The 143,626-nt window shown below is 38.8% G+C and overlaps 9 protein-coding genes and 1 pseudogene across 15 annotated transcripts; 4 read left to right on the forward strand and 6 right to left on the reverse strand.

The window, feature by feature from the left end:
* The first annotated feature begins 7,116 nt into the window (after positions 1–7,116).
* Positions 7,117–8,775, forward strand: LOC137731489 (acyl-CoA-binding protein). The gene is made up of 4 exons (XM_068470609.2): positions 7,117–7,270; positions 8,051–8,168; positions 8,307–8,369; positions 8,539–8,775. Exons 1-4 carry the CDS (start codon positions 7,259–7,261, stop codon positions 8,616–8,618), a joined length of 273 nt encoding a protein of 90 aa, XP_068326710.1. The 5' UTR covers positions 7,117–7,258; the 3' UTR covers positions 8,619–8,775.
* A 1,604-nt stretch (positions 8,776–10,379) lies between these two features.
* Positions 10,380–14,075, reverse strand: LOC137732426 (uncharacterized). The gene is made up of 4 exons (XM_068471735.2): positions 13,219–14,075; positions 12,207–12,262; positions 11,924–12,113; positions 10,380–10,975 (listed from the first exon to the last, which is right to left on the reverse strand). The coding sequence occupies exons 1-4, from the start codon at positions 13,822–13,824 to the stop codon at positions 10,622–10,624; spliced, it is 1,206 nt and encodes a 401-aa protein (XP_068327836.2). The 5' UTR covers positions 13,825–14,075; the 3' UTR covers positions 10,380–10,621.
* A 12,656-nt stretch (positions 14,076–26,731) lies between these two features.
* HGL1 (heteroglycan glucosidase 1) lies at positions 26,732–40,817 on the forward strand. 2 transcript variants are annotated; one of them, XM_068469648.2, is made up of 23 exons: positions 26,732–26,929; positions 27,801–28,092; positions 28,235–28,303; positions 28,378–28,515; positions 28,632–28,749; positions 29,241–29,323; positions 29,640–29,735; positions 32,170–32,338; positions 32,416–32,558; positions 32,637–32,723; positions 32,948–33,133; positions 33,603–33,770; positions 34,887–35,007; positions 35,091–35,160; positions 35,782–35,869; positions 35,980–36,100; positions 36,579–36,772; positions 36,865–36,973; positions 37,277–37,432; positions 38,499–38,601; positions 39,216–39,389; positions 39,606–39,751; positions 40,407–40,817. In XM_068469648.2, the coding sequence occupies exons 1-23, from the start codon at positions 26,781–26,783 to the stop codon at positions 40,598–40,600; spliced, it is 3,174 nt and encodes a 1,057-aa protein (XP_068325749.2). In that variant the 5' UTR covers positions 26,732–26,780; the 3' UTR covers positions 40,601–40,817. The 2 variants fall into 2 exon arrangements, with proteins under 2 accessions (XP_068325749.2, XP_088544372.1); XM_088688246.1 differs by having other exon boundaries at positions 26,750–26,929; positions 27,753–28,092.
* On the reverse strand, positions 40,615–43,407 carry LOC137730683 (ubiquinol oxidase 2, mitochondrial-like). Its single transcript, XM_068469649.2, has 4 exons — positions 42,953–43,407; positions 42,687–42,815; positions 40,939–41,427; positions 40,615–40,842 (listed from the first exon to the last, which is right to left on the reverse strand). Exons 1-4 carry the CDS (start codon positions 43,292–43,294, stop codon positions 40,783–40,785), a joined length of 1,020 nt encoding a protein of 339 aa, XP_068325750.1. The 5' UTR covers positions 43,295–43,407; the 3' UTR covers positions 40,615–40,782.
* Positions 43,408–52,214: 8,807 nt separating this feature from the next.
* Positions 52,215–74,147, forward strand: RECQL2 (RECQ helicase L2). Of its 5 annotated transcripts, none has more exons than XM_088688247.1 (21): positions 52,319–52,617; positions 53,583–53,800; positions 53,916–54,273; positions 54,838–54,984; positions 55,071–55,286; positions 55,446–55,550; positions 56,231–56,335; positions 56,406–56,528; positions 57,126–57,214; positions 59,768–59,804; positions 59,898–59,931; positions 68,544–68,596; positions 68,669–68,746; positions 68,827–68,892; positions 69,036–69,102; positions 69,223–69,276; positions 69,368–69,475; positions 70,492–70,556; positions 71,655–71,733; positions 73,206–73,423; positions 73,711–74,147. In XM_088688247.1, exons 4-21 carry the CDS (start codon positions 54,853–54,855, stop codon positions 73,900–73,902), a joined length of 1,821 nt encoding a protein of 606 aa, XP_088544373.1. In that variant the 5' UTR covers positions 52,319–52,617; positions 53,583–53,800; positions 53,916–54,273; positions 54,838–54,852; the 3' UTR covers positions 73,903–74,147. The 5 variants fall into 5 exon arrangements, 3 of the variants coding, with proteins under 3 accessions (XP_068326023.1, XP_088544373.1, XP_088544374.1); XR_015957974.1 differs by lacking the exon at positions 53,916–54,273 and adding an exon at positions 72,270–72,370 and having other exon boundaries at positions 52,396–52,617; XM_068469922.2 differs by lacking the exon at positions 53,916–54,273 and having other exon boundaries at positions 52,215–52,617.
* LOC148690252 (uncharacterized) lies at positions 63,989–66,607 on the reverse strand. Its single transcript, XM_088687833.1, has one exon. The coding sequence runs from the start codon at positions 66,605–66,607 to the stop codon at positions 64,130–64,132; it is 2,478 nt and encodes an 825-aa protein (XP_088543959.1). The 3' UTR covers positions 63,989–64,129.
* Positions 74,148–76,746: 2,599 nt separating the features above from the next.
* On the reverse strand, positions 76,747–79,584 carry LOC137730702 (phytochrome-interacting ankyrin-repeat protein 1). Its single transcript, XM_068469662.2, has 3 exons — positions 78,917–79,584; positions 77,502–77,673; positions 76,747–77,344 (listed from the first exon to the last, which is right to left on the reverse strand). The coding sequence occupies exons 1-3, from the start codon at positions 79,013–79,015 to the stop codon at positions 77,130–77,132; spliced, it is 486 nt and encodes a 161-aa protein (XP_068325763.2). The 5' UTR covers positions 79,016–79,584; the 3' UTR covers positions 76,747–77,129.
* A 247-nt stretch (positions 79,585–79,831) lies between these two features.
* On the forward strand, positions 79,832–89,206 carry LOC137730701 (LRR receptor-like serine/threonine-protein kinase FEI 2). Of its 2 annotated transcripts, none has more exons than XM_088688211.1 (14): positions 79,832–79,972; positions 80,728–80,918; positions 81,383–81,518; positions 82,319–82,390; positions 82,495–82,566; positions 84,661–84,732; positions 85,206–85,277; positions 85,385–85,456; positions 85,714–85,808; positions 86,016–86,183; positions 86,275–86,607; positions 87,115–87,360; positions 87,985–88,118; positions 88,490–89,206. In XM_088688211.1, the coding sequence occupies exons 2-14, from the start codon at positions 80,822–80,824 to the stop codon at positions 88,706–88,708; spliced, it is 1,788 nt and encodes a 595-aa protein (XP_088544337.1). In that variant the 5' UTR covers positions 79,832–79,972; positions 80,728–80,821; the 3' UTR covers positions 88,709–89,206. The 2 variants fall into 2 exon arrangements, with proteins under 2 accessions (XP_088544337.1, XP_068325762.1); XM_068469661.2 differs by having other exon boundaries at positions 79,833–79,972; positions 80,704–80,918.
* An 8,917-nt stretch (positions 89,207–98,123) lies between these two features.
* Positions 98,124–99,497, reverse strand: LOC137732943 (aspartic proteinase CDR1 pseudogene; annotated as a pseudogene).
* Positions 99,498–133,484: 33,987 nt separating this feature from the next.
* LOC137732562 (vitellogenin-2 protein) lies at positions 133,485–134,624 on the reverse strand. The gene has a single exon (XM_068471877.2). It carries the CDS (start codon positions 134,540–134,542, stop codon positions 133,670–133,672), a length of 873 nt encoding a protein of 290 aa, XP_068327978.1. The 5' UTR covers positions 134,543–134,624; the 3' UTR covers positions 133,485–133,669.
* Between the last annotated feature and the right edge of the window lie 9,002 nt (positions 134,625–143,626).

The following is a 143,626-nucleotide window of genomic DNA, read 5'->3' on the forward strand; positions in this document are numbered from 1 at the left end:
AACTGAGCTGCGCCAGGTAGTCAAGCTGTGAGCTGCGCCAGGTAGTCAAGCTGTGAGCTGCTACCCAGCCCAACCCGAGGTCACCAAAAACGACGGCGTTCTCCTGTCGTCCCCTCAATCGAACTGGACCGCCACCATTGACAACCTGAAGTCGTATCGTTTGGTGAGAACCGTCATCCTCAACGGCAACCTAAGAGATCCCAGTCATGAATCTCTGAGTTATGGACCTCCTCGACGTCGAGAATTGTTCTTCGTCGAGATTTTTTAGGATTCTAGACGAACTCCGGCTTGTTTTCCAGTCTAAAACCATAAAGTTTGTGGCGGCGCCGTCGAGCTTCTCTTGCAACTCCCACACCCAGCATTGCTGGGCCTTCTCTGAGGACACCCAAGCCTATATGGGCTTTTTTTTCTTTTTTTTCTTTGGCCCACTTACCTGCATTTGGGCTGCTCTTTTTCTCAGCCCGTGACACTGCAGCATACTGCTTGTTTTTGCAGGTAGTTGGGCTGCCTGCAACAGCTTCACAAAGCCCAACCCATAGCTTGGAGCTGCTGGGCTTTGCAAATTGGACATCAGCCAGCAATGCAATGCTAGGCTACCTCTTGTTCTCGATCCAAAGCCATATTTGGCTTGATTTTTTATTCCATTATGCACCCATATATTTGTTGTGCTCGATTTCATGACCTTAACCAATTTTTCTGGCTTTTTTTTTTTTTTTTTTTTCGAATGGCCCATAGCCGTCTAGCCCAAAAATGGTCTAAAACTTTGTATTATTTTGCTTCTACGAACAATCCTGAATGGTCTCGATCTATTGAATTAATTAAAAGTGACCTAAAGTCCATTAATCTGACATGACATCCAAAATTATTGGCCTAAAGCTTACTTTTGGACATTAACAATTCAATATTTTATTTCGTTTCTTTGAACCGCTAACTCCTTTTCGTAGTCCCGAATCACTCACACTTGAGTTCCTGAAGCAACCCAAATTCACTACACTTAGTTGTATATTGTATTATGTGTTCTTACAAGTACCTCCTTATGAACCAGAAGATTCATAACTAAACTTGAACCAGTAGTTTCGAATTTAGTACCTTTGAAACCCGAAGCTTTCATAAAACATTACACCCATGAAAACCCAACGTTTTTCATGTACACCATGTCGTAGAACTTGAAATGTTCTAACTTTGGTGCTTATGGATATCTTACTTCCATAGTAACAATCACAATCTTGTTCCCTCCATTCATTGGATTGTCAAACCGTAACAAACTCAATTTCACTTATTTGGACGTTTCTTAACAAAACCACTTTATGTGGATATAAGATGTGAATCTCCATTTGACTATCAAAAAGCTGAGAAACCATTGTAGCCAACAATGGCATTGAAGAATTATGCTAAAGCATTACAAACAGAAGCACCTCACGAACGAGGATTCCATGGCTCTTTGGCTCACTTCTATGGACCGTCTGATCATGCGAGATATTGCCTGAAGCACACCATGATTATGTCCATGGATGAGTACGATTCTGAAGTTTATAAATCTGATCGAATTTTAACTAGAGAATACTTTTCTCGTCTTTTAATGTTTCTAACTCACTCCTGAAGCAGTAGTGTAGAAAGCAAAGTTTACCAAATTCTCGGATTTGATTACTACCACAAACGTGAGAGAAAGGTATAGACCCAGCTTCGGCTGGAGTTTACCAAATGGTATAGACCCAGCTCGGCTGGAGTCTACCGAATGGCTCGACCTAGTTCAGTCAAGGCCTACCAAATAGTGATTCCCAGTTTCAGTTGGGGCACACCGAACGGTAGTGCTCTGCTTTGGCAAAGGCCTACCGAACAGACCCTTACAACTTCGGATGAAGCCTACTGAACCCAAGTCTTGGTCTGTCTCATTCACAATCCAATTTCAAGTTTGTTTTTACAATATATGGTAGAATCAGGGCCTACTAAGGTATGGCATCATGCCCGAAGCGTGATCCATGGCACCTAAGACCTAAAACTTCAAGAATAAAGGATAATATTTCTGAACCTCAACCCTGCAGAATTTACTTCCGTCTCAATGGAATAGATCATTGGTTATGCATATGTTCATGCCTCTACCAATGTCGTTGAGGAGTACCATTCTCGTAGTCAATATGTGAAACTAATTTTGCTCCACCGAACATTGTTAGAAGAGCATAATTTTGACATGGATGACCTTGTTGGTCAAATCCCCTCAGTAAACCATTTACTTTGTGAACATTTTTCCATGTTCTTGGATTCAAGTTTGGTATTTGTTTTAGTTATGGATAATCTTATCGATATTGTCCTCGAATACGAGTTAATTGAATCATGTTTCTTGTATACATGTGACCAAATTCAATTAAACACGTGATTATGTACGAATATGGGAAAATTAGTTGTCTGGATGAATGTGATACTATGCACACTAACTTTACACCTAAATCACATCTCTAGCAACGACTTCAGGTCTATCCAGCCTGATTAAGAGCATCGACATGCTCCTCGTTGTATGAATGGTACTAAATTACCATTTAAGAGACCTTATATTCTCCTCGTTCCGAAAGAACGTTGTTAAGTCTTAAGGATATTCAAGATGACAATGATCATGAACGAAATCATCAAAGTAAATAGAGTGGAACATCTTTGCACCACCTCCAAAAATGAACCTGATGCTTTTATTTGGGCAACTGGGATGTCTCTCAACTGGGAACACACCACATATGGCCGACCTAGAGTCGGGTGATTGAGCAGTTTACTTGCTTTGGCAATACCATTTGGGACACTTAGGTCGAACAATGATGCCATGACGCATCTCCTTACCCAAAGTAAAGATCATGTGCTTACAAGCACACTTTGCCAAGCCCTCGCAAAGATACGAAATCATCTTTTTTCACAGTGGATTCAAGGGAGTATATGTGGACTAATCCAATCAAAATGTGGACCATATAAATACTTATGGTTTTGGTTGATGAATCGACAAACTAGTCACATGTTTGTCTACACACATTGCTGCTAAACCTCCTGGCTGATTTTAAAGGGTTCACCATCCTAATTATCCTATAAAGTCTGGAAGACTGGATAATGTCAAAAAGTTTATATCGAAGATGGTTCGATAAGTATTGTATGTCTTTTGGGTTTATAATTGAACATCGAATTCCCATGTTCACGCCAAAACAGCCTCGCAGAGCTATCATAAAGCGCAATTTAATTAATCGCCCGGACCTTGGTGAATGCACTAAGCGTTCGTCTTCTGCCTAAGGCAATGCAATCTTGTACGCAGCTTTGTTGGTTCGCCTTGAGGTCATTACCACCTAACCTATTTGACGTTACAGTTGGTTATTGGGTACAAACCTGATGTTTCGTACTTCCGCATTTAGGTGTGCATTCCATGTGCCAAGTTGTGCCATCGCAACGTACCAATATGGGTCTTCACAGAAGGTTGTGAATCTTTGTCGATTATGATTCTCTTTCATAATAACTCTTTTAGAGCCTTTGCAAGTGATCTCTTAACCACTTATTTATGGATTGTCACTTCAATGAGACAGTTTTGCCCACTATGTCTCATCTCAATCCCCATATCGCACAAGTGTGATAAGCAAGTGTGATGTATTCTAGCTTTCAAAATGTTACTCCAAATGCATTCCTCTGATCTAGCTAAAGTGACAAGATCATATACCAGCTGTATACATGCCTGCAAATCATTTCCAAATCCATACTCAATTGTTATCTCAAATCATTTCCATCTCATGAAATTAATCCAGATTACTCCCGAGACTTGAAGTTCTTGGTTCAGTATACTAGTTTGGATGAGTTAATGGAATTGGAATGAGATTATCATCGATGATGTTTTCACTTATATGGTAGCTATTGACATAAATGAAAAATGACGATATCAAACCATGTTCCGTTGATTAGTGACAATGTAGAACTGATTGAACAACCGAAATTACAATGTAGGTTAAAATTTCTTACCAAAGTGTGTTTGGACCTATCGTTCCTACACTGCCCAAGGTAACCCTGTTGTGTTACAAGTGGGAAAGGAAGCGTAATAAGATGAATGAAATTGTGCGATGTAATGCACGCCTTATGGCGCAAGGTTTCTCTCAAACACCCTGTGATTGATTGCAACATTATGAATGTGGTTAGTGTTTCTCCATGGGGATATTGATACAGAGATTTACATGTAAGCTCCTGAAGAATTGCATAGACTAGTTCAAATAGTTCTAAACCACGGAACACCTTCTCAACTCGTTTGAGGCGTTCACTTACTGATTGAAGCAATTTGGCGGATATGGTATACTCGTCTAAGTGATTATTATTTTATCAGTCAGGGATATGAATTATGCCCTTGTGTGTTAAACTATGAAATCTTATTCTGAATTGCTAGAGTTATAGTTATGTTCATGACATGCATCTCACTAAGACTCTAGAAGAGCTTGAGAAAATTGCCTCGTATCTAAAGACAAAATTGAGATGAAGGATCTTGGGAAAACTCATTTATACCTTGACTTGAAGTTCAAAGCGTTGTTGTGACTGTACTTTGGTCTACCAGTCGAACTATACCCCGAAGGTGTTACCTTTGAGAATACATATGATCTTCCATACGTTATATGCAAATGAGACCCTTGAAGAGGTTATGAAACCCGAAATTCCATATATGAGTTCAACTTTGAGCTTCGTTGTACTTAACTCATTGTATTAGATATGACATCTTCTTCGATGTTGATCTATTGGTAAAGATGCAGCACTGCGGCTACACGCAACCACTGAATTGGTATTAAAGACGTTTTTCTGCTACCTTGAAACTAGGGATGATAATTCTAACCGTTAAACCCGATAACCGTGGATAACCGCTTGAATGGATTGGATTTGGGTATGAAAATTCGGGTATATTTTGGGTATGGGAAAAAACCGTGATTATTATTCGGTTTGGGTTTAGATATGGTTATAGGGATCCCCAATCCGTATCCATCCCCAAATCCAAACCGAATAGTATATATTATATATAATATTAAAGTATTAATACACACACACACACACACACACACACATATATATATATATATATTATTCATCGAATCCATTACCTTAAGAATACAAAAATTGCATTGTGTGAGTTGCATTTTGTGGAATAGTTCAAAAGTTTTAATATGAATCAAAATCTATGAGAATTCAATGATACTTATGGGAGATATCAAAAGATCAAACCAACATTATCAACGTTTAGTTTTAATTTTTATGCTTCACAAGATCCATTCATTAAATCATTTTATACATCAAATATTTAATGACGAAATTAATATTTACTAAATTATCATGCGTCAATTGAATAAATATATTTTTTTTATTGATGAAGATGGATATAACCGTTAACCGATGAGGAATCCGATACCTGGTGGGTATGATTATGGATAATACCCAATGGTTAATTTGCGGTTATGGATATGGTTAGTTTTCATAGTTATGGGGATGGATATAGCATTTCCGTCCCCAAACCGAACCATTGCCATCTTTACTTGAAAGGTACCACGGATTTGGGCTACTCCCAACGAATCTCGAGCGGATCCGACCCCCCTAATCCTCGAAATGATGCTTGCCTTTGTTATGTTGACGCTAGTTACTTATCAAACCCGCACAAGGTTACTTATCAAACCCGCACAAGGCAATACCTTGGAGGTTCACGATATGACCTTTGTTGCGAAACCTTCAAATTGTTCCAAGACTCACCTCACTTCACTATGCCACATGTGAGACAGGGTTAGGACTTCTTGTTGAGTATATTCAAAGTACTTGATGTTTTCATCCATCGTTGAGTCCCAATGACGATCCATGAAGACTATGTTGCATGTATCAACCCAACCAAGACATGATACATCAACAAAGTCAATGCCAAGACATATTACGTCTATATCAGCAAAGCATCAGGAGATTGAAGTCATGCAAGCCGATCCCAGACAACCTTGCTGACGTTTACATGACGTCATTGCTTAAATCAACCTTCCAAAAGCTTGTCCGAGGAATTAGTATGTCTAATCACCTATATGCAATGCTTGTAGTTCTCATTTGCAAGTTCTATCAAACTCAGGGGGAGTATCCAGAAGTATACTCACTTGATCTTAATGTACTATTTTTCCCTACGATTAGGAGAATTTTCCCCCCTGGGTTTTTGCTACCTAACTAGGTTTTGATGAGGCACCCATCCTGTTCTGGTCATACCCTTGTGACCTCTTCTACTTGCGTCTAGAAGACGTATAATTTTGATTTAATGCAACTTCTCAATTTTCTGCTTAGTCTATGAGTTTTTATCCCACCTTGGGTTTTACAATAGTGAGGTTTTGTGAGTTTTACCTTTTATGCATTATTCCGTTGTTTTGAGACTCGCATTCGCTCATTGTGCCGACAACTTCATCAACTGTACTCACTTCATCGTTGAAGACCTGATGTGTCATTTGTTTGATTATTTTCACACTCAAGGGAGAGTGTTGCATTCCTATTAGATTAGTAATGTGATTATGTAAATCCTAACATATCTAGGATATTTGTCACATCCAGGCCCGGGCCTTCCACCGCATCTCGGGCTCGACTCCACCATAGCACGATATTTTCATCTTTGGGCCCCGACCACACCCTCAAGGTTTTGTTTCTGGGAACTCACACGAGAACTTCCCACTGGGTCACCCATCTTAGGATTGCTCTCGCGCGAACTTGCTTAACTTCGGAGTTCCGATAGAACCCCAAGCCAGTGAGCTTCCAAAAAGCCTCGTGCTAGGTAGAGATGAGAATATACATATAAAGCTTATAGGATCCAATTCCCTGGGCGATGTGGGATGTCACAATATCCTTATGGGACTCTATCATATCTCTTAGACTAGATATTATCATATTAGAGTTGTAATCCTATTAAGGTAATGAATTAACATTTCTTACTACTATAAATAAAGGCACAATGGGATGGAATAAAACACACCTTACAATTTCACATCTATCTCTTCTCTCTTTATGCCGCACCCCTCTCTCTTTCTAACATTCATAACTGTTAAATAAATTATGCCTACAACATATATAAATAAATAAATAAAAACAATTTGAGTGATCCCGAAAGAAAAATAAAAAACCAAATGGGGCCAAACGTTGCGTGGCACTTATTAGTTTTAATAGTAAGAGAACGGAAAGAGAGAATCCTGAATCAAAGACGGCACTCACACTCCGTCCGTTAATCTAAGCGAAACCAGAATCAGTCTCGCAGTTCTGCCAAATGGGTTTGAAGGTATGCTCTCGATTCTATCCCCTTCCCTTAAACATCGATTTAATCTCATATTATCCGTGAAAATTCATCCTTTCGCCTTTAAATTTACTACTTTTCTTGGGTTTTTTGTAGTGCAATTAGTTCAGATCTGTATTCTAATTTGTTTGTTTTGAATTTGGTGAATTTCTCAAGATAAATCAGCCAGATTTATAGTTAATTATAGTGGGTTCTCTTTAATTTATGTATTGTACTTGTTTTGCATTCATTTGGGCTGAGATTTTGATCCTGGTATAGTGGATCAGAGCCTTCGTAACTAGTGTTTTTCACTGTCGCACCAATTAGTTTAGATCCGGTTGTTATTAACATGCAGATCATCGTCTAATGAGGGTTTTCGGTTCTTTTTGCTACATTCTGCTTTGCTTGTTTTCTTGGACTGAATATGAAATAAGGCAGTGTCTGTCTGAGATTTGTGATAAGCAGGTGCAAATCTATTGTCCAATCTACCAATTATTTGCCAGCTGCCCAAAAAGAACTATTATCTATGAAAAAACATCGTCCGGTCAATCATCCGATCAACTTAGAATTTTATGATTCATTGTTTTGACTAGTATTGCATTGACAATAAAATTGAACATGTTTGGTACATGTGGAAGGCATACCTACCTTCTATTTGATAAAAAATCCACTTGCTTTAATTCATAGCTTTTACTTGTATTTCCTCATTTATCGATTGCTTCTGTCAATTACAGATGATGAAAATTTGTTTACTGTATAATATTTGATGATTTGGTGCCCATGCAGGAGGAGTTTGATGAACACGCTGAGAAAGCGAAGACCCTTCCTGAGTCAACAACCAATGAGAACAAGCTGATCCTCTATGGGCTGTACAAGCAAGCCACTGTTGGAGCTGTGAACACTAGTTAGTATAATGATCCCTGAAAAATATGAGAACGCACTATTTTGTTCTCTCGTTGCAACACAAGTTTTCCATTTATGAGATTGTCAACCATCCTCTAAATCTTCCCTTCGCGTTTGTTTCTTTGTGGCTGACTTGCAGGCCGCCCAGGAATCTTCAATATGAGGGACAGAGCAAAGTGGGATGCATGGAAGGCTGTTGAAGGTGATACTTCTGAGCATAATGTTTATTATTATTATTATTATTATGTGTCAATCTTCTTCGTATACTCTTGCATAATTGATACTTCTGAGCATATCGTTTATTATTATCATATGTCAATCTTCTTCGTATACTCTAGCATAATTCGAAGTTATAATTTTCGTTCTGGCAGGGAAATCCAAGGAGGAAGCCATGGGCGACTACATTACAAAGGTGAAACAGCTGCTGGAAGAAGCAGGAGCTTCTACTTGATGTTTTCGTATGGTGTTATTTGATTCAAAATAAACATTCTTACGTATTGGTACTCTGTTATATCTAAATGTGTGCGAATGTAATGTCTATGGGATACTTCCGGTAGAATGGTTGTACTTTTAGTTGTTTAATTGGAGGGGTTTGCAGTGTTAGTGAATTTGAGTTTGCCAATTTGCTTTTACCTTGACCATACTAATGCTTTTAAGTATGCTTAGTTGTGTAACGGACTAGCTTTTGGACTCGTGATATTTTTCCTTCGCAATTTTGGAAGAGAGAGGTTTGAATCTGTGCTTCGCATTGATTAAACATACTTTCTCATCCCAATTGAGGAAGAGATAAGCTGGACTCTTCACTCCGTTTTGATTAAAGAGGTAAGTTTAGTTTTTTAGATTGTTTACACTTGATTACATAAACCTGCACATCCATCAAAATGTTGGTGATAATACAGGATGAATGCTGCTCTGCTCTTATCTTGTAACGAGTCATTCCTTTCCGCTTATATTTTTAATATAAATCACAGCTTGATACGTATACATTGCACAAATGAATTGTTTCGGATAAGGAGAAATGAAAGGGTTCATTTTCCTCAACTTTTTCCATGGAGGGATAAATGTTATGCATGGTTGAGAAAAGTGAAGTTGTAGACCATGATTAGTAATTGCTACGCACCTACCAATAAGATTACGATTGCATTTGACTCTAAGAGTCATACGATTGCATTTGACTACAAGGGTTATATTTGATTCCTTTTTTATGTGCGTTGGGATGATATAACATTAAAGTTAAATTTGATTTCAAAATTAACTTCATAACTTTTAATTATGGAGGAGGATTCCCTCCCCTCCTAATCTCTCTTCCTTTCTCTCCCCTCCTATTTGAACGGTTACGATTTAGTCACGTCAACATCTTATAGAGACAATAAGACAAAAAATAATATGTGAGAGGAGGGGAGAGAAGGGGATGCGAATAGGAAGGGAGATAATCCTCCTCCTTTAATTATTGGATTGGAGATGGCTTAAAACAAAGTTTAATAGGTATCTAGAATCATCAATCTATAAATGGATGTTAGTAGTTGGGTTTCATGCTAGTGGAAGTGGTGGTGGCAGCAAGGGCGAATGTATAATGGAACCAAAGGTGGGTCCCAAGACCACCGGAGGTCAGGAAACACGCATGTGAAAGTCCTTTGGAGATCTTTCAAATGTTTGCTATAGACCCTTTTGTGCCCCCAAAGTACTTGTTTTAAGGTTTGCTAGGCATATTTTCAGTAAGTTACATCGACAACACTCGACAAAAACTCTCGATAGTTCTCATCAGATTGTTGATATCTATTGACATGCAACATGGTTTGGCTGACAAAAATAAACCTTAGTGAATAAACTGAATTTGTTTTTGAACGCTTCACGCTCTGTTTCTATCTAAAAAACTTGGACCCTTAACACTAAGACCCCCAAAATTCAAATTCTAGATCCGCCATTAAGTCGCGGCAGTCATGATGACGACAATGGTGATGACAATGACGGTTGTTGGATGGTGATGGCTGCAACAGTAGCGATGATAATGGTGGTGCTCATTGTTAGGTGGTGATGAAGACGACAATAGTGGCAGTCGTTGCCTTGCCCATGCGATGGTGATGGCGGAGATGATGTTGGCAGGATTGGTGGCAATGGTAATGGTGGTAAAGGCATGTCCGCGGTGGGCGTGTAAGAAGAATAATGGTGATGGTGGCATAGCGTTCAATTTTTTTTCTATGCTTATGGTACAAACACAGAAATTGTTGTATGATTTAATATTATATGACCAAATTCTATATATTTCTTCATGTTCATCACAACAAAGAGTTATAATCTTAAAATCTCAATCGAATACACCGCCTAATTACCTTTAATACGACTTTCTGACTTTGTTTTGACTGTTGTGATGAGTTATTGAAGGCCAAGAAAAAACACAAAAAGAAACAAAAGAAAAAGAGAATAAAAATGGAGAAGATATGCAAGTCCAGAGATCTACTGAACAAAAGGACAGCTAGAGATATAGTATTCCCTTACACGAGAAGCGCCGTCTCTAGCCAGAATACCTTCAAGATCTCCGATGATTCTGGCCAACCATATCTCCAAATTTCTTTGGATTTCTTTCAAGTTGTTTCTAATGGAATCTGAACACCGTCGTGTGTTGTGTTTGGGCTGGTTCCCCAGCTCATCTCCATAAGAACTCTTCCCAATCTCCGTTTGTACTGCCATCAACTTCTGTCCAGTTTCTGTCGCACGTTGTTGAAGTCTAAATGATTCGAGTAAAAATTCTGTTTGTCGTTGTGTACGAAACTCTGGACTGAGTGTAGGTTCAGAAGGATCACTACCTTGCTGCAAAAACAAGAAAATTTAGTGAGCAACACGGCCCAAATGGTAGCGTGTCAAGTATCATTGGAGACAAGTACCGAAAGTTCCATAAATCAAAACAGATGTAAATTACCACAAAAGAATTTATAATTTTAGAAACGGCTAAGGTACATCTCAGACTAATAATTGGGACGTTATACGATAACTGCAGAAATTATGAACTACAAAGGAAAGTTTATTTTCAATCATTTGTTATATTACATCTTGCTCACACTGATAAAATAGACATGATGTTATGGTCAAAGCTGCTAGTAGAAAACCGAAATAACCAGTTATAGTAGGCATTGACTGACTAAAAGAAGCAAGGTTTATGTTTTTATACATATGTTTGTAAAGCACTTCTCAGCGTACCTCACACTTAAAATAACACAGCAAAGAAAATGTAAAATATGGTATAAAATAACGCATAAATCAGTTGGATAATTAGGAATGGAAAAGTCAGTAGTTTCAAGAGGGATTTTGAATTATTGATTTCAGATCATGAACTCTAATGGCCGAATAGGGGGCGACTTCATCCCACATGTACACGGGGTGCAGCGATAACTTAGTGTACAACATCACCTAAGAGATGTCTTGGGGTCAGCTAATTGGTGTGCTTGAGGCATAGTCAAAGCAATACAACTTTGTTAACTTCAAACTAACGAAGCAGTTGCTTCTCATTTATAAAGAACCTCCTGTTTCGTTCCTTCTACTCTCCCTTTTTTTCTTCAGTTGTACTTTCTGTTGTTAATGGCAGATTTCAACTTTATTAGCGTTCCAATATAATCGGGGATTATCAGAGCTGTCTTACTTTTGTTTTTCTTTCTGTTGTAGTACTTTCTTCTGTTAATACTTGGGCTCTCAACAACATTTAACAGACAATAAAATGGCATAACAAAAGTAAAACATGGAACATAAAACATAAAGCATTACCATTCTTCTGCACAGATCATCTATCTTCCCCGCAAGAGCTTGATACCTCTTGGCCTGCTTCCTCATCAATGAAGGTAACTTAGAAACATCATTCTTTCCGACAGTTTCCAAATTCAGTAATTCCTGTTCAAGTAATTTTAGCTTAGAGGATATTCTTGTCGACTCACCATCTAGCTTCCAAGGCGACTCCCTAGGAAAGAAAGACGTGTTGATATTTAATTAGCTGCAGAATATTAGCTAGACGCTTCAGAAATGATCAGTAAGTAGGCTGTCCAATATATACCTTGGTACAAAATGCTTCATGTGATACAACGGTTCAAGGGATTCATAGTGTACATCCTGCATAAGGAGGAGAACGGATTAAAACAAGTTACGAACATTTCCAATTTGATAAATTCGGAGAAGAGAAAATACGCCAACATAATGGTTAACGTTCCTCAATAAAAAAAAACTTCAAAGAACAAAGTTTTTTTTTTTTTTGTCAAACGATAGACTTTGTTAGATTAGATATTAGATTAGTCACTGACGGGTTTTGAACCCATACAGTTATGCAAAGGCTCAACACCTTTCCACCACTATGGTAAAGGGCCACTTGCTTCAAAGAACAAAGTTAAATCAACCAGCAAAGCAGTGAAAGAAGACCACATTGAATTGCTTTTAATAGTTCCCAATTACATTTGACGTTTGATGGCTCAGATGGAAAGTATTAAAAAGCAATTAAGTTAAACTTCCATTTCAGAACACAAGAAGTCAGAACAAATAAACAAATTTGAGGAGACTCGAGGGAAAAGAAAAAGACAATTTTTCTTCTCTTTTCTTTCATTTTTCCAAAAAAAACTGGAATAGTTGATCAAATCATTGCAGAGAATATTGGTGTCCAACTTCATTACAGCGATAAGTGCCAAACAAAAGGGTAAACTTGAGATGCCAAGTTACACAGTTTCGGGATAACGATTCGCCTTCCAGATAGAAGCAGACACATGCCTTGTAAATTGCCACTTGTTTGCTAGTGATGAAGGAGACAAATGCACCTCAGTATCTGGCAAGCCACTTGCATGCTAGTGATGAAAGAGACAATGCACCTCAGTATCTGGCAAAGGATTTAACTTCGTTTCTAAAAAAAGGTTACATCTCATCTAAGATGCTAATAATAATAATGGATTAAGATTTAGCCAATGTCTTTTTTTTTTTTTTTTTTTTTTTTTTTTTTTTTTTTTTTTTTTTTGTTATGATTATCCAGATGCCAAATTGAAACGAAATCGAAGCCCCAATGTGTGAAAGTGATGGAGGCAAACCTGCCAGAGCTTGGAAGCATCAGATACCAAGTGCGAGTCGAAGCCGAAGCCAACGGCATTGTCGTAGACAATGACTTCCTCCTTGCCTCGGTGCTGGTGGCGGTGACAGTGGTTGTCGCCGTCAACCTCAGCCTCAGGTCCTCCTCCGCTGCTGGTGGCCATGAAACCAATCATGTCGTCCCTCTCCTCAACCACCATCTCCAAATCCTGAATCCTGGCACTGGAATCATCCTGGGTTTTCTCCAGCTCCAGAATCCTGGCATGGAGGTGGGCGATTTCTTGGTGGGCGTCGTCGATCTGGTTCAGCAGCCGCTTCTCCTCGGCTTGCCAAGCGTTGCGGTGGCTGGCGAAGATCTCGACGACCCGGGCATTGGCTTTGGAGTCCTCTTTTCGCCTGGAAGTCATGAAGCTCACTTGCTCTTCCGCCTGCCATAACCGCGCAGAGAGCTCGCCCACTTGGCTCTGGAGCTCCTGGAAGTTGTCGGGAGCTAAAGCCAGGAAAACACCCAGGCTCAGGCCAAGGTAGGAACAGAATAGCTTCTTCGTAGCATCATCTTCGTCTTCTTCTAGTTGCTGTTGTTGTAGTTTGTGCCCGTTTTCAGCCATGACTAGTGCCTGTAGGCTGTAGGGGAGAGAGAGAGAGAGAGAGAGAGAGAGAGAGAGAGAGAGCGCGAGAGATTTTGAGTTTTTGGGATTGTGGTGGATTGCGAAGCGAGTCGCTTTTGGGTGTGTGCGACTGTGGGTAACAGGGGAGGACGGAAAAAAAGCGGCTTTTGGGGGTTTGAGATTGTGCGAGTTTGGGAAGGAAGAGAAGACGGTCGCTCTTTGCTTTTGGCACTACGATTGGAGTCTACCTCTACCAACAAAGGCGGGGCAAATGTTATACCTATTATTTTTATTATTTTAATGAATTCTTAACTGGTCGTTAAAATTAATAGGTGAAATAATCTGACCCATTAAGAAAAAGAGAAAATTAAAATTAACGGGTTGTGTCGTACATTATTCTTTATTATTGTAACTATTTTCGTTAATGGTTATTTCTCATTCTTTGTCAACATTACATCGCCGTAAAATATGTTTGTGAACATTTTAACCAAAAAGAATTCAAATTCTGGCACCAAATCATTTTTCTTCACAAAAACGTAACTAGAATTGCTTCATTATTAGATTATATCCTTGCAAATTGATTAGGTACGTAGTTGGGCACATAATGACAAAAATTAGGGTTCATATATTGTAATGTGTTAACCTTGTTCTTGTTTTAATTTTTTATAATTAAACTAGGTCAATGGTGAAAATATAAGAAATCATTAGGGACATAGAAAGGTGACAATAGCTTACTATTAATTTTAAAAAAAATGATTCAATACCTAATGAACAAAACATCAACTTAATACTTAGTTTAAAAGAAGGAGAAATTAGGTTCTTATCCCTATTTTTTCTACTCCATTGATTAAGACCTTATTCCTTTTCAAATTTTAATCAAGGTCCTTAAGTTTTATTAATGTCACATCCCGCCCCGGGGCGGATCACTTCCCAAGTCCGCTCCACCACCGTAGCACGATATTATCCGCTTTGGGCCCAGCACACCCTCACGGTTTTGTTTCTGGGAACTCACACGGGAACTTCCCAATGGGTCACACATCATGGGAATGCTCTCCCGCGCTACTCGCTTAACTTTGGAGTTCCGATGAAACCCGAAGCCAGTGAGCTCTCAAAAGGCCTCGTGCTAGGTAGGGATGGAAATATACATATAAGGATCACTTCCTGGGCGATGTGGGATGTCACAATTAACCTCATCAATTATTTCAATAATAAAATATTTACATGTCAAGATAATTAAATTTATTTCTTTTCAATTAAATTATATTTCTAAATATATTCATTTAGTGTTTAGAAACTTTACCTTTGGTATATTTATATTTATGGCTAAACTTTGTATCATATATTTCTGTTTTTAGTTTGTACCCATTTTTAATTTGCAACCTTTTTTTTTTTTTTAAATTATACCAATTTTCTTTTCAATTTCAATTTGTATCCATATATTAATTTCTTTTTGTGCTTATATTTTTTAAACTTTTATTTGTAATCATGAATTTTTAAACTTTTATTTGTACCCGTAATTTATTTATAATGTACCCATTTTTATTTAAAATGTATCACTTTGTTACATACCAAATGTACCAATTTTTTTGTTTTGTAAGTACCATTCCTTTATGTAAAATGTATCTATTTTTTAATGTAAAATCTATTTATTTTTTTAATCTAAGATATACTCGTTGTTTTTTTTTTGTATAAAATGTATCTCTTGTTTTTTTATATATAAAATGTACCCATTTAATTTATATAAAATGTGCACAATTTTTTTGTATAAAATATGTCAATTTTTTGTATGTGCAATGTACCCACATTTTTATATAAACGTACCAATTTTTTACATGTAAAAATGTACCCAAAATTTTATTGCATAAATGTACTCACATTATATGTCACATCCTGGCCTGGGGATATCAAAGCCTAACCCTGGCCGCATGTGTGCTGACGAGGACGTTGGGCCCCTAAGGGGGGTGAATTGTAACATCCCACATCGCCCAGGAAAGTGGATCATGTAAGCCTTATATGTATATTCTCATCTCTACCTAGCACAAGGCCTTTTGGGAGCTCACTGGCTTCAAGTTCCATCAGAACTCCGAAGTTAAGCGAGTTCGCGCGAGAGCAATCCTAGGATGGGTGACCCACTCGGAAGTTCTCATGTGAGTTCCCAAAAACAAAACCGTGAGGGCGTGGTCGGAACCCAAAGCGGACAATATCGTGCTATGGCGAAGTCGAGCCCTGGATGTGGTGGGGGCTCAGGCCAAGATGCGTCTAGGTCCGTCAACGTTTAGTTATGTAATTATTGTTTGGGCTTAACCCAAAGATAGCACACACTCATCTTCGAGGCACGTGACGCCTATGGGTGTGTAGGTGAAGTTTTCTATTTTTGATGTCAGCCAGCACAACTCGATTCGGAGTCCTTATGGACATTCCGGGTCGGGGTGTGTCATTATAAATATATATATATATTCTAAAATGCACCCATAAGCAATTCTTTTTTTTTTTTTTGTCGAAACCCATAAGAAAATTTCAATAATTAAATTAATAGTGTAAATGAAAGAAAAATAACGTTTGAGTATTTATTGATATTATTACATCTCCTTTATTATTATGTCATTTATGTGGAGAGGGACTTCAATCTAAAACCTAAAATGCATAAGGTTTGAGTCTATAACAGTTAGGAATCAGGGACCGCAACTAAACTATCCCTTAAAAGAAATAAATTGCTCTACATAATTTAAGATGGCAGTGATGAAGGTGTTGTAGGGTGGTAGTCAGCATCAAAGTTTATAATAGGAGTTGCCCATTTTTCTTTTATCTCTTTTTTTGTATGTAATCAACGCCTTTGAATCTAGACTTATATGGGAAGTATCGGCCAACATCGTCTTCAAGTCTACCTTTTTTCTCAAAACATTCTCTGAATTGTCTCATTTGTTTAGCTACTTCGCTACCTTCATCCACCTCCTTTACTTTTCTTTTTTGCTCTTTGGCATTGTGTTACCCATAGGCCTATGACGGAGGTTTTGGGTTCTAGAATAGTCTTTGATTCATCATAATCCCAGACAATATATGCAAACGCTTGAGAAGGGGAGGATTGAAACCATCCTTGTTCGGCCATTTTGCTAAATTTTGTAGTCTCCCAACAATGATCCATGCAAAAAGGATGTCCTACCTTCTCATGTTACATTTTTTGCATCATTTATCTATGCATGATATTTTTTTAAGAAAAGGTTTAAGTTAGCTCACAAAGATGAGACAAGTAATTTGTGCAGGTAACTAGTAAAAATATAATTAAATAAAAATATCACCTTATCGAAATCACTTGTCCCACTTTCTTGTGACACACTCACTAAATTTGGTAAATTTTGAGTTGTTTGTATTATACCATCGAGATCTAAGACCTTTAGCACCTCGTTTTTCTCCTCTGTTGGCCATGATTTAATTGAATGCCTCGAAAACGCGTTCCCAAAATATCATCAAAGCTTGGCCATTTCTAATAATAGGATATTCACTAATCGCTATAAAATCACAACATAGAGCAACATTGCTTCAATTGAGTAATTTCCACCCTTGGTTGGAGCCTCACTTGAACCCACCATTGATGGATAAAATAAATCAACAAAAAGAACAAAATAAATTGTATGAAATGAGAGAATTAAGTATAGAAAATGAAGTTGTGGTAAATTTTGGTTATATGAAATTGGTATTTACAAGGACCATTGAGCATGAGCAACAGTAAAAACATTAACAAATTTTAAATCCAACATTAATAAGCAACGATGTTGATCAGAGCATTAAAAGCACTAGTGTTGACCAGAATTGTTGATTCTCAACGATAACAAATTTTAAATCCAAAATTAATAGGGACCGTTGATATAAAATATGTTGAAAAGACAATAAAAAAAAAATAATAAGGGCGTATGCTGACGCCGAGACCTGCCCTTGAAATTGCATCAACAGCTGTCTGGCGAGTCCACCAACAATTGAGAAGGGGAGGCGAGTGAACTCAAGCCGCACAACACCATCAAGGTTGTGGGCCCCATTTTCCATTCAAGGTTGTGCCCCTACATAGACCTTATATATAGGTGTATACATTATGCATCTAGTGAGTTCCAATACTTTAGAGACTCATTTTCTGATCTATTGGAGATTAAACTTGCCCCTACATTTTTTTATACCCGTTTTATACGGTGGCTGTTCCTATTTAGGAGTAGCACTGGAGATGCTCTGAGTACAACAAATTTGTGGATGTGATGGGAATTTTTTTATAGCTGCATAGAACATGTAATTTGTCTTTAGCTTTCTAAACTTGTTTTTTTTGGTAAAACAAGGAAAAGCAAAAGACTCCAGTAGACATAGCTCAAGCTAAGGTTGGGGATTTAATAAAAAATAAAAAAAATAAAAACCGAGTGAATCGCCCGAACCGCAATGATGACTTGGTTTGGTTTGGTTTTCTTGGTTTTGTTTTTAATTTTTGGTGATTAAACTGAACCGCACCGACGTTTGGCAATCGGTTCCCAAAATTCTTAAGGTGTGGTTAACCGAACCTACCCTCATATATTTTATTTTATTTTTTAATCATAATTAATACATGTAGTAATATAAATGGTTAGTTATTTATGAGTTACCGTGTTTCCACCATATGAAAACAAAACCTAATTAGTTTAAGAGTCCATTTGGAGAAGATCAGGGGGACCATTTGGAGAAGGCAGTAGCTGTTGTGTTGGTGTTCTCCTAGGGCTGCTTCATTTGTGTTATCCTTTGAACAATCACTCATATTGATGCTACGTTCTGTTGCGTTTGGAGAGATATTTGTTATGTATTTTCATCTTCACACAAGCCGAGAACCGACCCAAACTAACCTACCACTGTTGGGTAACTGACCTAATCGGTTTTAGACCCACCTTGGTTGGTTTCGGTTTGCAATTTTGGCCCAACCGATTACGTCGATTTGGTTTCGATTTTGGCCGAAAACCGACCCAAACCAACCCACGCCCACCCCTAGCTAAAACCATCTGAACAAACATATCTCATTTTACAAATACCAAGCACATCATCTATAAGAGCAGACACAATCCAAGTAGGAGGATCATGGAAAATAAGGTGCGTGCCCAACACTCGAGGGTGATGAAGCCGTTTTAACATGCATGGAAGTTATAAAGAAAGAATGAACATAAATAAAATATGTAAATTTAAACATAATGAAATATGCAAATGTGGGAACGTGTTTAAAGCATACAATTAATCAAGAATAGTGCAAAATGAATGTTGTATAATAATGAGATTACAAAGAAAAGGGATCCTACACCGAGAGGACTCGAAGGTACCGATATGAAAATGCCTCAACGCCAGGATCATACACCTCGATTTTAAGTCCTGAATGGGGTGCAAAACAAAAAAGGTGAGTGGACCAAAGTTTATAATAATAATAATACTACGTAAAACCATTTTTCTTTTCAACATACTAACCCCCTGTTTGGAAAACTCATATAGTACTACATAGTAGGTTTTCTAAAAACTCTAACATGCCATGAAACCTTTGTAAAACATGTATATATAAAACAGTGCTCAGTAATGGTGACAAAGTCGCTCGAAGGAAAATCCATAAAAAGCTCGTAACCTTAAAATAATGTACTTAACCAGGGGTATCATAGTTGCCCGAAGGCATATCCATCACCCGAGGGTGAAGTTGTACGACACTGAGTTATGATGCCAGTGAAGAAATATGGTAGGTCCTATCGCCGAAGATGAAACTGTATGACTCTGGATTACGCCAAAGGAAATATAACATAACACATTGACACTAGCCATGGCTAATGAAGCTGTCTGACATTGGTTTCGCCAGTGAAGCTGGGAATATGTTATAAATATCTCACTACTCATCGACAGTGTCTTATGGCCATAGACATATACATACTCGTGTTTTGTATGTGTTGTATGATTACCCACTAATAAGCATAGAAAACATAAATCACATTTCTCGTATCAAATCATTGGAGTTTAAAAGCTCAAAGCATTATCTCATAAACCATATTCATTGATCCATATCGAAATGTGTAAAAGTAATAGTTCATAAATCTTTTTAAGATGTAAATTCAATAAATCATAAACGTTTCATGAAACGTAAGTTGGGCAAATTTCAGAAAAAGTCAACCGAGCCACTGAGGCAGTTAACTATGTTAAAACTTCAGAATTTCACTAAATGGATACTAAAAATGAACTCAAGGCATCGAAATTAGTGTAGAAGGATTCTCGAGAAAATTTTGTAAAAGTCAACGCAAGGAATATTCAGTTGCCAGTAGTCGGAATCTGGGTAAACTCGCCGAATTTTCTGGAAAAAAGTTCAAATGGCCATATCTTTTTCATTTCTCATCCAAATTCAACACATAATATATCAAAACGAAGCTAGAGAAGAGTAGAACAATATTATACCTATTTACAAGAAAAAACTGGTTAGAGTTGGCTGGGAAACTCCTGAAAAAGTCGCGGTTCTCGCCAAAAAACTGGGGAACTGGGGAACAATGAAACATATGTGGGCCTTAGTGGCTCATATAACAAGGCCAAAATAGACAAAACGGAAAAATATCATGCGAATGTAAAATTACTGAAATACCCTTAACATTTTGCATTTTGTACAATTAAGGACGGGTTGTTACATCATTTTTCTAAATGAACATCACCAAAGGGGCTTTTAAGCTTTTTCCCACGCCCACAAGCTTACATGTGTTTCACCTCAGTACTCTTTACTTCAAAGTTAGCTTACTTCTGAAAGATTGACGGATTAAACTATATTATGCAATTAGGAAGCAAATGATGAAAAACTCCAAGTGTTTTACTCTAACTGTGAAATTGATACCAGATGGATTACCCTACAATAAAAAGTTTGAAACCAACAATATTGACTAGTCAAATGTCCTAGTCAACTGAGTACAGATTGTTAGATACCCACAAACATATAAACCAAGCAAACTTATAATGCTAAAATAAGACAGTGTGATCTTCAATTATGTTTTAGCCTTAATTCTTGAGTTATGTTTACTTGGTTAACATAGTGTCAATACTAGCAAACCCTACAATGTTTATCTCTAACAATGGTTATTTGGTCATAAATGATTCTTTGTAAAGTATTGAACACAAGGGAGTTTTTTGCCGAAAAAATCCATATCTGGGTTAAAAAATCAGGGACTCTCCATTGATTCCAATTCACTAGTGTAAACAAGGTTCTTACAAAGACCATACAAGCTTAATTCCTAGATCTCTATCTATGGAGCAGCATTACCTTTGTGCAACCTTGCCCTACACAAGATGGACTCATTCAGTCTTTACGAAGTGGCAGCTGCTCTTGACCTCATCACCTTATGGCATAGAGATCAACACAATCAATGATATGATGTTATGATATGCTTATGAAATCTGGATTCAAATGACTAGTCAGGTTTTCCAGTTAAACAGTTGAAGAAGAACCCAACATGAATCCAAAATATTGGTCTATGAAAGGTATGAAACTCAAGGTTTAGACCAAAAGCTTAATGCAAAACCATTAAAACAATGTAACCCTAATATGCAGTGATTGGGTGTTTGCGCATAAGATGGTTTTGTGGCTAGGGTTTCGGTTTAGATGCTTAAGAGGTAGCTTTAGGCTAAATGCACTATTCTTCTTGAAATGTGAATAACCTAGCCAAAGAACAAATGAATCCTTGAAAACCCTTTTAATGGGAGAGATGAATGTTTTAGACAAGGGGAACAAGGGGACACGTGTTGCAAGACAAAGAAACCTTTTCAGATTAAGGGTGAGAAATCCACGCATGGGAAAAGGTGTCAGATGGCTCATGTGGGCTATCTTAATTTACGTGCCTATACAGCTGGACAATTGACGAAATTTATGACTAGACAACTGCACTAAACAAAAAGAATCTGGAAAAATAAGCTTGATATGCAAATGCATGATTCAAACCTTTTGTAGTGTAGAAGGCTGGTGCTTTGACAAGTTCAATCCCAGTAGAAATCCCAGATCAGCAGTGTACCCTAACTCTAAATTATAAGTATGTGTGGTAACATTTACAATTTTTGACAAAGGAAGGCAAACATTAAACCTAGTACTTAACAAACAGGCTTAATAACTTGAGTAAAATACACTTAGAAAAATATTTCCTAAGGCATCTAAGTCCTTCCAAGAATACATAGGCACAGTCTGCCTCGCATCTAGCTTACTGTGACTAGGGGTTTACAATATGGTTCGGAACTCCGAAAGATCAAACCATTGAAATACAAGTAAGTAGGACTAGCCAGAAGTGGTCAGCTCTGGATCAACAAGAAGTTTGAAGGTCATTTTGTTATGCATTCTGGATAAGTTATCCTGGTTTGATTCATTCATGGTCTGTTGGTAATTATCCATCTTCGAAGCGGAACGCACTTTCAAAATCATAGTTAGTGGCAATTGTAGGACTATGATTCTTTGAGCCCATGACACATGGCAAGAATGACTGGAATGCTCTAGGCCCATGGAGTGTAGTCCAGTGAACTAAGGTTTGGCCTATTGAAGATATTACTTGTCTACCAAGTGAGGAAACCTGATTCAAGCCAAATTAAGATATCTTAGGGATTAGATAACATAATTAAGATTCTAGGAAGATTAGGTATCTTATCCTAGATTTCCTCCTAAATAGTCTCCCGATTTGATGAAGATTACTTTCCCTACAAAGACTCTCAAGATCCCTATAAAAACACTAGCCTGTGCATTTATCAAGGGGATATCCACATCTATCTTTCTCTAAGTCTATTATTGTCACGCCCCGATCCCAACATACGTCCAAGATCGACACGTGACGTCACCAAATATCTGAATCTCTAACATACCCCGCCTCTAGGATATGTACAAAGCATAACTCAATATTCGAATTGCGTCGTAATTTTCGTATATTTTATGGCTGCATCTAACCTCTTCGTTAGACTGCCTACGTACCCTCAACAAGGATCAAGCCATTCGTAGTTCATCATTTCACTACACTCGAATATTCATCACATAATTCACTATGTCTCAACAATATATCACAATGCATAACATGCAATATTACAAGGAATAAACGACGGAGCACAATCTTATTCACTAGTCACAATGGTCAACGAGTCTAATCATAATTACCATAACCATAACCAACATCATTCCTTAATCACATCAATCAATAATGACAACCATCACATCATCAATAACACATACAACACATTGAAATGTGAGGCTAGAGCGATACAGTTCGGCTGAAGACTAAATCTCTAGAAAAAGGGGATTTTGGACCACCTAACGGAACCAAGATACCAAAGGGGATTCTGGACTATCACTCAACGCAATCCAAACCAGGATACAATTCCGGACCATCGCTCAACGGAATTGCGGAGTAACAGGGATTCCGGACCATTACTCAACGGAATCCAAACTAGGATACAATTCTGGACCATCACTCAACGAAATCTAAACCAGGATACAATTCTGGACTATCACTCAACGGATTTGCAGAGTAAAAGGGATTCCGAACCATCACTCAACGGAATCCAAACTAGGATACAATTTCGGACCATCACTCAAAGGAATCCGAACCAGGACACGATTCCGGACCATCACTCAACGGAATCGTGGAGCACAATGCATAACAACCAATCAATGAAACAACACATGAATCAAGTTACTCAAGTTATAAAGGCTCAACGGAACAAGAAATGAAGTAATGAAACGAGGGGTGAAACACGTTTCGAAGCAACAAACCCCATGACGATGGGTTAACGGTCCACCACTAGCCCTCACCTTTTATTAAATCAAGCCAATCATACAAAACAAACCATATTTCCAATATGCATGTCAAATCCCCCTTCATAAAACTACATTGATGGCTAAATATAAAAATTAACAATTTATAGGAAACATAATTATAAAACCATTTCATATTCACATATATTAAAGTCACTCACATTTCATCATATCATACCATCTATGCAAATCAACCACCTTTCAAATATGCACGTCAAATCACATATCACGATCATCATCAGTACACAAGCCAAATCATGTTTAATAAACATAGGTCTATGGCTAAATATGTGTGTGTGTGTGTGTGTGTGTGTGTGTGTGTATAATCACATTTCAATAGAAATTTCATTTATAACCCAAATCATATTCACATATGACATTAATATAAGAAATCAAGGCAATAATTGTATCACATATATTCAAGTCACTACCAAACCAAAGTGGTCCCACTAGACTTCACTTAGTATTCCGTGGTACTAGATTTAGTATTTAAAACGTTTCGAGACATGTTGACCAAAAGTCAACTCTCGGTCAACGGTAAGGTCTACAACCCTACGTAATTCGATCCGGAAGATCGGTACATCGGATTTCTGATCCGTCAGTTCCAGCTATCTTCAAATATTAGGTTCTATAATGTATCAAAGTTTGGTGACGATCCAACGGTCGGATCATCGATTCCTACAATAATCAAGTAGCGTATCATAATGAAACTAGGCTCACAATAATCAAACCACATCATACATATCTCAAATCTGAGATCAAAATATCAATTTAGTGTAAAATAGCATCAGCGGCCCACTGACCACTCGCCGCCACACGTGCCGCCCTGGGTGGCAGTCAGCCGCCTCAACTCGCCGGAAAATTCAACTATTTCTAAAAATCACCAAAATTTATAGGCAAGTATATCTCAGTTAGAGGAGCAATTTTCATACCTGTGGCCAAGTCCAATTCAGCCGGGAAGTGTCTCAATTTCATCCAAACCGCCGGAGACCCTAGAAATGGGTGTTCCTCGATTCATCGCCAAAACGAACTCCGATTGCCTCATCCAATACTTGGGCCTTGCTCCAGGGGTTAAGGGGAGTCTATTGGTAGTGATGATGGACGGTAATCATTGTTGGAATCACCGTACAATGAGAAAACTCGCCGGAAAACCCTTAGCACTTTGTGGCTTCGACCTAGAAAAATGGAAAGAAAAAAATGGAATCTAACACTGCAGGGATGTAGGACTCGTCAAGAGCTTTCCATGGACACCAAAATCACCCAAAACAGAAGTCGGATGAAGAAGATATGGCCGGGTCAAATATGGTAGTTCGCAGGTGAAAATTGACCCGTTTTAGGTCTCTCCTTTCCCCTCATTTCCCTTTTTTTTTTTTTTTTTTTTTTTTTTTGTCTGATTGGGCTGTTCCCCCTCCTTTTCTCTCCCGCCTCTCTCCTTTCTTCCCTCTCCCCTTGCTGATTGGTCAATTCCCCTTAACTCACATAAATATGATTGGCCTCCTTCCCACAAGATGGGAGTTTAAAATAAATTTAAAATCTATAGTTTAGTAACACACTTCAAATGTATGTATCTTTACCGTTATAATACAGACTCGCAAATGGCTTTCGCCTATACGTTCATAGTTTCAAGATCTATTCAAATACATTACTTGTGACCTCGAAAGGTCAACGAATTTTAGATAATTACTTTCCAAACTTCAAACTTTGTAACTAATTTAATTAAGATCTAAATCCAAATAAATTAATATAATTTCTTGAAAAATAATATAAAATCCCAATAATATAAATAAGTAGATTATAACAGTGAAATCCGGGAACGGGATTTCACAATTATTTTATACAAGACATACATATTCTCTCTATCCCTAATAGAGGCCTTTACACCGCCATCTACGCGTAGACACGTCTATGGAGAACTCATCTCCTTAGCACCCCGCCATAGGCTATTCGTCAAAGATGGTTAACTTCATTCTTTCTTAGAACTACATCCGTTGTTTGATTTTCCTTCCCGGAGATATGTAGGTAGTCCTATTCAGATTGAACCACACTCCCAATCAACCCCATTGTTGGAGATCATGGGCTATTCTGATTAGATTTTGCCTCCGTCCACGAATGTATGCGAACTTGGTTCCTAGATGTGAAGAGACATCACGGTGCACCAAGCCACACTTGCCCTGTAATGCATTTGATGCGAAGGCGCCTCGATCACTCTGCCAATCTGTCACTAACACATATACCATTTGCACAAACATGCCCAACCGCTTTTCTAGATGAAACGCCGACAAGACAGAACCAAGCACTAGACAAACCATTCAACCTGGAGCGCTTTATAAGAAAGGAGCACCCAAGGTGTTCTTTCCAGCCATTAATTGTTTTGAGGTCCGGCCGATCGTTATAACTCATGCCCAAGAAGGAACCCTTGAACCCAAAGAAGAACAGGAAGTCCAAGGCCCAGACGAATTAGAATGAGGCATTTCTGAGCATTATAGCCGATTGAACACAAGTTTGGTTTAACTAAGCAACATAAAGTACTTTTCGACCGTTAAGGACTAATTGAAATGTGAACCATCTTCATCTTGAGTTCATTTCATTTATAGCTTTAAAATCGAGCCCATTAAAGACTAATTGTTCTAGTTTGTTAACTTACAAATTTTGAGTTAACAACCACATATATACCAATGAGATGACATTCCTAAGGAGGAGGTGGGATGAGAATCAACTTTTAACATCAAAACTACCCTCACGCTTGATTGAGTTTCAACTTTGCTTAAGTGGACAGTCCCTTTTATCAATCCGATTCGTTTGTGATCCGATTTGTGGTCATTCCGATTCTTAGTACGTACACGTGGCCACATGAGTCAGGCTCCTAAAAGAATCCCATACCTCTCATCTCAGTTACTTATTCGGGTTGCGAATACAAAACGACAAATAAGCTGTCAGCTATGCTGTTGAATCGTTGATTCACGGGAGAGCTTCACATTTCCAGAAGCAGCGCATGCGTCATTGTCGTCAAGGCCCCAAAGGCCCAATGGGAAGTTGCCTTTTCATTCAGAAAAATAATAAATAAATAAATAATAATAATAATAATAATAATAATAATAATAATAATAATAATAATAATAATAATAATAATAATAATAATAAAGTATTAAACAAGGGAGTGCGGTGAGAAATGGGAGAAGTAGGAGTAGCAGCGAGTGGCAGTGTAGTAGGTGGCAGAGGAGGATCATCGAAATTCGCTCTGAGGCATCCTCTTTCTCCGTTTGCGGTGGTCGGATTGAGGAACCTCCGTGCTCTTGAATTTGGGATCATCACCATCAGGTTCTTATTACTTGTCACTTTATTTAATGCAATCCGAATTCCAAATTAAGTAGTAATTAAGGATCAATATGATGATCTGAGTGATTCTTTGCAATTTGCATGTCGAGTTCCTTCCAAATTTCGAATCCAGTGTAAGTATTTGGTATATTCAACGACAACCAATGACTCCAGCTTAATGTGTATGTAGCATTAGAAACTCTTTTTAATTTATCTTTTAATCTTTTTTCTTAAGCAAAACTAATGAAAATGATTTGAAAATTTGGAGTTTTAACGAAAATGACAAAATAAAACGAATACTATCATGATTGATTTTTTAACGTAAACATGTGGTTTTTCATTAAGTGAACAGTAACAAAAGTTTTTTTTAAAGTTCCTTTTTTCTTATAGTAGATGGAGATAGATTTTCATATACGAGAAATGACATTTTCCCTGCGCAAGGCCAAGGGTGGGGAGTATAAATCAAGAAATGGTTTAAAAGATATACATATGGGGTGTGCTATCCACACACCTCTTTTTACTTCTCACACACCCTTGTTAATTTCTGTCCTTGATGCTCTTCAATTCATCCGATCCAACATGCGAAAATTAAAAAGGCTGTATATATGTACATCTAGATATTGAAATGCACCATTTTATAATAATTGTGTGGTAGCTGAGTTGTGATACTTTCTCAAAGGATACATACACACTGAAATTTCTCTGTTTTGTATTTTCCAAAATGATTAAGTAATCTTTGTTTCAGTATTTTGTCATAGAGATGTGGAGTAAGCTGTTGGATTCAAAAATGCACTTTCCCTTAAGATATTGTTGTTTCTTGTGCAAGGCGTTTGATCATTACTGAAAGATTTATGGTGAAAATTTTGGCATGCAGAAAGAAGAGGTCTGCTGAAAGGTTGGTTACTGAATGTTTGGTATCTAAAATGGCTGATTACAAAGGGAAGGCAGTCGCTGCAGATGCCACATCGGGAGCTATGATTTTCGAGCCTATTGTTGAGGATGGAATATTCCGATTTGATTGCTCTGCAAATGATCGAAATGCAGCACATCCTAGTGTCTCTTTTACTAATAGCAAGGATAGAGAAACACCAATAATGAATCACTACACACCTTCATATGTCCCAAGTTTCGAATGCCTTTTGGGGCAGCAGATTGTCAAACTTGAGGTCAGCAATGGGCTTTCATACTGCATTTGGTGCTCTTAGTATTATCTATTTCTTTTTGTGTTTTCTTAACAATTGTATTGCCCTTGCAATGTGAGAATTCCCCTATGCATCAACTAACGTGATAGAATTGCTTCTGGTGTAGCTTCCTTCCGGGACCTCTTTCTATGGAACTGGGGAAGTAAGTGGGCAACTTGAGCGAACAGGGAAAAGAGTAAGTCACTTTTGTTGGTCCATCCATGGAAAGTTTCCCCTCTCCTAAATATTTTGTACTTCTGTTTGATTTAGGTTTTTACTTGGAACACGGATGCATGGGGTTATGGTCCTGGAACTACATCATTGTACCAGTCACATCCTTGGGTGCTGGCTGTTCTTCCAACTGGAGAGGCATTAGGAATTCTTGCTGATACAACACGGCGCTGTGAGGTGCCATGACATCTGAATCTCTTCCCTTTGGGTGTAACTTGTATGTGAAATTGTGAACGTTAAACTTGTAAATTTATTGACCTACTTTTTGATTAATTGTATTTTCTCATGAGCAGATTGATCTGAGGAAAGAATCGATGATACAGTTCATTGCTCCATCCTCTTATCCGGTCATTACATTTGGTCCATTTGCTTCACCTGATGCTGTTTTGATATCTTTATCGCATGTAATTGGTAAGTTCTTTAACCATTTAGCATGTTCTCTTATGCTATCAAAGTGAACCATACAATATATGCGCGCACACACATACATAGAAAGTAAAGGGGGAAGTGCTTGTTGGTACTAATTCATGATTCAAGTTTTCTTCCTGTCTGTTCCATTTCCTCTTTCTTTTGACTAAAAGGTGACCAAACTGTAGGATTGTACACCCAGTTGAAGAGCCTTATAATTAAGTTTGTACAAATTATGATAATTTGATAGTTGTACGAGTCTTCTAGTGCTGAATTTTGCATTGACAGTTAATAAATTGTCTTAGCATTCATAGTTTCAATTTGACGTCTAATATACATGTAATATAAGATAAATTTAATAATATAAGTACTAAATGTGGTGGGTTTGAAGAGAACACAGGTATATGACAGAAGTTATATGTTATGTGATTTCTTTTGATAATTCTTTTTAATTTTAGTGATTTTGTTTTTATTGTTGCTAATTTTCTCACTAGGGACTGTATTTATGCCCCCAAAGTGGTCCTTAGGCTATCATCAATGCCGTTGGAGCTATGACTCTGATAAGAAAGTTCAAGAGGTAAGTTCATAAAAAATATCTGAAGTTAAAACTCTCTCTCTCTCTCTCTCTCTCTCTCTCTCTCTTCCTTAGGCTATCATCCATGCTTAGTTTTCTCTCACTTTCTCTTGTTGGTTACATTTTTCGTCAAATACATTTTCAAATACTATGCCATCAATTGTTTCTGGTGATACGGACAACATATAAATGAGCTTGACAACCAGAATCTCACCTGTTTTTCATCATAGTTATGTAAATTCTTTGACACATATAGTTAGTACAAATCTCTACAGCATGTGATCAATTTGCATGATCATTGACCGGCTTACACTTGCAGATTACAAGAACATTTCGAGAGAAGGGTATTCCTTGTGATGTCATATGGATGGATATTGATTACATGGATGGCTTTCGTTGTTTCACTTTTGACAAGGTATACTTTCACTTAAATGTTCTTTATTAGTGACAATACATTGGGTAGTTTCCATCACATCATGTCATCTGATTAGCTTGGTGCTATTTTGAATGAGTCGTTCCGACTAGGTTCATTTGTAGAATTTTGCTGGATGTCTTTGACTTTTACTTCTAGTGTGAGTTGTGTCATTTTATGTTACTTTTGGAGATGCAGAGAGAATTTACATGGACATATTTAATTGGCTCGTCAGACCCGCAACTTATGTGGTGTGAAGTGTACACATAAGTGTAGCTTGTTGGCGTGTAGCTGTGGCATTAATAACCACACCAGAAACTAGTAACATGCACTGAAAAGACAAAAAAAAAAAAAAAAAAAAAAAAAAAAAAAAAAAGAAGAATTAAAGTTACAGAACAACATCTATGAAATGTCCCATTTTATGATGGACTGAAACTAACCATTTGAATCCATCTGTAGCGTACTATCTTAATTAATATGTTGTTATTGACTTCAACCTCTGAAGCTATGAGAAATAGGATCAAAGTCGGAAGCTAGATAGATGAGTTCCAGGGAAAAGATACCAAGGGAATCATTCTGATGTTTCTGAGGGGGAAAAAGAATACAAAGTCTGGTAACATCCTTGCCCTTGACTGCTTAAACAAGTATTTAGTAGCAGTCCTCCCAGAATACCGAAAAAGTCACATGACTGTCACATGACCATTTAAGAAAAGACTATAAACAGCATCCATCAAATTATATGAAACATAATTGATAAGAAAACAACTAAGCCAAGCAGCTAGCGAGTAAAGTTACTCTTGGAAAACCTCGTACATGCTCCAACTTCAACCCCATCATGAAGGAAAAAGTTAATTCTCTGAGAAAGCCTCCAAAAATCAAGCATAGTCTTCTTCAGAAATCCATGTACTGTCACTAGTAAGTTTACCGAACTATACCAAGAATTGCTTATACTGGTTGCTCGAAGTTGCTTGACTTCTAATTGCGTTGAAAGTTGTCCTTTATTATGTTCTTCTAACAAATACACCATCATGAACAGTTAAGGGTGGGCTAATTTGAACGCTCCGGTGGAATCTATTGTATTTTATTTTGGATGAGAAACTTATTGCCATTCATTATGGACTGACATACGCCGATGTCGTCATTGTTGACTCAATCAACAATGGACAAGATCGTGAGCAGGTCAAATAGTTCTAGTATGAGACACTTCTCAATCCTACACTTACGTATTTGTATTAAGGCAAAATTAAATAAAAGCGCTCCAATTCTACATCTTATTAATTAAACATTTGTGGGTTTTCAACTTTTTATTAAAACGCTTTGTATTTTGATTAAGGTGCTTCTATCTTTATCCATGTCATTTTTTAATTCCAACTCATCATTTTAAGTAAATTTTAAAGAAAAAAAAATGAAAATAAGAGATTTTTATATTGAAACTGATCAGATCTAAAATCCCTAAATTCTTGGAAAGAAAATAAGTTTGAATTTTTTGATTGAGTCATTATCCCAATAAATAATTGTTAAGAATTTGATATAATTAATTTTCAGTACAAAGTTTTAATATGAAAAATTCTCTCTTTTTCAAGGGTCATAACGTACCACTAGATTGTACGTACCAAAGTTAAGTTAACACATTGTACCAATACCATGGTACATGCTAAAACAAGAATAACATAATGTACCAAAATTAGTAATCTATAATGTACCAAAATATTAATGCATACCAAAACTAAGATTATATAATGTACCAATTATGTACCAAGTTATTGGTACGTTATGTTTAATAGGATGTTAGTTGTATTTTTAGAATTTTAATGATATTTTTTATTTGAGTAATGAAAAGTGTCATTTGAAATGAATTATGGGATAATATATCTCCTAGATTTTAGGATTTAGGTGATATTAATTTGTTATTTGATTGGTAAACCAAATGTGTAAGTTTTGTTATTAAAAATTAGATAAGAATGTTTGATCAAAAGTCTAAAAGCTATGGATGTTAAATCTGAGAATTTCAAAACTGAGGCGCCTATATCAAAACACCTCAAGAATGGCATAATTTTGTGGATAACAGTGGGACTGCATTTAATTTCTTATGGATCAAGGTTAGACTGTGGGAGTGTTTCCTAGGCCCATGGTGTATTTTTTTTATGGTCCAGGTTGTTTGGCTGTATTTTATTGGTCTTCTGTTCAATGTTTGTATTGCCTGCCCATTGTGGTGGTTGTGTTTAGTGATCCCTGGTTCACTGTATATGTTTACTGTTCCTGTTATCATATAAAGCTGTTGTCTTCCTATTAACAAAATGGGCATTGGACTGTCATTCCTTACAAAAGAATTTCATCATGATGATATCTTTCAGGAACATTGTTCTGTTCCTATAAACACAATGGATTCTTAGTTTCATTCCTTACAAAGCAATTTCATTTTGATGATATCTTTCAGGAGCGCTTTCCAGATCCGAAATCATTGGTAAGGGGTCTAAATCAAAATGGTATCAAGGCAATCTGGATGCTTGACCCAGGGATAAAACAGGAAGATGGTTATTTTGTCTATGATAGTGGTTGTAAAAGTGATGTCTGGATTTCTAGGGCAGATGGAAGACCATTTGTTGGTACATTTTCTCTATGTAATGGAAATAGAAACCGAACCTAATAAGTTACCATGTTAAGATTTTCTTTCCATTTTCAGGGAACGTGTGGCCTGGGCCTTGTGTTTTTCCAGACTACACACAGGCAAAAGTTCGATCTTGGTGGTCCAATTTAGTCAAAGATTTCACTTTAAATGGTGTTGATGGAATATGGAATGATATGAATGAACCAGCCGTTTTTAAGGTAGCTTTATAATTGTTTATTGGTGCTTTGCAGTTTTTTCATTGGTGTTGAATCTATTTTCCTTGCTCCCTTTTTCAGACTGTCACAAAAACGATGCCCGAGAGCAATATTCATAAGGGGGATGATGAACTTGGAGGGTGTCAGAATCATTCACACTATCACAATGTATAATTTACTCAACGTTACTACTGTGTTCTTCATATTACTTGCTTTTCACAGTTAGTTTTAGCCTTTTAGGTTCAACTCTTTTGAACATCCCTTTCTTATGGCATCCTGGTATGCGAATGAGCCGTACTGGTTTGTGAATGTCTTTCGTTTCATTGTTGTATCACCAATACTATATCTGCGAAACTTCTGAGCTTCAGTTTGCTGATTTTTCTGCATTCTAGGTCTATGGCATGCTGATGGCAAGGTCTACTTATGAAGGAATGAAGCTGGGTAATGAAAAAAAACGCCCTTTTGTTCTCACCAGAGCTGGATTTAGTGGTAGCCAACGGTATGCTGCAACGTGGACAGGAGATAATCTTTCAACTTGGGAGCACCTCCATATGAGCATTTCCATGGTTCTTCAATTGGTATGTTTACTTGCTGTTTACATAAAGCAAAGTTGCAGACTTCAATTTGTTTTCCATGCCTGTTCATCTATGGTTGGTTTGTTGTACAAGAACCATGTGTGCTCTGTATGACAGATCACATCTACAAAAGAAGGTTGAATTTAATAGATATGGTCAACTCATCTTCTCTAGACTTTCTGTTATAAGTATTTTCTTTCGATAAGCTATATTTATTGGCAGCTACATTCTTATTTGTGCTTCATATGCTCTCTCTCTCTCTCTCTCTCTCGCACGCGCACACATCCGTGCTCTTAATACTTCCTTCTTCTTTTTTCCTTCAGTCTTAATGACAATATTAGTTTGAGATTTTACAAAGGTTTGAATTATTTTTAAAGGGGATGAACCCCCACCCAAAATACATAAAAAAAAAAAGGTTTGTCTGAGCATCTTTGTCCAACCCTTTTTGTAATTGCTTTTACTTTGTTTTCAGGGACTTAGTGGTCAGCCACTATCAGGGCCTGATATTGGTGGTTTTGGTGGAAATGCAACACCCAAGCTCTTTGGACGGTGGATGGGTATAGGTTCTATGTTTCCCTTTTGCCGTGGGCACTCTGAAATGGACACCATTGACCATGAGCCCTGGTCGTTTGGGGAAGAGGTTTGTCCTGCTTGAGCTTTATGAAAAAGTTTTGTGTTTCCTGAATTATCCCTTTATGTATGGTGGCTGGTGCATCTGGTTGAGCCACTTTACTGTTACAGTGGAGTAAGATAATCTTCTTTCAAACCAGATAATAACTGTTATACATATAGGACTCCAGCTATGTCTTCTACTCTATTAGTTTTTCCAATTATTTTTGTGTAGTGCCCCTATGATTTTAATTTCTAATTATTTATTAATTACAAAATAAAACACTTGGAAACCTAGGTTTTGGATTTGTTTTCTATGCAGCTCCATGTTTCTTTATGTATTTTGTGCTTTCAAGGAAGTTGGAACAATTTATTTACTCGTAATTATGTTAACAAAGCCTAAAAAGTCTAATGCTTCTGTGGTTTCTACATGTACTGTTATGTTATACACACACACACATATATATATATATAAATATTAATTATATATAGATAAAATATTTCAAAAACGTACAAAAAAGAATCCAGCAGTAGATAAAAGGTTCACAATCACTGAAATTCACTTTGCACCCCAAACTTTAAAACGTTGCAATGATAAACCTAAATTTTGGATACCATGCAATGTCAACCCTCAGTTAGTTGGACCCTTACCTGCTGTGTGGGACCCATTTTTGTGACAGGGATGCCAAATTTACACCGCATAGAAAATAAAAAGATAACAAACTGTAAAAAGACACATGGCCTTTTGAAAATATGTAAAAATGTAAACACTCTATAATGCTAAAAGAAGAAATGAAACTGCTTCTCCTCCATGGAGCAGCAGTGTCTCACCACCTTGGCCAAGTATCATCTCCAATCTATGTTCTTTTATAATTCCAAAGCATGCTTCTGTCTGGACAGAAAGATACCCTGTGCTTCGATCTTGCAACTTCGATGCCCATATTTACCTCAGTGCTTTGATCGTATGTTCTGTTTTACTTCAGTTTATGAGGCTACCTCAACTCTCATGTGAAATCAATCATTCAGAAAATGATATTCAGTTTGTTGCAATCCACTGCTGCTTGTTTAATTTGTGCTTTTGTGTTTTTAGATTTACGGATGGTTTTGTGCCTACCATGATTCCGAACTAATTTCAATTTTATGTCAGTGTGAAGAAGTATGCCGATTGGCATTAATTAGGCGCTACCGTCTTCTACCACATATTTACACTCTCTTCTATATGGCTCATACAACGGGCACTCCAGTGGCAAGTCCTACATTTTTTGCTGGTGGGTTTTTTATGCTGTTGAATTGTCTATTGGACCTGATCACTTTGTTAAGCAGCTAATTACATTGTCGAATGCTTGTGTAGATCCCAAGGACTCCAGCTTAAGGAAATTGGAGAATTCTTTTTTGTTGGGTCCACTTCTAATCATTGCCAGGTTCTTGCACTTTTCCCACAAGATAAAAAGCCAAATCATTTTACATTATGCTTTTTATTGTTCAGCTTCCATCTTCTATGGTTTTTGTAGTCTGTCCCTGTGCTTTTAGCAGACCGATAGTGAATTTGACATCATCTTTGAGAAAAAAAAGGCTTACCAATCTTCTGTTTTATCTCTTCTTATTAGTAAATCTTTTCATTTATTTAGAAAAACAATTTTTCAGAACAGATGCCTCATGCAATACATTTAAATGCATCATGCAATAGTCATTGTGCTTGCAATATCTTTTCTAAATTGTTTATTTTCTGTTGTGAGAACTATGACCTGAGTTTACCAAAGATCTTGTTTAGAATTTAGTATTACTTCCTTTCCTGCTTCAGTTGGATGTGATTCTATCACTCTTGTGTTCCTGACCTTTTATTTCCACCATATAGTTTGCTTCCATCATTCGGAAATATACAAAAAGTTATATATTTATTACTGTTCCCTCTGAACCCATTGCGTGAATGCTTTCTGGTTAAATTTAACTCATGGATGGTGTAGAGGAGATTCAGTTTTGGAATTTCATTGATTAGAAATGATCCTCACATTTTGTTCTGACATCCTTTTTTTCATGGTCAGCACTGAGCCTGGTCAGGGGATGGATAGTTTGCAGTTCACATTGCCCAAAGGAATTTGGTTGAGTTTTGATTTTGGTGATTCACATCCGGTATGTATTACAGTACATATTGATATGTTTTAAGTTTCCAATTTTGTCTTAATATTTACTTGCCACCTCATTTCTTTGTTTCTCTTTTCATTCTCTTCTGGTTATTGTAGGATTTACCAGCTTTATATTTGCAAGGTGGAGCAATTATTCCCGTGGCTCCTCCTCATCAGCATCTTGGCGAATCTAATCAATTAGAAGACTTGACACTCCTTGTGGCTTTAGATGAAGATGGTAATTGTGTTCTGTCAATTTCCTCCCAAAAAAAATTGGATTGTTTGGTTGTTATTTATTAACGTCAACAGTTTCAAGTTTTAGTGGTCTTGCCGTACTTGAGGTCAAATGATTTATCATACTTGGTTGTACCTATCTATTATAATATGCATAAGAAAGTATGAGGTTGAACCCAGAAGGATTGATTAGGACAACCTAATTTTGAAAATCTTGCCTAACTAATTGATCAAAAGTTGTATCTCTTCTTGAATAAAAATTATGTTCACTAGAACCATAAAAAATTTCAATTGGAGATAGCTCTAAGGCCTTGACAACGTGAAGAGGAGTCCATAATCCATGTGTTTTGCGGTTCTTCTCGTTTTTCTTAATAAAACCAGTTGTTCTTATTAGGAAAGAATTACAATTAGGTTTTGTTTTTCAACATTTGTAGTCAAAACTTTGCACTTAGAAGCTTTATGAATGATCTCATTATTTACAGGGAAAGCTAAAGGTGTTCTATACGAAGATGATGGTGATGGATACGAGTTCATGAATGGGGGATTCTTGTTGACACACTATGTTGCTGAACTTCAATCTTCTACTGTTACTGTTAAAGTTTTAAAAACTGAAGGATCTTGGAAGAGGCCAAAACGTCGGCTGCATGTTCAATTATTGCTTGGTGGAGGGGCAATGGTATGGCTTCTTTTCTGGAGGTATACCAATTAGGTGTCTGAAACTATCTTTTGCTAATAAAGTACCATATCAATCCTGAATCCCTCAAACAGGTTGATACATGGGGCAATGATGGAGAGGTTCTTCAAATTGTAATGCCTTTAGAACAGGAAGTTGGGAAGCTGGTTTCCACTAGTGAGAAGCAATACCGAACTCGTTTGGGTAACACTTCTATTCATACTTTATTCGGTCTCATATTATCCTCAACGTGTAGCTAAAGTTTTGCTATTGCCACTTAGTTTTCAGCTATAATTAGCTTCTCTGAAACTGTCTAAATAGATTGTATGAAGTAGGCCTCATGTAACCATCAGGATTTCATAAAGCAAGGGCAAGGATGATCCTTAGTACAGGACCTAAAAAATGGATGGTCCCGATCAGTGAGCAGACTGAAATTGGGATGTTCCTGATTAATGGATGTATCAGTGACAGTGCTCCTGACTAATGCATCTTAAATTGTTAATGTAGAAACTGCCAAGCCTATTCCAGATGTGGAAGTGACTTCTGCGCACAAAGGAATAGAACTTTCAAGGATTCCTATTGAACTGAAAGGTGGTGATTGGGATATTAAAGTCGTTCCCTGGATTGGTGGTAGAATTATTTCCATGATGCACTGTCCTTCAGGTAGTACTTTTACGATTATCTTTTATATATTAATAAATGTAGAATGTATTTTATTTATATGGTCGCTTAATATATTGAACTTATGAATAAACCATTGTCCAATATTCATTAACTCATGGTGGATATCATACTTCACTCCACTGTAGTTATCAAATAGATTTATTTTTCTGTCCAACAAAATTACCCAAGAAACAGCTACAAGTGCAAGATTCCATGAAATACTAGTTTTCCACCACCAAAAGACGTACTTTTCTCAATGAATGTTTAAGAATGAATTAAGAATTTAGCCCAAGTAATCCCTGCAACCTCAACCAACAGCCACCACAGCCCCAAAGAACATAGAGAATGTAAAACTAAGTGAGTTTAAAATGAGCCTCTTTTTTGCACTAATAACACCAATGAGGAGAAAGATAAATATTGGGTCTTCTTGTTTGTAACTAATTACAAGTGTTTGCTCTTCTATGAGATACGATTCTTGCCAAAAGGCGAACCTTAGGAGCAGACTTTCAAATCATTTTAGCAGGCTGGAACACAGCAAGGGACTACTTTCAGTTATTACACGGAGAATTAAAAATATCTTACAAGTTACAATCCCTAGTGTGGCAAACTCCTAGTGTGGACTATGTGCTGAAACCTGAATATTCTCCAAAACAATCCCTAGTGTGGCAAACTCCTCGATCTCTTATGTGCACATAAATTTCTTCAAAAAAACCAAAAAGTCCAATTTTCTTGTTCTGCACAAACCTCTACCATATCAGCCACCCTATAATTTTGATCCATAGCCTCAAAAGGCTAGGAAATTTTGAGCACGAGGGTTAGTCATGAAGTGATAAATATTGAAGTGAGGGATGAGGTTCGCTATGTATTTTGTAGTTTGGCAATGACTGAGATTTTTAGCCACCATGAGTCTATTCTGTTACACGAAGGCGTTATCTATTAAAGAAATTTCTAAACATGCCCAGTCTTTAAGCCATTTTCTTTCCCTTTTTTGGGTGATAAGGTTGAATAGACTAAATTTTGTTTTAGTGATACTCTTATGATTGATACTTTCATGTGGTGATTGCAGGGACACAGTGGCTTCACAGTAGAGTTGACATTAATGGGTATGAAGAGTATAGTGGTACTGAGTACCGCTCTGCTGGATGTACCGAGGAATACAATGTTACAGAGTGAGTTTCTGAAATAAAATATTGGGGTTTTTAGCCAATAGGCTTAATCATTATGCCATTAGTATCTTTAGTTCCCAAAGACATTCTTGTAGTCAAACTAGAAAGTTTTTCATGTAAATAATCCTTTAGTTTTGAGCCTCAAACATCCCATTGGGTTTTGAAGATTTTGTCAACCAGTAGGAATTTAAAATATTTTAGAGTAAATATACTGACTCTTAGGTCGTTTTTATCCTAGACAGCTCTTGGGTTAGGCCAAAAAGAAGGGGTGCAACCACAACTTTACACCTCACTTCATAGTATTGTGTTTTATCTAGTTTCTATCAATTAATACGTCATTCTATTTTCATTGCAAAATATGTGAGAGTTTGAGCCACATTGAATCTTCGTGAAGGATCCCTTTTTTTTTATTTTTTATTTTTTATTTTTTTTAAATCTGATTGAGGAACAATAAGGGGAGTAAATGGATACATATGGGTAGGGTAATATACATATATAAGGACAAATGTGCATGTATGTATTCTCAGTGGTTAGGAATCCACAATCTGTATATCGAACCTAAAGTACATTTTCATAGTTCTTGTAGCTTCATTTTATTCTCTCAAATCTCTCTGCAGACGGAATCTTGAGCATGCTGGAGAGGAGGAATCTATTCTGTTAGAAGGTGATATTGGGGGTGGTTTGGTTCTCCAACGACAGTTAAATATTCCAAAGAATGATCCCAAGGTTTTCCGAATTGACTCTAGCATTATAGCATGCAAAGTTGGTGCTGGTTCTGGTGGATATTCAAGGTTTGTTCCAAATTACAATTTCCGATCCCTTTTCTTTTATCTCTAATCACACACAAACATATAACCAGTAAAAATGTTGTATGCATTGTCCCCTCTTAGTTGTGTGCCCTTTAATTTATCGTCATTTGCAATAAAATTTGGTGTCCTTCTAAAAATAAAAACAATATATAAGTTATATACACGTGCATAATTTGTTTTGTAATTTTTTCTTTGCAGGCTGGTCTGCCTGAGAGTACACCCGATGTTCACCCTCTTGCACCCTACAGAATCTTATGTCTCATTTACAGCTATCGATGGGTCAAAGCATGAAATTTGGCCTGAATCCGATGAGCAGTTGTTTCAAGGGGATTTACTGCCTAATGGTAATGATATCTTTCTTGCAGTGTTTTTACCTTCATTACAAAGTGACATTCGAACTTTATTATCCTACTGAAGATGCAGAACTACTTTTGATCCCTTAAGTAAACGACTAACAACACTGTATGGACTATACCACTTTGATTTTGAATGTTCTACTTCCAGAGGGTTTTGTGTGGAAAAAAATAATATTATATACAATTTGAGTACGAAGAAATCAACAAAGAAGAAAATTAGCGAAGTAGGGGTTTTAGGCCTTGCCTAGTTTAAGAACATAGGATCTCAACGTGACTGGAGGAGAAGTGAAGACAATTTTGCATTTCTTGTTCCTTTTTCCTCTTGCTTTTTATGTCATTACATTCATAAAAACATTTAGGTTATTAAGGTTTTTACTCTGACAAGGATTGTCCTGAAACCGAAAGATTAGACTATTGGAAAGAGGCAACATGAAACTCATACCACACCATGGGATTCGATATTCCACCATGCTCTGAGGACACAGTGCAACTTTGTAGTCGGTCCTAGGTTTCAGAAAGTGGAGCAAAAGGATTACAACAATCATTTTTGAAAAGTTTTGAGTTCACTCTTCTCGGAGTTCTATCATGAATTGCTGTAACTTACCTCTGATAAAAAAAAAAATTCGTCGTTATTTTTGGACAGGTGAATGGATGCTCATGGATAAATGCGTTGGGTTGGGGCTTGTGAATCGCTTTGACGTTAGCCAAGTTTACAAGTGCCTAATCCACTGGGGAACTGGAACTGTTAATTTGGAGCTGTGGTCCGAGGACAGGCCGGTTTCTAAGCAATCACCTCTTAGAATTGCCCACGAGTACGAGGTTGTGACACTCCCGTAGAATAGTTAGTCATCTTCATCCAACTCATTTGCATTTACCAATTCCAAACTAGTAAATAAATACTGTCTGAACTTTGCGGTACAAAGTGTCGATTGGAGAAGTGCATCTTGATACTACATTTTCATGTGAAATTTGGGATTCTGAAATTGTTCATTGTAATAAAGCAAAACAGTGCAATTTCGTCAGTGATAACCAATTGGAGCTGGTGATTCCCTCAGTTGCTGTCCCTTGTAGTGTATATCCTGCAGTTCAAGGCACATATAAGGATATTAAACACCAATTTGAAACTAATCAAGCAAGAACAACCGAATTGATTTAAACAAGTTAATCCCTATTACCGATGCAAAGTGATTGACATCGCGGTGGTGTGCCTCATCCGCCCTAACAACCGTGACAACGTCTCTCAGAGTCGAGTCAGGTGGCAGCTGCCAGTAATCAATGGCAATCGCCGGAGCTGGCACATTCTCTATGTTCCCTTTATCCAGCTCCTTGAGGAACTCAGTGTACGAGTGGATTGCTTCCTCCTCAAGGTACCCAACCATTCGATGAGCGAATTTTGGGGAAGCCATATACCCTACGAAGTAGGCGTTGAAGAAGACGCCTTGAACCGCAAAGACGAGGGCACGCTCGTACCACTTGGGGTTGGCTACTTCCATGAATGTCATGAGGTGCATTCGCTCGTTCTCGGCTTCTTCCAGCAGAGCTTTGATCCACCCTCCGCTGTGCTCGAACCGCCGTAGGGACTTGCAGTGCAGCAACATCCCTCCTACCATTCCGGGAACTGCTGCCACTGTTTCTAGCATCATTGCTCGGCACCCATACCGCCTCTGATATTGTATATACCCACCCACCCAGCATTATATTATTTGACACACTTTCTATAGCAATCTTTTCTCTACTATTATAAAATCAAGAAATTTACGGATTCACCATGATACAAAGTGCCAAACAAATTTTATTTGGACATAAATTGATTCATCCAGAAATCATATAATTAGATAAATAGGAAAATAAAAGGCAGACATGAGATGTCATGTTTGTGACAACAATTGATTATGAAAAAGACATGCATATACCTCAAGTATTCACAATAGAGATTAAAACATTCAAGAAAGTATTCACGTAAAAGAAAAAAGTTATTTACATTTCTAAAAAGTCATTTGTCACTCTTTAATGAAGATATATAAAACAAAATAACGAGGCAAATATGACTTTGTTTTAGTACCAATAACAATTGGAAAATGATGACCCCACTTTACTGTTTATTTTTAGTCTGTTATCAATTCTCTCAATTAGGGTACTATAAGACGGTGACACCGCATTTTTTACACAAGTTCTAAACCATTAAATTTGTATAATTTTAAGAGTAATGCTATGGAGACTAAATTTGTAGACTTATTTTGCAAATTAAATGATGTGTCATCAATAAGAAATTAGCACGTTTATCGACATTTAAGTAATAATCCAATCATCAACTTCTATGTCATTTAGTTTACAAAATTTAGTCTACAAATTTAGCCTCCCTATTATTACTCTACTTTTAATTGTTGAGATGTAATCTAATTAAGTTAATTAATTTTCTTTATTAAATCCAAAGTGATTTAAACAAATTATTAAAGGAAAACGTTTTTCTCTCTCCTCCCCTCTATTTCCTCATCACGTTCTCTCTTTCTCTCTCCCCTCGTCTCTTTCGTTTCAAGTCTCTGCAAACCAAAAAAATTTCTGCAGTGCAAACATTCATCAACTCCTTTTCTTCCTAGACCAGAATATGACTTATGTCGTTCTCTTTTGAAAAAAAAAAAAGAAAAAAAGATGTGACTATGATTGTACACAGAAGATTAATAACTAAAATTCCAGTCAATTTGAAAAGGAAAATAAACTCGAGATGAACTTTAAAAAAGAAAGAAAGGAGAAGAAATTTCTTGTTCTGCATAAACCGAAGGAACAAAATTTATATGGAATGAAGTTAGTGTTGACCCTTATAACTTGTAAATTTATCATCGAAATTGTGATTTTATACCTATTTGATTATTTGAAAGGAATATCATATATATGGAGTAGAACCAAATATATACCCCATGTATACCTGGAAGAATAGATCAGTAGGCCATCGGAGAGATTTGACGGTCCAGTAAGCCATTCTGTCCAACAAAGTCGTTGGCACGTGATGCTTCTTCAGATCTATCGAGACGTCCGCTTTGTACGCCTCCCATGGCTTCATCAAATATCAAATATTTTTATTATTTCACAATATTAAACAAACAAACAAACAAAAATGGTTTGTATGTATATGTTTTTTCTTTTTTTTTTGCAGGAAAAGAGAATTAACACTACTAATTCGTACGTACGTACCCTAAAGCAAGTCCACTTCCATTCGGTTCCATCTTGCTTGGTGACTTTGGTGGGTCCCACACCCCAGTAGCTGGTGATCCCCTTCTCATCATCCTTACCACCGCCGTGGCCAGCAGTTGAAGGGGCCGTAGTGTTATGACCCTCTGCAGCCACGTCGACAGTTGCAGCACTGGTGCTAGCACTCCGGACTAGGGCACCACCACAACCGCTATGAAGATAATTCAGAGGAAGAAGATGACCGGCAGCAGCCATCAGAGACTTATTGGTAGCGCTTGCAGTGGTGAACAGCCGTACTGTGCCCGCCATCGAGTTCGCCGCGTGTCTTCGGCTCGCCATCATCATATTATGTAGACAAAGAGAGAAGATGTAGCTAGCGTTTGTTTGTTTAATTGTTTGTAACTTTGTGAGGTACGTGTGTGATGATTTTTTAGGGTTTAGGGTTTATGGTTTTTCATGACATCTGTGTCAGGGTTTATATACCCAAGTCTCAATTCATTATTAGATAATTTACTGATATTCTCTTGTCGCCCACGCAATTGATGAGCTGCTAGAGCCGTTAGGTGATGGAGATGAAAGGCTCTAATTGTGACACGTCGTCTCTTGTTCGCGGCTGTACTAAAAAGAAGGAATCCTGATGGACGCTTGCCAAACACGGCCTTGCAAACCATGCATTTTCACACACGTAATGACTAATGTACCCTTGAAATATTGGAACTTGCTGGCCACAGCCACACATTGATTTCAATTTAAATGACTCATTTATATATGTTAAGAACATTAAATTAATAGATTAAATTTGTAAATTAAATTATGCATCACCAATAAGAAATAATTGTGCAATTTTTATAAGAGTTTTTTTTTTTTTTTTTTTTCAAATATAGAAAGTTTGAAGTGCACTATTAAATTTTTAAAATGCTAATAACAATTCTCTTAATTAATTACATTTCTATTGCCACCTAATACTGTGATCTAGTGATATTCTTCTTCAAATGGTCTTAGGTTTGATTTTTTCCAAAAGTAAATTTGAATCACATTATTGTTAACCAATTGTGAGGCTTAGCCCATTTTTTCATCCCGTTAATATAAATGGTATCGTTTGTTTAAAAAAATTCTTATTTATTATCGTGGTGTGCGGTGCAACTTCATGACTATCCATATTCTTAGAAGAGGTCGAGGTCGAGGTCGAGGTCATATATGTTAGGGGTACATCATTAATTTTGTAATTGACCTAAAACAGTATTTCTTAGCACACGGTTTCAAATATCCGGTTTAAGATTTCCTTGGGGAGCAAGTATGATGAGGTTGCGTGGATGAGATCGTATTTGCCAAATTGGCATTTCTCCTATTTTAATTGGGATAATGATAGGAAAACTAAATATGTAGACTATACTTTGTAAACTAAATGATATGAAAGTCGATTATTAGATTATTATTTAAATATTGATTACCGTGATTATTTTTTATTTATTGATGATATTGCAATTTTAGCCTATAAATTTAGTTTACCGACCGTTACTCTTTCAATTGCATCATGACAAATTTGATGAAACATTCATAATACCAAAAATGTCCCTTTTTTACAATTTTTAAAAGTAAAAAGAAAAATTCTAAATTATAATTATGAAATACCTAATTTTACAAATCCTAATTTGGAATTATACAATCCCTAAATCTGCACAATCCTAACTTCTTCTTCTTCAATCGAAAAATATTACAATCAAATTAAAGAAATTACCTTTTGGGAGTATTAGTGGTCAAATATGAATGTTAGATGGGAATTTGTATCTCGATTCGCAACCTTGCATTGGATTATGGGCGGAGTCGATGGTGGTGATCGTGATTCATTACTAGTGTGGTGGTATCTTAGATAGCGAGATTAGATACACATGTGTCGTGGTAATGACTTGAAGAGAGAGTGCGCTTCCAGTGTCAAGATAGAGAGAACACAAATAGAGTTGGTACTGGACTCTGGCCTAGGAAAGAGATAATATAGAGTGAGAGTGTATCAAAACATCCAATGGTAAGGATTTAGGGTTGAGATTAAGTACTAATTTTGGGTATAAAAAAAAACTGAACTAAAAAAGGTGTTTGGTAAACACTTAAAACAACTTATTTTCAAAGTTTTGGATGAAAAAAAACTGAAAATGTAAAGCAGCAAAAATGAGTTTATTCTCACAGCATAGCAGAAACAGTTTATTTTTCAAAGTACAGCAATACCAAACCAGCTCTAAATCTCATGGCTATTGTAGTAAGGTTTTTTAAATAGTTTAAAATTATCAAATTAACCTTTTCTTAATTGGTTGAAACGAGTTACCTGTGGAATTTTAACGGATGACCCGATAACGTTCCAATTATTTAATATGTTGACCCGAAACCTGTTATTTTCGTGTTAAATTAACGGAACATGTAAAAAAATTTCTAGGGTGCAACTTGGATATTGGCGTATGTGGTCGGGGTCACATGTTAGGGGTACATGGGTAATTTTGTAATTGACCTCAAACAGAATTCTAGCACCGTTTCAAAAACCCGATTTAAGATTTTCTTGGGGAGCAAGTGGATGAGGTTGCGTGGGATCCAAGTCGCAACGAGATCGTAGTTGCCAAATTCGCATTTCCCTCCTATTTTTAATTGCACCTATATATTACAAGGGAGAAGTCAAATTTGAAGAAACCTTCGTAATGTAAACCTGTCCCTTCATCTTACAACTTTTAAAATGTAAAAATGAAAAACTTAATTAAATAAGTGAAAAAATTTTCAAATAAAAATTCAAAAGAAACAACCTCATCCACGTAAAGAAGTTCGTGGCCTTTATTATGATTTTATTACCAAAAAAATTGTAAATTGTTTTTGAAGAATTAAAATGCAAATAAAAAAAAAATAGTCAATTTTTATAATAAATCTTATCATTGAATAGATAATTATTGATAATAAAATAATTAAATTTAAGGAATTGGACTTATTTTAATAAATTGGACTATTCCTACTATTGGCTAAAAAAATTGGACTTATATCAAGTTTTCCTTTTTTTCATTTTGTAATTTTATTTTATTTTAAAAAAATAAATTATGTTGCAGTCTTATTAGATTAAAAATGTGATCGTGTAAATCTTATCATATTTAGGATATCCTTATTGAATTCTACCATATCTCTTAGGTTAGGTTAGATATTATTCTATTAGAGTTGTAATCCTATTGGGGTAAGGATTTTAGCTTCCTACTACTATAAATAAAGGCCAATGGGGTGACATAACAAACACCTCACAATTACACATCTCTTTCTTTCTATTGTTGTCGCACCCCTTCTCTATGTCCTTTATATTGTTCAATAAATTAGAACTACAACATGTTATCAGCATGCTCTTGCCAGAAGCTAAGGAACTGAAGGTTCGTGGTGGAGGTTCTTCTGCAAATTCAAAGGCTCAGTTGTTTTTTGCCTATCAGGTTCTTTAAAAATAAATTAAGATATTTGAAACGACCATGAAGCATGAAAACATTTCTTATGATGCATGAACCCCTTATATTTATATTTTCCTTCCGATATATATATTGTATATGTTCATATATTTGTCAATATATATATACACATATTCATGCATTACGCAATTATAATTATACTATGTGGAATTTGTGAGCCAAAGAATCAAAAGAAATTAGAAGCAATTAGGGTTTTTCAAAACCTAGAAATTTTGGAAAAAAAAAAAAATTCTAGAATTTTGCGGTTGAGTTGCGGCTTCGAGCTGTGCTGCCTTGCTAAGCCACGCTAGCTAGCATGCAGCCAAGCTGTGTCCAGCAGCAGCCCCTGAACGATGTTGTTTCGATGTTTGGACCCAAGGTAGCAGCCTTTGGGCTTGCTGCATGCAAAAACGACCAGCCTCTGGCCTGGGTTTTAGGTTTTAGTTGGGTTGTAGAACAAGTTTATAGTTTCCTCAAAATATTATAATACTAGTATGTAATAAGGTACCCTGCAACACAAGTGAGTCAAAATATATATGGTACAACAACAAGATATCTCAACATCAAATCTAAATTGTTATCACAAGAAACCGATGCTCATTAATTTATGTAGGCACACAAGTCCATTGTAGAGATATTAAGACAATGGAACATACTGGGTGTAGGTTTTACATTCTAGTACTACATCACATGAGATGCGCTAGTCGCATCACATACGAGTCCAAAACATCACATAAAAGGACATGTTGGCACCTAACTCTGGATCCAAAGCGAATGTAAATGGTGCATGTAAACTACACGTGAAGCTGGTCTGTAGTCTAGGATAGTACAAATAACTAAGAGACACTGTGCAAACATGTAACAATAAGCAGATAAGATGTAAGGGTGTCATGCCACAAGTTATACTCACAAATAATATTATAAACATAAAGTGTACAAAAAATCTATTTGCAAAGCTAAACATGGCATGTCACATCATAGTATATAAAAGCAGTTGTCTGAAAAGACCCACTCATATATACATGCATGTCGTAACGGTCCAACTATTCTGCTCGTGATACACCTTCGAATGGTCCTCTCCTAAATGGGAAACTACACTAATAAACGAAGCTTAGGATGAGAGGAATAAGATTATACCAATTTTAATGCCAAAAGTTGGTCGAACCTCATCGGCAAATGACCTGAAAGTGATGGTCCGAGTTGGAGTTCTTCGTTTTCGTTGGTTTCGAAGTGGATTTGAGCATGCAAGCTCAAACCCATAACCTAGGGATTATGGGAAGTCGTCCTACATCTTCAAAGTCAACCATATCAACAAGGTTTGGTTGGGTTTAGCTTGGAAAAATCCTACAACTCGCCGGAAAAACAGAGTTAGGAAGTTTGTCCTTCAAATGCACTGAAGAGTGCATGCATGCTAAGAATACTTACTGAAAACTCGAGGGAGAGTTTGAGAGAGAAATATAGGCTTACCATGGTCAGAGGAGTGAAGGTTTCATCGACATTGGTTGAGCTTTGAAACGGAACTTTCGTTTTCTTCCGAGTGTTGCAAGGCTAAGGAGTTGCTAAGAATGCTTGTGTAGCGTTCATAAAATTTTTGAGGTGGTGCTTTTGTTATGTTTGGCCTAGAGAAATAGGGAATGGAGAGAGAGGGAGCTACAGGAGAGGCAAAGAGTAGAGATGTGAGCAAGATAAGTGTACAACGAGAGGGAGTGGTGAGTGATGTGAGGTGTGAGAAATAATGGGTGAGGATGAGTGAAGTGTTAATAGGATGAATCTGATGGAGTGTGTAAATGATGTGGTTAATGTGGAAGAGTGTGAGAGTAATGTTGAGTGGATAGGTAGAGAGAGAGATGATGTCGCGTGAGAGAAAGAGAGTAGTGGCAAATGGTATCTGGTGGATTTGATGGGTGACAAGAATGGATTTTTAAAAAGGAAAACTAATGAAAATGGTTTGAAAATTTTGAGTTTTAACGATAAGGACAAAATAAAGGGTAAAGTAAATAGTAACAGGATTGACTTTTTAGTGTGAAATTGTGGTTTTCATTAAAATGAACAGTATTAGGAGCTTTTCATTAATTTTTTTTTTAACCCAATTAAAACAATATTAAAAGGTCACTTGTTTGTCAAATGAAACCATTTCAGAACATTGTTCTGTTCGAAGGAAGAGGATCTTCTCCGGACTCGATTTCACCGGAGCCTCCAGATCCTCCTCCTTCCTCTTCTTTCTCTGCAGGTTTTTGGCCCCCAGAGTCGGTGTCATGTTTGTTCCTCTGGAGTAGGTCTCGGGCGAAGTCAGCGTTGTGGCCTCCCCGTAACTAGTTATCGGAAAACTTCAAAACCACATAGTCGACGACGACTACTACGACGTTGCCGATAACAAGCTCCCAGGAGGCCACGACGCCAACTCTGGCCGACTCCGGAGGGCGAAAAAGTGCAGAGAAAGAAGAGGAAGGTGGAGGATCCGGAGGTCTGGTGGAATCGGCTCCAAAGAAGATCTTCTCCCCTGTTGGAAGCCTTTTTAAGACTATTCTAGGTTTCTTATACAGCATAACCCACAAGACCAATCAGAAAACTGAACCAAAGTAGTGATGTGCGCTGCACAAGTAACGTTTTGAATTTAAATTAGTCCATATAAAAATATAAACTTCACACAGTTTTGTGCACAATATATTCCGTTTGCGTCACATGTTCGTAAAAATGAGTGTTATTTGAAAATAGTAAAATAAGAGTGAAAAAGTTAAAGGAAAATTGAGGTACACGAGGAAGGCCTACATGGCATCTTAGGGGCATTTTGATAATTTCACCCCTACTCAAAATAAAATATAATAAATTTCGGAATGGGATGTCACACTGTGTTAACAAATGTATTGTAAAATAATTCTCAAGTAGGGTGACAGAGGGACGACAGAGAGATAGAAGGGCTCATGTGTTTGTGAAACTGCGTTTTCATCCCCTGATGTTGTGCCTTTATTTGTACTAATACAAGTTGTAAAGGATTTGATCTCCCAAATCCAATGGAATTCCTACTTCTAGTTTACACAATCACATTCCTAAATGAATACTAATTGTAACAAATCCATAATAAATTGTCGCATTTTTTATTTATTTATGAATATTGATTCACGTTGACATAAGGGTATATTTTAGTTAATTGTTAGAGAATTTGTCTTTGGTTAATTGGTAGATTCATTGTTAGGGATTGTTTTTTAGTTGATAAATCGAATACACATCAAGCTATAATCCTATGTTTCAAATTTTGATAATTAGTCATGGAAACTTTTAGCTTGCAATTTTGATTTTACAATTAATTTGAATGAAAGTACTATCGTTTAATTTTTAGTGTTACTTTTTGTCTAATAATTTTTTTAACACTTTTACAAACTGATCTCTTGGGGAAAAATTGGATCCGCCATGGTATCCGCTCCATTAATCTATAATGTTTGTCAACGACCTATTTATCTTTCATAATTTAGCCACCAAAAATATGCATCAACCATACTCGAGAGGCGTCAAAATTGGCTTGAGTTGTTCTCGATGGGATCTCGAGCTAAGTTTTGTTTTTTTTCAATATTTAGGTGTTCTAAGTGGGTCGGGAAGCCTCAATCTTGTATGAGGAGGTCCACAAGGTTGCTTATTTTCATGGTGGCACTAACCATCCTCAATTAGGTAAAGAGTTTGAATGTAACTAAAATTATAGGGTTATTTAAGTGTTTCACATATAAAACAGTACATATCTAAAAAAAGTTTGAAAAAAGTGGAACATGTTTTTTTTGGAGAAAGACTTTGCTCCCCAAGATCCTCCTCATTTCACTTAATTTTTTTTTTTCCAAATGTAGAAAGATTAGGTGAGATTAGCTTTTCAGCAATGGTCGCGTGCGAAACACCTACCATCTTCCAAAAGGGGTGAGGACCATTACCTGCAGAAACCTCCTGTTCACCTCTCCTCCACCAAATTTATTGATAATAAATTCATGATGAAAGTAAACGATACAAGTAAGGGGACTATGTCAACACCCGTAAGACAAAACGATCAACGAAAATGATAATAAGGACAAAAAGAAATATCACAAGCATGGGTTGAAGCTACAATATCTGGAACTGTTGACCATGAGTAATACGCGTAACTATCTGTCCCAAATGAAGCTAAAAGATATGCAACTTGATTTTCATCTCTATAAAAATGTGTGCACATAAATTGCATTTGACGAAGTCATCAGAGACAATTCTTCCAATCCACCATAATAAACCAAGGGAACACATTAGGAATCTTAAAAAGATAGTGAATAACCAATATGGAATTTGTTTAAATCCATAAATGTTTCCAATCTTTGACCGAAGTTATACGCACAACCTTAATGAAAGTAAGAATTTTTGCACCAATTGAACTTACAAATTTTATGTTTGATTCAAAAGCACCAAATGCCCTACCCTCCGATGAGCGAAAAATCCCTCAAAATCTGGCACATTCATTAGCATAAGCCCCATCGACATTAACCTTGAACCACCCAACCTTTGGCAACCTTCAAATGACTGGAATAAAGGATGGAGCCATAATAGAAAGCAACGAGATACCCAAAATTGAGAAAATAGACAACATTGAAGAGGAGGAGCTACCACTTCAAAAACACAATAGAGTTGAGTCACAAAACCGAACGGCTAGCCAGCACTTAGCATCTAATCTGAAACTAATTTGATTATGAAGAAACCAAATGCTCATATAAAAGTATGTGCCACTATAATCCAAAGTTTTCCATTAGAACCAGAAAAAGTTCTAAGAAATGTTTTCCAAAAAACATGTAACATTGATTGTACCACTAGAGAAGGACAACGAAAAAGCTCCAACAACCAAGACCAAAGACCAACAGTCCAAAAGCATTCTAAAAAAAAATTGAGGGAGATACTCAAGAGCTGACGTATCAGTTAGGAGACTATCGTGTAAGACTTTTCCAAACAATTATGATTTGCTTTGGTTAAATCTGATGAGACCAAATGATTTTCCATCAAAGCACTTGGCTATCAATGTTAAGCAAGTGAGAACAAGTCTTTTTAGCTATAAGAATACCAGAAAAAGAGATAGAACAACATAAAGAGTTAGAAGATGCCAGCACCAGAAGAGAAGTAGTTGTAATTAAAGCAGCAACTTCAGGAAAAATAATAGTAGTGAAATGCTACGGCAAGTCCAAATGAGAACTGCATATAAAATAGCTCACCGAGGCTGTGACAGTATAAGCAAGAGCATTAGGGATGCCGAGATATGAAATCCAAGTGGCCCGCCCAACCAATTATCAAACCAAAATAAAACTTGAGAACCATCACCCACAATCCAAGTCGAATGTGAAGAGATAATAGAGAGAACCTTTTTTAAAACCCAGCCGCACCGAGCATTTTTTTTTTTAAGTGGAAGGAGGAACCAATCCTCTATGCAAGAAGCGAGATCCACCATATCCCAAGAACGCTTTAAAATCAATGAGCGATTTAGAACTGCCAAATCTTTTAACCTAAAGCCACCAAGAAAGATGCTTTGGGTGACAACAAACATGCAAAGAAATTAGAGGAGTACCACGATAGTCTAGATCACCTAGAAACCAAATTATTTCGATTCTGTCTGGTTCAATTTTAGTTTACTTATTTATTTATTTTTGTTGTTGTTAACCTAGAAATTGAAGAGAAAATGAAGAAAAAAAAAATATAGTGAATAAGGCTTTCAGTATATTTGGACCTTTAAGTGCTTACAACCTTGGATTGAAATTTGGCTAAAGATTGATTTGGAGTTGGGCTTGGAAAATAAATACTAACATAAACAACAATAACAAAACTTCGTCACTTTAAATGAAGTCCATTATGAATTCTAGAACATCATGGTGCTTGATTTCGGGCAAAATCTTCTATTAGTTCCTAATACTGTATGTTTTTTCTTGAAGTATGTTTCGGCTGAATTCAGTTCAGTTCAATTCTGAACCACCAAAATTGAATCCGAATCAATAATTTATTTTTTATTTTTTTTAAAGTGTCTAGAAAAAAAAAGAAAAAAAAGAAAGAGTAATAACTTTTAGCGTTGGAATTGCGTACGCTGTGCTGCATTGCGGTGAAAGCAGCAGTTCCGAATCACCCTCTCTCTGAGTCTCTCTCTGTCGCGTAAGGAGCTTGGCATGGAAACGGAGGACATAATAGCAGAAGAGCTGCAAAACGTAGAGGCTGAAATCCAAGGCGTCCAAGGTAACCAACCCCTCTCTTTCTCTCTCTCTCTCTCTCTCCGCTTTCTGTTCTCCTTTTCCCTTTTTTTCAATAATTATTTATTTCTTCATTTGATACTTTCTATGCTTCAGTTTTTGAAACCTAATTTACGATAGGATTATTATGATAAACCAGAAAAGAAAATGGTTTATGAGGAATTAAAGTATTAATCTTTACGAATTTTGAGTACTAGTTTAAGAGATTGGCTTTATTTGGAGCTGGGTAAATTTGTTAAGTCTATATTATAAAGCAATTGCAAGTGTAACCAATATTTTCTGGAGAGTAATCACGAATTCACTATAAGAGGAATTAAGTGCCAAGTGTCTGGTTGTTCAAGTCATGGAGCCTCTCTGGAGACAGGGGTATCGCTGCATACGGATTAGGTGTTATTATTCCCATAAATCTCATGTCCGAAGCCTCGTGCGCTAGGCTGCCCTGTAATGTATGATGTTTTTGGTCTGTGTTAGGTTCACCTCATTTTTTTTTTTTTTTGTCAAACGATAGATTTTGTTAGATTAGATGTTTAGATTAGCCACCGACCGGGGTTTGAACCCACACCCTCATGCAAGGGATCAACACCTTTCCACCACTGTGGTAAAGAGCCACTTGCATAAAATCATCAGATTACGAGAATGGGGATTCGAATTTGGGTTCAGAAGACCTCATTTTTCAATTTTGCTAATATTGTTTTTCTTCCCGTTGTGTCTGATTTGATTCATTGGATAATTTGTATTTTAGCCTTCTAACTCATTAGAGGATTTAAAATGTATGTTTTGGTAGATCAATGTGGATAATATTTTCTGATAGACAATTCGTATTAAAAAATAGAAAAGATAGTAAGTGTATGTTATCTGATATGATCTGTCTTGAATAAGTTACGGAAGTTTGTCCACGTTTTTCATATATATGAAGAACACAGTGATTTATGCGTATGTCTCGTTTTTCAGACCAAATTAAGATATTGCTTGACCAACAAGAGAGGTTATATGAAAGGCAATCTGAACTGCAAGCTTTACTTGAAGCATCTAAAGATTCATCATATCCTGTTAATGGTCCTTCAAATGCTGAGGAAAACTGGTCTGGGATATTTGAGTGGGATTCTCGAGCTAATGATGTTAGGTTCAATTTATTTGGCATATCCACATATCGTGCAAATCAGCGAGAGGTAACTTCCATTTCTGGATTGTTCTTTTTCAAATTTCCTGCTCCTTTGTTTGCTATCATATTGTCAGCTCCCTACCAAGAAAGAGAATATATGGGATCTTATTGCACTGTCTCAGTTGAAGGTGTGGAGATTGGCTGGCCAAAGGAGAGGAAAAAAAAAAATAGCTTAGTAATCAGTCGGATAAAAATTGGAAGAGCAGCGGAAAAAAGCACGACAGTACAAGCATTTTTCTTTTCATTTCACGTTTAAAGACAAAAACCCCATTATTTGCTCATTCTTCATAGAATCATATGGAAAGCTAGAAATTCTAGGGCAGCGGTGGCAGTAAACAGCTGAGCGTGTTGTATTCTTCTCGGGATGAGATTGACATGTGGAAAATGGATAGATTTTGCTCACTGGGAAGATCACAGGGAAATTGGCTAACAAAAACTAGTTTGCCAACAGCTAGGGTTTGGGCAGGGGCCAACTGCTAGGTAAGAAGCACAAAGTCCTAGTTTTCTCTAGGCTTTGGTATATGTAGAGAATACTTGAGATTAATCTTTGTATGCACTTCTCCGTGAAAATGAGGAAGTCAATAGCTACACAAAGAATACAAAGAGGAAGTATTTCAGTTACTAGTAATTATAATTAATGAACTTATCAGTACTTCTGTAATTTGAAAAGTCAACTCCTACGCTCGCATAAATAGTTGTTTGCGAGTCTTTATAGCTGATTCATTGTGGTTTCATATGTCATTTTATTTTATATATAATACAAGTATTAGTTTTGATCATTCAAACTGAAAACTAATTCTTCCAATCAGATAACGTGGGCTTTGGCCCAAGTAGTGGATGGATATGGTAGCTGGAATTGTGAATGTTTTATCTTTCTCCTGTACCAGTTGTGTTTCTCTTGGTGGTATCGCTAATTGAACTCCAGTAGTTCTAGCGTTATATTAGTGCCAGTTTGCCCTTTAGTTGTTAAAGTTCAAACTGTTTTTTAGATGCTTATCCCCATCTCTTTCTTTAGATTTGCTGATAGTGGCTAATTCGTGCCAGATTATCAATGCTGTGATGAGTGGAAGAGATGTTTTAGTGATTATGGCTGCGGGTGGTGGCAAGAGCCTCTGTTACCAGCTTCCAGCAATTCTTCGTGATGGAGTTGCTCTTGTTGTCAGTCCTTTGCTTTCATTGATTCAGGACCAGGTTGTAATAAATTCTATCCATCACTTTACAAAAAATGTGTCCTGAAGATTTTAGTCAGGTTATTCAACAAACTACCATTGCTTCAGGTGATGGGTTTGTCAGCTTTAGGCATTCCAGCTCATATGTTGACATCAACTACTAATAAGGAGGAGGAGAAGTCAATATACAAGTCACTCGAAAAGGGGGAGGGAGATTTGAAAATATTGTACGTGACGCCAGAAAAGATATCAAAGAGTAAGAGGTTTATGTCAAAACTTGAAAAGTGCCATAACGCTGGTCGTCTATCTCTCATTTCTATTGACGTAAGTATGTTGCCTTGAATGATTCATTATACCTTGAAGTAAAAATAGGCATATTGGTATTTTGGCTTTATCATCCTATCAGCAATCAATAATTTTTTATTCTTTAGTTAGCAAGTTGAATATCTCTGTAGTGTCTAATATCATGGCGTATTTTTTCAGGAGGCACATTGCTGCAGCCAGTGGGGTCATGATTTTCGACCTGACTACAAAAGTCTTGGTATCCTCAAGACTCAGTTTCCCAAAGTTCCTGTGATTGCTCTGACTGTAAGTTTTTATTTTGTGTTTAATTCTTATATCCTCTTTAGAGGCACTATCACAATTCCATAGCTTCTTCCACTCCCATCTCGAATAAACAAAATGTCCCCAATTTAAATTTTGGGTATTCAATAGAAGTTAAGGTACCTTGTTAATTTTATTTCTCTTTATTGGCGAGAGCTTTGATTTCATTGTGTATTGTATCAGTTTCCGTACTAATAAAATTTAGGGAATTGTTATTGGCACTCCAACAATCTCATGTTGCACTCCAAACTTTCTATAATTGGAAAGAAAATTACATTTGTGAGGAGTGTAGAATGAGATTTTTGGAGTGCTAATAACAGTTCCCAAAGTTTATGGTAATAATTTGCTGAATGCTGGTCACAATTTTCTCTTCCATGCTGGTGGTAGAGAAGCAAAGGAAAGCATGACAGAGGGGCTGTTATTTTTTGTTCTGTATCTGGCAAAATGATGCTATTGAGTGCTTTCAAATTTGATAATAAATTCCTTAAATTATTGGGGCATTTCAATCAACTCATATGAAACTAATAGAACAGGAAAAAGCAGTTTGGGGTTTGCGGTTTAACCTTCATTCGTAGATAATATAGAGGGATGAAAAGAATGGAGTAACCATGTGCTTGCTTCTAATCGTATTTTTTGGTTGATTTGATGGGTTTGTCATACTGCAGGCCACTGCTACCCAGAAAGTGCAAAGTGATCTGATGGAGATGCTTCACATTCCTAGATGTGTAAAATTTGTCAGCACAGTCAACAGGCCAAATCTATTTTATATGGTTTGTTTGTTTTTTCATTGTTTCTGGCTTTGAATTTGAAGAGGGGTAGCCATAATACTTTATGCTTTAGGTACGAGAGAAGTCTTCAGTTGGCAAGGTGGTGGTTGATGAAATTGCAGAATTTATTCATCACTCTTATTCAGATCATGAATCTGGCATAGTGTATTGCTTTTCTCGAAAGGAATGTGAACAGGTCTGTGTTGTTTGTTTATTTTCATTGTTGGTTGCTTTTGGTTGACTGTCACATAATTTGTAAAAAGTGATAACAGATATGGACAAAATAAATCCTGAAATGATGGAACTGTAAGCAGTTTTAAAGCACAATGCCTGAATTTGGTTAGATAAACTTTTGATATGTTAACAAATTTCCAAAATTTTTTTGGAGTCAAAACAGAATTGCTTAAGTATCGCAGTTTTGAGCATATTTCCGAAATATAGAAATCTTTCCCTATAGATAATTTTCACTTAGAACACACTTTGTATCCTGTTTTGTAAACGTAAGTTTTATAGGATTCTGTTGTTGAGTCTCTCTCTCTCTCTCTCTCTCTCTCTCTCTCTCTTGTCGGCTACAGTGAGTCTGATATGACCCATGACCACAACTGTTTAAGTTATCTAAACTGGATTATTATATATATTTTTTGCAAGAATTTGCTTACTTAGCGTAAATTCACACATGATTGGGGCTTTAGCATAATTGTCATGCATAGAAAGGAGTTTTAGGTTGTAGCATCATACATAATTGCTTGTCCAAAATAGCATTATACATAATTCCTTACGTTTAGAATTCTAGGTTGCAAAGGAGCTGCGTGAGAAAGGAATATCAGCTCATCATTATCATGCAGACATGGATGCAAATGCTCGTGAAAATGTTCATAAGCGGTAAATTTATTGACTCATTATAGATATTTTGCAGAGATTATTTTTCCAGTATGATTTGTGGCTGAGGGTTGTTATTACTTCGACTCTCCTCTGGAGCTTGCTCTTTGATGTATCCGGCAATAAATTAAACTTAGCAAATTAGAGAATAACCAGAAACACACAAGATTTATACTGGTTTGGTAGAACTTGTGCCTACGTCCAGTTGTGATTTCTCTAGGTAGAGAAACCATGACTTCTTTGATAAATAATAGAGCATACAGTACTTTTGCAAACCCTAGAACTAATCCCTTTCTTCCCTCGGCTGTCTCTCTGTTTTCTCACTTTCTTTTTAGCCTTTCCTGCACCTCTATTTATAAGTATAGGGTGCGGTTTACATCCTATTTTCTGATTAGGTTTCCTATTCTATATGGGATAGGAAAAGTACACTTTCTTTCCTATCCAGTTTGGCTTCTAGGATTCCTAATCTAATTGTACAAGAGAACTTAATTTTTTCCTAATCCTTGTAGGACAAGAATCTGTGCACCTTTTGGTTTCCTAATACAACCCTAAACAAGATAGGAGGTTAACAAAAGACGGATCAAAAAGCTAATAATCTCCACCTTGGTGAGTCGAACCAAGTCTTGACTGTTGCACCCCAGATTATGTTCGAACCTTCTTGAAGCAGCTCTGGAAATCTTCAAGGACCTTCACCTTGGCAAACTTCTTCTCGCCTACCTCAAGTGAGGAGGTGCTCCACCTTGATCAATCAATGAGATCAATCAAGTTCAAGCAATGCTTGAATTTCTTCCAAGTCCCCTGCAGAGTCAGCATCAATGTACCCTAACACCCTTGTCACCAAGAACCTCTCAAGTAATGCAGAATCAACTTTACTGCATCCCATTGTTGCTTTCCTGGATTTGCCATGTACTTGGAAATGACGCTGATTGCTTGAGTTAAGTCGGTTCGTGTCACACCATTGCAAACCTTAGGCAGCCCCCAACATTAGCATAGGGAACCTTCTCCATATCTGATTTCTCTTTTTCTGACTTAGGACACTATTGGCCAGTTAATCTGAAGTGAGCCGCCAAAGAAGTCGAAACTGACTTTGCTTCTAGCATGTTGAACTTCTCAAGAACCTTATGGATATATTTGGCTTGTGATATATAGATCCTACCACCGGTCCTATCTCTCTGAATTTCCATGCCAAGGATCTTTTACGCAGCACCTAGATCCTTCATGTCGAACTCCTTGCTTAACATCTTCTTCAAGTCTTGAATTCTAGACTTGGCTTGACAAGATATTAGTGTGTCATCCACATATAGCAGCAACAATATGCTCATCCCATCTTGGAATACATGATACTAACAATCATACAAGCAATTTCCTAAAATTAATTTTCAGCATAAAGGAATCAAATCTCTTGTACCACTGCCTTGGAGACTGCTTCAGGCCATACAGGGACTTCCTGAGTGGACATACTAGGTTTTCTTTCCCATATTTGGAAAACCCTTTTGGTTGAGCCATGAAATTGTTTCCTCTGGATCCCGATGGAGAAACGCAGTCTTCACATCCATCTGCTCAATCTCCATGTCATGCTGTGCTGCCATTGCTAAAAGCAATTTTCATATTATACATGGGATAGGAAAGTAAACTTTCTTTCCTATTCCAATTTTCCTTCTTGGGTTCCTAATCTAATTGTATAAGAAAACTTAATTCTTCCCTAATCCTTGTAGTACAAGAATCTGTGCACCTTTAGCTTTCCAAAATACAATCCTAAACAAAATAGGACTTTAACAAAAGACGAACCAAAAACGTAACATGGGTATCATGGAATTACATGAATGTTGCTAATTATGCTGGTCTATTCTTTTATTTTTTTTAAGGGACAAAATCTTTCTGGATTGTTTGTACTGAGTGCTGACTAAAGTATACCATGGATTAACCTCTTATTTGTCACATTCCTTGAAATTCTGGATATCTTTTCCCTAAGTAAGTATCATATCCAAAAGTCAAAGTTGCCCAAAATTCAGACGATGTCACGATACACAGAATGAAGAATTGGATATGCATATCGTATTTGCTACCCAAGCATATGACCATTTTGATTGTTAATTACCATTCCTAGCTCATGTGTTAGGAGGTGGAGGACAGGGATTAGTAGTGAGTTTATCTAATTTTTAAGAGATAATTGATGGCAGACCGAGAGGTAGGTTTAGAGCCTCGAGAGGGCTCAGAGAGGGGCATTTTGCTCTCCACAATTTGTTTTACATTAGTTGTTGATCTTTAGATGCTTGAAAACTTGGTTTAGATTGTCAACCTTTATGGGTTACCTGCAGGATTGAAGATTAATATATAGTTTTATTAACTGAATGCCCAGCTCATATTATTCAAGCCCGCCTCTTAAAATTCAATTGTTACCCTTTATTATCTATTTTTAGCAACTAGTATTATCTTTATGGATGTTCAGGTAACTCTGTATGCGTATCGCCTATTCCAAGCTCACACATCATCACGTCTTAATGCATATTCTTTTGTTTAGTCACTTTCTCCTCTTTCGTATGTTTGATAGCACAGGTGGAGCAATGGAAAGCTACAAGTCATCGTAGGCACTGTATGTTTGTTTGCAGTTCCCTTTTTCACCATAAAGAACTTTATTGTTTTCCTATTTATCTTCCTTATACCTTAGCTTGCATATGCATTCCAGGTAGCATTTGGCATGGGAATCAACAAACCAGATGGTTAGTCCTTCAACATTATTTGTTTTGATTTTGTGTTGTATGAGTTCTCCAATCGAAATTTATCTTCTTTGCATTGACAGTGTGTGGGGACTTAATAGATTATGGTGGTTTTCTGGTCATCATATTTGGACTTGACTCCTAATGGGAGTCATTTATGAATCATGAAGTTCTGAAAACTATTATGCATACAGGTCAAGATATTTCTAATTTCCCAGCACATACACACTATCAGTACTGTACATAAGGTCTGAATCTGCAAAAATATTCACTAAACAGTAAACTAAGAGAACCTTAATAGATGATTGAATGGTGATTTGATTCTTTTAACATGGTGAGTCCCAAAAGGGAAATGATCTTTAGCTCGAATCTGCAACTTGATTTATAATTTACTCCTTTTACATCATTTTTTTTTTTTGAGAAGAAACTATAACAGTTTATTATAAAAGAAAAGTGTAATACACAGAAGTGGATAAGAAATCCACCAAGAACAGAACAAGAAAATCTGTCCAGAGGATCAGATTACAAGTAGGACAACCTCAACCAAAATCATTTTATGACTGCTAACATATCCCACAGTATGTGAGAAAGAGAGTAATTCTTAAATTCATTTGAAACTGAAGCCCAGAAGGCTGCCCAATATCTTACTCTTCCCCACAGATCTGCTACCCCCACGCCAGTATAATCGTCAAAAATTCTTTTGTTACGCTCCAACCAAATGTTCCAAAAAACTGCCGACACCAGACAACCCCACAAAGCTTTAGCTTTCCTCCCAATTCCTAGGGCCTCAAAATTAGTGCTTAGAAGCTCGAAACAACCCTTTGGGATGACCCAACTTACTCTAACCTCCTGAAACAATTTCCACCATAGTTGAATCGTGTAAGAACAATGAAGAAAAATGTGGTTAACACTTTCCTCCTTTGCTTTACACAAACTGCACCAATGGGGAGAGATGCAAATAAAAGGACTTCTCCTTTGAATTTGATCACAAGTGTTGAGCCTCCCAATAGCCACTAGCCACACAAGAACTTTGACCTTCGGAGGAACTTTTGATTTCCAAATCTGTGAAGAGGGTGGAAAATGTTGCACAATCCCATTGTTGCTCAAGAAAGAGCGATAGGATTTGCAGGTGAACAATCCTGATAAATCCAGTTTCCACCTTCTATCATCCGCTCTTGATTGAGACAAGCGAACATTTTCCACTTTCTGTAATAATCTAGCCGCCTCTTCTATCTCCACCTCGTTCAAATTTCTCCTGAAATCAAAATTCCAGCTCAAAGAATTGATAGAAAGATCCACAAAACTTGCGATGTTCTGGTTGTGCCTTCTCGATAGCAAGAATAATCTAGGAAATTGTTCTTTCAATGGTCCCCCTTCCAACCAACCATCCTCCCAACACTTCACCCTCTCCCCATTGCCCACCTTAAACTTGCAACATTGTAGAAATGATTGGAGACCACACGAAATATCTTTCCAGGGGCTTCGACTTGAACCCCGCACTGGAGGATTTGCATTCCATCCATTATCCTGCAGCCCATACTTGCTTCTTATCACCTTGTGCCAGAGAGAATTTGGTTCCTTTGGGAATCTCCACAACCACTTAGCCAATAACGCTTCATTCTGATTCCTCAAATTCCCTACTCCTAAACCCCCTTCCTCCTTACTTTTAATAACTATCTCCCATTTCACCAGGTGGTTTTTCTTTCCTTCCTCCACCCCCTCCCAAAGAAATCCTTTCATTAGTTTTTCTAGGCGTCCAATCACCCCGCAAGGAATTTTGAACAAGGACATGTAGTAGATTGGCAAACTTCCCAAAACAGATTGAATCAAAGTTAATCTGCCTCCTCTGGATAAGAAGGCCTTCTTCCAATTTTGAAGTCTTTTTTCCATTTTTTCTACCACTGGATCCCAAAACGTAAGTGCTCTTGGCCTGCCCCCAAGAGGGAGACCCAAATACTTTATTGGCCAACTACCCACCTCACAACCCCAAGAATCTGCCAACCTTTTTAATTTCTCACAATCTGAGTTTATTCCAGCCAAAGAACACTTTTCTTTGTTGATTTTCAACCCTGAAACAGTACAAAATAAATTGAGCACCTCTAATAAGCTGTTCCAAACTTCCTCATCATCCGCCAAGAAGAAAATAGTATCATCAGCAAATTGAAGATGAGAGATCTCCACCCTTTCTTGCCCAATGCCTAAACCTTTGATCAGCTGATTCTCTTGAGCCTTCTCCATTAATCTACTCAAGACATCCACTACTAAGGTAAAAAGAAAAGGTGACAGTGGGTCGCCTTGTCTCAAACCTCTTGAAGCATGAAATTTTCCCCTAGGCCTCCCATTTATCAAAACGGAGAAATTTGCAGAATTTAGACATCCCTGCACCCATTTTCTCCATCTAATGCCAAAGCCTTTTCTTTGTAAAACTTCGTCTAAAAATCTCCACTCGACATGATCATAAGCCTTTTCAAAATCGATTTTAAACACCAAACCCTCCTCTTTCTTCTTCCTCACCTCTTCTACCACCTCATTTGCAATAAGGACGGCATCCAAAATTTGTCGGCCTTTAACAAAAGCTCCTTGATGTGGAGATATTGTGCTGCCCATAACCTCCCTTAATCTTGAAGCTAGGGTTTTCGCCACAATTTTGTATAAGCCAGTAACTAGGCTTATAGGCCTATAGTCCGTCACTTTCAAAGAATCTGACTTTTTCGGAATTAGACAAATAAATGTTTCATTTGTCACCGCATTTATTATTCCGGTCTCAAAGAACTCCTCCATGACCTTCAAAATATCCACTTTCAAGAATTCCCAACAGTGTTGAAACATTTGCAAGGAATAACCATCTGGTCCTGGCGATTTATCCCTTCCACAATCAAAGACTGCTCTTTGTACTTCCGATTCCTCAAAAGGCCTCTCAAGCCAAGCTGCCTCAGATTCACTTATTGAGGCCCAATTGATGCCTTCCAAGCCCCAACATACCTCTTCGTTACTACTAAACAGGGACTTGAAGAAGTTAACGATATGTTTTTCTATCTCTTCTGCATCCTCTACCACTCCCCTATCATCCACTTCCAACCTTTCTATATAGTTTCTCTTCCTTCTTCCACTTGCTATTCTATGGAAAAATTTAGTATTACCATCCCCTTCTTTAGCCCATTCCACTTTACCTCTCTGTCTCCATTTCACTTCTTCCTTATAAGCTAGATCTTCCACAAGGAAAAGTAACTCTTCCTTCTTTCTTTTAGCAGCAACATCTAGCCCTTCCAACCCTTCTCTCCTATCTAAATCCTCTATGCTAGCCTCAGCATCCTTAATTTGTTTCTCAACATCACCAAAACTTTCCTTACTCCATCTTTGCAACTTTCTTTTGATAGCTTTTAACTTGTACAAAAATTTATAACCTTCCCAACCCTCCACCTGCTCAGATTGCCACCATTGTTTGAACTTGTTCCTGAAATCTGGGTGCTGTAGCCACATGTTTTCAAATCTGAAAGGACTTGGCCCCCATTTCACCTTGTTAGTATCTAGTTGGATTGGACAATGGTCAGAAGTAACCCTTGCCAAAGCCATTTGTCTTACCTCTGGAAAAATCTCTTCACAGCCTACCGAGATCAAAAATCTGTCTAACCTCCGACACACAGGTTCTTCTCTGAAGTTTGACCAAGTAAATTGAGCATTGAGCAACTCCAAATCCTTAAGTTCTGTATCTTGGATGAAATCATTAAAATTCCTCATGCTTGTAGTCATTCTTCCACCATTTGATTTCTCATTTACAAATCTCACCACGTTAAAATCTCCTCCTACACACCATCTTGGTCCGCAAATACCGTAAAGGCCAGCCATTTCTTCCCAGAACTCTTTTCGCTCTCTATTTTTGCAGGGACCATAGACACCAGATAACCACCAGTCCAACCCATTGAGTGCTTTAATTTTTATGGAGACAGAGAAACCTCCAACCAAAGATTCAATAACCGAGATGTGTTTGGTGTTCCAAATCACAGCTATACCCCCAGATCTTCCTTGAGCAGGGGCGTAAATCCACTCTTTAAATCTGCTTCCCCAAACACTAGCCACAAGCGATCTGTCAATTGATTCTTTCTTTGTTTCTTGTAAGATAATAATATCGGGCTTTAGTCGCCTGAATTGCTGTTTTAAAATCAACCTCTTCTTCCTACTTCCCAATCCTCTCACATTCCAGCTAATTATCTTCATTAAATCTGACAATGCCCCCTTGAATTTTCTTTTCTGCCTTGTTTCCACCCACAAGCTTGCTAGCAATGACTTTCCCAGTATTCCTCTCAAGAAATAAAGACCTTTTCAGTGGCACCAAAGAAACTTTCATATTTGACATGAATTTGGTAGTTCGAGTTTGTGCTTCACGTTTGACTGATGCCCTAGCCGACCTTTTCCTTCTGCTGTACTTTAACATTTTCTTGTTTTTTCCAGTATCTTTGTATTCAACTTGTTCCACAGTGTCTAAATTTGCTATATGATGCGACTGAGAAGGTACCTCATCCAATGTCGTCCTTGTTTCCATTGTTGTATCAGTGAAGAGATTGTGAAACACATCGTTAAAGCGATCAAAAACCTCGAAGGTTTCTTTTTCATCTTGTGAAGAATCACCAAACTCCTCCTCTGAAACTGATGATTGTGACATGTATTCGTCTTCACCAAAATCTGATAATTGAGAATAATCCAGACCAAGATCCTCTGTCAACCTCATCCTTTGTTCCGATGATTCCTCTTCAATCAACCTGCCCGATGGCCTTATTGGAACATCATCGACATCACTTTCTTTTTCATCCATCTGTTCAGAATCATTAATTAAGAAGGTGAGATTGGGAGATTGAATTTCCTTCAGTTTAGGCCTCTCAAAAGGAGTCAGATAAGATCCGAACTCGTCTGGAAGAACAAGCTTCAGTCTTTTTCCACAAATATCAGAATCGCCAAATCTCCCAAGGAAATTCAAATTGAAACACATTGGAGTTTTACTTGAAACACCCTTGTGATGAGCTTTCATAGCCGAAGAAACTTGAGAATTGTTCACTGTTGAATACATTGAAGTGCTGCTTCCTCTTGTCAACCAACCACCGCCACCATCTGTCCCACATACCTCCAAGCCCTTGCCTACATCCGAAAAGACCACTTCTTTCTGACTTCCTTTCTCTATTGAATTATTAAAATAATCCCCTGCAACTGCCTTTTCTGCTCCTTCTGAGAAAACCACCGCTTCTGTCATTTCCACCGCTCCTATTATTTTTCCTACTCTCTGTTGTTCACCTTGCTTTCTTACAGAAAAAGTAGAGTCATTAGTTACAGGCTTTTCAACCCGCACACTCTCTGTCACGTGCATGCTTTCTCCTTGCTTTCTTTCAGAACCTACATTGACAGGGCATTCAAAATCTCCAATCTGAAAACAGACACGTGTCCCTGAAATAGGTTCAGTCTGTTGAAAATCTGCTTTCGCCGGAGGGATTATTCCGGTGATCCTTTGTAACTTCGATTCAGTCTTCAAAGAGCCATTTGATATTGTGGTTACTCCACCATCTGCAGCCGAAGGCTTAGGTCTCTTTGCTGGCGAAAGTTGACGTAATTTTACCCTGAATACTGATTCTCCATCTACCACATTTACGAACTCTGGAATAAAGCCAATGTTGTTGGTTTTGATTTTTAACTTTGCTTCAATCAAAAAACCAAAGTTAGCTGTTCTACGATCAACTTCTACCAGACCGCCGCATGCATCGCCAATCTTTTGGAAAAAATCATTGGTCCAAAGATGCGGTGGTAAACCTTCCAGAGCAACCCATCCACCATAACTAACCACCTTTCTGTCGTTTGATTTGATACTGTCCCACCATCCAGACAGCACCACATCTGGTAACTTATTCATGGCTAGAACTCCAAGTTGTGCAATTTTTGTTGCTTCCTCTTCGTTCTGACAAACAAACAAAGCCTTGTTGCATTGGAATGGTGAAAGCCAAATTTTCTTTCCCAGCAGAATTTGAAGTGAGGCCTCCACAACTCTCCAAGGCTGATGCACCACAAGTCTCTCACAAACAATTACACTCCCCCAACTATATGATTCCGTGGAAGTATCTCTCATATTCCAGTTTTTCTTGATCCAACTTTCCTCTCTGACGTTTCGAAGGGATGCCCCATTTGTCAACCTCTTGCCTCCAAGAACTGCATCTCTATACGAAACCTGAGGGCCAAACCCCGAGTGGCTGCTCATAGGCTCAATTCCATCCCTCTTCACATTCATCTGAGAAGCCCCGGCTCTCTTTCCACCTCTGAGAATTTCAGACAGTAGGTCCTCCAGACTTCTCCAGCCGAAAAAGTTACTTCCTTTAGGAACGAAGATATTCCTTACAAAACCATCCTTTTCTGATTTGGACAGAACAAGAAAATCCCCGTTTTTGTTGTGGAATCTTTCAACCCAAAACTGATAATTATGACCTCTATATTTTCTGAAAAAGATCTGACCGTTTGTAACTACCGCCTCCTTTAACTGATCAATGAGCCAAGCAGCACATCCCAAATCGAAAGAAATCTGGTACCCTCTGTATCTAGTTCTCTCTGTTAACAGAATCCTTTCACCAAAAGACTTATCTTCAACCTCTAAGATGAAAACCTTTTGCTCTACTTTGTAATCCCTGGATAAATGTCGGTAGGTCATCTTATCCCACTAGGATGCTGCTCCCCTTACCAGTTTCTGTTGTGGTTCAGGGCAGTTTCTCCTTCTGACTCCATTGCCGCCTTCCCCTTTGCTCAGATGTGAACAATGGCTCAAAATACTTGTTCAAGCACAACATGAAACTATGCATGTCTAAGATCGCAGTAACTTTTTCCACTCCAAAATCCCTAGAATTGGATTATGCACCTTAAGATCAAAAGAATCGATCTCTATCACCAATTCTTCAAATCCAGGACACCCAATTGAAAATAAACCCAAATCGATCCAATTCTCCAGCAGATCTCAGAACTTAGACAAATTGGAAAAAACCCAGATGAAAAGTTCATCCGAGTTGGTGGGTGGACTCGGTGAGAGAGCGATCAAGTGATCAATCCGAGTCGAAGACCGAGTTTACGGAAGATGGAGGAGGAGGAGAGCAGAAGTGCGGCGACTCTGAAACCCAGCCAACTCATCCCGTATCCTACTCACTCGCACTCCCAGGAAAACCAAATTTCCTAGCGATACATTTCCAATCGACATGCAAAGAAGATCTGAGCAGTAACTTTTTTCCACTCCACTATCCCAAGATCTGGATTAATGCACCTTAAGATCAAAAGAGTCGATCTTTATCGCCAATTCTTCGAATCCAGGACACCCAATTGAAAATAAACCCAAATCGATCCAATTCTCCAGTAGATCTATGTTGTCGGAGACCGCGAAAATGAGAACCGGACGGCGGAGCCTAACCGGAGATCCACCGCCGCTGAGACAAGAGGGAATCAGAGACCTACTGAGATCCACCACCGCCGCTCCTTGTGAACAGAGGATTTTGTGTTTTCCTGCATGAGAGAAGACGAAGTCACGATGGTTGCGGTGGAGGTGAGACCGTGAGAGAGATTGGAGAGGAGGAGGACTGGACGGCCGGCGACTGAGAGAGACGGAGTGAGAAAAGTGAGAGTCGGAAGAATTCAATAGTACTATCAAAACTGAGACGTAAGGGGCCCGAGCTGGTTACTTGGGTCCTTTGTTTCTCTCTGAATTGAGCATTATGACCAGCACACATAGCCCAACTCTTGGGCACTCGGTCTTAAATTTGCAATGTTCATGTATTTTCCCCAATAAAAGCATATTATCATTAATGTGTAGAAATAACCTAATTGCTTGGAATCTTTACAGAGCTAATACAACTAGAGGTTCAGAAAATAAAGAAAGGTGCAGTTTGATTCGGGCAATCCCATAATCTTGTATTGCATTATTTGTGAGAAGCCTAAGTTGGGAAAAAGGGCTTGGTGCTGGCAGTTTTATTTTGTTTTGTTTGAATGGAGAGAAATAGGGGAAACATTTAGGGTGTGAAGGGGGAGAATGTGGATTACTTGTGGGTTAGAGTTTGTTTCTGGACATCCTTTTGGCTCAGATAGTATGGACTGATTGTTTATGCGATTTTATTTCCTGATTGGGGACTGTTCTATGTTTGTTAGTTCTTTTGTTTGTTTTCTTGCTTTTATCTTTTCTTGTTCTTTAATTGCATGTAGTTCAGGGAACACCATGTCTCTTGTGTTGTAATTTCCTTTTGTTTTCAATGGAAATCTTAGCACCTTATAAATATAATGATATTAAAGGGGGAATAATTTTTCATAATAATGAATAACATAAGAATTTAAATTGGTAAGTATGAGTAACATTTTATGGGGAAAAGTTTCATATATGGGTGGACCGGGGACAAGTTCAGTCTAATGTTCAAGGTCTTGGGATCACAGACAGCAAAACTTGTGCAGTCGATGCTTTCTTTCTTCACTTATCTTCTATTTCCTTATGTTGTCTTGTTTTTCCATGCCATTTGAAGTTTGCATACAAATACAAATTTAATCTTATTTTTCTGTTCCGTCAAAGAAGTCTTTTTCTTTTCCTGTTATATCTAATACTTGGTAACTGCTTGTAGTCAGGTTTGTCATCCATCACAGCCTAAGTAAATCAATGGAAACATACTACCAGGTTTTTCACCTTCCCAGCTGCTAACTTACATATCCTTTAATTTTATCCCTTCTGTAACCTTCGTAAGTCCAGGAAAGTGGCCGAGCTGGACGAGATGGACTCCCTTCTCAATGCCTACTGTATTTTAGACCTGGTGATGTTCCTAGACAGGTATTATTTTCGGCTATCGCGCTGGTTTATGTATAATTTCCTAAACAATGTGATCTTTAGATATTATTTTCTCTGAGCAGAGTTCAATGGTCTTCTATGAAAATTCTGGATTGCAGAACCTTTATGACATAGTACGATATTGTCAGGTAGTATCTGTTTTCATTTTAGTCGTCCTACCAGTTACATAGTTTCGTAATATTTGTAGCCTTGCGCCACATGCATTTGATTTTTTTGTAATAAAAGTAGTAAATCTAACATTAGTCTTATCAATTTCTCTTTAAAATTGCAGTCAAAAAGACAATGCCGCCGTAGTTCGTTTTTCCGCCATTTTGCTGAGCCATTACAGGACTGCAATGGTAATAAAGTGTTATTGGTTGTTCCTCTGTATGCTCAAGAGCACATGCATAAGCACACATGGGGACACACGTCCTTTGTTTGGTTTTACTAGTTCTTATAACTAATGTATGCTATCTCAGGGATGTGTGACAACTGTGCATTTTCCAATGAGGTTAAAGAACTGGATGTGTCACGTATGTTTCTTTGCGTTCTCTTCAAAAGAAAAGAGTACAATTCTTTATAATTGTCTATTAGTTTCGTTCATACTGTTGGCATGCTTTACAGGTCATGCAAAGGTTATTATTTCTTTGCTGCAAGATGTACAAGAAAATGATCAAAGATTGACTGTGCTGCAATTAGTTGATAAAATCAAAATAAAGCACAAGGAACTAGGTATGTTTATTGCTTCATTATATAATTCTTTTTGTATTAGATGATTGATTCCGGTGTAGTAGATCTAGGAATGAGTTCAGGGATTATTCTCTTTCTCATATAGTGTGGGATATGCTAGCAGCCGTAAAATGATTTTGATTCAGTTTTAGTTACTTGTAAATAGATCTACTTGAGAGGTCTTAGCTAGTTTTGCTGGATGGTGGATTTCTTATCCACTATTTTGTAATTCATGTTATTGTTTTAATAAATTGTTATCATTTCTTCTTCTAAAAAAAAGAAAAAAAAAATTGATTCCGGTGTAATAAATGTACCATTTTAGCTATCAAGGAAATGTTTGTACAACCAGAAAATAATGGTAAACTAATTCAGTTTTTTAATTTCAATCTGAGTTACATACTAGCACAATGCATTGATCAGCTTTCCCTATAATAGTGATATCTACTGAGGAGTGAAAAAAGAAATAGAGGGTTTTTAGTTTACTTAGGAAAAATGAAGTTTGTGTACGTCGAAGGCTGTGCCTTTATTATGTTATTATAAGAATGCTAGAACTGTCTCTGTCGTATTATATTTTGGTCTATTCACGATTTCTGCTTGTCTAAGATCTAGTGATGGGAACGAGGGGTTGTTTTCTGTAGTGTGTAGGCCTTGTGGGGTCAAAGGTGTGAGAGGCATGAAACTTTTGGAAAGAACTGGAGGGGCATATTGTATTTTCTATTCTGTAGTTCCAAGTGGTGTCAATGGCGGAGCCATATAGTTAGTTCACAGGGCACACTACTCAATTGCACATTATTTAGTAGTTACTATATAATTGACTTGTTAATCAGTTTTCTGTCGCGTAAAGTAATATTTTTGAAAATATATAATGAACCAACAATCATATAGCCTTTCACTTATACATTAATAAATTATGGAACAAAAAGAAAAAAAAAATCAAGAGAGATTTAACTTAAAACACAAATTCTGACATGTTATCATTTAATAAATGGAAACTTATCATTGGTGTATGAATTACTCAGGTTCTGAGCTGAACAGAGAGGAAATAGAGAAGCTTGTCATACAGCTTATATTAGATCGATTTTTGGTAAGAAGTTGAACTCTTGGACCTTGAAAAAGTCGTCGTTCTCAATTTTTTGATTTTTTTCTGATCTGGTTTTTGACAATCACAGAAAACTCTTTAAGAATCCTAATTTTTAATGTTCCGGCATTTGCATGTATTTGGTCTTAAACCTTGATGTTCCTGCAAGGTTTTAAATAATATTTGTTAGTGTGATATACATTTTTGGCCATTCCTGAACCCCTAAGGTTCATTTGGCCCATTTGGTTTGCGGGATTTGCTCTTTGGGCAGGAAATACCCATGCTCATTCCTGGGGGATGGGAATAGAAGATTTTGAGTGTTCCAAAATGTGGAAATGAGAATGACATCAAGGAAAATTTCATTGTTTTTCATTCTGACTATGCAGTTATCAGAACCAATTTTTTTTTTTTTTAGCCTTTGAATCATACCCCAGCATTGTGTATAAAAAAGTTGTATTCTAAATTGTCAACCAAGATAATTCAGTCACAAAAGATGCATTGTTTGCATTTCTCTAGTCATGGGAAAAACACCCCAAAGGGTATGAGATTCCCCTTTCATGTGCTTGGAATACATTGTGGCAGTTATCTGTTTCCATCAATGGTCTTCCTAAACATGAGAACGGGATCTCATTCTCGTCTATCTCATCAGCGAATCAGCGAATCAAATAGACCCGTAAGCCTTTTGGGGTCTGCTTATTTGCCAAAAATTATGAGAAGGCTCAGGTTTCGAAGGTCCTAAAATCTCCAATCTCTATCTGCATTTGTTTGCTTGTCCATGCATAGGGTGGGGCTGCAGGTGAGGATTGTAAGTTTGATATACATTGATGTTGGCTCTCAGCTTAAGCTTTTGGGCCTTATAATTCTGTTACAGTGCCATTTTCTTTTAGTTTCTGAATTATTTCGTTCAAGCATATTGTTCTTATTATTAATTTTTTTTTTTTTGCAAGACAAAAAATTTGTCTCCCAAGGTTTTTATTTTTCATTCTCTATAAATTATGCCCTGTTAAATCTTCTGTAAGCATGTTATTATTTTTGTTGAATCTTGATAACTCTGATATGGTTGTTTCAAGTACGTGATATAGAATCACACTGTTCTTGATGCAGAAAGAAGAATTTCAGCATACAGCTTATGCCACAAATGCATATGTAACAATAGGACCCTTGGCAAAGCAAGTATTGCAAGGTCAGAAATTATTCTTTCTCGAAAGTTATATTAACATATTTTATACAGGAAAAGTTTATGGTATTATCTGAAATGCTATTTTTTGAAGGTTACAGTTTGAGGCATTTTATTTTAAGAACGACATATCTTGTAGCATAACTGGTGCCTTTGCAAGGACAGTACTGTCAAAACACCCATAAGCTTGTCACGATAATGTTAATGTCCTACTTAACGAGTTGATGTTGAACCCCCTTTAAGAAAAAAATCAGTCTTGTAATAGGCAGATATTGATGATTTATCCATAATGCTTAGTAAATATAACAAGAATTTACCTAGAACATTTATATAGGGGCACACCGCACTAGAATTCAGTGATCCAAACCGTCAAATTTACAGCTCATTTTCAAAGACTACACCTGCTAGGATCACCCAGATCAAAAGGTGCTTGTGCCTTTAAGATATTGCCAACGAGACAGTCATGAGTCCTTTTGGGCTCTCCTATTTCAAAGTAATACTGCAGCATTTAAGTTCTAATTTACTTACCAGTTCTGTTATAGAAGTTTGCAGAAGCTTTAACCATGCCCTAGAGGACATCTTTGAAGGTGGAATGCTAACTGTGAGAATTGCGAAACTTAAGCCATTTTCCATCCTATTTGGAGTGAGTTTCTAGTTTTGCTGTTCTCAAGTCTAACGCTTATGTGAGTTGCAGAACGTCAGATAGTTTTACATTTTGAGGTATTCTAAGAAAAGGAGTCCCATATTATCACAAGTTTCCTTGAATGCTATTCTTGATATGTCTATATTCCATTAATAATAGAAAAATAAAACATGTCGGTTACAGTATGAAAGTGATTAACTGTGGAAGTAAAGATCCGCTTTTACGCTAACTTTGGATATATGTCTATATTGGTCAATCTGGCCAAATTGCACGCCCCTGTAATTTGGTGTAAAATATTCTTACACCTATGGGTGCTACTGCACGTGATACATGTTTATTAAAGAAAATATCGTTGATGGTCCAATTTACCTAGAGCCTACTTTATACCTGTTTTATATCGGTTGTTTAGGTTCCTGTGCTGAAAATTTGGTCTAAGAGCATCTCCAATGGAGTAGGCAATTGATTAGGCAAACCCATTTGATTGCTTAATCCATTGGAGTGACACTTTTTCCATGGGGCAATTGAGTAGCCAACATGCCACATCAGCTTTTATAGTACAATTTTGCCTACTTTAATTGCCTATACCATTGGAGATGCTCTAATAAGATGCATATTTTCCTTTTTGAGCGCCATACCTGCAAATAGAAAGAAAGAGAATTGTGATGTAACTTGACTCAATTTCAGTGTCATGATCACCTACATTTCACCTTTCACTGTCCATGAACTACTGAAACTCATAGTAACCGCTTGGAAAAAAGGTTTTATGTTACTCTTGACTCCGTTTTCGCTTCTTTTCTGGTTAGCTCTAATTGACATCAATTCATTTCACATTTAGGTAAGAGAAGCATAAAGCTTGAAATGACTAGCGGACAAAAGAAAGTAGCTGGTATGAGATCAGTTAAACACAGTCGTGCTTCCTCTACTCTGGAATTGAAGCTTGACGAGCTGAGGAAGGAACTATCTTCAGTTCATGGAGGAATATTTCCACATTCTGTTCTGTCTACTCAACAAATCAGCTTGATAAGTGCCCAGAAGCCAAATTCAATGGAACTGGTTAGTTTTGTGAACACTATTCCATTTAAGATACATACAAAAAGTTTCAGCCTCATTACGTTAACATTTCAGCTCATTAGTTGGGGGGGGGGGGGGGGGGGGGGTGGTTGTGTAGGGGGAGATCTCTTGCAACAATTTAAGTAATTCGATATCTTCTGTTTGATGAAAACTTGTAGTGCGAGCGCTTCGGTGCAATGTATTATATGCTATTAATCTATGTTGTTGCTATGCAAACAAGGGGTAGGTGTCCTGAATTTATGCATGAAACATATTTAATTTCTTTGCAGTTGGAGAATATAATTGGAAAAGTGAAGACGGAGAAATACGGAAGTAGAATCCTTGAACAAGTGACAAAGTATGCTGATTCGGCGCAGCCTGATGAGGTTAAAGAAGAAGAAGAAAATGAAAACAGAGCCTCAAAAAGGCTAAAGAGCAAAAAGCAACTTATCCTTGTTGAGAGTAGTGATGATGAATCATGATAGGATCAGTTCCAACTCTCTTTTGATTGACTTCCCACAACATAGACACTATCTGGGTATGGAGCTCGTTTGAGTGCATAATATGTTGGAGATGGAAAATTATGTTTCTTATCAGTTTTCATTGTAAAAGGGAAAAACGGTAAATGTACTAAAAAGACAAGCCAATTATAGCTCTGTCCTCGAAATCAGAAAAATTACGCAATGAGCTGTGAGTTTTTACAATTTGTATGCGAGTATTTTCGTCATTTTGCTTGTGTATAGAGTGTATGGCCGGTTTGTCTTATTTTGGTCTAAAGATTAAAAAAATAGCCTATTTATGTCAATTTCCCAAATATATTTGTGTTGTGAATAATATCTAGGAATATGATTGTATAAATTTAATGTAAAATGGATTTGAAGATCAAATTCTTATAGACTTGTATTACTTGTAGGCAAGTAAAGTTCATCATGATTAATATAAATAAAGGCACAAGGCCCGAAGGTGAAACTCCATTATCACAAATCACTTGTGCCCTTCTCTCTCCACCGTTGTTCCTCTCTCATCCTACTTGAGAATTATTTTACTATACGATATTAGAATGAACGTGACTTTGTGAGAAGAGCCAAAACCTCAAGAAACGTTATCGAAATTGCTCATCGTCCAAGTATTCTAATTTTTTTTTTTAATTGCATCTTGTTATAATTATTTATTTTTGTGATCCAATGGGTTGATTACTTGTTGAGATACAATATCGAAAAGCATAAAATACAGGGTTTTCAAAACCCTAATCGCGCAGAAACCACGGCTTTGAGCCGGGCCACCGAGCCGCGAAGCCACCATCGTCCAAAACCCTAAGCCCAAGTGAGCGGCATGTCGTTTTCAACATGTATCCTTCCTTCAAGTTCAAACTTGGTGGCCGCCGCCATCTCCAAGTCGAGGGACCCGAGGCTGCAAGTTGATCGCTGCGTTGGTAAGCCTGCGGTCATCTTCGAGCACCATAAGACCATTCCAAAAAAAAAAAAAAAAATGTTAATCCACGTTTTTTTTTTGTTGAAAATATAAGTTTTTTATTTTTGTAAAATATTTTTCATTAGTATTAAGGGAAAATTTTATAAAGTATTTGGAACCTGATTTTACTATGATCAATAAATGTATATTTAATATATATTTAAGCTGAAAGCTAAGAAATTATGTAAAAAAATATAATAGTGAGGCTGAAAACATTGTTGGGGTTCCATCCTAAAGAATATCAACGGAAAGTTTTATTTTAATTTTCAAATCTTCACAGTAAGGCGAAAGTGAAAATAAATAGTTTAAACGACGATTTATGTATAAATTTGCAAAACTGACTAAAATCCATGATTACACCCACGTTTTTTTTGTCAAAAATACAAATTTTTTATTTTCACAAATTTTTTTCTCTAAGCATTAAGGAAAACTTTATAAGTCATTTGGAAGTGGATTTACGATATCTGTAGTACTATTTTAAACATAAAAATATGAGAGGATTTCTCTGCTCGTCTTTGATCAATCGCCCTGATGGCAGAACTCTTTGAAAGCTTCTTCGCTACTTTTTGTTTGATCGATTGCCAGTTCCAGATTGGTATTCAAGACTTTAACTTTGAGCCGTAATTCACAATAAGGCTATGAATCATTAAAATGAATTCAAGTTTGTTAGTTTGTTGTTTGATGCGATTAAAGAGCACCAGAGACTGGATTTTCTATTTTAACATGGATTATGAGTTCAACACACGCTTGCTGAATATGAGGCTCCCTGTAGAGCACTCACAATGATCTATACTATGTGGGGTTTTCAAGTAAAGGACCCTCCTGACTCAGTTTGCATGTACTAAGAGGAGCAACGGACCCTCAAGATTCAGTTTTGATGGCTTACGTGACAATTTGACGTTTTGTAAAAGATAACGAATGTTCTTCATTCTTTCCACTTGAGTTTGAATCTCTCTTGCAATTTAGATAGTGTACCGTAGAATATCACTTGTGTGTGTGTGTATACAAAAGTAATGGGACGGATATAGTGCATAAAACTTTATATTCAGGAGGCCGACGAATATGTTACTGTGTAAAATAATGCGATGCGATCCAATACCAAGAGTAAGTAATTAAGCGCATGTGTGGTGTAGTGTGGGAAGAGGGGTGGTTTGGGGGGGGGGGGGGGGGGTTGTGGGGGAGGAGGAGAAGCAATAATTATTTGGGATCACTTGAACGACTTTCAACTTCAATGGCCAACTGAGAAGCCCCATTTCACATATAACATTTGTTGACAAAAAAACTGTAATAAACCCAAGGATTAGTCTGGTGAAAAGCGAGCAAAGGTTTAAAACCCTTAACCCTTAATCCAAGTTTGAATTTCTATGGAGGCATAAAAAAAAATAAAAAAAAAATAAAATAAAAGAACTGTCATAAACATGTTACAAGTAGGAATGGGCAAAGGTTATGGCAAATGGATAACCTTGATTGTTTACCAATAACCATTTATGCTCATACCCGTTGGAGAAGGATATGAGCATAAATGTATTATCTTGATTAGTTTTTTTGTTAGTCACTATCATGTTTAAGAGTACCCTGTGCTAAATGTATTATCTTGGTGTTCCCGAAAAGTTCCAACGGTGGTGATTTTTGCGTGTCTTGTTTCCCAAACTTCTTTATTTTTAACCGTCGGATTGAATAAAACACACAAAAACCAATACGGTTAAACAGGGCTGTGAGAGGCTAAAAAGGAGGTGTTCCGCATAGACAAATTCAAATCCAGGTTAGCGAGAACCAGATTTCCTTGGACAATGTCAAACGACCATATGCGCCGCGAATAATTCATCGAAGTATCAAAGAAAGGAGGAGGGTGCATGTAGGCCATAATCATTATTATCATATAACATTATTGTAAGGGTATCCAATCCATCATACCACACTCGAACATCTCGGATACATAACATCAGGAACCAAACATACAGACACGGTGACACAAAAGCCAAAAGCCAAGTCCACACAATCAATAGCTTTCGGAGCTACAAGAGTTCCCTTGACGAGCATAATAGCGCCCATGATAATGTTCGAAACGACATAAAGACTTTTATAAGTACACCAGAACATCCTTCATGCAAGACAGGAGCAACCAAACACACACAAGATGGTGACTCAGGCGCATCTTGCATCTTATTTATCTCTGTGCTATATATTTATATAGACAAGACCAATCAACAAACCAACTGTGACGAAACCGCAGCAGTACTTAGCTTTCAGAGCTGCAAGAGCTCTCCCCTGATGATGCACTTTCTAGCTGAAGACGCTTCATCTCCTCGTAAGCCCACTCAAGCCCAGGGCAGTAATGGAGGGGAGGGTTAAACCTACAATCATACATGTCATCTGGCAAGAACGCTCCATTCTCTACCAGAAATTTCACTGCTTCCCTCCTCCTCTCTTTGGCTGCACTGTGAAGCGGAGTCCCTGTTTCAACAAATAAAGGAAGCAGAACGCGTCAGATAATACCTTAACTGTTACAATTTCTTCATCTTCTCAACTAAAACATATAAAACTTGAAAATAGCTACTCAGGAGGAAAAAAAAAGAAAAAACAAAAAAAAAGGAAGGGTGACGCTACTTACAGCCACAAGCACCCTTAGTTCTGGCATCAATGTTAGCTCCACGCTCAAGTAATTCATCCATAACATCTAAATGACCACCCTCAGCAGCTAGGTGGAGAGGGGTAACCCCTTTCAATTTGCGACCCCAAGCAGCAGCATTCACATCCATTCCCTCGTCAAGAAGCCGCCTCACCTGCCGGAGGAAAAGAACAGACAGAAAAATTTTAAATAATTAACAAATTAGTTGGGGCAAAGCAGGTGAAAAAAAGTTCAAGAAAACACAAAGCTTGTGTTTCATATTAATTTGAAAAGGGTAATGCTTGGGAGACTAAATGTGTAGACTAAATTTTGTAAACTAAATGACATGGAAGTTGATGATTGAATTATTACTTAAGTGTTGATTAACATGCTTATTTCTTATTGGTGACACATCATTTAGTTTGCAAATTTAGTCTCCCTAGCATTACCCATTTAAAAAATAGATTGTACTTCTGACCAGGGCGCTGATTTTCATTTCCTTGTAGCCACTTAAGTTACTATTAAGTCTTTTTATTTTTTGTCAGGAAAGTCCCCAAAAGAGACCTGCACTTTCTCTCCTAATTTACCATAGTTAGAAGGTGTTCAGAAAAGCAACCAAATAAGACAAAACAAGTGGGCTTTCATCAGGAACACAATTCATTTTACTCGTTATATAAGTAAAAACCACAAGAAGAATTAAAAAAGCTGAGAGTTCCATTCAATACACAAGTCTCTAACAAGTTATTTATCAATTTCACGATTTAGAGTAGCAATCTGAAAGTCAATTTACAGTTATTAATTTCGTATTCTGGAAGCCAATTTTGAGTAAGAATCTGCAACTCTTAAGTCGCTTTAGAGTCGCAATCTACAGTAGCGTATAAGTTTGGTTAATTAAGGGAGGAATTTGTATAAGTTAATTATTAATCCTAAAGCCAAATTATGCAATTTCTACTCAAAAGTCAAATCCAGATTGTGGTCCACCTACCATAGCGCGCGCACAAATATATCTATAGTTGTAACGCATAAATAATGCAGATTGTGTCCATGACCAATTAGACCTTGCAAAGCGTATAGAAAACCTTGACGTTGCAAATTTTCTGATACTATTTTATCATCCAGACAAATCATAATCTGAGACTACACTTTTTCTCTCTTCTATCAATTAGAATAGAAAAGAATTATCCAATACAATCTCAACAAGGGACTTTATCATCGCGTCGTATTGTATATTAGTTGTGCAAATTTTATGTAGCCGGCTCCGTTCAATGACACAATAAACTAGATTCGCAGGGCTAATAGCAGTTATGAGCTTAAACAAGATATTACAACATCCAAATCTTAACAAATCACGCAACGCTTTTCCAACTTTACAACCAAACATTTAGCAACATTCTCAATACCGAAAACATAGAATTTACCTGTTTCAGGTCGCCCTTTCGACAACCAATATGAAGCAGAGTCCATCCTCTATCATCCATGTCCACACTGGACCTAAACGACCGCCTGAGCGTGCCCATTACCTCCGTCTCTCGGGGCAATCCACAACCCAAAAACGCACGATTTGATACCAACAAAGAAAACACAAGCCCTCTTTTATGCAACTACAACAACAACAAATCTCAACCCCAGAACACAAGATTTACATAATTTGTAGGAAAAGAAAAAAAAGGGACCGGAAGAACAATATTGAAAAGGAAGGGCGTGAGAGTGAAAGAGAGAGACTTAGCGAGAATGATTGGCCATGCAGTAGTTTGGAGCCAAAGGATTCAAGCCGGGACCGAGGACACGAAGATTCTCAATCTCAAAGATGACGACGGCGGAGACGACGGAAGGGGATGAGATTATATTCATAGTTGATGCAAAACGACGAGAATTTGTGCTGGTTTTTGGGGGAAGAACAAGGATGCCTATATGGTGTGGGATTCCCAATCGATTTTGTGGCCAGAGGAGAAGGAATTTTGGTTGGATTGGGAGAGGGCTTGGCGGCGGAGGAGAAACCCGAAGAAAACCAAACCCTAAAACGAAACAGGAGGAATTGTGGATTTTTTGTTTGATGATCAGCTTCCCCATTTTTTTAATGTTGTTGTAGCCTTGTAGGGTGTCGGTCGGCACACGTACGGAAGGTCAGCGTAGACTCGTGCGAAACCACTTTCCTTCATTGTTCTCGCTTATTCTCTTTTCCAATCATTTATTTATTTATTTTCTAAATTCCACTTGCTCACCTCCTCTCTGTCTCACACACACACACACACACACACACTCTCTCTCTCTCTCTCTCTCTCTCTCTCTCTCTCTCTCGGCTTAGGCATCACCCAAATCTCAGAGACTGGGGAGTGCCAGACAGAGTGGTGCGGTGTCGTTTTGGCTTCTGGTGCTTACGTCTCTCCGCCGCTGCTCAATTGCTCAATCTGCATTGCATTCGTCTCAGATCGATCAAAAACCAGAGCAGCCTCTTTATCTTTCAACATTTATCGGTAAATCTGACTTCAATTTCACTTCAAGATTTTACCTTTTTTTAACCATCTAAGCTTAACTGTGTTCCCTTGTAATTACTAGTGAATTGGAGGGTAATTGACTTGGTTTTAACTCTTAGGACCGGCAGTGGACATGGATTTTCAAAAGTTTCTAATTTGAAAAATTGAAGAGTTGATGATGAAGCTTAAGATGTTGTGTTTGTGGATGTTCCTTCTTTGTTTTAGGATAATTTCGATGCATTATTCGATTTACTAATTGCATTTATTGATTGACATTGTTTGATTAACCCTGATTGCTGTGAGCTTGTTGTAGTGAATTACATATTGGATAATTTCGTGCTCAATTTCGTTGGCTTTTGACGGTTTAATACCCATTTTCCCGGATCAATATGCAAGGACTTACTGTTTCGTTGTCTTTCCTTGTATCTTTTTAGATTTGGTTGTATATTGTTTTCTTGCAATATGTGCTTTACTAGTTCGTGAATGCACTTTTACTTTATTACTTACCGTGTGTGTCGTAATTTAATTGTACATGATGCCTGTATAGTTCCTTTTCATTTTGCACCCCATTTATGGGAATTCTATTGGTTAAGATTGAAGTGTAGAGCGTGACTATCATTTGCTAAGTCTAACAGATAATATTGTGTGATGTATTGGAATGGATGAGCAAGCAGCTATTCGTTTTTGGTCGCGTTCAAACTGCTATTAAAATTAGTCATGTTCATTTTCAGGTTTCCTTTTTGTTTCATTTCCAGCTGCTGGATGTCAACGTCAACTAGAAGGAAGCATTGTAAACCTTGGCTTGACAGATGAATTATTGTTGCTGTATTATGCTGGACCAGTGCCACTATGGGCATCTTTTTGGTGAAATGGAGAGGGCTCTGGCTTCTTTACGTTCTATTGCTTTATATAACAAGGAACGAAATTAGAGCTATCAGTCCTGATGGTAATTTGACATATTTTAGTTTTTCATTTGTCCTTTTCTTTTCTTTTTTCCTTTTTTTTTTTTTTTTTTTTTTTTTTTAAATTTTGAGTTATCTTGACGCGTACCAAATTATAACGGATGAGAAAATATTGAAGATATTCTGACACAGTGACATCTTATACCACGGGGAATGGTAAAAAAAATTCAGTGATGCCAAGTATGTGTCCATAGTAGTGTTTACATCTACTTAAGTTGAAAAATTGGTTGTGCTAGTGTATCTAGAAATTTAAAAAGATTGGATAGTTTGTAATCATAGAATAGAGTGGCCAAGTATATTTTTTGAGCAGGTATTACATTATGGCTTCTTTCTTTTGTTTTTTTAACAAATAGATTTTTTTAACAAATAGAGTTATTACATTATAGATATTGGTCAATCAAAGGATACGACATGCCATAATCTGATATAGATATTCATCTATTTGTAGGTGAGGCACTTCTAAGCTTCAGGACAGCAGTTGTTAGTTCAGATGGTATCCTTCTTCGATGGAGACCAGAAGATCCTGATCCATGTAATTGGAAAGGAGTGAAATGTGATGACAAAACAAAGAGAGTAATCTACTTGTGAGTGTTAATGCCTACAATTATGTTTTGTTAATCACTTTCTGTGCTTGTCGAACAAACACTTGTTTCATGGGATTTATGTTTATGGTTGTGGTTTTTGTTTTTCGCTTGTGGTTGATATCCTGTATTTGTTTTTTACAAGTTCTTGTCTCCTACTAAAAGAACAAAAGATTATGTATTTCTCATCTCCACATTGGAGATGGGCACCTCTTTCGACATTGTTCTTTCATAAGACATAGTCTTGGTTTTGAGGATGTTTGGTATTTTCAGGCTTGCCCATGAGATTATTATCTTTTGTTGGAATATAATGCTCTGTTCTTGGGGGGTAACAAGAAAGCTGTGGCTCTCTGGAGGTGTATGATTTTGGCTCTTACATGGAGTCATGGACTATATGGTTGAAATGAAATAAGTAATGCTATTTTTTTCTATTATAATGCAAATTGAGGAGGCTGAGAACTAAAAGTAACCCCACAACAGAAATAATATAAAATGAAAAGTAGTGTAACGTAACTATCTAATGGGGGTCATTTTGATTGAATGGATATCCTACCTGTACAGTGGCATTGAGGCATATACATTACTTAGCCCATTCGCAAATAGACGATTGAGACCTAATTTATTGTTCATTTGATCTGCGGAGGGCGTATCATGCTTAAACCTTCTGTCCTTTTAAATAAAGATGTGTCCACTTTTCAATAAATTTTCATCCTTTTTAAAATTAAAAAAAGGTTACAATGCATTAGTGTCGTAAATTTTGTGTGTTACAGTTATGAGTTTGTTTCTCATGGTGTATCTTGCAGGAGTCTTGCTGGTCACAAATTAAGTGGATATATACCTCCAGGCCTTGGGAAGCTAGATCAGCTAATGATTTTGTATGTGATGTTAAGAGATATAATAGCAGTTATGGTAATTGATGTATCTTTGTTATATCAAATTTTCTTCTCTGACTGATTATGTCTGATGTATCATGTTGTAGAGCTCTTCATAACAACAACTTTTATGGGACTATTCCTTCAGATCTGGGGAATTGCACACAGTTGGAGCGAATGTAAGTCCACCTGCGCGAATTGTTATCTTACAATAATTGTTCTCATGTTCACTACTGCATGATGTTTGTATATGGTTCTAACCAGTTGTGGTCGGAGATCGTTTGATAATGTGATTTGGCAAAAAAATTGGTTGAATAACAGTGATTTGCCTATAGTTGAATGAAAAACTTTACTTCAGAAGGCTTTTTGTGAGAATCTAATATCTCCTGTCGTGACAACTAGTGCAGGGATAATTATTGCATCTAATCTCTTCTTAATAAAATTCTAGACAAATTCAATAAATTTTGGTCTTATCATCCTCAGTAGAATTGAGAGTTATACTGATTGAAGGCTTATTATCCATATGAAATTTCACAGGAACAGCTTGTTTAAAATTCAATTCCTTGAACAATATGTGTAACCAATAATAATTCACAAGTCCCGTAACCCATAACCTGAAATTTCTGCTTTCGCACTTGATATCACAACAATTGATTGTTTCTTAGTTTCTGGCTGACAATGTTCACAATGAAGGTGTAGTAGCTTAGAATATACCTTCTATCACCAACAGAAACAACCTCCTAGGTGCCCCTGCATACTTCCTTTAAGTGTCCATTCTTTGAAAATAAAAATCCCTATCCAGGAGCATAGTTCAAATATCACATGTAAAACTACCTCTGGATGGGGAGAATGGGGTGCATGCATAAACTGGCGGACTACACTCACAACATAAGCAATATCAGAATATGTGTCCAAAAGGTAGATAAGTTTTACATTAAGCTTTTAATACCTTTCATCAACATGATTGGTTCATTTTAAGTATCAACTGGTTTACCTAGCATCCCTCTATCTTGAAGAAGATGCATTTTGTTTGGGAATATGCATTTTCCTGGGCAACGTCTTCTATACAAAGAAGTTATTTAATTTCTCCCAACCCTTTGATCTTTCTCATATTCATTGACAAAGTGAGTTTTTCAACATCTCCTAAACATCATTCCCAGCAACAATAGTATCACAAAATACAATAGGAGCTGCTTTATTACCTTGAAAATGGAAAATAAGTACAGTGTGACTAGTACAGCTTAGTTTATAACCAATTTTCACACTTGGCATAGTTATTTGAAACTCGTCAAACCAAGCACTAGAAAATTGTTTCAATTAATACCATATTATAGAATATGGATATAGTGTAGGAAAATGGTATATTTATCCTAATTTTTACTCACAAATAATAAGATAGAGTGGCAAAGAGTGCTCCTAGTTGATCCTCTGTGTGTTGCTGCTCTGCACAGTTTCAGATGTGACCTCGTGCACATCTTTTTCTTTTCTTTTTTGTACTTTATTTATGAAAAGAAAAAAAAATGATTTTTTTTCGTTCACATGCACTCCGAGACCATCAATATAAACTTCCTCCACCAGGGATCACATTCCTCACACAAACTAAAAAAGATACCGATCTTGGATGGTTGTTGAAGAGGATAAGACATAGATGAAATTCATCTTGGCAGGTGGAGCAAAAGTGTCTCTGATAATTGGTACCATAAGTCTTCCTTTAAAAAAACATTTGTAGCTTTATGAATAAATCCTTTGGCTACTAGTTGTGCATTCTTTCATTCTATGGTACCATTTGCATTATGTTTGACCTTGAATGCCCATTCTACCAAACAATCCTCTTACCTTTTTCTATCATCCCAGTACCATGTTTTTTCAATAGCCATCATGCTTTCTACACAATCTTCTAAAAATTGCTAGGCGGTAGTTGGGTGGCGGGTAGGGTCCTAGTGCCTTGCGGACTGGGCAGAGCCTAGGCAGTTTTAGTGTTTTTCTTTTCCCTTCATAGTATCTTTTATTTAACTTGTGCTTTAGTATATTTTGACCAAGTTGTAGCTTTCACAATTTGATTGACATTTGCAATAAAAAAAGTCCCAATTAATATCTGTATTTTCTTTTGAATTGGGCAATCCAGTTATGGAATTTTCAGTTATAGGATGTAGAATTTTCATAATTTGTTTACATTTCAATAGAAAAGTCTCCAGTAGTTATATCTGCGTTCCATTTTGAACTGTATAATACTGTTTGTATCATGCTGAAGTTGAGTTATTTGGTTGCTGCAGATACTTGCAGGGTAATTACTTAAGTGGATTAATTCCAAGTGAATTGGGAAAGCTGTCAGCCCTCAAATTTTTGTGAGTTGTTTCTAACATGCTGATCAATGTTCAATAAAAAAAGTTTTTCAATTTATTTTTTACTTCATTCACCTATTTTCTGTGTGGGTTAAGAATAATTTGAACAAGGTAGATTTGTAGATGTGCTTACTACATTTGTGGCTACGCAATTTATTTTCAATCAGGATATGCATTCATTGTTGAACGTTTAAGTAATTATCTCATCATCACCAAATGTAAGAATGCCACTGTAGTCTGTAGATACCATAGGACTAACGTATTTGTGCCTAAAATAATCTACGCATAAAATTTCGAGTTTCATATTATACCTTGTAGTTAGTGAAGTAGGATTTAAAGATACTGTTTGACACTTCTGACGTTTCTTCGTTCCTAGTTCAGCATTATGTCATATTGCTTTCAGTTAAAGCTTTGTTGTTGTTGTCGAGGATATCTCTGTTATTATTTTATCACTATTCTATGATTTTATATTGCAGAGATATTTCAAGTAACTCTCTCAGTGGAAATATTCCTGTGTCACTAGGGAAGTTGGATAAGCTTGTTGCGCTGTGAGTTGCCTAATTCCTTGTCTGTCTTGTTAAAACTTGAATATTGGTGTTTTATTGAACATAAAATCATGTAATTTATTGCTTAATGGAATCTTGACTTCCTGTAGCAATGTGTCAAACAATTTTCTGGTTGGACCAATACCATCTGATGGAATGCTTACCAACTTACCTGAAAGCTCGTAAGTACTAATCATCTGGTAAAGTGTTGTGTTCTTTTTTTTTTTTTTTTTTTTTTTTTTTTTTTTTTTTGTTTGTGAAAAAGAGAAGGGATTATTCTCATGTCATTGCCTCTCTACATTCTAGATGGTGGGACTTAGCTTAAGATCTCTATTGTGCCCCAGTTACTAACTGACCTGTTATACCTCTATTAAACTATGACAATGTAGTCCCCAATGATTTTCATGCTCTTTAGAGCCATTGACACATTTCTGTGCAGCTTTGATGGAAATCGTGGTTTGTGTGGGAAACAAATCAATCTGGTATGCAAAGATGTCCCTGGGGAATCACCAAATTCCCAATCTCCAAGCTCAGGTAAACCTCCTTGGATGTGAAATAGATGGGTGCAATGTTTGTGATTATCTAGAGACTCTTTAGAACGTGAAAGCCTTCAAATTATTTTGGTTTCACTATGACTTCTCATGTTGGTGAAGTCCTTGGAGAATTTTAAAATTTCCCTCTGGAGAATCTCAAGTGCTGACAACATTATGGTACTCATACTTAGTATTGAAACTTTTGTAGAGCAAAATCAAGGTGGAAAGAAGAAATACTCTGGTAGGCTACTTATCAGTGCATCAGCAACTGTGGGTGCACTTCTTTTGGTGGCTCTCATGTGTTTCTGGGGTTGCTTTCTTTATAAAAAGTTCGGTAAACATGACAGTAAAGGTCTTGCAATGGATGTTACTGGAGGTACTGGTTACTTTCTGGCTTATATTTGATTTACGTCAACAAATGTTGAGTTCCTAGTTTTTGAAATCTGACCAACGTCTTGTTGCTCCAGGTGCATCAATTGTAATGTTTCATGGAGATTTGCCATATTCTTCTAAAGACATAATTAAGAAGTTAGAGACTTTGAATGATGAACACATAATTGGTGTTGGTGGCTTTGGAACAGTGTACAAGCTTGCAATGGATGACGGCAAAGTATTTGCATTAAAAAGAATTGTAAAGATGAATGAGGGGTTTGATCGTTTTTTCGAGAGGGAGCTAGAAATTCTTGGAAGTATAAAACACCGGTACCTAGTGAATTTGAGGGGCTATTGCAATTCTCCCACATCAAAGTTGCTAATCTATGATTTCTTATCTGGTGGAAGCCTTGATGAAGCGCTTCACGGTTAGATGTCTTCTCTTGTGTTTATTTTCATTGCTTTAACATGTTGCATGTGCATCTGGTTTAGATGAATGATAAAGTTACTATCTATACATGAAGTTAGGGGGGTAATGAGTGTAGGACCCGGAAAGAGAAGGTTACAGAGAGTAAATTAAAAAAGAAACCATATAAGGAAACTTACTGTCTGCAAGAAATTCAATACTTAAAACTGTCCAACAAAAGGACAGTGGTGCCTTCGAGTTTATACGAATCCAAATAAAAATACTTGAATAAAGTTAACCATAAATGTGTCTAATAACCTAAACTCACCATGTGATGTTGCACATAAGTGTTTAGATGCACATCATGATCTCCATCAAAGGAACACGTGGCATTGATCAGGCTCAGTATTTGGTATACATATGTACTTTTCTTGATAAAAGTTTTTAAAATATTTTACTGCACATTATACATATTTGTTACAAGGAAATAAACCATTGGAACAATAATATTTCATAAACCATTGAACAGAAAGATCTGAGCAGCTTGATTGGGATGCACGATTGAATATTATTTTGGGAGCAGCAAAAGGCCTGGCTTACTTGCATCATGATTGCTCACCTAGGATCATACATCGAGACATAAAGTCAAGCAACATTTTACTTGATGGAAGTCTTGAGGCACGCGTATCTGACTTTGGACTTGCCAAACTGTTGGAGGACGAAGAATCGCACATTACAACAATTGTTGCGGGAACATTTGGTTATCTGGCTCCCGGTAAGAAAATGTTATTGTAGTTTCTGTTTTGTTATGCTGAGCTCTCAACTCTCTGAACGTGGATATTGTTCTATAAATTATGGGAATGATTCTGCACACCCCTGTTTAATTCTTTCCATTGATTCCCCTTTGAAATAAGCAGGGGTGTGTAGGGGGACAAAAAAGGTGTGGAAATCACTTCCTATTATAATGACTAGATCCATGGTAGATGGAAATAAATTATTACGATTTTCACCTATAGCAGATTTTCACGCTCTTCCATAAAAGTTTCTGTGCATAATTAAATTTGGAGTAGTAAGTGATACAAAAGTGTACTAAACTAAACAACCAAATGGAGCAGCATAGCAGCCTAAAACAGCCTGTACAGTGGCAGAATAACAAACAATACAATAGAACTCCCAAGTAAAAACTAAACACGATTGAATGCATTTACATGCACTTACAACTGCTCGAGTTATAGGTGTCTGGTAATGTACATGCTTACAAATCAGCTTCCTGATGAAATGTGTTTTTGTTACCCAAAGGGAGGAAAACTTTGTGTGTGCAGGCAGTTATTTCTGAAGTAGTACGATACAGTTTTTGTTAAATTTATATACAACCTGAGTGATATGACCTCATTGGCAGAGTATATGCAAAGTGGCAGAGCAACTGAAAAGACTGATGTTTATAGTTTTGGGGTCCTTGTGCTTGAAGTATTAAGTGGAAAACGACCCACAGATGCATCATTTATCGAGAAGGGCCTCAACATTGTTGGCTGGGTATGTCTCTCTATGTGTGGTTTTTGTCAAAAATAATATTTGCTTTTTGACATGAAGCTAAATCAGCAAGTGTAAATCATGTCCTCTAAAGTTGACTGCAGTATGGCCATGTTTGTTTTAGCGTTTATAAAATTTAGTTGGGAATAGTATAAGCATAGTGAATTGTGAACTGCATATCCATGTCAACTGTTGGAAATCAATTGCACGTGTTGAATATAATAGGTGAAAGAATGATAAAGAAAATATTTTGGTTTTGATTGATTGTTCCAGTCAAGTAAATATTATGTAAAGTTCCTTAATGATATCATTGTTGGAATGGGTATCGTTTCTTCAAGTTAGGTCTTCTAATTTATCTGCAATTCCCTCTGCAGTTAAATTTTCTGGTCACAGAAAATAGGCAAAGGGAAATTGTTGATCCACAGTGTGAAGGGGTGCAAGCTGAAAGCCTCGATGCCCTGCTTTCCGTCGCCATTCAATGTGTTTCTTCAACTTCAGAAGATCGACCCTCTATGCACAGGGTGGTCCAGCTGCTTGAATCTGAGGTCATGACACCATGCCCTAGTGACTTCTACGATTCCAGCTCTGAGTAAAAAGGCTTTGTGCAGATGGCAAGTCTGAATTTGCGTTTACATCGCTGTTGTATCAGATATGTAATGCAAACAGTGGAAGGGAATCAGAATCTGTGAAGGTACATTAGCCAATTCATTCGTTCATTCTTTCTTCAGAAAGACTACAATTAGAAGCTGGCATGCACATCTGTTGTCCACATTGCCTTTGTTCAGACATCGTATTCATCATCAACGAGATTCAGGATGCAATTTGCTCCTTTTGTTCTCCGTTTGTGCGGTTGCATTCAAACTCTTGTAATTCCTCTTGCCCGTTCACCAAAATTAAGTGTATATGATATTTATACAAATAGGTCACTCTGCAAGTGATTTCTTGTGGATGCCATTTTTGTAAAATATGATTACGTGACAATAAACAGTAGGATGTAGGAGCACCTGCGCCCGCTGTTTTTCTTTCGTTTGTAATATTATGTTCCCCCTTTCATAATTTTAATTCTTAGTCTGCCTTGATCTTGATTTAAATGTTTTGCCCTAATACGATTTGCAATGCCTATTCTGTTTGCGCTGGATTGCCAATCGACGGGTCAATTTCTTGTTTGCTGTAAATAAATATTATAGAGATGGGGTTCCGACAAACATGGAATGCTTCCCACTGCCTATACCGCAGGAGAGATTTCTCTTGCATCCAATTATAGTTTGAGTAGCGTAAGTGCGTAACTGGCCATTCAATTCTTGTCACGTATCTATAGGAAACGTTGACAAACTATTAACATGCAAACAAGTGCATCAAACGTTTATAAACCAAAATAATATATCGAATAGAGGTGTATTTGAGTCAGAAGGGTAGCTTAGCCCTCACAATAGGCTAGCACTAATGTGGTTTAAATTCGTCTCTAGCGAGAATCGACCATAAAACTTCTAAAGAGGAGTACCATTAGACCGTAGTACTAAGTGACAGACCTTATGAATTTAAACCTGTTTAATGATAGCCAAAATGAAAAAAGAACACACAACTAAATGAAAGAGGAAAAAAAGAACAATGGAAAAAACTTTAATGTGTTGCAGTCATATTTAGAATAGGAATGTGATTGTGTAAATTCTAGTGTATCTAAGGATATCTTTCATATTCCCCTTAGTAGTCTAATTCCTATTAGAGTTGTAATCCTAAAAGGGTAAGGATTTTACCTATTCTACTACTATAAATAAAGGCACAATGGGTGTGATACAACACACACCTCATAATTAAATCTCTCTATTCTTTTTCTCACTACCGCTGGCCTCCTTCTCTCTATTCCCTTAGAATATCTTAGTTAAATAGGTCTACAACACGTTATTAGCACGCTCTTACCAGAAGCTAAGAAACTGACGGATTGTAGGAGGCTATCTTCTACAAAATTCAAAGGCTCTTATTTGTTTTCTGCCAATTAGGTACAAAGGAAGATATTTGAAACATCCACGAATCATGAAAACATTCCCCATGATGCATGAACCCCTCTATGTTTATATTTTCCTTCCATATATATATATTGTATATGTTTCATATATTTGTCAATATATATATATATATATATATATATATGTTTCATGCATTACACAATTATATTGCTATGTGAAATTTGTGAGTCAAAGCATATAAATAAATTAGAAGCAATTAAGATTTTTCAAACCCTAGGGATGTGGAAAAGAAAAAGAAATTTTTTTGGGAACTGTGCGGCGCAATCACTGCACCATCACCGTGGCTTCACCAAACCACCGCCGTTGGCCTGAAGCTTAGCTGCGTGGAACATGTTATGGCACGATGTCGTTTGACGCCTTATACCTCACGGCAGCAGCCCTTTAGGCTTTGTTGCGCTGACCCGAACCCTAGGCCTTCGGCCTAATTAGCTTTATAGGGCCTGAAGTCTCTTAGCCCATCCAAGAAAGCCTACAACCTTTTTGGCTTGTTGTCCCGAGTCCTTAGCCCCAACTCCAGTAGCCCAAAGCTGCTAGGCTTCCTTTTTTGCCCATGATCCGGCTCGCTCGCAGCAGCCCTTAGCTTACTGGGCTTTGCCCAAATCTCAGCCCACTCGTTAGCAGCCTTATGCTGCTGGGCTTCATTTGCCCCAGACCTAAAAACCCAAAACCCAGCGGCTGGGCTTCCTCGGACCAACCCAATGGCCAGCTTTCGCTGGGCCTGCACTTGTTTCGACCCAATGCCAGCAACCCTCATCGAAGCCCAATTAGTATGCAGTCGAACCTGTAGGGCTCTTCTCCTACATTATTTTGCTTCCACGATCGACCCCGTTTGGTCCCGATCTATTGAATTAATCAAAAGTAATCTGCAGTCCATTAATCTGATAATTAATCCAAAATTATTGACCTGAAGATCACTTTTGGACATTAGCGATTCAATAATTTATTTTTATATTTTGAACCGTTGACATCCTTTCGTAGTCCCGAAGCTCTCACACTTGAGTTTCTGAAGAAACTCAAATCCACTACACTTAAATCAGCATATTGCATTCTGTGTTCTTGCAGGAACCTCTCCTTTATGAACTAATCATTCATAAAACTAAATTGAACCTGTAGTTTCATATTTAGTGCCTTTGAAACCCGAAGTTTTTACTCAAAACTTACCACATGAAACTTGTAGCTTTCATGCATAAATTAAACCAATACATGTCTATAGAACCCGAATGTTTTACGATATATGTCTATGGATTACCATATGACTGACCATGTTTTTGTTGTAACCTCTGTTTTAGGGACATGTTGAACTTGAACAAGCTTGATTTCATCACTCTGGAAGCATGTAGAAGAAACTACCTGAAATGGGTTCCAGACATAAAGCTCCATCTTACTGCAAAAGGTATTAAAGCCACCATCGAGGCACCTACCGACGACAAACCTATCGACGAAGCTCGGAAAGCTACTTCAGTGATCTTTATTCGAAGACACATCCATAATGCACTGCAGATTGAGTATCTCACTGAGGAGCACCCACGCACCCTTTGGCTTGCTCTAGCCGACCGTTTCGATCACCAAAAAAACATCTACTTGCCTGAAGCAAGACACAACTGGCAGCATCTTCGCTTCCAAGACTTTAAGTTTGTGAATGAATACAACTCTGAAGTTTGTAGAATCCGATCACTACTGAAGTTCTGTAAAATGGAACTCACCGAATCAGATATCCTGGTGAATACTTATTCGACCTTCCATGCCACCAATACTGTCTTGCAACAACAATATAGGGCACAGAAGTTCACCAAATTTTCGAATTTGATCTCTGTTTACTTCTCGCTGAAAAGCAGAACCAACTTTTAATGAAGAATCATCAAGCTCGACCGACTGGCTCGAACGCTGCGCCTGAAGCACACGCGACCAATTCTAGCAGCCATAAACGACGCAAGAACTGCTGTGGCCGTGGCAATGGGCGGCAACCCCACAACGGGCTCAAGGTCAACAGAATCAAGGCCCACCCAAAGGAGGAACTGTGACCCAGTAGCGCCAACCACTTGCCTGTAAGGCCCTAAACTTCAAGAACAAGGGAAAAGCTACTGTTCAACCGGTTTCCACTGAAATGGACATGTGCTACCGCTGTGGATCAAAGGATCATTGGTCACGTGTATGCAGAGCTAACCTCGAGGCTATTGCCAAGTATCATTCCTGTCGTGAGTCTAACTTTGCACATGTGGATCATCCGGAAGATGCTACTACATCCATGGAGATATCAAATTTGCAAGAGACATCAGCTCTTATGGAAGAATGAATTTCAGACATATTTTAAGGTGTTTTACCCCTAGTGGCCGAACCCCCCCTATTTTCTAGGGTTATGGTTTAATTTTGAACAATTTTTCTAAGTCTTTGGAATAATTTGTTTGGTTTTGGTTTGTTTTGATTTATGGATTGTTATTTTATGGATATTATTTCTTGAATTGCTTAATTGAATGAATGTAATTATATTTATGCATGTGACCAATTCAATCAATTTATTTCTAGGTATGTCTAGTGGGTAAGTTAGTTATCTGGCTGATAGTGTTACCATGCACGTCATATTGCATGAGTAACACTATTTTACTAGCTTTATACCCAAGAAAGCACATCTGACAACTTTTTCAGGCCCATCCAACCTGATTGAAGGATACAGAAAGGCCCGTATCATATTGTCCAATGGTACAATCTTAACCATTAAAGAGGCCTTCTATTCTCCACGTTCCAGAAGAATGTTGCTGAGAGTTAGAGATATTCGAGATAATCAATATCATGTTGAAACCACTGAAGATAATGGTTCTGAATTTCTTTGTATCACTTCGTACAAATATGGCCAGAAGCGTATTCACGAGAAGTTGGAACGTCTCCCGAGCGAGTTATACATCACAACCATTCATAGCATAGAAGGCCACCATGTGGCCTGCCCTGTGCCTGAGTTCTATTGCACTTTGTTGCTTTGGTATGATCATATAGGACATCCCGGACGTGACATGATGCGCCGTATCCTCAAAACATATGTTGATTCCCGCCATGCAAATCGTGTTCTTTAAGGAAGTTAAATACTCAACCTTCGATTACAAAGATTATTCACAACCCCTCTAAGTTTCTTCAAAGGATTCAAAGGGATATTTGTGGACCTATCCAACAAACATGCGGACCATTTAGATACTTTATGGTGTTGGTTGATGCATCGACGTGATGATCACATGTTTTCCTGTTGCCAACATGCAATGCTGCATTTGTGAAACTCCTAGCATAAATTATTAAGCTAAGGGTTCACCACCCTGATTATCTGATTAAGATGATTTGACTGGATAACGCTGGAGAGTTTACGTCATAGACTTTTGACGATTATTGCATGTCAGTAAGGATTGATGTGGAACATCATGTACCCCATGTTCACACCCAAAATGGCCTAGCAGAAACTTTCATAAAGCACCTTCAATTGATAGCTCAGACTTTAGTTATGAGAACCAAACTGCCGGTATCTGCCTAAGTCTATGCATTATTGCACGCAACTATGTTGTTTCGCCTGAGGCCCACTGCTACCCAACCTTATTCCCCGTTACAGTTGGCTACTAGATATGAGCCTGACATCTTGCATTTACGTGTGTTTGGGTGCGCATTTTATGTGCCAATAACACCCCCACTATGTACCAAAATGGGTTCTTAAATAAAAATGAGAATCTATGCCGGTTATGATTCGCCATCAATTGTTCGTTATTTAGAACCTTTGACAGGAGATCTCTTTATTGCACGTTTTGCGGATTGTCACTTTGATGAGACAGTCTTCCCATCATTAAGGGGATATAAGCATGCTAACGTTACTGGAGAACACCACGAATTGTCGTGGTATGCTCCAATTATGTCTCATTTAGACCCCCCCACTGCTCAGTATGAAACTGAGGTGCGACAAATTATAGATCTTCAGAGCATTGCTTAGAGCACACCAAATGCTTTTACTAATCTAGCTAAGGTGACAAGATGAAATATACCCACTACAAACACACCTCCAAGGATAGATGTACCCAGCATATGTCATAATCCCGCCTGGGAAGGCTGGACCGTCCTCGAAGGTGGGGAAGCCGCACCTTTCACACGACCCGGTACATTGGTGGCTAGCCAATCATCTACTCCGACCCTGAAGTGTGGTAAACTTCTTGGTTCAAAGGATTCACAACCCGAAAAAGGAAATTGGTACTAACTAGTGACCCTAGTTTGAATCCAACCATCGCTCACTCATCTATTCTAACACATGAGGTTATTTTAGATTACGGTGATGTCTTGGTCGAGACAAACCGACCTCCCGAGAATCATGAGATTTCGGTCCACTAAACAGTATTGGATGAGGTTTGGAATCAAAATGAGATGATCGTTGACTATGCATTTGCGTAGACAGTAGCTACTGACATCATGCTTAGTGATGACATTGAACAACGTTCCATTGATGAATGCCGACATAGAACGGATTGGTCAAACTGGAAACAAGCAATCCAGGTTGAACTCTATTAGCTCGCGAAACGTAAAGTGTTTGGACCTATTGTTCCTACACCACCACATATGAAGCCTATTGGCTACAAGTGGGTTTTCGTGAGGAAGCGTAATGAGAAGAATGAAATAGTGCGATACAAAGCACGCATTATAGCTCAAGGCTTTTCTCAGAGCCTTGGGATTGATTACGAGGATACGTATTCCCTCGTAATGGATGTTATAACATTTCGTTACCTAATCAGTTTGGTAGTTTCTGAAATGCTGAATATGCAACTTATGGATGTGGTAACCACGTATCTCTATGGGGATCTAGATATGGAAAGATACATGAAAGTTCCAGAAGGACTTCCATTGACTGGTTCAAATAATTCTAGACCACGGAACACTGTCTCGATTAGATTGAGGAGATCACTCTATGGATTGAAACAATCCGGGCAGATGTGGTATAATCATCTGAGTGAATATTTGACAAGTCAGGGTTATGTGAACAACAAATTATGCCCATACGTGTTCATAATGAAGTCACATTCTGGATTTGCAATCTTTGCAGTTTATGTTGACAACATGAACCTCATCGGAACTCTCGCAGAGCTTGAGGAAATTGCCGCTCACTTGAAATTGGAATTTGAGATGAAAGATCTTGGGAAAACTCGATATTGCCTCGGCCTAGAGATCGAGCATTGTTCAAATGGAATCCTAGTACATCAATCGAACTACACCCAAAAGGTGTTACGACGTTTTAATGACGGTAAAATGAAGCCTTCGAGTACACCTATGGTTGTTCGGACTCTAGATGCTAAACGAGATCCCTTCCATCTAAAGGAGGATGAGGAAGAGATTTTGGAGCTCGAAGTTCCATACCTAAGTGCACTTGGGGCTTTATTGTACTTGGCTTAATGCACTAGACCCGACATCTCATTCATTATTAATCTTTTGGCTAGATACAACAATGTGCCCACATACAGGCACCAAAATGGTGTTAACGATATTTTTTGCTACCTCAAGGGTGTGATGGATTTGGGCTTGTTCTATACCCGCAAATCTTCGAGTGTTGCTGTTCCCCTTGGTTCTCAAATTGATTCTTGCCTTGTTGGTTACATAGATGCTGGATATTTGTCTGACCCACATATGACACATTCTCAAACAGGCTATGTCTTTACTGTTGGAGACACCACTATATCTTGGAGGTTTACCAAGCAAACACTAGTTGTGACTTTTTGAACCATGCTGAGATTCTCGCCCTGCATGAAGCATCGCATGAGTGTTTTGGGTTGAGAGCAATCATGGAACATATTGGAAGCACTAGTGGTCTTACTTCCATCGTTGACCTTCCTACGACGATCTTTGAAGACAATGCATCATGTATCCAGTAGTTAAAAAAGGGATACATCAAGGGAGACAACACCAAACACATAACGCCAAAGTTCTTTTATTCTCACCAGCAACAACAACATCAGAACATTGAAGTCAAGCAAATCTGTTCCCAGGACAACCTAGTCGATCTCTTCACCAAGTCATTGCCGAAGTCTACATTTCAAAAGCTTGTCCAAGGAATCGGTATGCGTAAATTATCTGAGTTGAATCACTTGTAGTGAGTATCCTGAAGCATACTCACTTAATCTTAATATACTCTTTTTCCTACGATTAGGAGCATTTTTCCCACTGGGTTTTTGCTACCTAACGAGGTTTTGATGAGACACCCGTCCTGGGATGATCATACTCCGTTGAGTTCACTACTTTCGTCTTGTTTGACGTTTGTTTTAGACATTATGCATACTTCTTACTTTTCTGCTTAGTCTATGGGTTTTCCCCATGCCTTGAGTTTTACCATAGGAAGGTTTTGTGAGTTTTACTACCAATGCATACTTTCTTTATATTTGAGACTTGCATTCGCCCGTTATGCCAACAACTTCATCAACTATTCTACCTTATTTGCTGAAGATCTGATGCGATGTTTTGTTTGAGTATTTACACACTCAAGGGGGAGTGTTGAAGTCATATTTAGAATAGGAATGCGATTGTGTAAATCCTAGTGTATCTAGGGATATCTTTTATATTCCCTTTAGTAGTCTAATTCCTATTAGAGTTGTAATTCTAAAAGGATAAGGATTTTACCTATCCTAATACTATTAATAAAGGCACAATGGTGGTAATACAACACACAACTCACAATTAAATCTCTCTGTTCTCTCTCACTACCGCCGACCTCCCTCTCTCTATAATAGCTCAATTAAATAGGCATACAACATAATGCATTTATTTTAATAATTGAAAGGGGCTGCAACAACATATATGCTAAACAACAATACCATTTGTTCAAGGGACCTTGGGTTTAAAGAACATCTCACTAGGTCACCATTGAGAAAAAAATAAGCATCCCACTAGGTGACCGGAGCAACAGAGTGAAGGTCACAAACTTGACACTTTATGTTATTTCAAAGTCTCATTGATTTTGTACATCAACACACTCAAATGCATCACCAGTCCACTTCTTCTTGTGAGGTCCTACGGTACAAGGAAAGAAGGATGTCATACAATTGAAAATAAATTAGGTGATCAAAATATGGAATAGGCAACAGAAAGTTTGGATAATGAAGAAAGGCATGTATTGAGACGCAGATGGAAGGAATAACTTGTTTAATGATCACATTAGAACTGCATCGAATAAGAATTTGATGTGGAAGACGAGAGACTAATCAAATGTGGATTCACTCATGCTACAGCAGGAGATGAAAAAAAAAATTAATCATGCATCTTTGAAACGGAAAAACAGGCAGCATCTAAACAAAATTGAAGGAAACACTTGTAACCAGCTACCATGCCTTCGCGATCACGAAGAACTGATAATCAGTCATGCAGGATTGCTATAAAGCTTAAGCGACGAAACTTTCGCCGGCTCAAATATATTTTTTATTTTTTTTCAATAAAATAAAACTTTGCCCAATGAAATAGTTTGGTCGGTCATGTCAAGTTTGTTGAACAAAGTTGGTCAACACACTTTTGCTCGACAAAAGTGTTGTTGGGAAATCAGTCTGGCAAAGTGTTTTTGCTCAACAATTTGTTATTTTTGTCGGGCAAAATTTCGCGCATTGAAATTTGCCCAAAGAATTTGTCGGGCAAAAAAACACAAGGCGAAGAAATCTCATTTTGGCCGACTAGACCGATACGAAACTGAAGAATGTATCAGTTAAAACAATATTGACAATGAAAAGAAAATATTGGACTTTTGAGTTCGCGTTTGAAGGATTAGATTTGGCTTTTCATTTTTTTTCATTTTTATCATTGATACCTGAAAAAAAAAATGTAACTGAATCTTGTATTTATTACTGATCAGTTAAATTGGAATTCAATAAAATCTTAATTAAGTTGATAATTATATGCTTTTGCAGCAGTTCTAAGCATAAAAACGAAAGTTCATAACATATTTTATTATTATTCAGATGATGAGAAACTTAAAAGAACTAAACTAATTTGTTAATCAATGCTTGGTGCAATCAGCCGGCTTAAACGACACAGTTCTGTCCTCAAGATCATAACCCACCAGGAAGTTTATTTGAGCCAAGTTCCCAAATATTGCAACGTCACTGGACGGTATCATTGTCAGGCAAACCAAATCGTCCTCCATTCTAGCAAATGTGTTTACTGCCTGCAACTTCACATCCGCACCCTTGAAGTGCGCAGTTATAACGGGAACACCAATGTCATCGCTTTCGCTTCGAAAACAAAGGCTCAGAATCCCCCTCGGATCACTAACCCTCTCTGCGTTAATGGCAACCTCCAACGCCGATACCAAATCGTCATAAAATCCAGGTGGAAGGAATGTCAAAGTAGTACCTGAATCGATGATAATGTTACCCTCATTGCCAGCAACAGCAACAGCAACAGCAGGACTATCCTTGCAGTTCGGTGATTTGGTTTTGTAGGCCAACCTCTTCTCTCCAACGCTAATGGCCTCAAGTGTGAGGTAATAGAAAGTGTCGGGCACTTTCGCAACTAGAGGAGTTGAAACAGCACCAGCACCCGAGACAATGCCGGCACTGCCAAAACTTATCTTGCTCGCCAAGTTATTGTTCGGATTCTTACTATTTGATGCCAGAGGCACCAAACAGTAGGAAAATTTACCACCACCGGTCGATTTAGTCAGTTGAGAAGCGAGGGAAAGAGGACCGCCTCCGAGGCCAATCAAGCCAGAACCGGACTCGTCAAATGTACCACCATTTTGATGCCCACAACCGAAGAGAATTTTCGGAAGCGAAACTGGACGACCGGTAGTTGATCCAATGGTGAAGGTCTCGACAGCTAGAGTTCCTCTAGTGAAAGAGCGGTCTCCGTAACGATAGCTATAGTCACATGTTTCGTGTTCGTTGTCTTGGGTGCCACAGGCGGCTTCTTCGAGATAAGTACATGAATTGGACTGACACGGGATGGAGCGGTAGGTCGACGATTTCTTGGGATCGAAGAGAGGAGGTTTTTGGTTGAAGCATTGCTTGCATGGCTTGCATTGAGTCCAAATGAGATCACTGCCAGTGTCGGCTATTCCGAGGACTTCAACTGGTGGGGTCCCAATTGATACGTTCATTAGGTATTCTCCATTACTTGATATTATTCTGGACTGGATATCTGCTGATGACGACAACGACGATGATGAGGTGATTATTGGCTTGACGAAGCGATTGGCACGTGTGACAGAACGACAAAAGGCATCGTGCAAGCGATCGTAATGAGACACGGATGAATTGTACCAGGGAGAGAGGGTAGAGTCGCGGTGTATGAGATCAGCAGTGAAACCGTGGCTATTGGCTTGGGTGAGCAAAATGAAAAATGCAAGTAGGGCAAGGGGAAAATGATTCATATTGCTAGCAGAAGTAGCTAATGCCACCTTATCGGTTTGGTTTGGTTTCGATTGGAGATGGAATGACGAAAGCGTTGGTGTTGCAACAAGTATTTATAGACGTTGTGATGGTGAACAAAATTCAATTACGACATTATGATTGGAAGATCAACATGCAGAGCGGTTTTAGAGATGTAAAAAGACTGCAGGTCGACGAACAGGTTGTGAAAATTTAATAATCCAATTATATATTATTGAATAATTAATGTTATTACTGGATTATACCGCATTGGATAGATGACGACACATTTTCTTGATGATTTGATCGGAATGAAACAAAATGAGTTAAGGGTAAATCATATGATTACTTATTACAGAACTGATGGGCTGAACTCTTATGTATTCTGTCTATTCAGATCTCCTTGTTTCTGCTTTTCTGATGGCTCTCTCTATTTTATTGTGCCTTTGAGCTTTTTCCAATCGATGAGATTTAATATTCAAACCATTGTGTCCTGTAAATTTATTTAGAAAGTTAATGCAAAGTTTATTGTCCCAATTTTTTTTAATTTTTTTTCAAATTTAGAGTAAAATGGTGGAAATTCTATTTGACCTTATACTCGCCTCTCATTTGCAAGTGCCGCATGGCCTTGGTAGGTAGAGTTTTTTTCTCTTCAACCTATTGCTTCGTCAGTTCATACCATCCTTTTCCCTTAGCATAAATTAATGTAAAATATTGCTTGCATTAAAAAGACAAGTATAAATAGCATAAACATAAAGTAGGTTGATGTCTAGTGGAACATCTTTCACAAGAGAGATAGCTCACTAATAGATTGAGGGACAAGTAAGACAAGTAATTCGACTCATTTACATCAAAATCATGAATGTATGGAATCTATATTATACAAAGAGACCGTGATTTTTGCTAATTTGAATTGAAAGGTGATATAAAATCAGTCTATTTATTAGGTTTTTATTTATTTATTTATTTATTTTATCTATTAGGTTTTTATTTACTTTTATTTTTTAAATTTTATCAAATTTTATATATACTAAAACCTGATGAAAAAAAACACTGTTCATTAACAGTGCACGGGCGGTGCTGTTTCGCTTTGGGTCTCTTTCTCTTCTCATTTTCACTGCTTTTCTTTGCCCACACGTCCACCATTCTCTTGCCACGTGTCGATCATCCTGGAATGGTTCGCTTCGATTCTCTAGAAATTTCTTTCGGTTTCCATTTCCTTGGTTCGATTATACTTCTTGGTTTTATTTCGGTTTCTGCTCCTCTTTGGCAAAACTTTATGCTTCTCTGTGGTTCCTGGTGAGATTTACGACTTTCTCGATTTTTTCTTATGTTATTTTAGGGTTTTGTTTATGGCCTCTGATTCTACATGTGGCTATTTAATTTTGTCAAGTTTTCAGTTTCAGGGCACTGTAGCTTATGGTTTTTCTTGAGCCTTTATTTTCAGCGTTTGAAGGCATCTGTGCTGCATTTGTGTAAATTAATTTCATCCGCTTCATGCATAGTAGACTTGACATTTGTGTCGTGTTTTTCGTGTTCATGTCATTTTCATGTCATACCCAATATCTTAACGAGTCGTGTCGTGTAACACCCGTTAAAATAAACAGATAAAATGACCCGACCCATTACCTGTTAAGGAAAATATATTTTAAACCAATAAATAATCAAATGAAAAACATAATACTAAATAAGTATATACATACCATATTGTTACGGGAATGGGGAAGGAGAAAGGGATTATGGCTTTTATTATGATCAAATGGTAAAATTGGAAAATATTGGAATAGAGAGAGGTTTTTTCATCCAAAAATGTTCTAATAATATAAGTCAAATAGAATCCAATGGTACAGATTTACTCTCATTTATCTTATTGCTGTTATTTAAGTAAAATCTTTAATAGTTTTATAATTAATGAAGAAGTGTAAAAAATATAGGAAAAATATATAAACACTCGTAATGATAAGCTTTACAACTATCGTGCAGAGCTTAACTTCGAAATTCGCCACTATAATCATATAAATCATAGATCAAACCGTTGATTGTTATTTACATTTACGCTTCATTTTTCTCATCAAATTTTGTTTTTTCAAATTTTGTTTTTTGAAAACATGATCTATTAGAGGATGCAGGAAGATGAACGGTTTGGATCGTTGATATTATGTTCAGAGTTTTATGGTTAGTGAAAATATTGTTTGATGTTTATAAAGTTTCTACAAACTATATGTGACACACCCCAAACAAAATTTTTGGAGCGTGCTGGCCGTCACGTGAAGGTGACGTAGCCAAGTGTGCTATGCAGAAGTAAAGAGTGAAAATACGAGGAAAATAAAGTCAACAAAATAATTTACAATAAAAAGATCAGTGAGTGCTAGGGACAAACACGTAAGGAAAATGCAAGGTAGGAGTTCAAGTCTCCTAGGTGCAGTTTAGAATAAACACTACACAAGTGATAACTAGAAAATCCTACATGGAGGGTGCTCTATTAGAAATGCCTCGATGTCTCTTTCGTCACCCACGTCCTTGCTACCTAAAACCTAGAGGGGCGCAAAACAGAAAACGTGAGTGGGCAAAAACAAAGTTTGTTTTCCAAACCATTTCAATATCAAGTAATAATCCCTCTTTGTAAAACCCGTATACTTTCCAGAAAATATTATACGTACTCGTATATCAAATCATGATAAAAACGATAAACCTTAAATATGCCATGTCAGAAATATGCCGTGTCAGAATATCCAAACAATTAGTATAAGTATCAAGCAGGTGATATAAAACAATCGTAATATGCCAGTAATATCAGTATATCAGCCGGAGTCACCTAAAGTGACATGTACGGCTGAAACTATAACTCCTCAACCACTATCCTGCACACGAGTCGGAACCACCTAAAGTGGTATGTACGACAGGCTGGTGTATCTAATTACGCTCAGTGCTACGATCACGTGAAGGTTGTGCGATGTATTGCAAGTCACCTACAAGTCGGAACCATCTAAAGTCGTCTGTACGATAGGCTGGCACCTGCCTTGGATCTAAGGTAAGCGTACGGTGCGGGAAGTGAACGATCATGTGAAGGCTAGGCCCTACTCTGGCGAAGCACAATCACCGAGGTGCAGAAATATAAGCTATAACTCAATCTCATTAACACCACATCTATCACTAACAATATACTCACCTGACTTACATGAGCGTCTGCGGCACAAAAGCATAACCAACACAATCATAACAATAATATTGACGATATTCGACATGGCATTTCAATTATAAAACTATTTAAAACGTAATATCTGGAAAGATACCAATCATAATATATATATATACTGAAAACAAAAGCTCACTCATTGATACGTAGAAGGGTCGTAAATCCCGAGCCTCGTGTGGCTGCGCTTGTCCTCTGGATAGTCCTAACCTATATGTGAAACAACTATAAAACCGTCAATTTAACGCATATAACCAACGTTAAGTAATAACTTCTCATACATTGCTTAAATGGGGTGTTTGAATGCACCAACGTGATCTACTCAATCCCACAAACATCCCCATATTTTAAAAATAATTTTCTGATCTCCCACGTGCCGGCCAAGGCACGGCCAAATGCGCCGGCCATGCGTGGCACGTGCCTGGCACGCGTGTAGAAACCCTAACGCTGTTAGGGAATATTTCGTTAAAACCCTAACGGAAGTTAACGGTCGTTACCTGATGCAATTAGAATATTCCGTTAACTCTGACGGAATATTCTTCTCCTTCTCCGGTGAGTCTCGGTAGTCGCCGTTGTCCGCTGCCGTCTGCAACTCAAAATTTCGCCGGTTTCTGGAAAAACTTCAAACTTCAATATCTTCTTCATTTCTCCACCAAATTCCTTGAAATTTGTACCAAAATGAAGCTTACAATGAGTAGAACAAAACCTTACCACTTTGGGGGGCCTAAAACCAACAGAATCTTGTCGGAGAAACCTCGATAATTCGGCCAAACCTGCAACTCGATGAAATCGAGCTTCTCGACGTCCAAAACACTTCAAAATTACTCCCCAAGCTTCGTTAAGACGTCCTAAAGCTCCTTAGAACCTTAGAAACATCTAAAAACCTCACGATCACTTGTGCATGAACAGTGCACCAAATCGGGATTCTCGGGTTTTCGAGGGTTTCACGTCTTAAAAATGGTATGGATGAGTTCCTGGGCTTGCAAGGAGTCCAAACCAACCTTCAAACCTTTGATCCGTGCGTGGAAAGTTGGCTTCAAAGTTGTCTGTACACTTGTAAAGGGAAGGGAAGAAAATCCGAGAGAGAAGGGAGAGAGAAAGGTCCACAGTGTGTGTGTGTGGTATGTGGTCTAGATGGCAGCCCACAAACAAAAACAATTCAAACAACACCCTATAATGCTAATTAACGTCCAGGGGTAAAATCCTCTTTTCACACTAACGTTAAAAATAATTCGGGACGGGCTGTCACAACCTTCCCACCTTAAGAAAAATTCGTCCTTGAAAATTACACAACAAAACAAACCACTAGTAATCATAAAACAAGCGGGGATACAAATCTCTCATTCGGTCTTCCGTCTCCTAAGTAGCCTCCTCCACTGAGTGATTCCTCCACAAAATCTTCACCAAGCACACTGGACGTAACAACTATAAAACCGCCAATTTAACGCACATAACCAAACTTAAGTAATAACTTCTCATACATTGCTTAAATAAGGTGTTTGAATATACCAACGTGATCTACTCAATCCCACGAACACCCCCATTTTTTTAAAATAATTTTCTGACCTCCCACGCCCCGTCCAAGGTACAACCAGACGCACCGGCCATGCGCTGCACGAGCCTGGCACGCGTGTAGAAACCCTAACGCCGTTAGGAAATATTCCTTTAAAATCGTAACGGAAGTTAACGGCCTTTACCTGACGTCGTTAGAATATTTCGTTAACTCTGACGAAATATTCTCCTCATTCTCTGATGACCCTTGCCGGTTGCTGCCATCCCCCGCCGTCAGCGCCACCGTCTGCAACTCAAAATTTCGTCGGTTTCTGGAAAAACTTCAAACTTCAATATCTTCTTCATTTCTCAACCAAATTCCATGAAATTTTACCACAATGAAGCTTACAACGAGTAGAACAAAACCTTACCACTTTGGGGACCCAAAACCAACAGAATCTCGTCAGAGAAACCTCAATAATCTGGCCAAACCTGTAACTCAATGAACTTGAGCTTCCCAACGTCCAAAACACTTCAAAATTACTCCCCAAGCTTCGTGAGGACGTCCTAAAGCTCCCTAGAACCTTGTAAACATCTAAAAACCTCACGATCACGTGTGCGTGAACAGTGCACCAAATCGGGGTTCTCAGGTTTTCGAGGGTTTCACATCCTAAAAATGGTGTGGATGAGTTCCTAGACTTGCAAGGAGTCCAAAACTAACCTTCAAACCTTCGATCCGTGCTTGGAAAGTTGGCTTCGAAGTTATCTGTACACTTGCATAGGAAAGGGAAGAAAATCCGAGAGAAAAGGGAGAGAGAAAGGTCCACAGGTGTGTGTGTGTGGTGTGTGGTCCAGATGGCAGCCCACAAACAAAAACAATTCAAACAACACCCTAAAACGCTAATTAACGTCCAGGGGTAAAATCATCTTTTCACACTAACATTAAAAATAATTTGGAACAGGCTGTCATAATATGACATCAACTCATATTTCAGTTAACCGTAAATATCGATACTTGATATCAAAGATTTGAACTGTTCATCTTCTTACATCTGCCAAATGATCATGTTTTAAAAAAAAAATTCAAAAAATGAAATTTAGTAAGAAAAATGAAGTGTAAATGACAATCGACAATTAAATATAAATTTAATGTTTATCATTTATAGTGTTGGATTTCGAAGCTGACCCCTTCATGAAAGATGTAAAGCTTGTCACCATGAGTGATTGTATATATATTTTTTTACATTTTTTACACTTCTACAATAATTATTATTAATTTTATTAATTTTGCCCTCAAATAAAAAACGTTATTCATGAGGGTTTGAAGCATTTTAAAAATCTAAGCGATAATGTAAGTGTAACCATTATCTACTCGTGGAGGAATAATGATGAATCACGAGTGTTTATATATTCTTTCACATTTTTCATACTTGTATGTATGTCTTCTTAGTTCTTGCCTATACAAATACTATACTAGTTTATTTTAATTTTGGACAAGAACATGTTAAGTAAAATTTATCCTAGTAATGATAATAATGAACTCTCATAATAAAAATAAATAATGACTAAATTTTTTTTTTTTTTTAAACTTATATAGAATAATAATAAAAAACTATATTTTTAATATAGAATACATTGTTTATATTAATACGGCTATTGTATTTTATAATAAATCTTTTAGTAATTAAATTTTAAAATAATAATTTTTTTCTTAACGGGTCGAAACGGGTTACCCACGTGTTACCCGCGTGTATACCCGTTAAGAACCCGTTATTAACGGGTTCTTAATGAGTCACCTGATTAGTTATCGTGTTGACACGAAACCCGTTATTTTCGTGTCGTATCAGAAACTGCTGGGTCTAATGCATATTGCAAAGTCCCCATGAATTTGTTGTTGACCCATCTGAGTTGATCATGCCTTCACTGGTCATGATTGCAGTTTGTCAAGGATTCTGAAATTTAGTAAATTGCAACTTTTTGGCAAGTGAAAACATATATCAATTATTTAGGTCTGTTAGGGTTTTATTATTGCCGAGTTTTATACAACATAGATAGTGAAGCTAGAGGTAATTGAGAAATATTTAGTGGTGTGGTAGATATTTCTCATCAAAATTGAGAGAGTAGTTATATTTTATTTAAATATTTGTATAGTTTTTGGTAGTGATTAAGTTTATGGTACTCCAGATCTTCAGAGACTGATGATAGCCTATTACCAATCTGCTGCTACTTTAAACCTTCTCAGGGTGTTCGTCACCGGAAGTTTCCCAGCTATGCAGAGGGTCACGTTGTGGAACTTGGATTTCACATATCACAGTGAACAGGGTGATAGGTATATTTCCTCACTTTTACCATTTTAGAGCTTAGATTAGTGATAAATTGATTCGAATCATGTGGCATGAACTTAAAGCTCTGTTTGGGAAAGTAGGCTCTTTACCCCAAAGTTGCTTGCTTTTGGTAATATTTGGAATTGTGCTTCTAAGCTGTTTTTCAAGCTTTTGGACATACTAAATGAAGCTAAATCGAACAGCTCTTTTGTTGCATTGTATTTGCTTTCCTAAATCGATTGTTTTTTTTTTTGTTGAAAAATGTGAATGCGTTTTGTAGCTCAAAGTTTTTAAGGGCGAAAATTATGCTTCAAATTGAATGTAGATATGAATTTTACACATTCAAGGTGTTGAATTCATCTTTGTTTTGGTGTATTGTGGTTTTGAATGTCATTTAGTGCAATATAGCCTTAACTTAAATGTAGTTTTGTATATATTAAGTACTCATTTGGATTTTTTGAGCAGTAAGAGAGAGTTTAGCATGTATTTGAGGAAATGCGAAGAACTTTTTTTTTAGAAATGGCTAGAGTTTGAGATTCTCAGAAGGAAGCTCCTATAAGTTTTTGGTTTTTTGTGTTGATTTGAACAAATTTCAGTTTTTATATTTATTAATTTTTGTTGTGTGAGTAGGATTTATTGGGCTTGATGTTTCTTGAAACACCGGGTGGTTTGGAAATGTTTGAAATCATAAGAAGACTTGAAGATTTCAGCGAGGTTTGAATCAAAGCACCAAATGAATTCTTCTTCCAGGTGATGATTAAATGTTCCCAACTTTTTTAGTTGTATAAAGACTTGGGTAGTTAGAAATTTGTTTTTACTCATGTGTTTCACTAATTCTTTGGTAATAGATAAATCTTCATGAACAGTCTTCTGCTTCTATCAGTACCCATGGTAAATTCTTATCAATTTACTTTTAACAGTCAGGTCATTTGCGACCAAATATTCTTTTTCAACTTATGCTAGTTTGTCGATGCAAATTTTTTCCATCTTCAGCCTTGATGAAAGTGCACCTGCAAAACAATCAATACCTTTGATCAAAGACCTAAGCCTCACGCGCCCACGAGGTTGGGGGGGGGGGGAGGGTTAGGTCAACGAATCTCCGATGCCTAAGTTAGTTTCTCTGAGAGAATAAAGTTGTTTAATGGAGAGATATTCTCTAAATATTCCTAAGATATTAAATAGGAAATAATATCTTGAGATAATGGTATAATTATCCTTAATTTATTTAAATTAGGATTACTTACTTGATAGGAGTCAATCTTCAATTGGGAATGTATTAAAGATAGGATTTGGGTAATTAATCCTTATCTTTAATTATTTGCCAAGGGTAGGTAAGTTGTGGGTAGTCGCATTCAGCTACTGAGACCTCCATAGATGTGAGCTGTGCATGGGAGATCTGAGAAGCCTGCCTATTTACTAAGGGCAATCTTGTCTTTCTTGAATAAAAGTCCGTATGTCGCCACTAGAATTTTTGGGATTATTTTAGGCTCCACAAATGCCCCCCCCCACCTACTGTGCTACACGTAGGAAAAGGATAGTAGATGTAGGAATCCCAACCTGCTTATGCTTGTAGAATTGTTTCCCAATTTGAACTTGATCTGCTTTATTGATTTGGAGATAGACTTCTTCCAGGAAAAGGAAACCAATTGCCTCCAATACCTATTTAATTCTGCCTTAGGCAGGGGATTAAATAAATTAAGAGTACAATTATTATTCCAACAGGGAAGAGAAGCCAGAGGAAATTTTTATTCCCCTTACCTTAGCGTTCTTCTTTTCTTGCCCTTGCAAAGAGTTGTCTCTCGTTGTTCTTTTCCTTCTCCGTACCGCACCAAGGTAAGAAAATTTGCATTTTCTTTTTCTTGAATTTTTTGGAAGTTTTCGGACTTGAAAAATTGGCTCGGCGGAGGCTGAGAAGGTGAGAAACGCATGGCAGGGAGGCCATAGTGCAGCTTGGTGGTGCGACATAAGGGTCAATGCGTTGGGGCGCTGAGCTTTACTCGGCTTGGGATGAAAGGGAAGGGCGGTGTTGAAAGGTTGGCACGGGCTGGACCTTGTAGGTTGCTAGGCAAGGGCCTGTTCAGTAGAAAGGCGGGAAAGAGGGAGAGTCCGGCTTGGGTCGGCTCTCGGGTTTAGGTGACCACGGCCGTGTGGCCCAGCCTTGTCTCTTGGGACGCCTAGCGCATGAGTGAAAAGGGGAAAATGGGAGATGATGCATGGGCCTTCCTCGCGTTGGGTCGGCCTGCATGAAACAGATAGGGCCGTGGGGCCCTGGGCCTCGCTGGGACGCTTGGTGCACGAGGAAGAGATGCGCGGGCCTCCTCTATGTTGGGCTCAGCGGTGCGGGCCGCATGTAGGAGAGAGAGTGAGGACTTGCGAGCTGGGTCATGGGGCAAAGCGCTGGGCTCTGCGGTTCGTGGGTTTTTTTTATTTTTTATTTATTTTGTTTTATTCTCTTTTCTCGAGTTGCCTTCTAAATATTTTCCCTTGTACTTTTTGCAGAGACTTTGAAATGTCTTCCTCTGACTGCAAAAGTGACGAATATCTTCCACCTTTGTACCGTCAGGGTGGTTATTCCGGCAAGGTGGGTTACTTCAAGGCTACGCATGTCAAGATCAATTCTAATGAGTTGTTTCGGGATATTCTTGAGGTGTACAAACATGCAGTTCTGTCAGGGGTTCGCGTCAAGCGGGTGAAAGATGATAGCAGCCATGAACCATGTGGCGAGGGTGCCTCTGCTAGGAAGAAAGCTATCAAATTTCATTTGTAGTACTTCGTGTTAGGATTTTCCAGGAGGTGATATACTTCATGAAATGCACGCCTGCTCAGTGCTCCCTAAATGCAGTTCGTGCGATGGTGGGATTCTCGAACTTGAGCAGGTTCTTCGATCTTGACTTGACCTGACCATGAATGAGTATTGGTACTTCTTTGAGATCAGCCATAAGGAAGGTGTGGGACAACTGAAATCTTGCCATAGGCTGCACGATGCTTTTAGCAAAGGTGATCATAAGTGGGCCAGAGATACCTTGGATGTGAGCGGAGAGTGGGAGCCTGACTTTTCTCTTGAGCTGCGTGTCTCGACTACCCTTATCAATAGTAAGTGAACTGCTTCATTCTTGTCCTGCTTGAATTTTTTGTTGAGTTGCTCCATGACTTCAATTTATTAATCGTCTTTCTTACTTTGCGTAGATTCGGTGTTTGGCTCAACTCCAAGGACTTCGGCAAATATGAAGAAAGTGCACATCGCCTTGGGCATTCCTGCTGAGTATTGTGAGTAGTGCTGGCTGCTCAGCCCTCTTTGTTAGAAGAAATGTGGCCTGCCTTCCAAGGAAGAGATAAATCGGATAAAGGATGAGGTGTTGGCTCGTCTAATCGTTGCTGTAGAGCCTGCTGCCAATGAGGGTGGAAAGAAGAGGTCTTCCTCACCTATTTGTGAGCCTTCGGCTGAGAAAAAGCCAAGAACTTCTTCTGCTATTGTTGAGAAGCTTGTCATTGATCTAACTTCCCCTAAGGGGGCGAAGAAGATAGTTTAGTTTGAGCCTATGAAACCTGCTGCTCTAAAGGTGATCGTATCCATTGCTAAGTGACTTGCCCAGCGGAAGGGTTCGGTGACGCCTCCGGTGTCCGGGTTTGTATCGAAGCGTCTGTCGGGAGCTAAGTCTGGTTCTGCTTCTGAGAGGCTCCCTACTATGAAAAACGGGAAGGTGAATTTTGTTGCTAAACTGGCGCTTGAGCTTGTTCCTCCTTTTGCCATGACTGGCTCGTCTACTGAGAAGGGGAAATCTGCTCGCACGGGCAGTTATGAGAAATCCACCGAGTTTGAGGCTGAAGAGTTTCCCAAAGGTTTGTGCGTTGCTGAAGGCTGACTTGCTTGAGGACGTCGATGCATGCGCCAAATTCGTTAACAATGTTGGGAAAGTTGTCATTCGCTCAAACTCCTTTGTGAAGTGTCCTGCCTACTCGAGGAGGTCCTCCCTGATTGCTACAATGCATAAGACTTTAATCCTGGCAGCTGAGTCTATGTGCGTTGATCAAGATGCTGTTAAGTGTGCTAAGGAGGCCAAAGTGGCATTAGTGGCTCAGCTTCGCTTGGCTGCTAAAAAGATCGATAAGCTCGAATCTGAACTCGCCGTTTTGAAGGGGTTTGATGTTTCTGCCCCCACTTCTTTACAACTGAAGATCGCTCATCAGGATGACGCCCATTTTAATGCTAGGTTTAGTGCAACTCAGGCGATGTTGGAAGCTGCAGGGAATGAAGCCTGTCGTGTTTCTTCAGTGGTTGAGGACCATGAGTGTGTCAATTCCGAACTATGATCTGCTTGTTTTGCCAAGGACGAGAAGCTTATCTTCATGCATGTTGAAGTGTCTTGTCTCAAAGAGGTTGTCAGTAAGCTTGAGTCTAAGGAAGTTGATTTGTAAGGTGTGCTGTTTGCTAGCGAGAACCTGAAAAAGAAGCTGGATAAGTTGCAGGGTGCTCACACTAGGCTTGTTGAGGAGAATGTGCAGCTGAAGAATGAGAAAGCTGTTCATGAAGTGGTGTTTGCTTCTTGTCAGGCTGATTTCTACAAGCTTGGCTATGTAGACGATCTTCAAGGCAAGCCGTGAGTTTTTCGAAAAGGACTTCGAGACTTTTTCCATTTCTCTAATTGATTTGCTTGATTTCTCGTTTGAAGCTGCTTTTGGTGGAGTAGCTAAGGGTTAGGCAGTCCAGGCAGGGGCGGCTGAGGATGAACTAATAGAAGCTTTAGCTGCTAGGAGCGGTGCGGCTGTTGAAGGTGTGGCAGTCGAAGAACTAGTGGTTGCATAAGCTGCCAATGAGTAGTCTTTTTGCTTAGACTTGGGAGTTTTCTTCTTTTCCTTTTTGTTCTGCTTTATTTGAACTTTGTTAGCCTTCCAGCCGGTTTATCAATTTGCTACAAATTTAATAAACAGCTTTCCTTTATTTATTTATTTATTTTCCTCATCCTTCTATTTTGCCGTGCTATTTACGAAGTCGCCACTTAGGTCTTTGCGAAGTCGCCGTGCTATCAGTGAAGCAGTCGATCCTTTGTCGCCACTTAGGTCTTAGCTTCGACTTTTTGGGCTTCGGGAGCCTTGCCTGCTGGAGGTGACTTGCAAAACTTTGCCGTAGGACGGGCGGTTGAGTTGGCTACTTCGATGGAGCAGTTGACTCGTGTGGTCACTTTAGGCTTCAGTTTTGGCTTTGATGCTTATAGAGAATTACCTGCAAAAGGAAAAATGCGAGACTTTTAACTTATAGAGCTGGCGGCCAAACTCGTTGCCTCCGAAGGAAGTAGGTAAGTTCGCGTAGCTACTATAGTTGTGAATCTCGGCTTTGGATAGCTTCGTGAGCTTTAGCTTTCCTGGGGCGTATTGTGAAATTTTTAACCTATAAGACCAGCGGGCGAACGCGTACTTCGCGTAGAAAGTAGAGGAGTTCGCATGGCCACTATGGTTGTATTCTGACTTTCAAGTGGCTTTTTGAGCCTATGCCCTCCCGGGGTATGTTGCGAAGTTTTTGACTTATAGAGTCATTGGCGGAACTCGTGCTTCTCGTGAGAAGCAGAGGAGGTTCACGTAGCTGCTATAGTCGTGCCTCGACTTTGTTCCAGCAAAACTTAAATCGTAGACTGTCGGCTGAAAACGCTGCTTTTAGGTAAGTAGGCGAGTCGTCATAGTCATAGCAGGTGTAAGTCTCGACTTACGGATTGCCTTGGGTTACTAATTGTTGTGTTGTCAGCCGGGCATCTTACTTATAGAAGCAGACAACTCGCGTAACCACTTTAGGCATCGTCCCTAGCTCTCGGACGTGTTTTAGGGGTGAGGTGTAGGTGGAATCGCGCCTCAGAGGCCACATTCTTCTGAGTCGCAACTTGATTCTGTAGGTTGCTTAACTAGTATTGCAACACTTTGAAACCAAGCCACTTCATGAAGAATTGTGTGTCGACGATGTATCATCTTGTCACGCGAACTCTTTCATGGGCAGGGGTCCTGCACTTAGCGTCTCTTCTAGTTAGAGACCCGGGATCCCGCGGAATTGAATCCTTCAGTTGGCTAAGTTTATTCTAGGAGAAGGACTATCGTGGCCAATTTTGGGATTCGTCCAGTTCAAGTAGTCTCTGTATTCAGGGGAAACTAAGTTGTCGTACCACCTATCTACGTCTGGATATTCTGGATTAGTTTACTCTCTCATATTGGATATCACATGTTATGTTTAAACCAGCAGATGGCATCTTTTGCTTGTTATAGGGGTGGTTGAGGAATTAGTTTACCCTATCACGCTGGAGAGCTTACGCCATGTCTGTAGGGCAGCGGGCATTTTCTGTTTGGAGAGCTTACCCAGATGGGTGTCGGGGGAATTAGTTTACCCTCTCGCGCTGGAGAGTTTACGCCATGTTTGCAGGGCAGTGAGTGTCTTCTGCTTGTCATAGGGTTGGTCAGTTTATTTATGCATTTGGCCCAGGCTTGTGAATAATTCCTTCAACATTCATTAAAAATAGAGGCTTTTATTAACTTTGCTCATAGGTAGTAATGACATAACAACTGATAATTCTTGGCATGCAAGGTCTTGTTCGTCGAGCTGCTTGAGTCTTCGAACCTTTTTCATCTTGAATGGGGTCCAAGGAATGGTGGGAGGTTACGCGTAGTGCTTTCTCATGTTGTAGGCATTCCACTGCTTGTCGATTTCTTTGTCGCTCATAGTGGTGAGGGTGTAACTGCTTCTTTTGCCTACTCAGCTGATTTTGTATGGACCTTCCCAGATAAGAGCCATCTTTTTGGAGCCTTCCCGTCGAATGGTGATGAAGGCTTTTCTGAGGACTAAGTTTCCTGGCTAGAACTGCTTGATTTTTGCCCTTTTGTTGTAGTTGGAGAGGAGCTGTTGTTAACAGGCCGCAATGCGGGTGATAACCTTTTCGCACTCTTCCTCTGCCAGGTCTAAATTGGTGGCCATCTTCTTCTCGTTTTGCTCGAAATTCGGCAGTACGGTGGTGATGCTTGGCATCAGGACGTTAGGAGGAATGATTGCCTTGTAACCATACGCCAGGGAGAATGGAGTTTCGCCGGTTGCTTGTTTTTTGGTAGTGCGATATGCCCATAGAACACTAGAGACCTCGTTTGACCACTTGGCTATCTTATCTGAGAGGGTCTTCTTAAGGCAGTCGAGGATGGTCTTGTTGGATACCTCGGCCTGCCTGTTACCCTGCAAAGATCGGGGCATGGACACGTGTTGCTTGATGCCATATTTTTCAAAGAACTTCGCCAAGTCTTTGCCCACGAACTGCAGATCATTGTCGGTGACGATGAAGTGTGGGATCTTGAAGTGGCAAATGAGGTTCATCCATGTGAAGCGCTTTATGTTCGTCTGGGTAGTTGTAGTTATGGGTTTGGTTTCGATCCATTTTGTGAAGTAGTTGGTCACTACGATCATTTACTTCTGCCCTCAGTAGTAGGCGGCATTGGTTCTACCAGGTCAATCGCCCATTGCATGAATGGCCAAGGGCTTATTTGCTGGTGGAGTTCACTGGCAGGTAGTGTGGGCACGGGCTTGAAGCGCTAGTAGCTGCCGCACTTTTGTACATACTTCTCTGGTGTCTTAATGCATGGTTGGCCAGTAATAGCCAGCGTTATGAGCTTTTTGCGCTAAGGAGTGGCCTCCTGAGTGGTTTCCATATACGCCTTCGTGGATTGAGCTAAGAATTTTCAAGTCGTCGGGAGACGATAAGCAGTGGAGGTGTAGTCTTGAAAAGGATCTTCGGACGAGCATGCCGTCCATATATAGTAGCATGCGACCTTTATCTAAAGTTTCCTGGATTTCAGTCTGTCTATAGGGAATGTTCCATTGACTATGTAGTCAATGATGGGATCTTGCCAACTAGGGGTTGTGCTGATCTGTGCCACCTTGACTGATGGTTCCTTATCTACGCTTGGCTTTTCCAAGTACTCGATTGGGATGAAACGCCTAGGCTTGCTAGTGCGTCTACGTGGGCATTTTCTGCTCGTGGAACCTGAATGAGTGTATACGCCTGGAATATTGCTAATTGCTCTCATACCTTTTCGAGGTATTAGGCCATCCTTGGATGCTTTGCTGCATACTCCCTTAAATTTTGGATGGTAATCAGATGGGAATCGGAATAGATTGCGAGCTTTTTCACCGTTAGGTCTTTTGCTAATCGGAGACCTACTAATAGGGCTTCATACTCTACTTCATTGTTTGATACCTTGAAGATTAGAGTGATCACTTGCTCGAGCATCGAACAATTTGGAGTTGTAAGAATTAGGCCTGCCTCCGATTCTTGGTAGTTGGATGATCCATCGACGTACAAACGTCGAAAATCTCTTGCAGGTAGGGCTGATATGGCTATGGTATGCTCGGTTACCTCTTGGGCGTTTCTAGGCTTAGTTTCTGCGCGAGTCAGAATGTCAGCTAGTTTTTTGCCTTTAACGTTGTGCATCTGGGCTGTGCGGAATATTGTATCATAACAATGATTGCGTACGTCTGAAGGTTCAGCTTGAGCTTCCAGGTTGCAACAACTAGCATCAAAATCAAAGTTCTGATTTTCAATTATCTGGTTTCCTGATTGAGGAAAACTTTTTAACTGTGGAATACATGTGGTCGAGCCTTCAGCTCTTCTCGTATGAGGGTAGAGCTCATTGCTGTTTCAGATGCCGCTATATAGATGCATAGATCCTCTGCTGCTTTCGGCTTAGATTGCATTGGTTGGTAGGTTGCAAAAGGAATCGATTGAGTGCAACTGCTCATCAGGTCAAACCTGGGATCTTCCTTAGAGTAGTGGGGGACTTCATATCCAAGATCGCTCAGATCTTCTTTAGATGTGCATTTGGCATGGTTTGACCGTTACTTAGGGTCAAGGAAGATGTGCTCGGCGTCATTATCGGGTTTTCATCCTGATTCATCTGCCAGGCATTGTCGACCTTGACACCATCTTCCTAACTTATCTACTGTGATTGCTATTTGGTGAAGGTAGAAACGTCCTTCTGTACTTCAACTGCTATTGCTGGGGCGAAAAACTTCTTCTTCGACTCCTTCAGAACTTGTACAATGGATCGCCTGGACATGGCCTGGTCACCTTTGATCTCTCCGACTACTCTTCCCGAGATGCGAAATTGAATTTTTTTGTACTCAATCGAGGTTATAGCTCCGATCTTCATAGCCAGGGTCAACCTAATATCCCGTTATAGGGAGATGAATCGTTGACGATCATTAAGGTTTACGATGAGATAATTGGTGTGTAACATCCCACATCGCCCATGGAAGTGATCCTTAAATGTATATTCCTATCCCTACCTAGCACGAGGCTTTTTGGAAGCTCACTGGCTTCGGGTTCCGTAGAAACTCCGAAGTTAAGCAAGAAGGGGGCTAGAGCAATCCCATGATGGGTGACCTATTGGGAAGTTGCTCATGAGTTCCCAGAAACAAAACCGTAAGGGCGTGGTCGGGGCCCAAAGCGGACAATATCGTGCTACGGTGGTGGAGTGGGCCTGGGAAATGGTCCCCCTGGGGCCGGGATGTGACAATTTGGTATCAGAGCTTAACCCTGGCCGCATGTGTGCCGACGAGGACGTCGGGCCCCTAAGGGGGGTGGATTGTAACATCCCACATCGCCCAAGGGAGTGATCCTTAAATGTATATTCCCATCCCTATCTAGCACGAGGCATTTTGGGAGCTCATTGGCTTCGGGTTCTGTAGGAACTCCGAAGTTAAGCAAGAAGGGGGCTAGAGCAATCCCATGATGGGTGACCCACTGGGAAGTTGCTCGTGAGTTCCCAGAAACAAAACCGTGAGGGTGTGGCCGGGGTCCAAAGCGGACAATATCGTGCTACAGTGGTGGAGCGGGCCCGGGAAATGGTCCTTCTCGGGCCGGGATGTGACACGTAACGTCGAGTGTGATAGTGCCAATGGCAGTTAAGCTGAGTTCGTTGAATCCGATCAAGGCCTCTGCTTTATGTTGGATCGTGCTTTGCAGGCCCATCTTTTGGATGACTGACAGTTGTAGGATGTTGACTGAGATGCCGTTGTCCACCATGATTTTGTTAACGATGGCGTGGGCCAGTTGTACAGAGATCACCAGGGCATCGTCGTGGGGAAAGTCTACTCCCTCAGCGTCTTGCTTAGTGAAGTCGGTGATCGGTCCAAGTACATCATCTATGGTTTGAACCTGATAGAACGATCTTACCTACTAGATTTTCCTTTTTTTTTGAGTTATTAGTGGCCCCCAGAAGCTCGGACTCAGCAAATATTTTGTTGATTTAGATTGTCTTAGTTAGGGGTTCGGCATCAGTGTCTACTTTACGCCTTAGCCGGGCAACTGGTATGTCGATATACTGGTCGCATTTGCCTTCTTTCACGAGCTGCTCAAGGTACCTCTTCCATGTGGTGCAGTCATTGGTTGTGTGCTTAGAGCCTTTGTGGAATGCACAGTACTTGGTCTGGTTCATCTTAGAGGTATCGTCCCTTATAGGTAGTGGTGGCTTAAACCATGGCTTGTCCTTGAGGTCGCAAAGGATCTGGTTGATCGGGATTAAGAACTTGGTGTACGTTTTGGGTGTTGTGCCTCTTTTTGCTGGGGATTGGTCCCTACGTCTGTCTCCTTGCTTGCTTTTGTTCTTGAGTGGTTTATCACTTGTCTTCTTCTGAGTTGGTTCCGTGTCTTTCCTCAACTGATCAGGCAGCTTCTAGGAGCGTTTTTCCTCATCCTAGAGGAAGTGTTTTTCTACCAAAGCATAAAAATTTTCCAGGGACATGTTCTTGCCGATAATCAATTCTCCAAAAAGTGGGTGATCTGTTGGGAGGCCCTTTCGGAAAGTTGCGATTATGATGCTATCATCGCATCCTATAATCTTCGCCTTCTTCACCTTCTCCGCCTTGAATCCTTTAACGTAAGTAAGTGTGAAGTGACTCCTTCGGGTCTTTTTTCATATTGAAGAGGTGGCCAGACTTCTTTTTGAACGAGCGGTAGAATGAATATTCCTTAGTGAAAAGCAAGGAAAGTTCGATTAAGTTCCGGATTAAACGTGGCGACAGGGTGTGGAACCAGTCTCACACCTCGCCTTGGAGCGTAGTGGCAAAGATTTTGCATATGAGAACGTCATTGTTGGTGTAAAGGGTCATGGCTTTTCGGTAGTGCATCAAGTGCCTGTCTGGATCTTCATCTCATTTGAACAAGGTGTAAAGGGTCCTTGCGCTTCGGTAGTGCATCAAGTGCCTATCCGCGGTGGCTCTTTCTGCTCTATATTGTTTGTAAATGGTGACCTGCTCAGGTTGGCCACATCTCTACGGAGGGCATCATCGGCAGTGTCAATGAGTTGGAATCCGCGGAGCTGCTCTGCTACGAGCCTTTGTACTTCCTCTTGGATTTGCACTTGGTGCGGCATCGGAGCATCGAGCTGCCCCCAATGTTGACCTGCTGGTCCATGTTGTTCTTCGGCATGTCCTTCTCGTCTTTACTGCAGTTGTGGTGCACTGCTTCACCTTGTGCTGCCAGTGGAACTTGAGTTGGATTGTTCCTGTGCTCTCCTCTAGGCGTCATGCGGCTGCCTACTCCATTGCCTCGTGTGGACATTTCTCTCGAAATGTCCTGAGTGCTTGTTGGAATGTGGACCCAACCTCAAATGCACACTGACTCGTGAGTCGAGTAGGGAATGAACACTTCTCTGCTCATCTAGGCGGGAGAAAAAGTTTCCCCGAGGGCCCAAACGAGAGTGCACACTACCCGAACGCATGGTTCATGGCGAGCTGAGCGACTCTTTGCCAGGACGCGTTGTATCTTGATGCCCTCAAGGAGTTGGTTCACCAAAGTGGTCTGCTGCGTGAGGGTGTTCATCAAGTTGGCGACCTGTTGGGGCAGGTGGTGCTCGCCATTTGGATTGAAAGAGTCTGGATAATGGGGGCCTCCATGTGTGGTGGAAGTATAGTGGACTGTAGGTACAAAACTTGAGCTGAAAACTGGCATTCCTGCAGAAAAGTGGTGTGAGAGTAACCTTGAATCGATCGCTGGACCGGTAGTCGAAATTCGGATTGCTGGAGGTGGCCTTGGAATGGATTGGGTTACGGGCCAGGTAGTTGGAGCGAGTCGCAAGGCTTACTGCTATATCATGGCCTACTAGCTGGGTGGTTTGGGCTTCGGCCCATTGAGCTGCCGCGTTCCAGGCTCGGGTTTGGGCCTGTTGTGCAGCAAGGCTTACTGCAGTAGGAGGTTGGGCATTCTGTCCTGGGCCTACTGTGGCAGTTGCCAAGTTCTAGGCCTCTTGCCCATGGGCTAGGAAATGGACCTGGGCCTCCTGCCTAGGGTTTTTGGTTGGGTGCAGCATTGCAAGGGTAGCGGCGTGGGAAGTGGTGTCGTGGCCTGGTGGCCTTGTCGTGGCTGCTGGGTCACAGTGGTGGTGGTAGTGGTGCGGCTTCGCGGCGGTGGGGTTCTTATACCGTCGTGTTAAGCCTTGAGGACCTCCTTCGAGGGGCTATGTCCTCGTCTCCACTCTTCGGTTCAAATCCTTACACGTACAGGGTTCTATTCGTCGTAGTTTCTGAATTTCCTACCATTGTATTCTTTCTCTAGGGATTGATCAAGAAACTTTCCCAGGAAAAATTAAATGATTCGTGTGAGAAATTCAACGTAATAGAAAATTCAAGAAACAAATGTGAGAGGCTTTTTCAATTGTTTTGAATCAGCTCTCAATGAAAGCACCAATTTGTCGATGCAAATTTTCGCCGTCTTCAGCCTTGACGAAAATGCACCTGCAAAACAATCAACACCTTTGATCAAAGACCTAAGCCTCACGTACCCACAAGGTTGGGGGGGGTGGGGTGGGGTGTTAGGTCAATGGATCTCCGATGCCTAAGTTAGTTTCTCTGAGAGAGTAAAGTGTTTAGGGCTTTTTTAGGGTTGCAAAAGCTTTGAAAATTTGATAGAATATGGGTTATTTATAGGGATAGGGCCAGCCATAGTGTTTAATGGAGATATATTCTCTAAATATTCCCAAGATATTAAATAGGAAATAATATTTTGAGATAATGGTGTAATTATCCCTAATTTATTTAAATTAAGATTACTTACTTGATTGGAGTCAATCTTCAATTGGGAATGTATTAAAGATAGGATTTGGGTAATTAATCCTTATCTTTAATTACTTGCCAAGGGTAGATGAGATGTGGGTAGTCGTATTCAGCTGCTGAAACCTCCAAAGATGTGAGCTGCAAGTGGGAGTATCTGAGAAGCCTGCCCATTTACTGAGGGCAATCTTGTCTTTCTTGAATAAAAGTCCATGTGCTGCCACTAGAATTTTTGGGATTATTTTAGGCTCCACATGGTTTACTCTTCTTTTGGAGCCTATTTTTTCACACATTTAGGCTTCAATAGATGAGCTAAGCAATTTCCACGTGGCATTGTATCAAATTAGCATTGATCATAGGGTATGGCATTGTAAGATCATCTTCTATTCACTTTGATCAAATTATTTGTCAACCGTTTTAGTTTTTTATAATTATGATAGTATTTCTTATTTGGCCTCAAGATTAGTGGACTTAAACTTTGTTTATTATCTGTGCAGTACAAAGAAGACCTTAATAATGTAATAAGAGATTGCAATATTAACTTGACAGTAAATTATGCATCTTTTTATTTCTTTTTTTGGATGCAATGTCCCTACTTAGTGTAATTTGTATAGGGATGGCAACGGTTCGGTTTGGGGACGGAAATGCTATATCCATCCCCATAACCACGAAAATTAACCATACCCATAACCACAAAATAACCATCGGGGATTATTCATAACCATATCCACCAGGTAACGGATTTTCAATCGGTTATCAATTATATCCATCTTCGTAAAAAAAAAAAAAAAATATTCATCCAATTGACGCACTATAAATTTTAGTAGATACTAATTTTACCATTAAATAGTCACATCCAATTACAAAAAATATAACAATATATATTTGAAGTTGTTCATGATAAGCCAATATGATAAATTGGTCCAATAAAAAAGAAAAAGAGGACAAAAACAAATACAAATGGAAGACAAAACATGTAAACTAAATACATAACAACAAACATGAAGACAATTATTGATTTAATTTTGCATAATTCTATGGGCTCATAACATATGTAATAAACTCAAAAACTAACGCTAATTGATAATTTGCATGAATCAAATAACATGAACAAGAATGAAAGATTACCTATTGAGCTGACAACATGCACCAATTTCTTGACAATGAGACTCCTGAAGTGAGATGAATTTGATAAACTTGGAACATTTGATAATTGATATAAAAAATGATTCAATGAATTAATTTGGTTGAGTATAACAATAAGAGTATTGAATTGATGAGGTTGTTTGACACACCCCGATCGAGATTGGAGCGTGCTGGCCGTCACACTAAGGTGACGTAGCCATGTGCACGTGCGGAAGCTAATAAAGTAATAACGTAAGTACGAATAGTTAAAAACTAAACTAACATACAAAGTACTAAATAAGTGCTAGCGTGTGAGTCACAATTTCAGAGCCAGACAACAGCAGTCCAAAAGAAAAGTTAGCGACAATAGTTCACCCGAAGGTGACCCTACAATGATAGGTGTCTGTCAGAAGTGCCGAACAAGCCCTCTGGGAAACCACCGGAACTGCTACTCAACTAGAACCTGGAGGGGCGCAAAACAAAAGTGTGAGTGGGCAAAAACAAAGCTTTCGAAAACCATTTATAAAATACTTTCTAACCCCTCGCCGTAAAACCTGTATACATCCCAGAAAATAAACATAGGTACGTAAGTGTAGATATGCCAATCATGCTCTAGAATATGCCATGCCAAAATCTCATAACGATATGCAAGTGCCCAGGTATAAACATATCAATATCATGTAATCTGGCAGCCGGAGTCACCTAACGTGACCTGTACGGCTGCATCTAGAGCTCAAATCTCAATCTCAATATCTAAACCTGCCCACGAGCCAGAACCACCTAAAGTGGTCTGTACGACAGGCCTGGGTGTAAACAAGTGCTACGATCACGTGAAGACTGGGCGAATAATCGCGGGTCACCTATGAGTCGGAACCACCTAAAGTGGTCTGTACGACAGGACTGTGCACCTACCTTGAATCCAAGGTAAGCATAAGGTGTGGGAGGTGAACATCACGTGAAGGACTGTGCCCTGGCCACGGGCGGGAGCACTAACACCGGGGGTGCAGGTTATGAGCTCTCTAACTATCTCAAACCATTACTGAAACATAAACATGCACAACGCTTACCTGGCACTTACCTTTGCGTCCACAACACCCAATATGCATATGTATAAATATATGCAACTAATAACGTACCCAACGATGCACGAAAAACGATAATGTAATGCATGGCATAATGAATAAACATTTATTCAAGTTCTGGGAAAATATAGTATATAGGTATATACGGAAAACCAAAAGCCCACTCACTAGTATGTAGAAGGGTCGTAGCCCCCCTGCCTCGCGTGTGCACGCTCGTCCTCGGGGTACGTGTCACCTATATGCGAAAAAGCTATAAAAACGTTAACTTTAAAGCACATAACCAACTCCTCGTAATAACTCCTCATACATTGCTCAAATTGGACAAATGAATAAACCAACGTGCTCTACACAACCTCAGGATCACAACTATATTTTTAAAATAATTTTTGGACCCCTCATGCGCCCCCACGCGCCGAAATAGGCACGGACCTACGCGCCCCCCACGCACGGCCACGTGCCATGCACACTGACGGCGTCAATTGACGCCGTCAGGAATATTCCGTTAAAATTTGGAATATTCCGTTAGAATTAACCGGATACCGTTAACGGCGTCAGGAATATTCCGTCAGAATTGACGGAATATTCCGTCACCTTCTTCGTTCAATCTCCGGCGACGTCGCCGGCGCCGGAAACTGGGAAAACCTGCAACTTGGGTTTTCTCGCTCATTTTTCCACCATTCTTCACGTTTCTTGCACCAAATTAAAGCCCTAAACTAGTAGAACACAACCATACACGTTTTAAAGTCTAAAACTCACTAGATTATACCTGTGCAAACTCTCCAAAACCGGCCAACTTAGAACAGGACGATCCCGACGTCCAAATTTGTCCAACGAAGCACTCCGAGGCTCCTTGGGACCTCACGAACACAACTACAAGCTTCAAAAGTCCAAAAACACGCTAGAATAAGTTTGCATGAATAGTAACTAAAACGGACCTCGTCGAATCGACGTGAAAACGGCTACAACCTTACCTGAAAATGGTACCACTGGACTCCTCTCAACCTCACGATCACAACAGTACCCTTGGTTTCCTCAATCTGCTAGGATTTGGTGGGTTTGGTGTGTGTCTGTACGTTTTCAAAATGAAGAAGAAGGAATGGGGTTCTCGGGGGAAAGAAAGAGAGAGAGAGAGAGACAGAGAGAGACAGTGAGAGTGAGACAGTGTGTGTGTGTGTGGCCCTAAGCTTGCCAACACCACACAAAACAACCAAAAACATAACGAAAACAAACTAGGGGTAAAATTGTAATTTCACACGTGCGTTCCAATAATCCCGGGACGGGATGTCACAACCTTCCCACCTTAATAGAATTTCGTCCCGAAATTCAAAACAACAAGCAGCAACCCCTAGTGGCCAAAGAACAAACGAGGATACAAATCCCTAACCCGGTCTTCTGTCTCCCACGTAGCTTCCTCAACTGAATGGTTCCTCCACAAAACCTTCACTAAGTTCACCGTCTTGTTCCTCAGAACCTTCTCTTTCCAATCGATGATCGTCACCGGTTCCTCGTCATACGTCAAATCTGGATTAATCTCTAACGGTTGAGGAGGTATCACGTGAGATGGATCAGCAACATAGTGTCGGAGCATAGACACGTGAAAAACATTATGCACTCTAGCCAACTCCGGAGGTAACTCCAACCTGTAAGCTACCTCACCAACTCGTTCTGTGACCATGTATGGTCCGATGTACCTGGGGCTCAACTTCCCCTTCTTTCCGAATCGCACAACACCTCTCCACGGTGAAAGCTTCAAAAATACCCAATCTCCGACCTCATACACTCTGTCCGTAGCATGCCGATCCACTAGACTCTTTTGCCTGTCTTTAGCTGCTTTCAGGTTAGACTTAATTACCTGAACATTCTGAGTAGTCTCCTCGACAATCTCCGGACCCACTAAAACTCTTTCTCCAACCTCTGAGCAACACAACGGTGTACGACAAGCTCTGCCATACAAGGCCTCAAATGGCGCCATGCCAATGCTCGAATGAAAACTGTTGTTGTAGGCAAATTCCATCAAATCCAACCGCTGGTGCCAAGCGTCACCAAACTGCAACACCGAAGCTCGCAGCATATCCTCCAAAGTCTGATTAGTTCTCTCTGACTGTCCATCTGTCTGTGGATGATATGTCGTACTGTAAAGTAATCTCGTGCCCAAAGCTTCCTGGAAAGCCACCCAAAACTTCGATGTAAATCGTGGATCTCGATCCGAAACAATACTCACCGGGACACCATGGTACTTCACAACCTTCGAGATAAACAACTCCACTAACCGGCTCAAAGAATACTTCTCTCTCACTGGAATAAAATGTGCCGATTTAGTGAGCCGATCGACGATCACCCAAATGCCGTCAAAGCCATTATGTGTACGCGGGAGCTTGTACACAAAATCCATAGTGATATTTTCCCATTTCCACTCTGGAACGGGAAGCGGCTGCAACAACCCAAACGGCTTCTTTCTTTCTGCTTTAACTTGCTGACAAACAGCACATCTGCTCACATACTCGGCTATCTCCCTCTTCATACCCAGCCAATAATAAAATGGTTGAATGGTATGATACATTTTGGTAGCTCCTGGATGCATGCCGTAAGCCAAGATATGTGCTTCATCAAGAATTTCTTTCTTCAACTCCACACTATTAGGCACGAACATTCTACCCTCTTGCATCAACATGCCATCCGAATCACGAACTCTGAGGTCTCGCCTCCTTCCTTGCTCTCGAGCTTGAATAAGTTCTTGAGTCTCCTGATCGGCTACCTGCACTTCAAGCACCCGATCAATAAGAATTGGCCTAACTTGGAAATTAGCAAGTAGCACCACTTCTCGATCTTCGGCTTCTAGCCTTACTCCCGTAGCACGCAAGTCCACCAAAAGAGGAACATGACTCGCATACAACGCATTGATACGACCATGAGACTTCCTGCTAAGTGCATCAGCCACTACGTTCGCACGACCAGGATGATAATCAATCGTGCAATCGTAATCGCTGAGCAACTCCAACCATCTCCGCTGACGAAGATTAAGCTCCCTCTGAGTAAAAAGATATTGGAGGCTCTTGTGATCTGTAAAGATCCTGCACTTCTCTCCGTAAAGATAGTGTCTCCACAACTTCAACGCAAAAATGATAGCAGCCAACTCCAAATCATGTGTAGGGTAATTCAACTCATGAGATTTCAACTGCCGCGAAGCATAAGCAATCACCCTACCATGCTGCATCAATACATATCCCAGACCATTCAAGGAAGCATCGCTATAAACCTCGAAATCACCACTATCGTCTGGGAGTGCCAAAATAGGTGCATGAGTGAGACAATGCTTCAACTGCTGGAAACTCTGCTCACACCTATCATCCCACTCAAATTTAACATCCTTCCTCGTTAATCTCGTCAGTGGCAAGGCAATCACCGAAAATCCTTAACGAATCTCCGATAATACCTTGCCAAACCAAGGAAACTTCTCACCTCGGTGACGGTTCGTGGTTGCTCCCAACTCTCCACAGCTGCCACCTTCTGAGGGTCAACCAGAATACCCTGAGCAGAAATGATGTGTCCCAAGAAGGCGACTTGATCTAACCAGAACTGGCACTTGCTAAACTTAGCATATAGCTGGTGTTCCCTCAACCTCTTCAACACCAAAGTAAGATGTCGAACATGCTCCGCTTTCGACTTAGAATACACCAGAATATCGTCAATGAAGACAATAACAAATCTATCCAGATAAGGCTGAAACACCCAGTTCATTAAATCCATAAAGGCGGCTGGTGCATTCGTCAACCCAAATGGCATAACCAGAAACTCGTAATGACCGTAACGAGTCCTGAACGCCGTCTTAGGGACATCATCCCTACTAATCTTCAACTGATAGTAACCAGACCTCAGGTCAATCTTAGAGAACACACAAGCACCTCTCAGCTGATCAAACAAATCATCGATACGAGGCAATGGATAACGGTTTTTAATCGTCACCCGATTCAGTTGCCTGTAGTCGATGCACAGCCTCAAAGTTCCATCCTTCTTCCTCACAAACAACACTGGAGCGCCCCAAGGCGAAGTACTAGGCTGGATAAATCCCTTATCCACTAACTCCTGCAGCTGAACTTTCAATTCCCTTAACTCCGCGGGAGCCATACGATAAGGAGTTAAAGAAATAGGATTAGTACCTGGAATCAACTCAATAGTGAACTCCACATCTCGATCTGGGGGTAAACCAGGTAAATCCTCGGGAAAAACATCAGGGAAGTGTCTGACCACTCTCACATCCTCCACTCTGCTAGGAACAGCCTCATCTAACACCACATGAGCTAGGTACCCCTGACAACCTTTAGACAACAACTTTTTCGCTCGCAGAGCCGAAATAACGCCATATCTCACCCCACTCTGCTCACCAACAAAAGTAACCACAGGTAGTCCAGGTCGGTGAAACGTAACTACTTTCCCGTAACAGTCAATGTTGGCACGATAGAAATGTAACCAATCTGTGCCCAGAATCACATCAAAGTCCACAATATCTAACGAGATAAGATCGGCTGACAGAGCAACTCCCTCTACGATCACTGGACATCCTGGGTACACACAATCTACAACGCAACTCTCTCCTCTAGGCATAACAAACTCTAAATCATACCCTAGAGGTGTGGGGCGAGGTTGCGTCACTTGAGCAAATGTATGAGAAATTACGGAGTGTGTAGCTCCACAATCAATTAAGACTCTAGCAAAACAACCAAGAATGTTCAACGTACCCATAATCAAGTCTGGGTTGTTCTGAGCGTCCTGCAGAGAAATATTGTGAAGACGCCCCTGTCCCTGCTGACGCCCGCCGCAGCCTCTGCTCGCCTGAACGCCGCGTCCCTGAGCACCACGCCCCTGACTGGGCTAACCCGACTGTCTCGAAGACCCTGCACTGCTAGTGGCAATCTCCCCCTGCTGATACTGTCCTCCTTGATACCACTGAGAACCATCCGCTGGAGCTCGAGGATACGGCATATAGCCGCCCGAATACTGAGGATAGCCATCCTGGGAATAGGGATCCTGGGGATACTGATACTGCCCCGGAGCATAAGGGACAGCATCACCCTGATAGTGGTATGCACCACCTCGACCCGTCTGGCCGTAGCTACTAGGACCCTGGATCTGCTGGAGTGGTGCAGGTGGTGGCATAAAGGTCTGCTGTGGTTTCTGCTGCTGCTGACCCTGGGGACAATTCGCCGCTCTATGTCCCATCTGTCCGCATGTGAAGCAACCGTTGCTACCACGTCTACACTCACCGAAATGCCGGTTGTTACACCTGCGGCAAATAGGGGCTCTGCCTCGACCACCATCGCCCTGCCTCTGGCCTCTAGCGCCACCAGAAAATCTACCTCCACGACCCTGTCCAGTGGCACTGAAGCCGCCACTCGAAGAACTCGAGCTAGCACCACCCCTCTTGAAGTTCTGAGTCTGACGGGGCCCGAGCGATGCCTGACCTTTGCCTTTGTCATCTTTCTTCTGGTTGCTGTCCTTCTCTTCATCAGTGTCGCTCGACATATTCTCAGAGTCCTCGATCCTCAACAGTATCTCATAGAAGTCCCGGTAAGTCTCGTAGTGGACAGTAGTCGCCATAGAACGCCACTTCTTCCTGGTGCCCAAACGGAAAAGACGCAGCATCTCCACCGGATTACCAGCGACATCAGGATGGTAACGAGACAAGTCCGTAAACTTACGGTAGTACTCATTCGCTGACATCTTCCGCTGTTTTAGCTCGGTAAACTCCTGCTTCTTACGGTCAATGTACTCAAGGGGCACATATCTTCTCTTGAACAAATCCGTAAAAACATTTCAATCAGTCCTCTGATCTGGAGTCAACCTACGAAGCTCCTGCTCCCACCAAGCTGCCGACTCCGTATCCAGAAACCATGAGGTCGTCTCGACCCACCTCTCTATAGGCAAGTTCCCCTGATTATGCAGCACACGGAAAGTCTTCTCTATGTGTTCTAGCCAGCGCTCTGCGCCCTCGTGCCCCTCACTACCCTTAAATTTATCCAACTTCAGATTGTACATAGTCTCCAGAGGAGTCCTCTGGGGAGGGCGTAACACAGACTGAAGGGCTGTAGCAAAAACTTCCCCCCACTGAGCAACATCGGGGAAGTTAGACTCAGCAGTACGACGGGGTTCCCGACGAGGCGGCATAATTCTGACAGAAGACACCAAAACCATTAGAATACTCACAAGGACACAGGATTGCCAAAACCTGGCTCTGATACCAAACTGACACACCCCGACCGAGATCGGAGCGTGCTGGCCGTCACACTAAGGTGACGTAGCCATGTGCACGTGCGGAAGCTAATAAAGTAATAACGTAAGTACGAATAGTTAAAAACTAAACTAACATACAAAGTACTAAATAAGTGCTAGCGTGTGAGTCACAATTTCAGAGCCAGACAACAGCAGTCCAAAAGAAAAGTTAGCGACAATAGTTCACCCGAAGGTGACCCTACAATGATAGGTGTCTGTCAGAAGTGCCGAACAAGCCCTCTGGGAAACCATCGGAACTGCTACTCAACTAGAACCTGGAGGGGCGCAAAACAAAAGTGTGAGTGGGCAAAAACAAAGCTTTCGAAAACCATTTATAAAATACTTTCTAACCCCTTGCCGTAAAACCTGTATACATCCCAGAAAATAAACATAGGTACGTAAGTGTAGATATGCCAATCATGCTCTAGAATATGCCATGCCAAAATCTCATAACGATATGCAAGTGCCCAGGTATAAACATATCAATATCATGTAATCTGGCAGCCGGAGTCACCTAACGTGACCTGTACGGCTGCATCTAGAGCTCAAATCTCAATCTCAATATCTAAACCTGCCCACGAGTCGGAACCACCTAAAGTGGTCTGTACGACAGGCCTGGGTGTAAACAAGTGCTACGATCACGTGAAGACTGGGCGAATAATCGCGGGTCACCTACGAGTCGGAACCACCTAAAGTGGTCTGTATGACAGGACTGTGCACCTACCTTGAATCCAAGGTAAGCATAAGGTGTGGGAGGTGAACATCACGTGAAGGACTGTGCCCTGGCCACGGGCGGGAGCTCTAACACCGGGGGTGCAGGTTATGAGCTCTCTAACTATCTCAAACCATTACTGAAACATAAACATGCACAACGCTTACCTGGCACTTACCTTTGCGTCCACAGCACCCAATATGCATATGTATAAATATATGCAACTAATAACGTACCCAACGATGCACGAAAAACGATAATGTAATGCATGGCATAATGAATAAACATTTATTCAAGTTCTGGGAAAATATAGTATATAGGTATATACGAAAAACCAAAAGCCCACTCACTGGTATGTAGAAGGGTCGTAGCCCCCCTGCCTCGCGTGTGCACGCTCGTCCTAGGGGTACGTGTCACCTATATGCGAAAAAGCTATAAAAACGTTAACTTTAAAGTACATAACCAACTCCTCGTAATAACTCCTCATACATTGCTCAAATTGGACAAATGAATAAACCAACGTGCTCTACACAATCTCAGGATCACAACTATATTTTTAAAATAATTTTTGGACCCCTCACGCGCCGAAATAGGCACGGACCTACGCGCCCCCCATGCGCGGCCACGTGCCATGCACACGGACGGCGTCAATTGACGCCGTCAGGAATATTCCGTTAAAATTTGGAATATTCCGTTAGAATTAACCGGATACCGTTAACGGCGTCAGGAATATTCCGTCAGAATTGACGGACCTCGTCAAATCGACGTGAAAACGGCTACAACCTTACCTGAAAATGGTACCACTGGACTCCTCTCAACCTCACGATCACAACACTACCTTTGGTTTCCTCGATCTGCTAGGATTTGGTGGGTTTGGTGTGTGTCCGTACGTTTTCAAAATGAAGATGGAGGAATGGGGTTCTCGGGGGAAAGAAAGAGAGAGAGAGAGAGAGACAGAGAGAGACAGTGAGAGTGAGACAGTGTGTGTGTGTGTGGCCCTAAGCTTGCCAACACCACACAAAACAACCAAAAACATAACGAAAACAAACTAGGGGTAAAATTGTAATTTCACACGTGCGTTCCAATAATCCCGGGACGGGATGTCACATTGTTGGTATGCCCCATGTATGATGTTTGGTGCATAATAAAGATAGTATAGGGTTTGATACATGCATAATGAATTAGTACTATAGGGATAGGAATAATTGAGTTGTGGGCATAATTCCAAGACTTCCAAAGGCCTAATTGAATAAAATAATATATATATATATATATATATATATCAAATATATATAATATTCGGATCGGATTCGGGTACAGATATGGATTGGGTACCCCTATAACCATATCCAAAACCATAACCAAATAAAGTTCACGGTTTTTCCCCATATCCAAACCATACCCGAATTTTCATATCTAAATCCAATCCATTCGGGCGATTATTCACGGTTATCGGGTTTAACGGTTATATTGCCATCCCTAAATTTGTACCTTATGTTTTACCTTTGTTTTTAAATTAAAATTCATTAATTTGGTTGTGGTTTGTTCCATAATAAATGTGTAAAGATGACCATGTTGTACATTACATAGTTTGGGAATGAGACTGGCCTCGTTTGGCACGCCGTATAAGACCACCGGATAGTATTAATAGTACGAAATAGGTGTTTGGTGAGTTTCATATTAAATAAGCACCGGATTATTTAATCCCAACCCACTTATTTTATACACCTTCCGCCCGCTTGTTTATCCCAACCAAAACCTTCGGATAATTTAGTTGGGTAGAATGGCTTTCCTCGCTTTCTCCGTGTGACATCCCACATCATCCAGATGAGTGATCCTTATATATGTATTCCCATCCCTACCTAGCACGAGGCCTTTTGGGAGCTCACTGGCTTCGGGTTCCATGGGAACTCCGAAGTTAAGCAAGTAGCGCACGAGAGCACTCTCCAGGATGGGTGACCCACTGTGAAGTTCTTGTGTGAGTTCCCAGGAACAAAATCGTGAAGGTGTGCTGGGGCCCAAAGCGGACAATATCGTGCTACGATGGAATCGGGCTCGGGAAATGGTCCCACCTGGGCCGGGATGTGACAATTTGGTATCAAAGCCCAATTCTGGTCGTGGTGTGTTGACGAGGACGTCGGGCCCCTAAGGGGGGTGGATTGTGACATCCCACATCACCTAGGGGAGTGATCTTTATATGTGTATTCCCATCCCTACCTAGCACGAGGCCTTTTGGGAGCTCACTGGCTTCGGGTTCCGTGGGAACTCCGAAGTTAAGCGAGTAGCACGCAAGAGTACTCACATGATAGGTGACCCATTGGGAAGTTCTTGTGTGAGTTCCCAGAAACAAAATCGTGAGGGTGTGCTGGGGCCCAAAGTGGACAATATCGTGCTACGGTGGAATCGGGCCCGGGAATTGGTCCTGCCCGGGCCGGGATGTGACATCCGTCCCTCTCTATCGCTTCTTCGTCTCTCTCATTCTCTCGCAACATTCTCCTTCCACTCTCTCACATCACCTGCACTCTCTTGTCTGGATTCCAAGTTCATCTTTGCCTTCTTCTTCTTTTCACTCTCTGTTCCTCCCTCCTCCTTACACACGCACACACACCTCCTACCTCATTTGTTCGCCTTCGATCTCTGACAAGTGACAACAAAACCTTCCATGGGTTGAAGGAGGAAGACAATGATTCGAATTCTTCCGATCTGGGTTCTGACGAGGAAGGGAGCCGGGCTCCGACGAGGACGGGGATAGCAATTCAGATCTGGGCTCCGACGAGGAGCCTATAAATTACCACTGAAAATATTTGATCTGGGATTTTAATTTTGGTTGGTGAATCGATGAGTGGGTTCGTGTGGAGGGTGGGATTTGATAAGTTATAGTAAATATTTCTGTAAGTCTGTAAATATTTCTGGTATTATTTTGGGTATTTTTCCATTTGGAAGAGAATTACTCCGGCGTGGGACACAGGTTTACTATCAAATCTTGTTCTTATGTTCAATGCATCTGGTTCTTTAGCATGTATTTTCCAAACTTGTTTCTTCCTGCCAAATAACAAAAGGCATGAAATTTATTATGAATGCTTTGTGAATGAGTTGCCTTGCTAAGCATTTTCACATGATTGCCTCTTATTATGCAGGTTGTGTTGGCAGCTACTGACTTGCCTTCTATCAATGATGTAACTTACATTGAATTGATTGAGATTATATCAATGATGTAACCTCCCTTTTCTTATCCGGTTTAGTACCAAATCAGTATAAATAATACGGTTATTAGTCCATTACTGCACATAACGCCCGACTAATTTAGTCAGTACTATCCGGTGGCTATTTATCCTATCCGACATAAATAGTCAAATAGTCAGTAATGTGATCAATCAGAGTAAGTATATTTTAGCTTTTCTTACGTCTTAACTGTCAAGATATAAACTTAAGGGTCATTTACATAAAATTCACAAATTATAACGTCAATTGCAAGTTAGCATATGATCCCGTGATGCATAGAAGAACTAAGAATTAATGGACAATTTTATGTATTGGTGCTTAAATTTCCAAGAAGAAGACTAGCTCCATTTTCTTTTAAATGTTAATTTTGTAATGTGGGTTTGTGTTTGCTCAGTTTTCGTGGTGAGATAGAACAAATTGGTGAAACGTAGAGTGGTTTTTTTGCAGAAAGGTTTGACCTTTGAATTGGAACTATAGTGTTCGTTCCTATTGCTAGATTGGCAGGTAAAAACTCAACCTTTTGTTATATGTAAATGTTGGTTTCGTGCTTCAACTATGATAGGGACATTGGTGTGTAAAATTGAAAACCCAGTAACATATGGTATAGGAAATTCAAACGAATTTGTAAAGAATTTCTTTTATTGTTTTCTGTTGTTTTCCACTATAAAATGAAACTCCTTTATATCCATGGTTCATCACTTGGAACAATTACCAGTTTTTACATATATTGCCCAACTATCTAACAAACACCAGAACAACTTTTGGCTTAGAAATGTTCACCGTTGTCTTCATCCGAAACGAGTTAATCAATTGTATACCATCACCTTCAATCATTGAGTACTTCAAAATAATAAGTACCTTGCAGTTTTCTTTGAAGTATCTTATTAAATTTTTTTAAAAACTGCAAAAATTACTTAATTTCTTTAGCAATTGTAAAAATCGTTCTTCTTCTTTAACATTCTTATGTATTTGTACTTACAGCTTCTGTTTTTTCAAATCATAACAGAGAAGCATGCACATCATCACAAATAAAACAAAAAAGTTGTGAAGCGACGGTCAATAAAATTTTCAGGTACTAATTATTGTGTGTATAAATACAATTGTAAATATTACACCAAATATGAATGGATATATGTTTTGTACGTTTTTTAAATTTGCAGCAACGCGCGGGCATTATTACTAAGCACAAAAGTATGCACAGACGGAGGTTCATTAACTTCATTTACAATTGAAGCACACAACAAAGGTATGGACCTCCATAGCAACAGAACCCAAAACGGAAAAAAAACAAAACAAACCCCAGCAGCGTGTTTCCTCTGCCGCCGCGGGAGCGACAACCATCCACCACGAACCAGCTTCCCTGCAGACGCCGGAGATCCAACAAGGCAACGCCCCAGAAACGAAAAATCATTTCCCTGTTTGCAATGGGATATCTGGCTCACTATAAAATGATGCCAATCTACTCAATACACTAATCCCAAATCACAAGCAGAGTGAATCCCATAAATTATTTGGAATTATAGGACTCTTACCATTCCGACAAATTGATGAAACAAAACATTATAACTTACCATTTGGTAATATACACCATATATCTTTCTATATACGAAATTAAGATTGAACTTACTCATACAAAGGAAACATAGTAACTTATTTTCTACGAAAATCCGAAATCCGAGAAATTACGTCACTCTAATCATCACTAAGTTCATCTTCAATGGCAGCTGCACTCATCCTTGCCGACGCCTGCCTAGCGCACTTGACAATCTTCTCAGCCTCTCTGCAAATCTTCTCCTCCTCCTTCATCGCCTTCTTCAGCTTCCTCGTCTGCTCTTTCTTCGAAAAACTGCCCAAATCCGATAAAAGCCCATCATCGTCGCTGAAATTCAGACCAGCCGCGAAGTCAATTGCCCCCTTTTCTTTACTCTTTGTGTGAGAAGCCCTCTTTGTCTTCGGGGAACACCACAAGCAACCCGATTTCCTCGGGGGCGAAGGGGAGTCCGTCAACGAATTAGAAGAATCCGGCGGAGAATGAAACGACCGAGATTTCGGTTTGGGCTTAGAACGCTGCTTCTTATCTGGGTTCTGTTTGGATGGCGAGAAAATTGCACTTTCCGGAGAGGAATTAGATGAATTTGATGCAGATGAGACTGAACCATTTTTCAATTTCGCCTTTGAACCCCTTTTCCCACCCGGGTTGTATTTCGATTTCGCTACTGAAAATTCTGAGGGATCAGATTTGAGATTTGACCCCAATTTCTCATCTGGGTTCTGTTTGGAAGGCGAGAAAATGGCAGCATCAGAAACAGGGTCTGTCTTACCTTCAACCGAATTGCGCCGAGCTGAACCGGTGGCTAACGGTGGCGGGCGGGAGGCGGAGCTCTCGGGGAAGGATTTGAGTTTGCGGAAGCGGGATTCAAGTTCAGTGGGGAGGAGAGAGTCGGTGAAGCCGGAGCAGTTGATGGCGGAAACTTGCTCGAGAACGCAGAGGTCTTGGGCTTGGGAGATGAGGTCGTCCACAGCTGATTCGTCGGTATCGGAGAGGTAGAAGGAGAAATCCGCCATTTTCAGATTGAGGCCGAGCTTTCTTGCGTACTGTCAGTCTGTCCCTGCCATAGACGGCTGAGAAAGCGAGGTCTAACGGCTATAAGTCGCGCTTTCCGCATTTGCTGGTTCAACTTTCAACGTGCGGGTCCCACTTCTGATTCAGCTCCAGCCAAAACATAAGATGATCTTAGTCTCGCATTATGCTAGCATTAATATGATTTAAATTCGTGTTTAACAATAATCAAATCTAACATTTCTTTTAATTAAATAGTTAAAACGTATATATATTGTGTTTTTTTAATTATTTTTTATTTATTTTGAACAACTTAAGAGACTATAGAAAATATTCAATTAGCATTTTAAGAGATTTTAATTAATTTTATAAATTTAGAGTAGTTCAATTAGAAATCTAGGTGATTATATAAAAGTCTAGGTGTATTTAATTAGAATTTTAAAAGAAGTTTATAACATTTTAAATGCATTCAATTATAAATTGATTTTGAGAATAAAAATTTAGAAATTGATTTTAAAGGAGTTTTTAAAAAGTTGGAGAATTCAAGAGAACTAGAGACATTTCACAGTATATTTTAAGGATTCTCACATCTTATCTCTCTCTTGAATTTGAGGGAATTCATTCAAATTTTACATAGAATATCTAGAAATCAATTAAACTCCATCAAAATTCATGAATTTATAAATCTATTAAAATCCCTCAAAATCTCAATTGAATAACCATGTTAAAAACATTATCCCCTACAATTACAAACACATCAAAAATACAATGCAGATTTTCAATCATAGAGGATCTTTAGTCCTAAATGCTAAATCCTAGTCATGAGGACTAAACATTTCGAGCCCGAGAGATTTCACACCTTGAAGTTTTCTTTGAGCTTTCATGGAAATATCTTTTGTACTTACACTATCTTTCTATTTAAGAATATTTTGAACGTCTAAGGCCTGTTCATTAATGTTTTACAAAATAATTTTTAGTTTTGCAGATACAAAAACAGGTGAACAAAGCATTTAGCAGATCGTTTTGTGAAAACAAAATCAAAAAATGAAAATGCAAAACGCAATATTTGGCCTAAGTTATGCATAACATTAAATTAATGTTTTCTTTGTTTTTTAAGAACAATTTTCAAAATAATAAAAAATAAAACATACATTATAAAACAAAGTTAAAATTCTATAATAAAATAAAATAAAATTACATATGCGATGCTCACCGTCACTACCACTACCACCACAACATTCTCCACTCCACTACCGGATCCATTAAGGAGCAAAAGGAAGGGGGCGGGGGGTTAGCTGACCGTCTGAACTTAGGTGAATCTGCATGGATGACTTGGTGCTGTCTCCTAGGTGAATCTCTATGGATGACTTGGTGCTGCCTCCTTGAAGGTTGGAGTTGTCCTTCATACATGCATTCCAACATCTTGATAAAATACATCAAAGAGGCATTGCCATTCTTATTAATTTTTTTTATTTTTAAATATCAACTTGGGAGCAATGTCTTTTGTTCCATTGATAATGAAGCTATAATGTGGCATTTTCAAAATAAGAAAACACGTCGCGGACAGTTGTAATTTGTATTGTTATTTATTCCATAAATCATGAATGATGGAACTATGGTTTAACTTTTAAAGTTATTATATGTCTAAGATATGTTGTGAACTTTTACATGTGACCCTTCGACTAACTTTTCCTGGATCCACTACCGCTCTACCCCATCACACACACCGCTATAGCTTATTTGAAATATGCCTTAAAGCAAATAATGAGATGATACTTTACAACATTTTGCATATTAAACTATTTTAGTTTAATCTAAGAGAAAAGATATTGTTTAGAGTCATCTCATTAAATATTATAGCCTAAATAACAAGTGCAAGTAATATGTGATTACGAGAATGTAATCTAAAGAAGTTAGATTCATGAAACTTTTCTTTCTCATACACATATCCTATACGTCCTGATTGAAGGATTTCTAATTGGGCATTCATAATCCAGATTGATCAGTACATACTATGTCTTCTAACCCACCCCGACCTAAATCAAGGCATGATGGCCATCACGTGATGGTGACGTAGCCATGTGTGCAGTGCGGAAGTGACAGTGATATGAAGATGTGAGAAATCAAAAACCCATTAACTAATGCACACAAGACAAGTAAATAAGTGCGGGAAGAAGTGTTAGAGTGTAGATACACATAGTCAGAGCGTAGGTGCCAACGTGCAAAACAAAACTAAATACTAATTATACAGGGTATGAAAGAAAACCCTACATTGATGGATGCCTGTTAAAACCGCTGTAGAGTCCTCGTGAGTCACCAACATGCACTTCTATCTAGAACCTGGGAGGGTGCAAAACAAAAAATGTGAGTGGGTAAAAACAAAGCTTTTCAAAACCATTTCTTTTTCCAAAAGTAATAACCCTTCACCATAAAACCCGTATAGTTTCCCAGAAAATAATAATACATACGTATATAAAAATCATGCTCGAGAGTAGTGAAACTCAAATATATGCCATGTCAAGTATCCCAGTATGGAAATAAGTAGTTAGGTGAAATAAATCAATGTAAAATGATATGTCAGCTGGAGTCACCTAACATGACCTGTACGGCTGAACCTATAGCTCATCAGATATGCCTGCACACGAGTTGAAACCACCTATTGTGGTTTGTACGACAGGGCTGGGTGCAAATAAGTACGCTCAAGTGCTACGATCACGTGAAGGATGTGCAAATAATCGCGGGTCACCTACGAGTCACAACCACCTAATGTGGTTTGTATGACAGGGCTGTGCACCAAACTTGGATCCAAGGTGAGCGTGAGGTGTGTGAGGTGAACATCACGTGAAGGACTGTGCCCTGGCCATGGGCGGAAGCACTAACACCGGGGTGCAGGATAATGAGCTCTAAATGCATCTACGTATAACTACAAACAATGCATCCACTATCATCAATATATACTCACATGAAGCTTGCTTGGGCGTCCGCAGCATCAAGAAACAATATGCATATCTATACTAATGCATACTCTAAAGCATAATGCAATTGACATGGCATTTAAAATGTAATTTCATTTAAAACAAATTTCTGGGAAAACGCAAAACATATATATGTATATATAGAAAATGAAAAGCCCACTCACTGGTATGTAGCTGGATCGTAGCCCCCGAGTCTCACCTGACTGTGCTTATCCTCCGAAAACATCTCACTTATATGTGAAATCACTATTTTAACATTAATTTTAAGTACATAACCAAAACCATGTAATAACTTCTCATACGTTACTCAATTGGGATGTTTGAATATACCATCATGGCCTACTCAACACCACGAGCATCTCCATATTTTTAGAATAATTTTCCGACGTCCCACGTGCCCCCATGTGCCTGTCACACGAACGAAATTTTAAATGCCGTTAGGGAATATTCCGCTAAATAATAGAATATTCCGTTAACTTCACCTGACGCCGTTAGTATATGCTGTCAAAATTGATGGAATATTCCCCTTCTTTCTCCGGTGGTTCGTCGAATTCCTACGCCGATCGACTCTGTGTCGTCGGAAACTGGAAAATTTTCAAATTTAAATATCTCACTCAAATCTCAACTAAACTTCACAAACTTTACATGGATTTGAAGCCCTAAACGAGTAGAACATGTTCTTACCACTTTGAAGTCCTAAAATCGACGGGAACTAGTCGGAAAATCCTTCGATATTTCGGTCAAAACTGCAACTTGAGGAACTGACCTATCCTGACGTCTAGAACCTTCCAAAACTTCTCTATGATATATGTGAAGTTGCTTTAAGACTCCCTTAAGCCCTAAAACTCCGTGAAACGTCTATGATCACGATGGAGTAGCAGAGAACCTCACCGGAGCTCGCGAGTTCCCGAGTTTCCAAGGTTCTTTCACTAAACTAAGGGTATGATTAGGTTCCTGACCTTGCAAGGAACTTGAAAATGACCTCTCCTAGTTCGATCTGTGCAAGTTGAAGATGGTTAGGTGCGTGTGTGTACGGACTATACGGACAAAGGAAAGATTAAGAGAAAGGATCAGGGTATGTATGTGTGTGTGAGTGTGTGCGTGTGGTTCGGATTGGGCATAAATAAAAGGGATCTTAAGCCCTAATTGGGCTGCATGTTTAGGGCTAACAATTGACCCCAAAACAAACCTAAAATTCTAATTGGACCCAAGAAAGTAGGAGGTTGGTGATTGGTCCATTTCCTTAGCCCAATTACATAATCGTTTAATCGTAATATTTTCGTTACGAACCCAACTCGGCCCTAAATCACGTCAACACTCTAGTGACATCGAGTATCATTTAATAGCGTCAACGAGACAAATAATTTAAACCATATACGTACATTCGCATCACTACGACTCGAGGGTGTAATCGTCATTTTCACACACTCAAGGATAAAATATATATTAATTCAAGACGGGTCGTCACATCTTCTGCCTAGAAAGTGACTGGGCTTGAGTCATTTATGTCAAAAACTAAGGCAAGTATGTAGGTGTTCAATTGAGAGTGAGTCCACTGAGCGTGATAAACTAGGAGTTCTTATACTCATGTCATATGAGAACTCACTAGTTGGGATAATACAAAATAGTCCTTTGACCTACAACACCATATTTGACTTATGGCTAGGTCCTTAATCTTTGACTATAAGGACACTATGATGTGTGAGGGTGTCCGCGGCATCATTGTAGTTAGGCAATCTAATCATGGAGGAATGTGAATGTACAACAAGGGATCTCTAACCTTCAAATTATTGAGGTAAAATACTCTCTATGTCACTTGTTGATCGTGAGATACATCCAGGATCGACACGTGACGTCATAACATACATGTACATCTGTCATGCCTCTCTTTCGAAACATGACCAAAACAATCCAAATGGTTGAACAGTGTAGTAATTTTTTTCTTTTATTTCAAGGTTGCATTTAACCTCTATGTTAGATAGCCTTCGTACCCAAAATGGGATCAAGCCATTCGTAGTTCACATTTCTTTTAAGCTCTAAAAGTTCTCAAGCATTAACTAGAAAGAACATAGAGTTCTAGAACCACTCAATGGAACTCAACGAGCGTGCCTCACTAGATTCCAGATTTCACAATGAAACCATATGAGAACCAGGATTGTCATTTCTCCATTCACCTATTTCACAATAGTTTCCAACACATATCCACAATCACAACGATTAATCCATTCAATGACTTAAAGATGCACAACATTAACATTTGAATACGTTAATCTAACAAGGGTTGAGTGATACATAAACTCATCACAACCCTTCGAAAGATGCTACAACTTCTACTAATCAATATAACGTTTTTGTTATATCCATCATCTCTATTAGTTTGATTTAGTTATCCTAAACTATCTTAGGTGTGGACATCTTTTAGTTTGAAATGTTACCAAAGTTATTGTTAGGTAGATGTATAGATGACTAACTTGTTGAAGAGACTAACACCAGGGGTGGACATAAATTAATTGGGTGGATCTTTACATGGCAATGGATAAACTTAACTTAGAATTATGTAGGTAATGCATGCGTACGCATAGGAAAGTAGTCTGAATCAATAAACAAAGAAAAATAGGGAAGTGATGATTTATTCAGTTGGATGGTCATAAAATTGGGTGGACCCTTACATAGCATAGTCTAAACATCAGCTAGCGTTTTATATGAGAAATGATAAACATACATCTTTTTTAGCTTCTCACACATTCTTATTTAATTTCGTCTGTTGTTTCCATTTGATTTATCTTATCGATGTCCCTATAGATGGCTAAAAATTAAAAAAAAAAAATGTGCGAGAAGCTAGAAAAACAAAAATCACTACCTTTCTATATTTGCATGCAGCTGAAAAATGCGCAGTTGCTAACTCTAATGTCTTGTATGATACAATATTGGTTTGGGTATTATTCTTTGATTTAATCATAATACTGGCTTGGGTTATATGATTTAATTGTCACACAAAAGAAACTCTAGTAAGATCGTGCTATCTATTTATTGTTAACAAATTCGTTTGGGTATCTCTAATTTAATCATAATACTAGCAAGTGCGCGTAACTTTTGGCATGTAAGGCTTAGTTAGGCTACATGTGCATGCCACCTACTGTAATTGATTCGTTGTCTTCATCAATCTGAATACTCATAAATAAGAGCAGTTGGATAAATTTCACCTCACGATGGTACTAGCACAAAAAATTAAGGAGGCACTACATGCACACTATTAAAAAAAAAAGAAAAAAAAAAGGAAAACTAATGAAAATAACTTGAAAACTTTGAGTTTTGACAATAAGGACAAAATAAAGAGTAAAGTGAATAGTACCAAGATTGACTTTTTAGTGTAAAAATATGGTTTTTCATTAAAGTTAACAATACCGGAAGCTTTTCATTAAGGTTCCCTTTAAAAAAACCCTTTACAGACAAAATTTATTTGTCGAGCAAGATAGGGTTTTGTTGCCTATCCTTTTGCCCGATGGAGCATAATGCCCTTTGCTACGAACTTTCCCTTGGTAAACTCTGTTTGCCTGACGAGACTATTTCATTGAGCAAAGTGCATTGACCAAGTTTTCCCCACAAATAAATCATGCCCGGCACCATTATTTTATAGATTTTCATAAGAAAAAAAAAATTGAAATATTTTGCCCAGCAAAAGTATCCGTTGGGCAAACCTTTAAATCATTTGTACTTGGTTGCTACATGTCGATCTCAAAGTTGGTTTGAATCAAATAACAAAAATACAAGTGTTTAAGTACACTAAATAATTTAAAGGTACACCAATATATAACTCATCATCTCCTTTCGCACATATGGGGAAATCTGCTTCCATAATAGGGTGAGTGTGAGGCACTTAGTGCGAATCATTGCTTCTGTGTCGTGAGTCAATAGGCAGTTGACTTTGAGCCTCACTTGCCTATGGAATGGGTAGGAAACGACCACGATCCGGTTGTGAAATAAGCAAGTGGTCCAGTTGGAGGCCAAGCCTCTATAGATCCTTCGTATTTTGGCATTCTTCCCGGTTGAGAGTTCTCCATCTCCCTCTGTGCGCATGGTCGTTGACGTATTTGGTGTGACCACACTGGGCAAATCAAGGCACTTGGCCTGATGAAGCCAAAGTCGTGGGCTTGGCCGTTGACTAGGCACTAATGGTCGCCTGATTGCCATTGTGTATCTCTGTTTTCCTACAAATTTCCCTTCTTTTTTTTTTTTTTTGAAATTTTTGAAATTTCCTATTTTTCTAATAATTTCACAAATTTCACAATATTCCTACAATTTTCACAAAATTCACAAAAATCCTACACTAGAGCCTTTTCCCCACCTGCAGCCCACCCTTTCCCAACACCCCAGCCCATACCTACCACCATACCATCCCCTAAACCCAACTTTATTTCCCCACCCCACATCCCACCCCTTCCCCGCACCCACCTCAATCCACCCCAGCAAACACAAATTACAATCACATATATTCACAAAATTTAAACAATTAATGAAAATTAAATTCGAAAAAGAGTAAGAGAGATAAAATACCTTTGTGAGAGAGATGAGAGAGAAAGAGTTAAGAGGGAGATTGTAGAGAGAGTTGAGAGGGAGATTTCAGAGACAGATGAGAGAGCAAAGAAAGAGTAGAGAGGAAACATAGTTCAGGAGAAGATGCTGTGAGGAGGAAGAAGAAGGCTATCTATGATATAAAATATTGGGTAAATTACACTTTATCACCTCAAGTTTGGGGTCGATCTCAATTTCTTACAACATCTTTAAAATATTTCAATTTCATACCTCATGTAATATTTTATTTAAATATAATACATCCGTTATATTTTTCATCTATTGATCCGTTAAAAGCTGACGTGGCTGCCAAATTTGTGTCACGTGGCAAAAAAAAAAAAAATTTAAAAAAAAAAACCTTAATCTTCTAAAAAAAAGTAAACAAAAAAAAACTGAAATCACACAACCCCACCCCACCCTTCTTCTCCCTCCTGAGCCTCCACTCTCTTCACCTCCCCTCCCAACCAAAAACCCACCCCATCCCACCCCACCCCCTTTCTCCTTTCTCTCATTTGCAATCCCACCCACCCTTCTCTCCTCTGCAACTCACACCCACCTTCTTCCTTTCTTTGCGACTCCAGGGCCTCCAATCCCCCTTCGTCGGCCCCTAGTCGAATCACCACTCTGAGCTCTGCTCGGCACCCACTCACCTTTCTCCCCCATCCGAACCTTGCTCCTCTAACATGCGTTTGTAGCTCCGTCGTTCGCGACCCAACCAGGATGTTCTCGATCAACCCGCCCGAGTTGACTCAGACCCAGTCCAGATCCGACGCCACCACAGAATAGTCGAACTCAGGGAATGGGAATAGAACGAGAAGTGCGAGCGCCTCGTGAGTCAACTCAGATGATTCAAAATTGGTATCGGAGAACACGAGCTCAAGGAGAATTTCGCAGGAGTTTTGAGGGGGTGGGGTGGGGGGTTGCGGGGGAGGTGGAGGTGGGGTGGGACGGGGTGGGTTTTTTGATGGGAAGGGAGGTGAATAGAGTGGAGGAGAGGGAGGTGGTTGGGGGGCTCGAGAGGGAGAAGAGGGGTGGGGAGGGGTTCTGCGTTTTAAGATTTTTTTTTTTTGCCACATGGCATAAATTTGGCAGCCAAGTGGCATAAATATGGCAGCCATGTGACATAAATATGGCAGCCACGTTAGCTCTTAACGGATCAATGGATGAAAAATGTAACGGATGTATTATATTGAAATAAAATTGTACTTGAGGTATGAAATTGAAATATTTTAAAGATGTTGTAAGAAATTGAAATTGACCCCAAAGTTGAGGTAGTAAAGTGTAATTTACCCTAAAATATTAGATCGTTGCCCGACAGACCAATTCGTCTGGCAAATGTTTTAAATTATGACACGTGTTAAATCCTAAAATCTCGAAGCATATATAACTACATTGATGGTTGGATTGTTAAAATTACTTTTGCAGACTACGAAAATCATTGAAGGAATTGGATATGTGAAAATGTCCCTCACTTTTGCCCAACGAACTATAAGCCTTAAACCTTAAACCATAAATCATAAAATATACATTTGCCCGATCAAA

The sequence above is a fragment of the Pyrus communis genome, chromosome 16 (assembly GCF_041283825.1).
Source record: "Pyrus communis isolate YQ-2024b chromosome 16, ASM4128382v1, whole genome shotgun sequence".
Classification (NCBI taxonomy): domain Eukaryota; kingdom Viridiplantae; phylum Streptophyta; class Magnoliopsida; order Rosales; family Rosaceae; genus Pyrus; species Pyrus communis.

What these genes read in the sequence shown, in the direction of transcription:
- LOC137731489 (XM_068470609.2), top strand. An exon ending in TGTTGGAGCTGTGAACACTA is followed by an intron (nt 8,169 to 8,306) that starts GTTAGTATAATG and finishes GCTGACTTGCAG; the next exon opens with GCCGCCCAGGAATCTTCAAT. An exon ending in TGCATGGAAGGCTGTTGAAG is followed by an intron (nt 8,370 to 8,538) that starts GTGATACTTCTG and finishes TCGTTCTGGCAG; the next exon opens with GGAAATCCAAGGAGGAAGCC.
- LOC137732426 (XM_068471735.2), bottom strand. Translation starts at nt 13,824, where the DNA reads ATGGCTGAAAACGGGCACAAACTACAACAACAGCAACTAGAAGAAGAC. An exon ending in ATGCTTCCAAGCTCTGGCAG is followed by an intron (nt 12,263 to 13,218) that starts GTTTGCCTCCAT and finishes CTCCTTATGCAG; the next exon opens with GATGTACACTATGAATCCCT. An exon ending in ATGATCTGTGCAGAAGAATG is followed by an intron (nt 10,976 to 11,923) that starts GTAATGCTTTAT and finishes TTGTTTTTGCAG; the next exon opens with CAAGGTAGTGATCCTTCTGA.
- HGL1 (XM_088688246.1), top strand. Translation starts at nt 26,781, where the DNA reads ATGGGAGAAGTAGGAGTAGCAGCGAGTGGCAGTGTAGTAGGTGGCAGA. An exon ending in TTTCCATGGTTCTTCAATTG is followed by an intron (nt 33,134 to 33,602) that starts GTATGTTTACTT and finishes CTTTGTTTTCAG; the next exon opens with GGACTTAGTGGTCAGCCACT. An exon ending in ATTTTGGTGATTCACATCCG is followed by an intron (nt 35,870 to 35,979) that starts GTATGTATTACA and finishes TGGTTATTGTAG; the next exon opens with GATTTACCAGCTTTATATTT.
- LOC137730683 (XM_068469649.2), bottom strand. Translation starts at nt 43,294, where the DNA reads ATGATGATGGCGAGCCGAAGACACGCGGCGAACTCGATGGCGGGCACA. An exon ending in GGAAGTGGACTTGCTTTAGG is followed by an intron (nt 42,816 to 42,952) that starts GTACGTACGTAC and finishes TATTTGATGAAG; the next exon opens with CCATGGGAGGCGTACAAAGC. An exon ending in CTACTGATCTATTCTTCCAG is followed by an intron (nt 41,428 to 42,686) that starts GTATACATGGGG and finishes ATACAATATCAG; the next exon opens with AGGCGGTATGGGTGCCGAGC.
- RECQL2 (XM_088688248.1), top strand. Translation starts at nt 52,551, where the DNA reads ATGGAAACGGAGGACATAATAGCAGAAGAGCTGCAAAACGTAGAGGCT. An exon ending in TAAAGAACTGGATGTGTCAC is followed by an intron (nt 69,277 to 69,367) that starts GTATGTTTCTTT and finishes CATGCTTTACAG; the next exon opens with GTCATGCAAAGGTTATTATT. An exon ending in AGCCAAATTCAATGGAACTG is followed by an intron (nt 73,424 to 73,710) that starts GTTAGTTTTGTG and finishes ATTTCTTTGCAG; the next exon opens with TTGGAGAATATAATTGGAAA.
- LOC148690252 (XM_088687833.1), bottom strand. Translation starts at nt 66,607, where the DNA reads ATGACCTACCGACATTTATCCAGGGATTACAAAGTAGAGCAAAAGGTT.
- LOC137730702 (XM_068469662.2), bottom strand. Translation starts at nt 79,015, where the DNA reads ATGGGCACGCTCAGGCGGTCGTTTAGGTCCAGTGTGGACATGGATGAT. An exon ending in GAAAGGGCGACCTGAAACAG is followed by an intron (nt 77,674 to 78,916) that starts GTAAATTCTATG and finishes TTCCTCCGGCAG; the next exon opens with GTGAGGCGGCTTCTTGACGA. An exon ending in AACTAAGGGTGCTTGTGGCT is followed by an intron (nt 77,345 to 77,501) that starts GTAAGTAGCGTC and finishes TTGTTGAAACAG; the next exon opens with GGACTCCGCTTCACAGTGCA.
- LOC137730701 (XM_088688211.1), top strand. Translation starts at nt 80,822, where the DNA reads ATGGGCATCTTTTTGGTGAAATGGAGAGGGCTCTGGCTTCTTTACGTT. An exon ending in CTGTCAGCCCTCAAATTTTT is followed by an intron (nt 84,733 to 85,205) that starts GTGAGTTGTTTC and finishes TTTATATTGCAG; the next exon opens with AGATATTTCAAGTAACTCTC. An exon ending in GCCTCAACATTGTTGGCTGG is followed by an intron (nt 88,119 to 88,489) that starts GTATGTCTCTCT and finishes TTCCCTCTGCAG; the next exon opens with TTAAATTTTCTGGTCACAGA.
- LOC137732562 (XM_068471877.2), bottom strand. Translation starts at nt 134,542, where the DNA reads ATGGCGGATTTCTCCTTCTACCTCTCCGATACCGACGAATCAGCTGTG.